Source organism: Phyllostomus discolor, chromosome 1 (genome assembly GCF_004126475.2).
Source record: "Phyllostomus discolor isolate MPI-MPIP mPhyDis1 chromosome 1, mPhyDis1.pri.v3, whole genome shotgun sequence".
Taxonomy (NCBI): domain Eukaryota; kingdom Metazoa; phylum Chordata; class Mammalia; order Chiroptera; family Phyllostomidae; genus Phyllostomus; species Phyllostomus discolor.
Window position 1 is genome coordinate 217000240 of NC_040903.2, and position 135294 is coordinate 217135533.

General features: G+C 65.3%; 5 protein-coding genes across 7 annotated transcripts; 4 read left to right on the forward strand and 1 right to left on the reverse strand.

The window, feature by feature from the left end:
• The first annotated feature begins 8557 nt into the window (after positions 1–8557).
• Positions 8558–28434, forward strand: TRAF3 (TNF receptor associated factor 3). Of its 2 annotated transcripts, XM_028506557.2 has the most exons (10): positions 8558–8815; positions 9702–9753; positions 12146–12250; positions 12616–12783; positions 16493–16573; positions 18933–19007; positions 20535–20627; positions 22990–23130; positions 25969–26143; positions 26950–28434. In XM_028506557.2, exons 1-10 carry the CDS (start codon positions 8577–8579, stop codon positions 27519–27521), a joined length of 1701 nt encoding a protein of 566 aa, XP_028362358.1. In that variant the 5' UTR covers positions 8558–8576; the 3' UTR covers positions 27522–28434. The 2 variants fall into 2 exon arrangements, with proteins under 2 accessions (XP_028362358.1, XP_028362359.1); XM_028506558.2 differs by lacking the exon at positions 18933–19007.
• Positions 28435–28447: 13 nt separating this feature from the next.
• LOC114492116 (collagen alpha-1(I) chain-like) lies at positions 28448–33222 on the forward strand. The gene is made up of 4 exons (XM_028506307.1): positions 28448–28499; positions 28715–29446; positions 29610–29910; positions 32874–33222. Exons 1-4 carry the CDS (start codon positions 28448–28450, stop codon positions 33220–33222), a joined length of 1434 nt encoding a protein of 477 aa, XP_028362108.1.
• A 2735-nt stretch (positions 33223–35957) lies between these two features.
• Positions 35958–46573, forward strand: AMN (amnion associated transmembrane protein). The gene is given in 13 exon segments (XM_028506306.2): positions 35958–36040; positions 36707–36825; positions 36917–36961; positions 44026–44113; positions 44405–44622; positions 44795–44932; positions 45044–45152; positions 45261–45343; positions 45554–45731; positions 45816–46005; positions 46257–46297; positions 46300–46337; positions 46407–46573. Coding segments are annotated over 13 exon segments (1380 nt in total). The 5' UTR covers positions 35958–35988; the 3' UTR covers positions 46488–46573.
• A 2437-nt stretch (positions 46574–49010) lies between these two features.
• Positions 49011–113399, reverse strand: CDC42BPB (CDC42 binding protein kinase beta). Its single transcript, XM_036014125.1, is given in 39 exon segments — positions 49011–49240; positions 50848–50918; positions 51027–51132; positions 51748–51865; positions 51947–52063; positions 52206–52291; positions 52377–52474; positions 54719–55315; positions 56048–56119; positions 56284–56500; positions 57136–57217; positions 58416–58555; positions 58821–58868; positions 58870–58958; positions 59926–60031; positions 60731–60793; positions 61054–61143; positions 64500–64579; positions 65925–66019; positions 66664–66812; positions 68226–68331; positions 68644–68768; positions 69292–69397; positions 69484–69728; positions 70665–70751; positions 70753–70776; positions 71812–72054; positions 73265–73398; positions 74196–74315; positions 74390–74556; positions 76217–76296; positions 77726–77974; positions 79704–79904; positions 81306–81399; positions 82435–82583; positions 83622–83717; positions 87149–87232; positions 88222–88313; positions 112811–113399. Coding segments are annotated over 39 exon segments (5130 nt in total). The 5' UTR covers positions 112986–113399; the 3' UTR covers positions 49011–49111.
• A 12189-nt stretch (positions 113400–125588) lies between these two features.
• On the forward strand, positions 125589–130587 carry LBHD2 (LBH domain containing 2). Of its 2 annotated transcripts, XM_036014133.1 has the most exons (4): positions 125589–125663; positions 127283–127369; positions 128963–129119; positions 130174–130587. In XM_036014133.1, the coding sequence occupies exons 2-4, from the start codon at positions 127301–127303 to the stop codon at positions 130272–130274; spliced, it is 327 nt and encodes a 108-aa protein (XP_035870026.1). In that variant the 5' UTR covers positions 125589–125663; positions 127283–127300; the 3' UTR covers positions 130275–130587. The 2 variants fall into 2 exon arrangements, with proteins under 2 accessions (XP_035870026.1, XP_028362105.2); XM_028506304.2 differs by lacking the exon at positions 125589–125663 and having other exon boundaries at positions 126924–127369.
• The last annotated feature ends 4707 nt before the right edge of the window (positions 130588–135294 follow it).

A 135294-nucleotide genomic window follows, 5' to 3' on the forward strand; every position in this document is an offset into this window, starting at 1 on the left:
AACACATCACCATCATCAGTCCGTGTGAGCTGAGTGTTTCCAACGTTGTTGCTGCTGCTGTTGTTCTGCCAGGGTTGATGGGGACGGTGTTGGGCGACACGGGATGAAGAGAGGTCAGGGTGTCTCAGGTCCTTAGACCTGTAATTTTTTATTAGACGTGGTTCTTACACTTTTTAAGGAAAGTCAACCACTTAACCACTTGGAGCGCCTGAGTCAGTGGTTTGGAGCACACTCACGTGGTGTACAACTGTCACCACCAGCTGTTCCCACAGCGTTTTCGTTGTCCCAAGAAGAGCCTCCGCGCCCACCAAGAGGCCACCGTTCCTTATTCTCCCCCCGCCCAGCCTCTGGCCCCCCGCCCAGCCTCTGGCGACCGCCACCCTCCCGTCCCGCCTCTGAGGCCCTGCCTGCTCTGGGCGTGCCTTGTGCACGGCGTCCCACCGCGTGCGGCCCAGTTCCTGGCCTTCCCCACGCAGCATGATGACCTCGAGGCTTGTTCTCAAGGCGGCGTCAATATTCAGGCCTTTCCGTGGCCGGAGGAGGACGGCGCGCTGTGCGTGCGTGCCGCCTTCTGTCCTGTCGTCTCCTGGGGGACGTCTGGGCTGTCACTGCCTCTAGTTTGCTGGCTGTCGTCCCTCAGTGTTCGTGGATGCTGCTGCCGCAAACCTTCTTGGGGAGCCCCTGTGCGAACACGTGTTTTCGGCTCTCCGGGGCGCACGCAGGGCGGAGCTGCAGGTCCACGCGGTAGCTCGGCGCCCAGCTTTTTGAGGACCTGCCGGGCTGTTTCACTCGGTGGCAGCGGGGCCCGCTTTACGTTTTCGCCAGCAGTGTCTGGGAGAGCCACTGAGACACTGTAGCCATCCGGAGTGGTGTCTGGAGCGCCGCTGAAACAACGTAGCCATCCTGTGGGTGTCTTGGAGTACCACTGAAACACTGTAGCCATCCTGTGGGGCGTCTGGAGCGCCGCTGAAACACTGTAGTCATCCCGCGGGTGTGAAGTGGTCCCTCACCGAGGTTTTGATTGGTATTTCCCTAATGACTAATGATGTTGAAATGCTTTCATATGCTTGTCAGCAGCTTTCTGTCTCCTGAGGAGAAGTGTTCACTCAGATCTTTTGCCCATTTTCTAATCGTGTTTTTGTCCTTTTGTTGTGGAGCGGTGGGTGGCCCCACGCTGCTGAACACCGGGCCCGGCCAGGTGTGTGGTTTGGAGACGTTTTCTCCCGTCTCGTTCTTGTCTTCTCACGTTCGTGCTGATGACCTTTCACGCACAAAAGTTCTCCGATTTGCTGGGGTCCAATCTACCTGTTTCTTTTGTTGATTTTGCCCATGCTGTCATATTTAAGAATCCTTTGCCATGTTCAAGGTCATGAAGAGTCACCCGTACGTTTCTCCTGTGAGTGTTCTGGCATTAGCCCTTACAGTTCAGTTGTTGCTCTGTTCTGAGTTAGAGTGTGTACACGGAGTGAGGTAGGGGCCCAGGTTCATTCTCCTGCCTGTGGTTCCCCTGTTGTCCCAATGGCTATTCTTTCCCACTTCATGGTCTGGGCATCTTTGTCTAAAATAGTTTGGCCATAGCTCTGGCTGGTGCTGCTCAGTTGGTTGAGTGCCGTCCCTCAAGCTGAAAGGTCCCTGGTTCGATTCCCAGTCAGGACACATGCCTGGGTTGTGGGCCAGGTCCCCAGTTGGGGGCGTGTGAGAGGCAACCGATCTGTGTTTCTCACACATCGATGTTTCTCTCCTTCTCTTTCTCCCTCCCTTCTCCTCTCTCTGAGGATAAATAAATAAAATCTTTTTAAAAAGATCGTTTGGTCGTAGATGTATGGGCTTATATTTGGACTCTAAATTCTATCCCTTGGTCTACATGCCTCTCCTTATGCCCGTATTATACAGTTTTGATGATTGTAAGTTTTAAAGGAGTAAGTTTGAGAGGGTGAGTCTTCCAACTTTTTTTTTCAATATTGTTTTGGCTTTTGGGGGTCCCTTCCTGTTCCATGTGAATTTGAAGGTCAGGTTTTTCTTTTCTGCAGAAGAAAGGCCATTGGAGCTTCAGTAGGATTGTGTCAGGTCCAGGATCGCTTTGGGCAGTGCATGGGAGCACTCCGGAGAAGCAGAGCTGTGTGTGCGTGTGTGTGTGTGTGTGCGCGCACGCGTGTGTGGAAAGAGGCCCTTACTATAAGGAGTCGGCTCTCGGGCAGTTGCGGAGGCAGGTGCTTCCCGGGGTGCGTAGGAGGAGCTGGCAGGCTGGAGAGCCGGTGGCTCGGTTCCTGTCCAGGGCCGGCAGGACTGGGACCCAGGAGCAGCTGGCATTTCAGGTCACATCTAAAGGCAGGAAAAGGCTAGTGTCTCAGCCTGAAGGCAGTCAGGAGGAAAGAGCCCTCCTTCCTCGGGGAGGTGCGGCCTTTCTGTTCTGTCCAGACGGCTGGGTGAGGCCCCCCCACACTTGGGGGGGGTGTCTGCCATGCTCAGAACCCACCGATCCAGTTGCTAGTCTCACCCAGAAACACCCCCTAGAAACACCGGGAACAACTGCTGCACACCTCTGGGCACCCGACGTCCCGTCCGAGGGGGCAGACGGAATCACCCGTCACCAGTAGTTTTTGCCTTCGTCACGATGTGAAGTCTTCCTTCCTGCCCACGCACGGAGTTTGGTTTGGAACGAACAGTGTCCTGTTCTTAACTGTGTCTATTTTTTTTTAACTTTTAGCAGTTGTTTTGCAGTCTCCCGTGAACAGATCTTGCACCGCGCTCACCGGTTAAGTTTCTTCCTGGGTGTTTTATTCTTCCAGATGCTTTTGTAGGTGGAGTTTCCTCTTCAAGTTGTTTATTGCTGGGCAGTGGAAACCCAGGTGACGTTTCTGTGCTGATTCCATGTCCTGCAACGTGAATGAACTCATTTATTAGCTCTAGTTGTTTCCTTGTGAATTCTTTGGGGTTTTCTATATATAGGATCATGACAGTTGTGAAGAGAGGTACTTTTACTTCTTCCTTTCTAATCTGGATGCCTTTGATTTCTTTTTCTTGCCCGATTGCTCTGGCCAGGATCTCCAGTGTGATGCCGAACGGCAGAGGCGAAAGCAGGGCCCTTTCCTTCTTCCTGATCCCAGGTCGGGGAAGCCCGCAGTCTCCATCAGGTGCGGGCTTTTTCACCTCCATGCGGCTCATCACAGACACGCTGCATCGTGTCAAGACACCTCCTTTTATTCCCTGTTTTCTGAAGGGTTTTTTTTTTTATCATGAAAGGGTGTCGGATTTTGTCAGATGCCTTTTCAGCATGAATTGGGGTGATCGTGTGGTGTTTTCCCCCTTGTTGTTTTAAAGCGGTGCATCACACCGATTGGTTTTCCTATATTGAGCCACCCTTGCCTTTCTGGGGTAAATCCCACTTCGTCATGGTGTATAATGTGTTTTATCGGTTGTTGGATTCAGTTTCTAGCGTTTTGTTGGTAATCTCCTTCATTTCTGAAGAATAGTTTTGCTTGAGACAGGATTTTGTTGTTTTTTTTTTCAATCCTTGGAATGTCACCCCATTGCTCTGTGTCCTCCACAGTCTCCGATGAGATATAAACCATTAATTTTATTGAGGGAATTTTTGTATGTGAGGAGCTGCTTCTCTTTTGCTGCTTTCAAAATTTCTCTTTCATCAGTTTGATTAGGACGTGGGGATCTCTTGGAGTTTGTCCTGAATGGAGTTTGCTGAGCTTCCTGGATGTGCAGATCAATATTTTAAACCAAACATGGGAAGTTTCTGTTCATGATTTTTTCAAATGTTCTTTTCACCCCTTTCTCTCCTTCATCTCCCTTCTGGGACTTTTATAATACACAGAGTCTGTGCGAGGAAAGTCCGACCATTGTCAGAATAATGGGAACGTGTGTGTGTGTGTGTGTGAGACATCGCTGCGACCCGGCCGCCAAGGAGAGCGGCCTGGAATGTGCGTGTGTGAGCAATGATGACTCCGCTGCACTAGTCAGTGGGGCGGTAGATGCCGCTGAGTGAGCCTGTGTGCTGTGTGGCTGTCTCATTCAAATGACTGAGCCAGTGGAGCAACGAATCTGCATCCGATTTTGCTTCAATATTGAACCTTCCTCTACGGAAACTGTTTGGATGATTCAGAGGCCGCAGCTGTGGGCACCTGGTGACTGGCAGCTTCATCACGACAACACGCCTGCTCATGCATCACGTCTCGTGCAGAGTTTCTTGTCAAAACAGCTGAGCACCCAGGTGACTCAGCCCCCATACAGCCCAGATTCAGCACCCTGCAACTTCTGGCTTTTCCCCAAACTAAAGTCACCTTTGAAAGGGAAGAGATTTCAGACCATCGATGAGATTCAGGAAAATACAACCAGGCAGCCGATGGCTATTGGGAGAACTGTGTGAGGTCCCAGGTGCCTCCTTTAAAGGGACCGAGGCGTCATTGTCCTGTGTGCCATGTCTCTTGTCTCTTGCATCTTCTTCGATAAATGCCCCTGTTTTTCACAGGATGCGGCTGGATACTTCCTGGACAGGCCCCGTGTGTGCTGGTGTGACCGATGGCGCCAGGCCTCGTGTGTGCTGGTGTGTCTGAGGCTCTGCTCATTGTTCTCACTGTTTTTCCCTTCGTTGCTCAGACTGGGGTCAGCTCAGTTTCCCCACTCGGAATCTCCGTGGAACGGTCTTCACGTTCCCTGTTCCTGTCTCCCGCCTGCTCAGGTCTGCTGCCGAGTCCCCGCGGAGAGCTTTCCGTTCCAGTTGCTGTGCTTTTTTTTAAGTCCGGAGTCCGTACTTGATTTCTGTTGAAAACCCGTCTCTATCGATAACCTCTGTTTCGCGACACACTGCGCTGGCGGCCTCTCCCCGCTCCCCGGCCGCGGGCATCCTTGTCGCTGGGGCCTGGGCAGACGGTCCACGCCCGGCGCCGGGCTCTCCGCGGAGGAGGGCGCCCTGGCTCACGCCGTCCTTCCTTCCGGTGCCTCCTCGTGCCTCCCACCTCCGTGTCGGAAACCGGGCGTCCGGGTCGCGAGGACGCGGCAGCTCCGAGCGTGGAGGTGACTCTGGACAGGTTCTGTTCCTCGTCCGTCCGTCTGTCCGTCCGTCCGTGTGCTCGTGGAGCCTCTCTCCCGGGAGGGCCCGGGCAGGCCGCCGGTGACCGGACGGAGGTTTCCGCAAGCGCCGGGAACCGGGATCAGCCTCCTCTCCCCTCCCCCGACCGCGCTGCCCCCGAGTTCCCTCCCCGGGGGCGGAGCCAGAGGCAGCGCGTTCCCTTCCCGGGGGCGGGGCCAGAGGCAGCGCGTTCCCTTCCCGGGGGCGGAGCCAGAGGCAGTGGGTTCCCTTCCCGGGGGCGGAGCCAGAGGCAGTGGGTTCCCTTCCCGGGGGCGGGGCCAGAGGCAGCGCCGTCCCTTCCCGGGGGCGGACCCAGAGGCAGCGCGTTCCCTTCCCGGGGGCGGAGCCAGAGGCAGCGCGTTCCCTTCCCGGGGGCGGAGCCAGAGGCAGCGCGTTCCCATTCCCGGGGGCGGGGCCAGAGGCAGCGTGTTCCCTCCCCGGGGGCGGAGCCAGAGGCAGCGCGGGTCCCTTCCCGGGGCGGAGCCAGAGGCAGCGCGTTCCCGTCCCGGGGGCGGAGCCAGAGGCAGCGCCGTCGGGGTCTCCCGGGCACGCACCCGGCCGGCCTGCGCGGGCCCTGGGCTCGAGCGCGCATCAGTGCTGCAGAGCCTGCCTCGCCGGCGTCTCCCCCCAGCCCTTTTGTTAGTCTTGCCGTTTGCCGTGACTCTGGGCTCTGATCGGTGTGTACCCCCCCGCCCCCCGGGCAGCGGCGAATGATACTCTGGCCCGTGAATGTTTTTGGTCACCCCCCCACCCGGCCCCGCCCCAGCCAGGCCCCCAGCAGCCGCCCCCGCGCTGAGAGGGTGCTGGGCGTGTGCGGCGAGGCCCGGCCCCTGGCGCTGGTCTTCTGTGGAGCCCGCGATCGGCCAAAGCAACTAGCGGAAGCCGCTGCACGCGAGGTCCTTTCGGCTCCCCGAGCGCCCCCGCCAGGCGCCCGTGCAGACCTCGGGCTCCCGGGAGGCTCGGCCCCCACAGGGCACTGCCGTCTCCTCCTGCGACCTGGAGACTTTACTGTCCCCGCGTCACGTGGGGCGCCGGGACCCTACGCAGGGTCACCCCAGGGGCTTCTCCTCCGCGTGACTCGTGTGGCCTCACTTCCACGCTGGCGCCCCGCTTCGGGGGCGCACGCTGCCACTGAGCCTGAGCCAAGTGTGGGAGCCCCGCCCCCAGGGCCCGCGCTCCCGAACCCAGAGCTCCCTCTTGCTCGGGGCGCAGCAGGTGGGCGTGCATCTCACCCCAACACCCCAAGACTGTGAGCCTCCGAAGGAGCCAGCGTTTCCCACTGAAAGCTGCTCACTGAACATGTAGCCTCCTGACCCCACGGGACAGAACGCTGAGCCCAGGTGCTCGGGGGGCCTCTGTCCGTGGGAAGGTTTTCAGGCGTGAAGCGGCCCCGTCAGGTCGGAAAGCCGCGGAGTTTTCTTCTCCTGGGCAGTCGGCGGTCACAGCGCACCGGGCAGCAGAGCGGCTCAGGCCTCACCCTTCCTTGGGGGCGGGGGGGGGGGGGCACCTTCCCCGTCAGGCGTCAGTCTGGGGGCCTGGGTTCATCAGTCAGACCCCAGATCAAAGCTGTGTCACGGGTGGGGGGGGGGCTGTGCTCTACCGGAGGGAGGGAGAGACGGTGGACGCTACGCGTGCGGCCCCAGATGGCGGGGAGTGCACTGGAAGGGGCAGACTCGGGGGGCAGGGGGGCGCAGGGAATGGGGCTGGCTGGGCCGGGCTCCTGCAGGAGAAGGTGGGGCGGGCGTCCCCAGAGGGGAGCACCTTTGGCCCCCGCGGACAGACGCAGGTGCCCGGCGGGGCAGCTGGGAGGCCGGGTGGCTCCTGGCCCGCCCTCCCCTCTGACAGGCCACGTGGGCGCCACGTGCCTCCCTGCTTGGCACCTGAGTGGACGGGTTCTGGTCAGCAGCTTCGTGACCAAAGGTTTGCTGGCCTTTCAAGGCCATTTCAAAAACACTTTTTTTTGTTTGTTTCACCAACAGACTTGCTAGGAGGCTCCATGTTTTGCATGGTTCTGTTCTATCGAAACTAACCCAGGCATGGCTGGGGCACTTGCTCGCGTACCTGTTGCGTACTGGGAGTGGCCTGAGTTCCTGTACCTCCCACAGCGGGAAGCGTTCCTCCCGTCGGCCTCGGAGAGGCGGCGTGAGGGGCACGAGGGAGCAGGCTGTGCCCCGCCCAACCCCCAGCGGCTCTGCTGGGCAGAGCTCAGCTCCTGCAGAGCCCAGCTGCATGGCCACACTCAGCGCTGGCTCCCAGCGAGAAGGGTGGGGATGGGGCGGACCCACGGGCCCTCGTGAGCAGGAGGAATTCAGAAGTAGAAGTGGATGGACAGAGCGAGGCTACCACAGCCCTGACCACGTGGCTCCGTGGCTGGAGCCTCTTTTCACGAACCAAAGGGCCGCTGGTTCAATTCCCAGTCAGGGCACCTGCCCGGGTGACGGTCCACCCGTCGGGGTGTGTGTGGAGGTGTGGCCAGTCCGTGTTTCTCTGGCTCATTGATGTTGCTCTCTCTCTCTCCCCCTTCCTGTCTCTCTAAAATCAATTGATACGTTAGAAAAAACAAGTTTTAGAAGGAACACAGTGTAGTTTCGAGAGCTCGGCGGAGTTTGGAAGCAGCCCCCTCTAGGGGTCCCCAGACGCCCCCACACATCCCAGCGGCCGCGCAGACTGGCACCCCTGACCCCGGTGGTTTGCGTCTGGGAGCTGCTTCTGGGTCGAGGACGGCGGCCTGCAGGGGGCAGCCAGCCATTTGCGCACTCGTCACCGTCTGCGGGAGGGGACGCGTCCAGTGCTGGTGTTCCCCCCCACCCCCACCAGCTCTGTCCCAGACACGGGAGCGCCCGCCAGCCCATGGTGGGCCCACCCTGAAGCCGAGCGGCGCGCAGTGCAGGGACCCGCCGCCCAGGGCTGGCGGGGGGAGGCGGCCGTCGGGCTGGGCACGGAGACGACTTGCGGCGGGGGCGCGCACGCACCGAGAACCCGGTGGGAGTGGGGTCTGCGGACAGCACAGCGGCAGACAGCACCTGCGACGTCAGACCGACAGGCGCCTGCCCTGACCGCGGCCGGGCTGCGGTGCCCCCGCAGCGAGGCCGACCGGGAGGTAGAACCAGCGGGGAGTGGCCGCCGCTGCCCGCCGGCACGTCCGAGCGAGGCAAGACGGGGAGGTGCGGCCCAGCAAACCGCATCGGCGTTAACAGGCTCTTTAGAGAGAGCCTTGGAGGCGGCGTTCGCGCCGATGGCGTTTTGAGCGGTGACGGGCGAGGCAGGAGGGCGGGGCCCGTCCCGCCGTCTGGTTCCTGCCGCGCACTGAGGTCCCGCTGGCCGCGGGGAGACCGCGGGTCTCTCGGGCAGGGCTGCGGCTCCAGAGCCGCGTGTGTGCATGCGCACGCGCGTGTGTGCATGTGTGTGTGTGCACGCGGTCCCCTGGCCCAGGACGGCGGGACAGCGCTCGACGCCGTTGTTGTCCTTCCCTCCGGCAGGACCTCTCTTCCGTACCATGGAGCCGAGCAAGAAGACGGACGCCGCGGGCCCGCTGCAGACCAACCCGCCGCTCCGGCTGCACCCGGACCGCGGCGCGCCCGTGCTGGCGCCCGAGCAGGGCGGCTACAAGGAGCGCTTCGTGAAGCCCGTGGAGGACAAGTACAAGTGCGAGAAGTGCCGGCTGGTGCTGTGCAACCCGAAGCAGACCGAGTGCGGGCACCGCTTCTGCGACAGCTGCATGGCCGCCGTGCTCAGGTAGGCCCCGTGCGAGGCCCCCGGGTGCGGCCGCGGCCCCGAGGGCCCCTCCGTGTACGTCCCCTGAGGGAGCGAGCTCTGCGGCTCTGAGACGACCCAAGTGGACGCGTCGCTGGGGGAAGCCCCTGGTTGCCCTGCACTCGGAGGCCGCAGCCCCTCTGGGCAGGTGGGCAGGTGGGCGGGGCTGCTTCTCCTCTGGCTCTGCCCCTTCTGCCCCTGTGGGTGCAGGTCCCTCCCGAGGCGGCTCAGCCCCAGGGTCTGGAGGTTCCTGTGGGGGAAACGGTTCAGCACAAGCTCCACGTCAGCGGGTGTCGTCTGCCCGAAGGAGCTTGTGCTGCAGAAGGAGCCCATGTCCTCCCCCGCCCCCTGGCTCCCCCGCCTCCATCCTGGTGTGCGGAGCCTGCCACCTGCACTACCTCCTCTCCCGGGAGGCGAGGGCGGACCCGCCTTCCTCTCATTCCCAGGGGGGGTTCTGGCACCGGGTCCAGCACAGCACAGCTCGGGCTCTGGGCCGAGCTTAGGGGCAGGGCCGGCCCAGGACACGGGTGCTGTCAGCCCCTGCGGCTGCAGCCCCACGGCAGGCCCAGCTCCCGTGCCCTGGGTGCCCACCCTGAGGCGCCTTCGTGTGGCTGGTTTTGGTTTCTGAAATAAAATTTCACTTTTAACTGCAAGGGGCTTTCCAGCAGGGCCTGACCGAGTGCTTCTGCACAACTTCCTTATGGAAAGTTACCGCCGAACCCATTTTCCCCCTTTTCCTCCGGCCTCACACGTCAGGCCCGCCCGCCCTGGCACCCCGGAGCCCTGGCTGCAGCCGGCGGGGAGCGGCCGGCGCTGGGTGCGGAGCTGGGACCCCTGTGCTAACTAACGAGCCTGTGTCTCCCCGCAGCTCCGCGGGCCCCAAGTGCACGGCGTGTCAAGAAGGCATCGCTAAAGACAAGGTATTCTCGGGTTTCTCTGGGCGGTTCTGCCGCGTGGTGGGTGCGGGGCGCTTCGCACGCGGCACCCTGGCGCCCGGTGTCACCTCGGTGTGGCCCCTGGTACGGCGGGGTCGAGTCAGTGCCGGGTCATGCCGTCACCTGGACGCACCAGGCGGGTCTGCTCCCTGCAAGGTCTTCACCCCCGGCAGGTGTGCAGGCACCTGTGCTGTCGCCTGGCGCCCCGCCCCCTGGTGGCCTCTCGAAGTCATTGCACGTGGCCGAGGCTGGCCCCCCGCCCCCCATGACTGTGCATGCCAGGGAGAGCTCATAGGTGGCTGGCTGGCTTCCCTCCTGCGACCCAGGTCCCCTCTCGCGGCGTTTCTGTGGTCACTTACGCACTGCCCGGTACACTGGGAGTTTGAAGTGACTCATTGAAGTACTTAAAATATCAATAAAATCCGTGGTTCCTATGCTTTGATTAATGAACCTGACAGTTTTTTTAAAATGCAGGTCATTAAACTGTACAGTAAGGGTCCCTCTCGGGGGCTTTCCCGTCTAAAGCTCGTGGCTGCCGGGCGCTGGGGGGCGGCTGCCACCGGCCCCGGGCTGCAGGGCAGGGCGCACCACAGCACGGACACAGAATTGGCCCTCCCCCTGCTCTCTCTGAGCATTCACCTGCTGCTAAAAACTTCAGCTGGGAACAGGGAAGGGCTTGTTTTTAAGAAAAACAAGCCACTCAACTCCACCCCTTTCCTTAACGAGGCCGCTGACCTGTCACCTTGTGCACGCCACCCTGACCCCTGCGGCTGAGAGGGGCCGACTCCGCGGGCGGAGGTGGCCTCCGGGTGCCTCCCTTCCGTTCCGCAGCGTCGTTCCCCTGCTCCGTGGCCTCGTCGCCGGAGAAAACGGCGTGTGTCCCCCAAGAGTCCCACACGAGGCGGCTAGGGGGACTGGGCCCTGGGGGACTGAGGCTGGTCACTGGGGATGCGGGGCACCCCCCCCCGGCCCTGCAGCCTGGGACCGCGGCGGCGAGTGGGCAGAGCCCCGGGTGCTCACACCTCCCTCACCGCTGTGTCCTCCGTCTGAGAGTTAAACTCACGAAACGTCGACACAAAAAGGAAGCTCATTTCTTACCGGTGAAAAACACCTGTTTTGTCGGCTGAACGTGTCTTACGTTACGACCTTTGTAAAGAGACGAAGCCGCGTCTGTCCCAGCCCGAGTGGCCCAGCTGGCGGACGTCCGGCGCTCCAGAGCCGTGGGGTGTGGGAGGCGGCCAGCCGGTGTCACTCTCCCCCGCCCCTCGCTCTCAACTCGATAAACATTTCTTTAAAGTTTTTAGAAAGTGTAAACAGTCATTTTTCAACACAGGATTAGATTTGACTCCAAGTAAGTCTATTTTTAACCCGACAGCCGTGGGCGCGCTCGCTCTGCCTCTGCAGTGGGGGAGGGCGCGCGCGAGGTCCCGGCCGGGGCTCGGCCTCCGCTGCCGCGCCCGTGGGCGTTGCTTAGAGTCAAGTGCCTGCGGGCTCAGACGGCAAGGCTGTCTTCTCAGGGGGAAATAAAATTAAAGAAAGAAGGTTTTCATTTTGAAAAGGAAACATTTTTATTAGTGGATCAACCTCAGCCTGCAATGTGTGTTTAATAGAGGTTTTTTTTTTTAACTTTTTAAAAGATTTGACTTATTTTGAGAGGGACAGGGAGGGAGGAAGACAGGGAGAGAAGCGGCAGTGTGAGAGAGAAGTATCGATCGCTGCCTCTCACAGCCCCATGGCCAGGCCGGCGCCCACAGCCCAGGCGTGTGTCCTGACTGGGTGTCAGACACATGGCCTTCCGCTTTGCGGGATGACTCCAACCCACGGAGCCACACTGGTCAGGGCTGAGAGAGGGGTTTTTCTGGTATTTTTCTGGCAGGGTATTTTGGTGGAAAAATGAGTTGTGAATGACTTAATCAGGAGAAGGAACCAAAATAAATGTTTCGCAAACCAACCGAGAGATGTCATCTCTTACGGCAGGCCCTGAGCAGGTTCCCTCTGCCCCGGCGGCCCCTCTCGGTGCCGGCTGGCCCCTAGCAGTGTCCCGAGATTGTCACGGTGACTCTGAAGTGCCGGGGGCTCCATCGGGGGCTCCGTAGTGATCCCCGAGGGTGCCGCGTGCCCTGTGTCCTTGTGGCTTTTCTAATACAAGACCACACAGTTGGTTTGTGTCCATTAGAGTGGGGCAGCTTCCTTCTCCTCCTCCTCCTCGCGGCATTAGGAATTAAGAGGGTGCGTCACGCCCTCTGAGGCCACTTAGAGGCGCTTTCAGGGTTCTTTCGGGGTGGCTTCGCGTCGCCCAGAGTAGCGGCGCGCGGAGGTTCAGGAACGCTAATCCTCTGAACCCGCCGCCTGCCCTCCCCCCCCCCCCCGCCCCCAGGTGTTCAAGGATAACTGCTGCAAGAGGGAGATCCTGGCCCTCCAGATCTACTGCAGGAACGAGGGGCGCGGCTGTGCGGAGCAGCTGACGCTGGGCCAACTGCTGGTCAGTCCCGGGGGCACGCGGCGGGCTTCCGCGGCGGGGTGGGGGGGAGCGGGCGCAGCCACCCGGGGGTGGGGCGCCGTCCGCGCCGTGGTCAGCGGCGTCCGCGCCTGGCTGTCGGGCTGCCCGGCCTGGTTAGGGCAGACAGGAGTGTGCGTGGGGCTTTAACTCGGCAGGCCCACCAAAACCCTCTCTTCTTTGTGACCGTCACCTTCCCCGTGACTCCCTGGGTTCCTCGTCCAGAGCGGGAGGTCGGGGTGACCGCCGACCAGGGCAGGAAGTGCGGCGTCCCGTAGCACACGTGTCCCCCTTCTCCGTGAGGCGCCGGTCTGACGGCGGCCGACACGCTCCCGCGCGGTCTGTTGCAGGTGCACCTGAAGAACGACTGCCCGTTTGAGGAGCTGCCGTGCGTCCGCGCCGACTGCAAAGAGCGGGTCCTGCGGAGGGACCTGCGCGACCACGTGGACAAGGCCTGCAAGTACCGCGAGGCCACGTGCAGCCACTGCAAAAGCCAGGTCCCCATGATCACGCTGCAGGTGCGTCCCGCCGGGCCCCGGCTCTGCCCACAGCCCGGCGTCCGCAGGAGCCCACAGCGGCTCCGGCAGGAGCACAGGGAGCGAGCACAGGGAGCGAGCAGCCGTGCCTGCCTGAGCTGACCTCAGAGCCAGGCCTTATTGGGTTTTCCTGTTTTCGTTCGTGTAATCAACGTTCTCGTTGTCTCGGTTGACTGTCGTTTGGGGTGCCAACAGATGAAGACTCGTTGTTCAAAAAAGGTGGCATTTTCACTTGCCCCAGGGAGTAGCCCAAGTTCCTGTCACCTCAGCCCCTGTCTTGACAGCTCCTTGACAGCGGCCACTCAGCAGGGGAGTGATCGAGGTGCAGCTGGCCGTCTCGCAGAGAGATGAGAACTCGGCATTTTTTCCGAGCCCCAGTTATTTTGGCGTGGTTTGGCGTCGTGCCCGTGGTAGAGTCAGACCCCTCGTCTGTGAGTGACAGAGAGAGAGAGCCACTGGGGGTGGGGACGAGCTGCAGACACGTCGGGGGCGTGGGCACTCTCAGAATGAGTCCCTGTGTCGCAGGGACCTGGGTGAAGTGCCGCTCTCGGGGCTGTGGGTTTCACGGTGAAGCTCGCCGTCCGGAGTGGGGGGGACCGTTAGCAGGCGGACGTGCAGAGGGTGACGGCAATCGGCGCTGCGTGAGCCCGTAAACCGCCTCGGGAGTGGGGTGGTCAGGGCTGGCCGGTGGCCCGGTCGGCGACCGGCTCGGAAGCGCCTGGAGCAGAGGCAGCAGTGTGAGTGCTGGCTCCAGGCTGGGACTGGCCTGGCGGGTGGATTCTAGGAACCACAAGAGGCCAGCACACGCCCAGCTCGAACCCAAGTCCAAGTGCCCAGGGGACAGGAGGCAGACCAGAGGGCGGGGGCGGGCGCAGGGCAGCCGGGAGCTGAGGTGACACTGTCCGGGCCCCTGCATGTCTCCCGCACCCCTCGGGCAGGTGGGCAGGTGGGCAGCAGTGGGGGCGGGAGGCGCGGTGTCGGCCCGGACAAGGGAGAGCAGGGAGAGGGGCTCTGGGGCGTTGCCAGGGTAGGACCCGTGGCAGTCGCTGATGGCTCGGGAATGCCCGGTGGGTACTCCGAAGCCCGTAGTGCCCACGGTGTAGGAGAAGCTTCGGCTTTCGCTCTACAGTGGGGTGTACTCTTGATCACTTCCGTGTGCTCTTCCTCCCCGTAACCTTCTCGGGCCTGTGGCTTTCTCCCACGCGACCCCACGTCCTGTGTGGTCCCAGACGTTTCCGGTTGTGAAGGACTGGGGGAGCCCTGCCCTCCCCTTTGGAGAGGAGTAGCAGTATCTGTCACAGGGGAGTGACTCCTTCGGTCATTAAATCCAGGTGATGGACATGCGTGCCTAGTGACCGTGCCTGGGCCTCGCTCAGGCCAGTGAGCTGCTGTCACACGTGCGCTTTGCTGCTTGCAAGAGTCAGTCGCCGTCACTTGCAGAAGAGAACCCAGTAACCGTTTCCACTGGAGAGAGACTTGGGGGCGTGTCCGTGGACGCCAGGCCAGGGTCTGACTCCGTGCTGCGGGCGAGGCCGCATAGAGACCGTCTCTTGAGAAGCGCGGCACGCGGACTCAGGCGGCATCGGGGGTCCTGCTGGACCTCAGAGCTGCGGCGGGTGGCGCAGGATGCACAGGTCGCGAAGGGCGGTCTGTCCCCTCCAGAGGCACGACAGGTGCGGAGGCACAAAGTGAGAATTACCACATCCAGGCCTGAGCGTGCGAATAATGATTTCTTACAAGCTTGCCACGCGCTCAGGAAGAAAACTGGTTTCACACGGTTTTACTGGCGTGGACGTGCGAGCAAGTGCTCAGGCCGACGTTCCTGTCTGTCGGGGTCTGCCGCGGTCCCAGACAGCCCCCCGAGGCTCCTGCTAGTGTGCCGGGATCCTGACCCCAGCAGGGCAGTTGCACGCTCACGCCCACGCCCACGCACGCCACCGCCTCCTGCCCCGTCATGGCGTGATCGGTGCCCAGGTCTTGTTCTTCCAAGTCTGACACGCAGGCCCGGGCCGCCCGGCCGCCCCGCCTGCAGTTCACGTACGGAGAGAGCGCCGCCTAGCGCCGGCCGGCGGAAGCGCCCGCTCTCCCCGGCGTCCTTGCGTTGCCCACGCTTCGCGCTGCGTCCCTGAGAGCCGCTTCCTGCGCGTGTCTAAACCTGGGGTTTACGCTCCATCGGCAGACCGACGGGTCAGCGCGATCTTACCTTTAGTCCGGAAATCATCGAGTACCGGGCTCGTCACGCAGCTCTGTGCCTCTGCGAGAAGCCGGAAATGTAGAGATCGCCGTTTACCGGCGAGTGGACCTGTGGTCCTGGGGGGCGCCCGGAGGCAAAGGCGCTTTGGGGGCGCGCGCAGTCAGCCGGCAGCCCCGCCCCTGCTGGGAGGAAGGGCGGCGGCGCACGTGCCCGGAGTGTGGCCGCGGGGGGGCCCCTAGTGGACTGCATGACGTCCGCGTGACGTGGGGAGGACACCCACCGAAGGCGGGGACGGGCAGCTGTGCGCAGTGCATGCGTTAGCCTGAGAAGCCCGGCCCTGAGCCTGAGCCAGGTCGCGAACTGGGCTAGAATTCTGTATTGATAAAGATCGAAAGCAATCAGAACAAAACAGGGTTTTTTTGGGCACAAATACACATGTAAGGAAGCCTTTTGTTCCTAAGCACAGGGAGTGGAAGCACCGAGTTCGGGGTTGTGGTTGGCGGTCGCTCTCCGGGGAGGGGACGGGGGAGCTGGGGGCCGTCACCACCAAGCCCTGCTTACGGCCGACCTGTGTGTGACGTTGCTCTGCGTACCTGTCAGAGCTGTACTTAATTTTGCAGACAGGCTAATCCCACGAACGTGCGGAGTTTTCACAGACCAGCAGCTGAGCCGTTTCTCTAAGGGCCGCGTCCTTTTCCTGGGGCTGCTCTAACGGTGGGGGGGCTACGGACTCCAGGGCTTAGGGCAGCCACCAGCCGTTTATTCTCTGGCAGTTCCGGAGGCCAGACCCCAAAAGCCAAGGTGCCGTCCGGACCCACAGCCATGCTGAGGGAAGCCAGGTGCCGGGCTCACTCCTTAGAGGAGAGGCGTGTCCTCGCGCACTTGTGTGGGCCGCCCCCGGCCCCCACACTGCCTGGTCAGCCCTCCCCCAGGGTGCCTTGTCCAGCCCGCAGTTCTGCCTCCACTTCTCCCCTGCCTGCTGGTGCTCTGGCCCTCCCCTCGCTTCTGGAAGGTGCGCTGCCTGCCTGGCACTGAGTGGAGCAGTCACCCCGGATGGCTGAAGCAGAATTCACCCTATTTTCCGTGCATTAACGATAATCTCAGTAAGGTGTCAGAGCAGCGATTTAAATCCCCAGGAATCCTCACTGTTTCAGGTGCTTGGGAAGCATCGTTCCCAGACCCCAAACAGGGAGGCCAGCAAAGGCAACCCCAAGTCGGTCCTGGGACGCCCTCGCCTTGGCATGGGCGCAGGGGGTGGCTAGCAGGGTGCTGGTCCCACGGGTGGGCACCGCCCCTATGCCACGCCTGAGTCAAGTGTCCCCGATGCCTCGTGGTTCACACTCAGGCCTTCTCCGTGTGAGGGCGTGTGCAGGAGCCCTGTGGGTGCCCGAGTCAGAGCAGCGGCGGCGGTGGGCAGGCTGCTTCCTCTGGGTCACGTGGGGACGTTGGTGGGGCCTGTGTGTCTCAGCGTTGACGGCACGTTCTTTTCTCCTCCAGAAACACGAAGACACGGACTGTCCCTGCGTGGTGGTGTCTTGCCCTCACAAGTGCAGAGTCCAGACCCTCCTGCGGAGCGAGGTGAGGGCGTGGCCGGGGCCTGGTTGGGAGCGGGCGGCGTCTGCAGGAGCCGCGAGCTCGGACGCCGCTCCTCCGGGAGCAGCCGAGGCCGTAGGTCTCCCGGGTCACGGCAGTGACACGGGTGCAGGAAACTAGCGAAACCTCATCTGTTGGCGGGAGTCAGAGATTGAAGGAGCAAGCAATTAAAAGCTACAAAGTGGTAAATTCAGAACAGAATTGAGAAAAAGGAGGTTACAATGCAAGCAAACATGACATTTTTCTAAAAGCTATTTTTAAGTTTATTAAGTAGGATTATCTCAAGAGAATAATTTAGAGGTGCTGCAGAACCATTCAGCCATGCATGCTGTGTGGGATTGGTGCTGGGAATCGCGGGGTCACCGGAGCGGCTGCCGCATGCCGGGGGGGCTGGGACATTGTCCTGAAGGCGGGCTCTGCGTGAACTTCACGTGATCAGGACATACCCAGGTGGAAAGAGTCCAAGCATCCTCAGTGTTTCTGCATCGACCCTCACCTGGGGCCCCTCGGGTTGCAGTTCAGGGCGCCCTCTGGAGCTCCAGGGCACATGTGGCCCTTTAGTCCTGGGAGCGCTGATCTGAGGGGCTTGCTCACCTCGGCCTTTTCAGCAGCCTGGAGTTTTACCCCTGGATAGGGGTGGGGGGGTCGGTCTCATGTCCCCACTGCACAAGAGACACGGAGTGCAGGGAGGACCCCAAGGGCCACTGTCACTCGAGGTGCGTCCTCCCACGACCTGACAGCCAGGCGAGGGCAGGGTCTTGCCTGGGGACTGGCCCCTGGGCCCTGGTCCCTGGACATGCTGCAGGGAGTGGCAGGAAGTGCATGTCCATCGTCTCCACAGCTGGGAAGCCCCCCATCAAAGTGTTCGTATGTCGAGTCTGTGTCATCAGAATTATTTTCGGGGTTTTACAGGCTTCCCTAAGTTTTTACTTGGGGCTCTCTGAATTAGGGGTGAGCACTGCCTCCGTTTGCCTGTAAACTCTGTAAGGCTCTGAGAAAACGGGGAGAAAGCCAGCCCAGGGAGCGGCGTGGGCCCGCAGCAGTGCACGGAAAGCAGTCCTGAGCCGGCCAAGTCCCTCCCTGAGGCCGAGCGCAGGCAGAGGGTGTGCCCCACCCGGCTGGGTTGGTGTCCCTGCACGCAGCGCTGTCTCAGGCTGCGTCCCTGTGCCCCGACCCACGGGGGTTCAGAGGGACACCGGTGTGCTCAGCTGCCACAGCCGTCACCATCACCGAGACTGAGGCTCGGGCGCAGAGGCCTTCCGCTGGCCTTGGCCAAGGTCGGGAGGGCCCCTCAGGCCACACGCTCAGCACTGGCCTCCTCGGTAACAGCCGCAGCAGGGCCAGTCTGGGCCGCTCTGCTCTTTGCCCAAAGAACTGACCGGAAGGGAAGGGCCGTCTTCGTCCCATAGACCGAGGGGAAGTTGAAGAACCAACTGCACCCACCGGAGTGACGCCCCTGGGCCCGTGGGGGTGCACGGGCAAACGGCCCCCACCCGCTTCCCTGACTCAGGGCCCAGTGGTTCCTACGGAGGTCTGTCCCCAGAGTTTCCTGATGAGAAGTTACTTCTCCAGGAAAAGGAGCAGCTCTCCTTGGACGGCACCAGCCTAGTGCCAGCACCGTGTCTTTAGACGCAGGCGCTCTGTGGCCCTCGCCCCTGGGGTCTGTGCTGGCGCGCTGCTGACCTGTGAGCAGCACCCGATGAGCTGTGCTCTCCCACTGCCTCCTAATCTCTCCCATCGTTGGGGGGGCACAGTGTTGGGACTCATGTTGGGAGGGTGACCTTAGCAGTCCTTGGAAGCTGCAGGAATGTGTGGCCACACAGAGGGCACAGTCCCTTAGAAGAAAGATAACGCTCCTCCAGTTATCTCGAGCACTGAGCCCAACGGTCCATCGTGTGAGCTTGCTTTGGAAATACTTATTTCCATGTACTGTATACTGTATACGAGGTGTGTGGCCAGTTGCATCCTGAATGCTTTCTTTTTTGTGTGTTTCATGCAATTTTTGTTTATAGTCTTTAAGTGTGCATTTCAGTTTACGTTTTTTCCTTTCTTTTTTTAATTCTGGCACTGCAGCTGGCATGTCCCATTTTAAACAATTCTAAAGAAAGTGCAAGTTTAAGCAGTGTTACAGTGAATGTACCTCTGTATATCGGCGTACGTGCGTGTGCACTCGTGGTGACGCTGTGAACTTGCTGCCGAGGGTCTGGAAGCAGAGGGCGCGCGCGCCCGCGGCCGGCAGCACCGTGCGTCCCGGTGCGGCCCGCGCGCGCTCCGTGCCTCTAACGTGTTTGAACATTTTTGTGCGAACGTTCGTGCCACAACTCATGTCTCTTTCCCGTTGCAGTTGAGTGCGCACTTGTCAGAGTGTGTCAATGCCCCCAGCACCTGTAGTTTTAAGCGCTATGGCTGCGTTTTTCAGGTCAGTATCCGACATCTGTCCTTCCCAGTCGCTGACATTCTGCCGTGAGGGAAAGTTGTCACGTGAACGTTAACTGTGCCGCTTCCGGCACGTGTCCCGGATCGCAAGCGCCCTGCTGCCGCGCGGCGGAGAAAGCCGTGCGCAGAGGACAAGGGTGCTGGCTCTCCACGCAGGGACTCGGGAGCCCAGGCAGAACCCGTCTGGGATGACGTCAGTGCGTCCCCGGACGTGGGCTGCGGCTACAGCCAATCAGTGAGCAGTGAGCGGGATGCAGCGGCCTGGCGGGGGGCGGAGCTTCAGGCAGCGTGCCAGGGAAACGCCCCGCCCCCAGAACCGAGTGCCCGCAGGCACGCAGCGGCGAGGCTCCGGCCGCGCTGTGTGTAAGGAACACGCACGCCTGTGCCCGTAAGTGCGTTTGCACACCGGCCACGCCTCCCGGAAGAACAGTGTGGAGAGGACGTCTTCGTCACCGCCACACCTGGGCTGTGACAAACCTGTGCCTGGCTTTTTATTTATTTTTTTAACACGTCTGAGATTGCTAGCGAATTCGAACTGAGTTTTTTTTTAACGTGTGTCTTAGTGTTAAGACCACGGAAAGACACTGTATGTTACTATCAGAGTACTTAGTAGTTAATCTCATGTGTCAGCCGAACACGCGCTGTGGACCCAGCGCGGGGACCCCGGCGCCCTAGGGTTTGTTAGAAAGCGGATCGCGGGAGGAGGAGGAGGACCGGCTCGCCCTCCGCCGCCGCCGCCTCCGCGGGAGACAGAGCCCCACTGTCGTGTCGCACGCAGCCCCATCCATCCTGTGTGTGTGTATGTATATGTTGACATATGGCGGCTCTTATCTCAACATACACATATATGACTACTATGTACAGAGTATATGCTTTGGAGATCACGAAAACGCTTCCTGTGGCTTCCGGATTTCCCATTGTCAAAACAAATTACATTTTCATACCAATTACTTCCTTCAGCACGTGAAGTGTAGTTTCCTGCGCCTGCGACCGACCGCGGTGGTCTCCATCTCATGTACTCTGTAGATCGTTTATGTTCGTGTGTGACCCTCGAAGTGCACTCAGGACAGTGGCAGACGACACCTTTCTCACACACTGCGTTTCACTAACAAACCAGTGTTCGGGCGAGTCGAGTAGCATCCTGGTCTGATTCCATGTCTACCTGGTTTTCCTACCAGTATGACTGTAGGTGTCTAAACATTTCCCCTTTATATTTTTAATGAAAAAATTCGTGAAGGAACAAAAATGATATGTCTGAAATTTAATTTCCCAACCTCACAAGCGTGAGACGTAGCTGGGAAGGCACTTGATGAGAAGGGTGAGGAGAGACACACGTGACCTTGAGGCCGCCGTGCCCCTGCCCAGCCCCACCCCCTCCTCGAGCGCCCTGTGCAGCCCGCGTCAGGCCCCGGGGGGGCCCCTCGGTGTCAGGACTGAGTTAGGCGTCAGGGCGGCTTCGTGTGCGCACAGGCACCAGCCGGCTTCACGCTCTGCACCTTTGCTCTCGCAGGGGACGAACCAGCAGATCAAGGCCCACGAGGCCAGCTCCGCGGTGCAGCACGTGAACCTGCTGAAGGAGTGGAGCAGCTCCCTGGAGAAGAAGGTAGGTGCTGCGCCCGCCCCCCTCCCCCACCAGCTCCTCGGAGGAGGAGGAGCCTGTTTTGTGGCTGCCGGTGGTTGGGGGGTAAAACCACAACCGCTCCTGGTGCGGTCCTGCGCTGACCAACCAGGTGTCTGTGTTCCTTCTGTTCTGTCACCGCCATCGAGCGTGCCCTGCTTCCTCTGAAGAAGAGCACCCACGGCGTCTTAGCGCAGCTCTGGAGTGGGGACAGTGTGGACCTCGGAGCCCACAACCCTCGTTCTCGGTGCCCACGGGGGTGGTGCCAGCCCCGGAACAGGAAGGGCGCCTGTGTTGAACACGTAGAGAAAGACCCCTCCCTGTCCCCGGTGCTCTGCCGGCCTCCCGCCTGGCGCCGTGGGGTGGGCACGGAGCCGGTCCCCTTCCCAGATGGACGCCTTTGCCCGGCTGCCCGTTGGGGGCTGCGTGTGGGCTGGGCCGTCCACAGCCCTTTCGGGGGCGCTGGTTCATGGGGTGCTGCCCGCCCTGGCTTCGGGAAGCAGCTCGGAGATCATCCCCCCAACTCTGTCATCTGAATGGGCCCTGTCCATCCCAGCCCCCGCCCCAGTGGTCAGGCCGGCCGAGCCTCTGCCCCGCACAGGTTTGTTGGGGTCCCGTCCCGTCCCCGCCCCCCAAGCCCAGAGCAAAGGCTGGACCAGAGGGGAGACCCTTCGTTCTCCTGGAGTGGGTTTTCCTTCTCGTCTGGACCGCGCAGCCGGATTCTCAGGTCACTGTGCTCGTCTGCGGCGGGAAACAGAATGCTTGGCTCGGCTCAGAGGGACCGGCCGTCAGGTCCGTGGTCAGACCACAGACGAGGCGTCCTGTCAGGTCTCGACATAGAAACACCCCGAGCCTGCCGTTGTAGGCGTCAGCCAGGGAGCTGCGGCCGGGCCGGGCCGGCCAGCCACTGTGTGGACGCCACCCTGCACATCTCGGGGACACCCGCCGCCAGGCTGCCTCTCCTGCGGGTGACACGCCGGTTCCCTGGAGGAAAACGTGTGCGTGAACAGAAGACGGTGTCCGTCGGGGTCAGGGAAACGGAGCGTTTGCCCTGGCGGGGTGGGCGTCCCTGGGTGGACGCCGCTGGTCGCCGGCACGTCACTCGGGGTGTGGCGGGAACGCGCCGCCGTGGCTCTGGAGCTGGGGCTGCATCCTGTCGGGAGGCTGAGGAGGGCGCGGTGTCTCTGGGAACGGGGTCCCGGACTTGGCCCACCGGTGACGGGCGGGGGCGGGCGAGCTGACCCACAGGAGGCGGTACTGTGTCGCTGCCCTTGCCCGTCAGCTTGGGGGCGCCGCGTCACGTGTGGGCGCCGCGGGCTTTGCGGCGTCCTGGTTCAGGAGGGACGGCCCAGTGTGCCGAGCGAGACCGCAGCAGGACAGGTGCGTGCTCGTCTGCGGGAGCCGGCGCAGGACCGGGCCGCGGAAGGCGTCTGTCCCCGCCGGGGCCGGTTCTTCCTTAAAGGGGCCTGTCACCCCGGGTCTGTCCTGAGAGCCCTGGGCCACCACCTCGGCGACACCACCTCGGGCCTCGGGTGCTGGTGGCCTTGCACTCCCCCCGAGTCCCCAGTGACCTGGGAGAAGCCACACTCGCCTCCGGGGAGATCGGTGGGGCGGGGGGGGGGGGGTGGAGGCCTTTTGGGGGGCCAGGCACCCCCGACTCCTCACCCCTGGACTGTAGACCTGCTCATCAGGTCGGCTCTCAGGAGCCCGCTGTTTCTCCGGAAGAGGTTCAGGGAAGTCACGGGGCTGGACCGACGAGGCGGGGCAGTGGGCTCGGCAGCCCCGGGTCTGTGCAGCCGGGGCGGGCGCCTCGCCCCTGCCCCCTCGGGCAGCTCCCCGAGCTGAGGGCGCCTCCGACGTGCAGGGCGCGGCCCGCGGGCGGATGCGAAGTGACTGGGCCGTGTGACTGGCACGTGTTAAAGCCAAACAGAATAAACTAGGAACCGTCAGGGTTGTGACAGGAGAGGACGAGTGTGGCTCTGTGACTCCTGTCTCCCAGGGACACACCGTGGGACACGAGGTGTCATGTCAGAGTGTGTTTCCCGGTCCCAGCGTGGAAGCCGAAACCTTCGGGAAGGGTCCCTTCACTCTGAAGTCCAGGGCCGAGCTTGGCTCGCCCTCTCCGCTCCGGGGGTGGGTAGGGAGCAGTGCAGTGCGTGGGGCTCCCTATGGGGCTGCCAGGGCTGCCGTCTCCTGTGGGGAGAGGTTCGCGTTTTCCTGGAGCGCCTTCCGGGGCTGAAAGAAGGCCTGTATTGTGAATGTTGAATTGCTTTCCTAATTGTTATTAATTTTTGTCATTAACATTAAAACCAATTTTGCTTGCTTAATTGAAGAATCTCTTTTTCAGGTTTCTTTGCTGCAAAACGAAAGCGTGGAAAAAAACAAGAGCATCCAAAGTCTGCACAATCAGATATGCAGCTTTGAAATTGAAATTGAGAGACAGAAGGAAATGCTCCGAAACAATGAATCCAAAATCCTTCATTTACAGGTGAGGGGCTGAAGGCTGCGGCAGGCAGCGGCGAAGGGCGGAGGGGCCCGCCCTGGGCAGACAGGTGCCTCTGGCCCCCCCCCACCCCCCCTCCCCGGTGCCTCTGAGTCCCTGTTGGTGCAGCCGGACTGAAGAGCCCGTGACTTTGAGAGTCAGCTGCTTTCATTACTGTCTCTCGTTTCATGTTGTCCGTGGGTGAAGTCTCACTTCCTGCAGTGAGGGGAAGCCACACCACTGTTCTGTCCTGAATTCCCAGTGATTCGCAGGCCCCCCCCACTCGACGACCCCCCCCCCCCCGTCCGCTCAGAGGCGTCTGCAAACATGCGACCCCGTGGGGCCCCAGGGGACGGTGGAAACGGGCCTGGGTGGACGGCTGCTCCCCGTCTCCCCGGGGGCCTGGTCAGGGTGCCCTCTGTCGCTGCCGTGGGCACATCCGGCACGAGATGACACCAGCACGCTGCCAGGACGGTTTCCGAGGCTGGTGCCTGTGGCGGCGTGTTTCCCTGGAAAGTCTGGGGGGTAGGGGGCGGCCGGCCTGGGCGTCTGTAGGGACCCCTGTGCCCCCGCCTCCACGCTGGGGGTCAGTCCTCACGCCTTCGGGGGCCTCGCAGGGGGCAGTGAGCTTCTTTCTGTGTGACAGCGTGCGGTCGGCCAGAGAGCAGGGGGCCACAGTGAGGTGCTGGGTTGTGTCAGTAAGGGCACAGGCCGTCAGTGTGACCGGTCCCCTTCCAGTGGGAGGAGTTGGAGCTTAGTTTACTTAGCTTCCTTTCTTGTGGAGCTCGGTGGTTCTGCTGGGTGTGATTCGTATGTTAAGGCTGCTGTGATTGAGTAAACCCACGCCATCTAAAGAAGGGGGGACCACACTGTGGAGTCAGCTTCCGCCCTCGTTGGTGCTCCAGGGCTGGGTATGGGGGGCTGGCTGGGGCCATTCTCCCTGGAGAGGGACGCGTTGGGGGGCGTGCTTGAAGACGAGGGCTCATCATCGGCTGTGGGCGCCGGGTCACCCTGAGGCCAGGCAACCCGTCCCCTGGAGGTTCACGGGGAAGGGCAGCCAGAAGGGCAAGGTTCAGTCTGCCTCTGGCCCCACCCGTAGGCTGCCAGCACGTGGGTGCAAGGGAGAAACCTGGGGCTGTGCGTCTTTCAGGAGACATCCAGAAACCCCCGTGGGCTGCAGGCGTGCAGATGTGGCGGGAGGCACGGCGCTTCCTCTCCCGAGGGTCCTGCAGACCCCGGCGCCCAGCCCGGCCCCTGTCCTTACTGCGCTGCTCACCCCTGAGCCCAGGCCATGCGGCCGAGACCTGGCCCCTGAGCGCCACCTGCCTTGTCCCAGTGGGACACACGTGGGTTTCCTGTCCTCTGACGCAAACGGCACCGGCGGACAGGAAGCACGCGCACGAGACCGACGTGGGTGGTCGGAAAGCCGGCCTGCTGCGCTGGGCGGCGTCCGCCGTGTGCGCCCGCGCATGCGCCTCACTGGGGAACGTGCGTCTCGGACGCACCGGCCCTGGGGTGGTTCCCAGGAGACACCGCGGGGGGCTGAGTGTGGGCGGTGCCTCCGGCGTGGGCGCTTCGCCAGCCTGCAGGGGGGCGGGGGTCAGCGCCCCCCCTTTCACCTTGGCGGCCTGAGGCCCGGACAGAGCGGCCCCTCCCCGCCGCCCCCTCCCACTCTCCAGCGCCCGCCCCGCGGTGACCCTGCTGATCATCTCAGCGGGGAGAGCCCGTGCGCGGGTCCGGGCGTTCGGGGGAGGCGCCTCCCCGGTCTGCGCGCGCACCGCCGGGGACGGCGTGGCCTGGACGGACTTGGTGAGCTCACTCGGTGGCCTCCAGCCACAACGTGCTTGACGGTGATGCGTCCGCGTAGAAGGTGTTCTTCCGCGAAATCGTCTCTCCTTCCCAGATGTTAGCCGGCATCAGGCTTTCTTGGAAAGACGAGGAAGAGTAACACTACTTTGACCCCCAAAGTAGCCCAAAGCTACCATGTGTGTTCCTTCGTGGTTAGTAAGAGCCAGCAAAGGTGCTGAAACCTACGCGTTTAAAAATAGGGTTTCAAAAGGAGAAGTGAGCTTGCCGCCCCCCTCCGCAGCCTCTCGGGCCGCCCCGCCCCGCCCCGCCCCGCCCCCACGAGCGCTCGGCATCGGCTTCGGAGATGCGCTCTCTCCTCCGAGGCAAAACCTCTTCGGGCCCCAGCGGGTCAGCACAGAGTGGGCGGGGGTCCTCGCCCCCGCGGTCCCTGTGGGAGGTGGAAGTGGTGTGTGTGGTTCTGGGAAGAGAGGTTGTCTGAGTTATTTAAAGGAGCCTGCAGTCAGGCCTCCCTGCCCACTGCACGTGCAGGCCCCCGGGTGGTGCTCCCACAGCCCTGCAGGCCTGGGCCCGGGCTCCCCGGGGCCTGAAGACCCGCCACCGGGGACCTTTCCTGCCGCGAGCGCACGTGGGCGTTCAGGCCTCTGGAGCTGCGGAGTCGCAGCCGGGCAGCCGGGAGGAGCCCGCGGTGTTTGGGTCCTGCTGGTGGCCGCAGCCCTTGGGGACCTGGGCCTTTAGACGGTGCCAGTAGGCATCGTTCCAGCATCCTGAACTTGAGACCCAGGACAGAGCAATGTGGGGCCACCTGCCCTGCCGCTGGTGGGGGAGGCCTCCCTCCGCCCCACTCCCCTCCTCTGGGAAGTAAGGGCCCTCGTCGCCTCTGCCCCTGAGACCCGTGAGGTGTCGGACGGGATGCCTGTGCGGCTGGGCCCTGGGCTGACCGCTCTGTCCCCGACCAGCGGGGCCTGGTGGCGGGGGCCCAGCGTTTTCCGTGCGTTCTGACTGTGTTTTGCCTCTTCCATGCCCTTGACCCGGAAGCGAGTAATAGACAGCCAGGCAGAGAAGCTGAAGGAGCTGGACAAGGAGATCCGCCCGTTCCGGCAGAACTGGGAGGAGGCGGACAGCATGAAGAGCAGCGTGGAGTCCCTCCAGAACCGCGTGACCGAGCTGGAGAGCGTGGACAAGAGCTCGGGGCAGGCAGCCCGGAACACAGGTGAGGGCGGCCTGGGCGGGGCAGAGGCGCGTCTGGGAGGGACCCGGGACCCAGGTGAGTGCTGGGGCTCGACACCCGGGGGGACTCGGTCCGCCCAGCACACGGAGCCTCGGCGCAGGGCCTTCCGGTCACGGGGAAGCGTGTGTCCGGCTGATGGCCTCTCTGCCCCAGGGCCTGTGGCAGGGACAGACGGCCCCACTGGGACCTCTCCGAGGCCAGCACGTGGGCGTGGCGGGAAGCCGGGCGTGGGGCGGGGCCTGCTGGTCAGGTGTGTTCGGGGGCCCAGGGATCAGCCGAGACAAGCAGGTGGGGGGTGGAGGGGGCGCTGCCGGCCCCGCCCACACACGTGTCCCGTGTCAGGGAGGGGCCCGGGCCTGCGGCTCCAGGGGCTGAGCAAACGTGCTGCGTGTTCGCACGGAAGGACTCGTGGTGAGCGGAGCACGTGGGGGTGGGGCTGGGCTCAGCAGCCGAGGACCTGGAGTGGGGACAGAGGCAGCTGACACTCGGGGCGCAGGGGACCCCGAGCCTCAGGCTGGAGGGCCCCAGGGCCATCCCTGCCCCTGCCCCCCGCAGGGCTCCCCGTTGACCCTGCAGTGAGGGCGCTGGGAACCCCAGGCTGCTGCCCCTCGGGGGCTGCTGCCGCAGGCATGGGAGCCGCACGGCGCAGGGGTCGAGGCCTGTGTCAGGACGTCCGCGTGGCATTGGTCCTCTGCCAGCCGAGAGCCTCGGCGGCTCCCCGGTGTCCAGCGCCGGCCCCCGCCCCTCTGGTCCCCGCTGACGCCCGCGCCCTCTCTCCCGCCCGCCAGGCCTGCTGGAGTCCCAGCTGAGCCGGCACGACCAGATGCTGAGCGTGCACGACATCCGGCTGGCCGACATGGACCTGCGCTTCCAGGTGCTGGAGACGGCCAGCTACAACGGGGTGCTCATCTGGAAGATCCGCGACTACAAGCGGCGGAAGCAGGAGGCCGTCATGGGGAAGACGCTGTCGCTGTACAGCCAGCCCTTCTACACCGGCTACTTCGGCTACAAGATGTGCGCCCGCGTCTACCTGAACGGGGACGGCATGGGGAAGGGCACGCACCTGTCGCTCTTCTTCGTCATCATGCGCGGCGAGTACGACGCGCTGCTGCCCTGGCCCTTCAAGCAGAAGGTGACGCTCATGCTCATGGACCAGGGCTCGTCGCGGCGCCACCTGGGGGACGCGTTCAAGCCGGACCCCAACAGCAGCAGCTTCAAGAAGCCCACCGGGGAGATGAACATCGCCTCCGGCTGCCCGGTCTTCGTGGCCCAGACCGTGCTGGAGAACGGGACGTACATCAGGGACGACACCATCTTCATCAAAGTCATAGTGGATACGTCGGACCTGCCCGACCCCTGACGCGGCCCCGGGCGGCGGATCGAGCAGAAGGCAACTCCTCTCGGGGGTTTGGGCCGCTGTCCCCACCGAGGTCCTCGCGCTCCGGCGGCGGGGACCCCGCGGGACGGAGGAAGCGGCGGAAGGCGGCCGCGGGCCGGTGGGAGGAGCCGCGCGGGAGGACGTTTTCTCACAGACTCGCGACACTTCGCCGGAGATTTAGTTATCCTTCGACGAGATAAATACTGCTGCCCGAGGAGGTCTCCATTTCCATTTCTACAGACCCAGTTAAGCAAGGCGGAAAACACATGTGCTGAGGGAGAGAACCGCGACCTTTCTTCCTGAAACTTGAACACCAAACAAAAGAGACCACACCCACCCACACACACACACCTGGGGACGGCCGGACGCGTCAGCATGCAAGGAGCATTGGTGACATGGTAATGCAGTTCCTATATATCCGTGCTCAGACCCGAGAGTGCAATCTTGTTTCAAATACAACATATTGTCTATTTTTAAGGCCTCACTTGGTCTCTGTTTTAATAATTAGTTTGTCCGAAGACCCTGAAGTACACCCAGGTCTTTTCTGAAGGTCTCTAAATCCAGAATCATTTTTTAATTTAAAGCTCTATGGTCATTGTTACCGCAGACATTTTGTTTTAAAGTGATGATAGACTTATATTTCTTGGAAGAAAATGTAAACTACCAAACACTGGTTATCACTTGTGATAGGAAAGAGAACACCCACCCGTCGTTATTTCTCGTTAGAAATGTAACCCTTCGACGCCCGTCGTGGTCGGTGGCGCGACCTCGCAATTGTCACGGGAGGAAACCGCTCTTGGATGCTGTGCATCGTTCTCAGATTTATAATTGTTTTCACCCTAAACTAGGGCATCCGTTGAACTTTGGAGTTCCACACAAAACCCTGTAGGTTTTTTAAATTGTGCCCCATGCGCTCCGGCGAGGCCTTGGCCGCGGACACCGCCGGCCTCGGCGTCCGGGGTGGGTAGGCGACGCACGCCGGCGGCGGCCCCAGCAGGCGCCCTCCCTCCTGTCACGTTGCTGCACCCCGTCCGAGACCTCCGAGAGCAGCGTCCTCGCGTAGAGACGGCGGCGTACGGTCCACGTGCCTTAGGCTGCATGCTGCTTCCCGGCCCGGCTTTGCGTCCTCCGCGGTCCCAGGGCGTGGCCGTGGGGCCGGCCTCTCCCGGCCACAGCACCTGTCTGCCCCCGGCCCCCGGGCCGCCCGCCCCTGCTGTGGGGGCGCCAGTCTCCATCCGGGCCCCCGGGCCCCTGCGTGACCGTCACAGGCTCTGAGTCTCGAGGCCTCCCAGGGGGAGCCGCCCAGGCCGGGCGTGGGCAGGGGCCCTCGAGCATTCCGGAGACGCAGCTCTGGGGGCCGCTCCAGCTGACCGGCGGGCCTCCGGGACCACCGCCCCCGGGAGGGTCGGCCTCGGAGGCCCCTGGGCCCGGCCCGCGCCTGCCCCGCCGGCGTCTTCTCCACTCACTGTTTACCTTCTCTCCATGGTCCAACTGTGATGGGCACCGGAGCCCGGCCTGCCGCGCCCTCCGCCCTGCACCGCGCCTCCCGGTGCTCCGACCCGACGGTGCTACACGTGACGGGTGCTTCTCGGGCACGGCCAGCGCGCGCCCGCCGCCGCCTACGCGCGTCGTCCCAGGGCCACGCCCACGCCGGCCGGCCGGCCGGGCCGCGCACTCGGACTGCCTGCCCGCCTCTGGGCTCCCCACGGTGGCGCGGGACGGCCAGGCTGGTGCCTGGCGGCCCACCGTGCCTCTGGTGCTGCCGTCCACCCTGGGCGTGCCTTCGCCCCAGTGCCTGCTGGAAGCGCCCCCCTCGCCCCCCGACGACCGCCCGCCGGCCCGCGGCCATTCCAACGCTCCGTGGTCTCCCCTCCCCCGTCTCCACCGCAGGACGGCGCTGGGGGCGAGTGTGCGTCCCCGTCCCCACTCACGGAGGAAGGACGTCCCGTGGGCACTGTGGGGCCACCGCTCCTGCAGAGGGTCCCCGACCTCCAGGCCTCGCCCGGCCCTGCCCTGTGGACCCCGAGGAGAGACCCCTGAAGCCCCCCCCCCCCCCCCGCTGGGCCTCAGGTGGTGCCCCGGGGTCCCAGGCCACCGACAGGCACGCCCTGTGGCTTCCTCCGCAGCAAAGTCGGGACGAGCAGCGTCTTGCTCTGGTCAAAAAGGAAGACAAAGACATCCCCCCCTTGAAGTCGTGGTGGGGGCCAGCCGCCCGGAAGTGTCTGTCCCCGAGGGCGGGGCTGTCCCCTCTGGTGCCCGGCTTCCCTGCGCCTCCCACGGGGGCCCGGGACCTGGCGTGGGCGGCCGGCACCATCCCCCCAGGGAGAGGCTGTGCCAGCGGCCGGAGTGTCGCCCTGCGGCTAGGTCACAGGTGGGGGCATGTGGGGGCTGTGGGCCTGTGGCCACTGTTCTGTGCACGCCCTCCCCACCTGTGCCCTGGGCCCACGGGGCGGGGGCAGCCTCCTGGCCGCCCGACGCCCTGCCTGCGCAGCGAGGCCTGACCTCACCGCCCGACTGACAACGGGAGTGGGACGCAGCGTGGTCAGGTGCATGACAGGCTTCCCCGCGGGCACGGGTTCTGACGCTGGAGAGGAGCCGGCGGTGTCTGGTGGCAGCCTCGCCCCTCCCCAGAGACCCCCTGGGGCCCGGGGACTGGTGTGTCTCTGGGGTCGTGAGCTGGCCCTCCTCACTGGCAGGGTCTCCCGTGCCCAGGCTCACGGGTGGCGGGAGAGCGCTGCAGTGCACAGAGGCACTCCCAGGTCACCAGAGGACAGGCTGGCGCCGGCCCCCGGATGGGATGGGGCCCCAAGTGCGTGCGCTGTGGCGTAGACAGGAGGGGCCTCTCGGTGGCTGCTGTCACAGCCCCAAGTCCCGGCTGTCCCCTGCTCCGAGCCCCCACCGACCCTGACGCCGGAGGCCCTGACGGGAAGGCCCACCCTGCCTGCCAGCTGCCGCCTCCGGGCCCAACTGCTGCTGGCTGAGCCCGGTGGTCTCGGGCAGAAGTGACGCCCCCGAGGCTCCCCCTGGACCAGTGGGGCCCACCTCGGGGACCCCGGGGGGACAGCCAGCCTGTCTCCTCCCGAGTCGTCAGCGGCCCAGCTGACACCTGCAGCCCTTGTGGGCAGCACCCCATTCTCTCTCGGCGATGTCGCGGGGTGGCCCCCCGTGGCTGGCCTGGCAACCCGCCGGGGCAGGGCAGCGCCTGCAGAGGCGAGGGCATCTGGATGGAGCCTGGAACACAGCCCGGCCCCGAGGGGGGCCGCACCCTGAGCCCCAGCACCCGTCCCCGACACGGTAGGGCACTGTTGTTCGGGGCCCGTCCGCCGGCCTCCCGGGCTGGTCGGGTGCTCACACCTTGGCCGCGAGCGTGGCCCCGGCCTGGGGTCGCTGGTGCGGGGCCGGCCAGCTCTTCCCTGGGCTGCAGAGGATCCCCCCGGGGGTCCCGGCGGCCCCTTCACCTCGTGTTTGTGATGAGGGATGCGTCTGCCACCGGAATCGACTTCTCAGCCGAGACCGCAGCCCTGCCTCTCATGGGCCAGTCTCGATGGTTGCGGTCACTCTGACGTGGAGCGTGTCCACGGGTCTGGGTCGGGGAGGCTCGCGTGGGCGCCTGTGTCGGCCAGCGGCCTGGCCATCACCCTCGCCTGCCGGGCAGTTCCGGCGGTCACTGGGGAGCCAGGGCCGGTGGAGGGGAGGGGTGTCGAGTCGAAGCCCGGAGGCGTGCTGGGGACACTCCCCACTGGCCCGGCGGGGAGACGAGGTGGCATCCAGGACGGCCACTGCCCCCTGCAGCACGAGGTGGTTGGTGTTGGTGACCCGGCCCCCTCAGAAAAGGAAGGTGACCGACCACAGCGAACCCAGCGACCCAGTCAGGCAAACACGGAAGCGGCAGGATCTCCGAGGATCTCTCCGAGACTCAGTGGGGGGATGGCGCCCTCGCCAGAGGGAAGGGCCGACCCAGTGGCGTCTCCAGAGTCGCACCCCCGCCCCTCCGGCTCGCCCTCCGCTTGCCCCGGCCCCCGGACCGGAACAAAGACCAAAGAAGGCGGCCAAAGAGGGAGGAGCTCCCGTCGCCCCGGGCCGCCTGCTGTTCCCCACACCCCGTGGCTGCCGCTGGTGGGCCCCCTGTCCTGACAGCGCAAGTGACTGTGACCAGTGACTCCCGGCGTGTTTTTCTGCTCTTCTAAGAAACAACAAAAAGACACAAGTGTAAGTTATTGCTCAGCAATAATCATGTTAGTGCGAGTCAACAACATGTCTGACTTTCAGATAGCATTATTACGTTTTATATTTCTGTTTACTGTATATCGTGTGTGGTTTTATTTGGTATTTATTTGTGTTTTGAGGTCTTGTAACGTTTTCTTTTGTGTTTCTGATGCTAATAACTGAAGTCTGTACGAGTGTAGAATGCCGACCTTGGAAATGCTAAGCTGTCTCGTTAGAGGGAAATAAACCTGAGCGAGGACCGCCGGGCTCCGCGTCACCCTGTCTCGGCGGCGGCGGCCCCGGCCCATGGTGTGGGCCCCGGGTGTGGGCACGGGCTCCCCGGCGGCTGCAGCTGGGCGGGTGCTCAGGCGGCCCTGTCGTGAGATTCTCGGTGTTGGAGGAAGGGTCCTGCAGGCTCGCTCTGCCCGGGCTGCCGGCCGGCCCTGCAGGCGGCGGCTGTACCTCATGTGCTGGGCAGGCCCTCACGGTCCAGGAGGCCGCAGACCGCGTCCCGCCCTCGCTGCCACCCCCGGCGGCGGGACTTCGGGCCCTTTGGGCCGCGGCTCCCTCATCTGTCCGGTCGCCGGGGCAGCACCTGCCTCCTGTTTGTGACCGGCTGGTCCTTAAAAAGCTGCCCCAGCGCTGACTCTGGGCTGCTGGGGGCTCCTGGAGACGTCTTCCGAGCAGCTGCCCAGGACAGGAGTGGGACGGGCTCAGCCCCGCTGCTCTCCCTGGGGCCTGGTGCCGGCCCTGCCGCAGGCCGCCTGCGTCTGCCTGGGGCTGCCCCCAGCCCGTGCACACACCCCGGGAACTGCTCAGCTCCTTCCCCACCCTCTCTGCACCACCTCAGGCCCCCAGCCACGGCAGGAGTGGGGGCCCCTCCCTCCCAGAATCCAGGACCCGGCGCGGATGCGGCCGCACCGCTCCTGCTGTCCCGCGGCCCACCCTGAGAGTCCTCCCCACCCCATACCTGCACCCTGCAGGGGAGCCCATCACAGGGCCCGGATCCCCCAGCTCTTCCAGACACAGACAGCTGCTCGGAGAAGGGGACGGCCCTGTTGGTCCCTGTCTCTAGGGGGCGTTCCCGAGTCCACCCACCCCTTACACTCCATCCACCTTCTTGGGCAGGTGCTCAGGCCCCGGGCGCCACCTCAGCCTCAGCCGCATCAGGGATGGACACAGCAAGGTGGGGGGGGCAGAGCCCCTTCTGGTGGTGCAGGGCTGCAGCCCTGGGGGCAGGAACTGGACCCTCCCCCCCTTCCTGAGCAGTGGCTTTGCTGAGCCCCACGGGAGAGAAGACCAGAGCAGCAGCCCAGGAGCGGAGCAGCTGGGCCGAGGCTGCAGCCCCGGGGCCTGGGGTCCCACACAGCAGCCCTTCCTGGGCTGGCTCTCGGCCTCCGTCCCCGGGGTCGTACTGGGGCGGCAGCGGCTCCCAGGGAGGCCACGGCCAGGCCCGCAGCGTGTGGACTGCTTCTGAGGACCCTCGCGCCTCCCTCGGCTCAGGGGACGGGGTGGCCGCTCCGTCGGGGCCAGTGCGGGGTGAAGGAGATGGGGGTCCAACGGGGGACAGGACCAGCAGGGGTCTGTTCGCCCGCAGCCCAGGGCAGCAGAGCCGCCGTTCGGGGTGCCCCCCCCCAGGGGGGCTGTGGTGGCCCTCAGAGGGCAGCAGGCTCCCCACAGCACAGCCAGCTGGCCCCTCGCTGAGCCCCGCTGCAGCCGGCCGGGGGGGTTCCAGCTCCCCCGGCCCACCTTCCCTGCCACGTGGGGAAGGCTGAGCGTGGAGGGACCTGCACAGCAGCTCACGGAGCGTGGTCAGAGCAGGACAGACGGACGCAGAGGCCAAGAGACCAGACAGACAGCCGGGCCCCTGGACCCTCCCAGTGCCAGACGCAGCCACTCTGTGGGGCTCCCCGGTCGCCGGAAGAAACTCTTCTGGGGGTGCTGCGTGCCTCCCGCGTCCCACCGAGGAAGCGTGTGCCCCCGTGGGCCTGGGCGTCCGGGGCACTGAGGACGCAGCGGCCAGTGTGGTCCAGCCACGCGTCACCTCCCATCTTTGCTCCTCGGGCGGCCCGGGCCGGGGCTAGTGCCTGCCTCCCGCCTGGCGCGGGCTCCTCTGTGGGTCGTCTCTGACAGCTGCTCGAGGCGAGGAGTGGCTGCCACACCCCGCAGCCGGCCAGCCCAGCCCCACCAGAGGGCCAGCCTGTGCCCTCTGCCTACAGCTGGGACCGCAGCCTTTGCGTTGCTGCCTCTGTGCCGCCTCTTCCGGGAAGCCCTTCTTGGCTGCCCTCTCCAGATAGCACAGTCCCTCAGGGCTCGGCGTGCCCAGGTGGGGCAGGAGTGGCCAGAGCTCCGCTCCCCCAGGCCCGCCCGTCCCAGCCACTGGAGCTTCCCTGGGGCTCTGCCCTCCGCACGACCCTCTTCCTGTGTCAGGAGCAGGGAGCCCCGGCCAACTGGGGCAGCTGCAGCGCTCTGGGCTGGGGGTGCAGTGACAGAGCAGGGGCTCCGGGCAGAGCCGCCCTCCACGGAGCCACCTCCTTCCCAGCAGGAAGCAAGCCGAGGGGCGAAGCCCATGTGCCCCCCAAACAGCCCCTGCGCTCCCAGCTGAGGTCTCGGAGGGTGGGTCTGTCTGCAGGGCCGACAGGCAGGCAAGGCCCAGCTTCAGGGCCGGGCAGACCCTCCTCCTCCCCCGTCCCCCTGAGCGGGGCTGGCACCTCGGGGCCGCTGAGAGCGGGGTCCCCATCCCACGAGGACACGGTGGGGCCGGGGGGCTGGTGTGCTCACACCCTCCTCCCAGGCAGGCCACTGCCCGCCCCCAGGGCGCAGAGGCCAGAGTGGCCCCAGCAGCAGGCTCTGTCCTGTCCTCGGTGAGCGGGCGGGGGGGGGGGGGGGGGGGGGGGCGGGGCTAGGCACCCGTCGGGAGGGGCGTGGGAGTCCCCAAGGCTGACTGGCTCCCTCACCCACAGTCCTCCGCCTTGCTGCCCACCCTTGCACGTGCCCTCAGCTCCATCTGGTCACCCGGAGCCCGTGGCCCACCCACGGCCCCACCCCCCTTCCGTCCACCAGAGGCAGTGAAGGCATCCTCTACCGTCCCCCACCAGCCACGGGTCACCTGCTTCTCTCTCTGTTGGTTCACAGCCCACCCCTGAGTACTCACCTTGCCCCCCACAAACACACGGTCCATCACCCACTTCACCCCATGAAATCTGCGTGCCCACCCGCTCTGCACCCTGTCACCCATGGACCCGCCTCTGCCCGCTCACCACGTCCATCCCTCTGGGCCGCATTCGGAGACAGACCCACCTCCCCTGTTAGGGCTGGTCAGCCCCCCGGACCCACCCTCCAGCACCCTGCTGCCCGTCTGTCCACCTGCCCCCCCCCCACCACGCGCCTGCCCAGTGTCCAGCCGCCACCTCCGCTCTTGTCCGCCCACAGTACGTCCGAGTCCGGCTCACTGTCCGTCCACCCGCCCACTCACCCGCGTGAGTGTGCCCAAACACACCCGCCGTGCCTTTCAGCCGGCCGCCACCCGCTTGGCCGGCCAGCTCCGCTTCATCCGACGGCCGCCTCCCTCCTCTGCCCACCCGCCCACCACCTGTCTGCTCGTCTGCACCCCCCTTCCGCAGCCCGCTGCCGCCCCCAGCCGCGTCCGGGGTCTGGCCACGGTCCCTGCATCCTCCACGCTGCCCCCCCACCCCCCGTCCAGCACCCACACACTCACGAACCCTCCTCTGCACACCGTCGCTCCGTGACTGGCCCGCCACTTGCTGCCGGCCTTCCCCTGCATCCGGCACAGGCAGCTTCCACCGCTCCGCAAACCCCGGGGTCCGCCGCTGCCCCAGCCCCAGCCCCAGCCCCAGCACTGCCCACCTGCCCCCATCACCTCCCCCTCCGAGGCCCACCTGCAGGAGGCCGGAGGCCCCGAGTGGAGAGTGGACTCGGAGCCCCAACAGGTGGGCATCCCGGACGGAGAAGGAACCAGAGGTCGTTTATTCTCCCCCCAACACACGCACTTCGTCGGGGCAGGTGGGCCCTGACGAACCCTCTCCGGACACCCCAGGCCCGTGAGTTTGGGGGGACCGGAGGCGGCGAGGCCCCACAGGCGCGGCGGAGGAGCCTGCAGCCTCTCCCCGGGCGGGTCTGGAGGTGAATGTGTAACTGTCCCCGGGCCCCCACCCTGCCCCGCCTGGTCACGTGGGCTCCGTGGGGCAAAGTCCTGGGAGGCGGCGGCCGCGGCGGAGTGGAGATGGGCGCGCTGGGGGCGCCGGGCCGGCTGCTGCTCTGCCTGCAGCTCTGCGGTAAGCGGGGCGCGCCGGCCGGCCAGCGCGCGGCGGGGCGCAGGCCCGAGGCCGAGGTCCCTCTAGATCCGGAGGTATGGGCCTCCTCACGGGTGGGCGGCTCGGGCCGCACCAGCGCAGCCCCAGCGGGCGGCGGGGGAGGCGAGGGGCCCGGGCCAGGCGCGTCGCGGGGCCGCGCTCATCCCGGCGCAAAGCTGCGGCGCGCCCAGGAGTCTGCGGAGCTGCGGAGCTGTCTCAGGGTCCCTGCCCACGAGGCTCCTCGACCCGCCCCAACCGCACCCAAGCCCCGAGCTGTAAGAGCCGCAGCCGCGTCCCTGCCCTGGCGCGCCCGTGGCAAGCCCTCCGGCCGGGCCCTGCCTCCCCAGCCCCTCCCACCGCCCCTGCGTCCCTGGTGGTCACGGTCCAGGCCCGCCGGGCTCGCTGCGCCGGCCCCGGGTGCGCTGGGGACGGGCGATCCCGGGGGATGCGCGTCTGCGCGGGCTCCGCAGGCCCGGTGGGAGGTCTCCAGGGCGCGCGCGGGGCGGGGCGGGGCTGTGGGACCAGCGCCTGCCGCCCTCCACGCCGGGGGGGGCGGGGGCGGGGGCGGGGTCGTCCTCCAGGAGACTGACGCTGGGCAGGAGCCGGGCGCCCACGGGCACGGGGAGCGCTCAGGGTCCCCCTCCCCAGAGCTGAGCCGGGCCGGCTACAAAATCTGGGTCCCCGACACCGACTTCGACACGGCGGACAACTGGAGCCAGAACCGGACCCCGTGCGCGGGCGCCGCCGTCGAGTTCCCCGCGGACAAGGTGCCGGGGAGGGGGGTGGGCTCGTACCCTGAGCCCCGCGCGGTCCGGGGGCGCCCAGTGGGGTCCGCGCTGACGCCGCGTCTCCCGGCAGATGGTGTCCGTCCTGGTGGGAGCGGCGCACAGCGTCTCGGACATGGTGAGCGGCGCCCGCGGCCGCCAGGCGGGGGCGCTGGCGGTGCGCGCGGCCCCTGCGGGCGCAGACTTGGTCCTCTGGGGGGGTTTCTGAGGGATCCCGGGACCGCGTGGGCGGGGGACACCCAGCCTCCTCAGAAGGGGGGGGCACCTCCTGCCCACACTGCCCCCGGCCCCTGGCTTCGGTCCCCCGCAGTCCTGTGTCCCCTCCTAGCGGTGTCCAACCAGCCTCTGGCATCTCCGGGCCACATGGGAGGAAGAAGAGTTGTCTTGGGCCGCACACTAAATACACAAACACTGAAGGAAACTGATGAGCAAAAAAAAGGGTGCTAAGTAAATTCACCAATTTGGGGCGGGCCGTGTTCATGGCCGCCCTGGCCCCAGGCGGCCCGGGGGCCTGGGGTCGGTGGAGAAAGGCCTCCCTCCCCAGGCCGTTCCCTGTCCTGGTGCCTGAGACCCGCCGGCTCCCAGGGACCCTTGGCTCACGCTGCTGCCCAGAGCCTGGCGTCCGGAGATGCCGGGGAATCAGGGGGGGAGCAGAGGTCACCCGGGCTCAGTGGGACGGGTGGACTGCGCGGTGGTGAAGGCCAAGACGGGGCCCGGCCCGTGGGGCGGGCGGCCTGCTGGAGGCAGGTGAGCCAGGTGCCCCGGATCCCACCCCGACCCCCTCCCCCAGCCCCTCCCCCACCCTCACCCCACACGGCTGCAGCTAGGAACGGTTTTCACGTTTGTAAATGGTTGCCTTGGCGGGTGGGGTCGAAGCGAAGAGGCCGGGAGCTCAGCCTCCAGTGTGTGCAACAAGCCGGTCAGCCCACAGCCCCCGCCGGCTCCCTGCTCCTTCCGAGCCCACGGCCGTGCTGCCCGGCAAAGGCGGGGGCTCCCAGGGGGCCGTGTGGCCGCAGAGCGGGACATACTCGGTCTCCGGCCCAATGCCGAAAGGGTGGCTGACCCCTAATTTGAAGCATCGTTTCGGTGGCAGCCTGGGCAGCATGTGGGGTGGGGGACCCGCATGCAGGGGGTCAGGGGGGTGGGGCTCCGGGGCTTGGGCCCCTCCCAGGCGACCGTGTTACTTTGGTCTTCAGGAGAGCTCGGGGACCCGACTGTCATCCGTCCATCTGTCCATCCGTCCGCTGCCAGGCCCTTCTTTGCGTCCCCAGACGCCCAGGCAGGAGCCCCTTCTCTCTTTGGGGGGCTCTGGGCACGGCCCCCGGGGCGTCCCCCTCACCCGCAGCCTCTCCTCCGCACAGCCATGCCCCCAGAGGACCTGGGTGGGGTCAGTCCGGGGAGCAACGGGGTGGGGGCCCCAGAGTCCCCGTCGGCGGGGGGCAGACAGGCCAGCGCCATGCAAGCCCGTCCCCCAGCCCGGCGGCACAGGCCCCCTCTCCCAGCCCACCGCCCCCCCCCCCCCCCCCCCGCCACACACAGCAGGGTCCCACAGGCTGACGCCGCCCTCGTCACGGGCCGGGGACAGCAGGGTTTTCGCTTGTCCTGAAGTCTGGGGTGTCTGCCCCTGGGGTTTTCTTCCTGCTGAACCTACCCCCCTCCCCGTTTCTACCCTTCGCCCCGTTTTCTTGTTTGGGGGGGCCCTGTTTCTCCAGCCGTCCCCGCTGACACTGGAAGACATCGTCTTGGGCCGCACATTAACACACAAACACAAACGAAAACTGATGAGCAGAAAAAAAGGTTTTAAGTAAACGTACGGTTTTGTGACGGGCGGTGTTCTTCCTCCCGGGGACCTCCCCCGCCCCCCGCCCCCTCACGGAGCGGAAGCCCTGTCGTAATCACAGGCAAACCCATCGTCTTCCAACCGGGTCTGGGTTGCCTCTGAGCCCCTCGCCTGCCCCAGTCACAAACCAAGGGACCACGCGTCCCGTCTCTTCGGCCGAGGTCTGGCCGCCAGGGGCACACGTTCCAGGGAGGCTAGCCAGGGGGCCGGCTCTTCCTTCCCGCCCCTGGAGCACGCCCGGTGTCCACGTCCGGTGTCGCACGTCCTCCTTCCCACCCACCGCCAGCCTCGCCCTCGGCCCGTGACACGGCCTGGCCGCTCACCCAGTGCGCGCAGGTGCCAGGGCTCCCTCTGGGTCCCCCACGAGCCCTCCCGTTGTCCGCACGTGGCGTCTCCGTAGGGGTCTCAGGACCCACCTCTCCGAACATCTCAGCTCCCCTGCCAGGAGGGCTCTGCGAGAGTGTTAGCCACCCCCCCGCCCCCCGAGTTGAGGTCTTTCACCGGGGTGGCTACTTCAGAAACACGTTATGGTTTGGGGTCTGCTGGGAATGGAGCTCACTTTTTTTTTGAGATTTTATTTATTTTTAGAGAGAGGGGAAGGGAGGGAGAAAGAGAGGGAGAGAAACATCAGTGTGTGGTTGCCTCTCACGTGGCCCCCAACGGGGAGCTGGCCTGCAACCCGGCCTGTGCCCTGACTGGGAATCGAACCTGCGACACTGGTTCGCAGCCCACACACTCAATCCACTGAGCTACGGCAGCCAGGGGTGGAGCTCACTTTTTAAACATCATGTTCCCCAGCAGTTACCTCTGAGGACAACGGCGGCCACCCCTCCCCTCCAGCCCTAACCCCTGGAGCTCCCTCTCTCTCCCGACCGCACTGCCCTCGTTAAACAAACGTGACGAGCGAGGGCGTCCTTCTGTCCCAGGCAAAGACAAGCGCGCCGACCTTCTCCGCCGAGTGCCGAGGCGGCCGCAGGGCTCTGCCGCGTGAACCTCATTCGGTTCTACTCTACTCTCAGATTAGAAATCGGAAATAGGGTGTTGGGCTTTTTCGGGGTTCCCCCCGTGGACGGAGAAGTGAGGTTCTCCCTCCTTTGGCCGGGCCCCTGCAGCGTGCTGAGGTGGAGCCATCCTTGCGAGCTGCCCTCCTGGCGCCGGCGTGCGGGTGCCGGTCAGAGCCGGCCGCCCGCCGCGGCTCCCAGCCCGGGACTCCCTCTGTCACAGCACACCGACTTTCCCGGCACGGGACTCCCCGCTGCCATCTGCTGGGACACGCCCAGACACGCATGCCACCGCAAGTCCCAGGCCTGCCCGCCCGCTTTCCTGCCACGTGAACCCTTTGGACATCATGTTTTGTTTTAATCTTTTTGTATCTTTTTTTATCCCTTTTGTATCCTGAGGATATGTTTACTGATTTCAGAGAGAGGGGGAGGGAGAGAGAGAAACGTTATCTGTTGCCTCTGGTACGTGTCCCAACCAGGGGTTGAGCCGGCAGCCTAGGTCTGGGCCCTGACCGGGAATCGAACCCGCAGCCTTTTGGTGTACGGGATGACTCCCCAAGCAACCGAGCCACCCGGCCAGGGCTGAACACCCTGTATTTTTAAAAACACACAGTTGCATCGGGTCAGCTAATAGTTTATTTAGGATTTTTTTTAAGATTTTTATTTATTTATTTTTAGGGAGGGAAGGGAGAGAGAGAGAGAGAGAGAGAGAGAGAGAGAGAGAGAGAGAGAGAGAAACATCAATGTGCGGTTCCTAAGGGTTATGGCCTGCAACCCAGGAATGTACCCTGGCTGGGAATTGAACCTGGGACACTTTGGTTCCCAGCCTGCGCTCAGTCCACTGAGCTATGCCAGCCAGGGCTTATTTAGGATTTTTGCATAATCTCTCCTTAACAAAATGAGCCTGTGATTTTCTTACCTTGGAAGGTCCTTCACCTGGTTCTGAAATCAAGATCACCTTTGCCTCGTAAAACGGACTGGGCAATTTCCACTTCTTTTGTTTTTTTTTCTGTTTTCCAAGACAATTTCTGTCTTTACCCGTAAAAACATTTGGACTAAGGATTTTTAAAACTTTTTTATTTATTTTTAGAGAGGGAAGGGAGGGAGAAAGAGACAGAGACAGAGAGAGAAACATCAATGTGTGGTTGCTGGGGGCCGTAGCCTGCAACCCAGGCATGTGCCCTGACTGGGAATCGAACCTGCGACACTTTGGTTCACAGGCTGGTGCTCAGTCCACTGGGTTACACCAGCCAGGGCTTGGGCTAAGGATTTTGAAATTAGGAGATCTTTGACTAACATTTTAGTTTCTTTAATGTTTGCTAGCCTACTTGAATCTTCTATCGCTTCTTATGTCGATTTTGATGTTTTAAATTTTTCTGGAAATCGATACATTTCACCCAGGCTTTCGAGTGTGGCGGTCCTTTTGAATTCCCAAACGTTTCCCTGTTTGTTTCTCCCTGGGACGAGCCAGTCCTGTAGCGACGCCCGTCCTTTTGGTCCTCCCCTCCCCCGTCCCACGTCAGTCCTGGTTTCTGGGAATTTTTTTTAAGATTTTATTTATTTATTTTTAGAGAGGGAAGGGAGGGAGAAGAGAGAGAGAGAAACATCAATGTGCGGTTGCTGGGGGCCGTGGCCTGCAACCCAGGCATGTGCCCTGACTGGGAATCGAACCTGCGACACTTTGGTTCTCAGCCCGCGCTCAATCCACTGAGCTACACCAGCCGGGGCTGGTTCCTGGGAATTTTAAAAAGACAACGATCCGCCTCAGCAGAGCGCCTCGTCGCTTTACTTCTCACATCGCCTCACAGCGCGGGGCCTCCTTTCCTTTGGCCTCCACCAGGCCCGTCTGCAGGGCGCAGGGCGCAGGGCAGGGTGCAGGGCGGGTCCTTGAGGGGCGGCCAGGTGTCGTCTCCCGGGCTTGAGGGATTTCCTCTTCTCCTCTCCTCTCCCCTCCCCTCCCCTCCCCTCCCCTCCCCTCCCCTCCCCTCCCCTCCCTTCCTTCTCTTTTCTTTCTTTTCCTTTTATTCTTTTCTTTCCTTCCTTCCCTCCTCCCTCCTTTTCTCTTTTCTACTCTTTCAGAGAATGGACACCTTGATTTCGTGAGCCGAGGCAGGGGGAGGCCTGTTTCTTCTCTGTTCCGGCCGAGCACCCTCTGCGGGACCCAGCACCTTGCCCGCCCCGTCTGCCTGCAGGGGCCCGGTCTCGGAGGAGGCCGGGTGGGCAGGAGACTCGCCCTGCAGGGGCTGCAGCCCCTGGGAGACGGCTGAGCCTGGCATTCTCCTTCCTGTCTTCATCTCGTCTCTTCTGAATTTTCCTCGATCCCTTTTGGTTGAAAACCTCTTCCTCCTCAGGGGCCAGCTCGGCCCCTCCCTGCACCCCAGGGCCGTGCCCAGCGGGACTCGCCCCCCGCCCTGACGGTGCTCTCGGCGTGAGCGAGCACGGCGCAGCTCTCTGCCGGCCCCAGTTGGTGGACGTGCCTCGGGCAACACCCGCAGTCCTCGCTTTGCGTGCACCGCGCTCCGAGCCCAGGAAAGTACCCAGGACCAGCCTCGAGGCCCGGGGCCGCTCGGTGCCGACCGCCGGTGGACTGGGGGCCGTCGTGGTGTTGGCCCCAGGGCGACCCAGCTCAGAGTGTCGCTCCTTGTTGGGGGGGCTTCCCTGGGCCCCAGTCTGGTGGCCCGTGTGCCGGTTGTCCGAGAGGCGCCACGGCTCCCGGCTGGCTGGGAGGAGCTTGAGGGCGTTTTTGTCATGCTCTTGCGTGTGAAGGGACGTTTGTCTGGATGTAAGATTCCAGGTGGAGCCCTGGTCGGGTGGCTCAGTTGGTTGGAGCGCCATCCCGTAAGCCAGAAGTCGGTGGGTTTGAGCCCTGGGTGGGGCGAGGACAAGGGGCGACCCACCGTTGTTTTGCCCCCACCTCCACGCTTCTCTCCCTCTCTCCCTTCCGTTCTCTCCAAAATCAACAAACACATCCTCGGGGGAGGATTAAAAAGTATAGATAGAATTCTACATGGAAAGTTCTTTTCCTTTAATATATAAAGCATTCTACTGTCTTTCCGAGTCCATTACTGTTGCTGAGAAACCTGGTTTCGACCCGCTCTCTCTCCTGGGTGGTCTGCTCTTTCTCGCTGAAGCCCTTAGCATGTCCTCTGTGTCTTCAATACTCCGAAGGGGAAGGCCACCTGTCTAGGCGTGGCTGTCCTTACTTCCTGTCAGGCACACACTGAGGCCTTTCAGTCTGAAGTTTCCTGGTTTTCTTCAACATCTGGAAAATTCACCTGCATTGTTTCTTCAAGTATGTTCTCCCCGCACCCCTCGTATCTGAATGTTGACCTGACCCCCCCCACCGCTCCTGGGTTTTCCCTCCCGGTCCTCTCCCACTGTCTTCGGGGGCAGCACCCCCCCCCCCACCCCCCCCCCCCCGGCACCGCCAACAGCAGCCCCCTAACCGGCTGGTCTCCAGCCGGGTCAGTATCCATGCTCATCTCACTGACTGTGTTCTGCCTTGCAAGTATCACATTCTCCGTAGTTTAGTTACAGGGACCCCCCTCCCGTTCTTTACAAAAGGACGGAGTTGCGGCTTCACACTGCCAGCACCGCCCCTGTTCCCGAGGCATTCCACCTCTGCCTGTCCCCAAGGCTCGTCCTGGTGCCTGCGGGGGCGGGGGGTGGGGGCTGGCAGGCTGTCACAGTGCCCTCCGGTGGGGAGGCAGTTGGCCTGTGACCTCACATCCCCCCGGGGGGGTCGGCTTCCTAGTGCTTGCGGACAGCTGAAGGGCAGGCCCTGCCCAGTGAGTTGGGACACGAGGCTGCACCCCTGGTGAGGCTGAGCCCCCTGACCCTTGCACCGGACACTCCCATGGCTCGCCCTCACTTCCAGCCCCAGGAGGGCCAGCGGGGGAGGGGTGGGATCTTGAGGCTTGCAAGTGGGGGAAGGGGAGGGGAGGGGGGCCGGTCAGCATTTCCTCTCTGGTTTTCCCGCTGCCTGCCGTATTTCCTTTGACACCTGCGGCCTGGACTGCACAGCCTGTGACCCTCCCCGGCCACCCCTGGGACCCAGTTCCCTCGCGCACACGGCTCAGGGCTGCCACAGTCTTCCCAGCGGCTTGGTGCAGCCTCACGGCCCACAGGGGAGGCAGTGGCCCTGGCAAGTGTCACCTGCCCCAAACTCTCCAGCCCCCAGGTCTCAGCGCAGCTCCTGCTCCTTGACCCGCGGCCCTGCCCACCCCTTTGGCCGCCGTCCAGGTTCTCCTCCCAGGTCACAGGGGCAAGATGGGCGCAGGCCAGACTCTCCGGGCGCGCTGGACCACCACGTGGCGCTGCCTCAGTCTGCGCTTCTTGCAGCTCCTGCCGCTGGATGGGGAGTTCGTCCTGGCCCCGGGAGCAGGACTCGGCGCCGCAGGCCCCGGCTCGGACTCGGCCTGCGAGGCGGGTGAGGGGGCAGGACAGGGGGCGGGGCCTGGAGGGAAGAGCTTGGTCCGCATTGGAGTGTGACGGGAGGAGGGGCCTGGAGGGGCGTGTCCTGGAGGCAGGGCCTGGGCAAACGGCGTGTTCAGGGGGCGGGGCCTGCACGAAGGGCGTTCTGCCGATGGGTCTTGAGTGGCAGCCTGTCCGGGTTGACGGGCGTGTCTAGGGGCGGGGCCTGCGGGGGGCTGTCGGTGAGGGGCCGGGCTGGGGGACTGTTCCTAGGGGGCTCAGGGACGCGCGCCCACCTGCCCGCCAGGCGCCCCTGCGCTCTTCCTCGACCCCGACCGCTTCTCGTGGCACGACCCACGCTCCTGGCGCTCCAGGGACTCGACGCGCGGCCTCTTCTCGGTGGACGCCGAACGCGTGCCCTGCCACCACGACGACGTCGTCTTCCCGCCCGACCGCTCTTTCCGGGTGGGCCTCGGCCCCGGCGCCCGCACTCTGCGCGTGCGCAGCGTCTGGGCTCTGGGCCAGGTGAGCGGGGCGCTCGGGGGAGGGGCAGAGGCTCGGGGCCCCGGGGCTCCGGCCCCTGGCAGGGCCCCTCCCTGGGTCGCCTCCCTCTCCGGTCTTCTGGACGTGCGGGCTGCGGGCGCTCTGATGTTGTCGCCTCCCCCGGCTGGCGCTGCTGGTGACCCGGCCAACGCAGAAGTTCACACGCGATGAGGACCTGGCCGCTTTCCTGACGTCCCGCGCCGGCCGCCTGCGCTTCCACGGGCCCGGCGCGCTGAGCCTGGAGCCCGAGGCGTGTGCAGACCCGTCGGGCTGCGTCTGCGGCAACACCGAGGTGAGCGCGGCCCGTGGCAGAGCGGCGGGGGCTCCGCGCCGGGACGGCGCTGGGCCGGGCCGCAGGTCTGCCCCTCGCCCTCTCCGCGCCAACCCCGCTTCCTGCCTCCAGGTGCAGCCGTGGATCTGCAGGGCCCTGCTCCAGCCCCTGGGCGGCCACTGTCCCCCGGCCGCCTGCCAGGACGCCCTCCGGCCTGAGGGGCAGTGCTGCGACCTCTGCGGTGAGCGTCCCTGCCCGGCCTCTGGCTGCTGGGACGGCTTGGCCACCCTGGTGCAGTCCACCCATGGGTCCTGGGCTCGCTGCGCTGACCCCTGCCCTCCTGTCGCAGGAGCCATCGTGTCGCTGACCCACGGCCCCGCCTTTGACCTGGAGCAGTACCGAGCGCGGCTGCTGCACGACTTCCTGACCTTGGTAATGGGGTCGCGCCCCTGCCCCGCCGCCCCCCCCCCCCGCTCCGCGCCCGCGTTCTGGCGCTCCCCCTGTCAGGGACGCTGAGGCCCCCTCCGCCTCCTCGTGGACGCGTCCACTCTCCGCCCACCTGTCCACCGCGTGTCCCTACCCGCAAGGTCCCTGCAGGTCCCAGGGGCGGAGTCCCCGGGCGAACCCTGTCCCCATCCCCAGCCCCAGTACCAGGAGCTGCAGGCCGCTGTGTCCAAGGTGCCGCGTCCGCCCCAACCCCACGAGGCCACAGGCGCGGGGGCCGACACGGAGATCCAGGTGGTGCTGGTGGAGACCGGGCCCCCCTCGGGCAGCGCGGGGCAGCTGGCGCGGGCCCTCCTGGCGGACGTCGCCGAACACGGTAACCGCGGGTGTCCCTCCTGGTCCCCGGCCCGGTCCCGCCGCGCCTCGCGCGTGGAAGACTGAGCCCCGCCCTGCGTTGCAGGAGAGTCCCTCGGGGTCTTGGCGGCGACCGTCCGGGAGTCGGGTGCGCCTGTCGGCGGCGGTTCGGCGCCGGGTCTGCAGCAGCCAGGGTCGCGCGCGGGGCTGGCGGGCGGTTTGACAGCCGCGCTGCTCCTGTTGCTGCTGGCGCTGGCGGCGGGGGCGCTGTTGCTGCACCGCACGGGGCGGCTCAGGTAGGCGGTGCCCCGACTCGGGTGGGCGGGGCCAGGGCAGGAGGCGGGGCCTCGTGCGTGCGCCGTGAAAGCGGGCGGCGGGGCCTCGGGTACGCAGGGCAGGTGGCGGGGTTCAGGTAGGCGAGGCGGGGCCTCAGGTGTGCGGGGTCAGGGCAGGAGGCGGGACCCCACGTGCACAGCGTAAAAGGAGGAGGCGGGGCCTCGGGTACGCGGAGCGGGAAGCGGGGGCTCACGGGAGTTCCCACCCCCAGGTGGAGGCGGCGCGACCCGGCGGCCGGGCCGCCCCTGGGCTTCCCAACCCGGTGTTCGGCGCGGCAGGCTCCGTGGAGCAGGTGAGTGGCTGCGGCGCTGGGGTGCGGGCCTCCGCGCGCCCGACGCCCCCTGACTCTGCGTGCCCGCAGCCCCCAGCCCCGCAGGCGGATGCCGGGAGCACCAGCCAGATCTACTTCATTAACCCGCTCTTCTCCGAGGAGGAGGCCTGAGCGTGCGGGTCCCAACCTGCGGGATCCCGTCCCGGCCGGCCAAGCACAGGGCGGCCTTGCCCAATAAAGGCGTTTCCTGCCCCTGCCGTCCTCGGACACAGTGACTGCTGCGCCGCCACCCCCGTGCCCCTGCCCCGTGGGAGTCGGGGCGAGAGGGGTGGTCCTCAGAGCCCGTCCCTGCAGGCTGGCCGGCCCACTGGCCGGCCCCGCCAGGGGCAGCCCGGAGCAGCCCCGTGGGTGGCCAGGGGCTTCCCGTCAACGACGTTGTTTCCGCTCCTGGGCAGGTTGTGCCCTTGGTGCTGGAGGGGCCCATGGCAGAAGCCAGCGCCCGCGAAGCCGCGGCGCAGGAACAGGACCAGGGTGGACGTGGGCACACATCAGCCTAGGCCACCCCAAGGGCGGGCCCCGGGGCGCCTCCTGCAGGGACGGGGGGGGGGGGGGGGGGCGGACCCCTTCCTCTGATGGGGCCAGGCAGCTCAGAGGCCACTCGCCAGCGCCTGGGTCTGGAGACACGCGCTCCCACCCGCTGCTGGCTTCAGACCCTGGATCAGATCCTTCCTGTGGGGCTGGGCTGCCTTCCAGGCCTGGACGCCGCCCTGCCTTGTGCTGCAGCAGCTGACAGCTTTATTTTTTTTAACGGCACTCGGTGCCTGTGCTCCAAGTGGCACAGGCGGCCACCTGGGGGCCGAGATCTAACCCGTCTGACCGGAAGCCGGGCTGCCCACTGCCCCTCCCAGCTGCTCCACAGCACCGGTCCCTGCTTATTCCTCCGTTTCCCCAGCTGCTGTGATTTCGCTGGTTTCTGAAAGGCCCCGCCTGTGCCTGGCGCACGCAGCCCCTGCAGCTCCCACACCGGGGGCGGGGGGGGGGCGCAGTCCACTTCCCGGTGGCCAGGGCAGCCGGGACTTGTCTGGACAGTGGGGGCAGAAAGGACGGGAACCCCTCTGGGTGGAACTCTGCAGCCAGCGTGTCCTGTGCCTTCCCCACGGTGACCGCAGAGACCCCCAGTGAGACGGACCTGGGTCTTCAGTGACCCACTGGTGGGCGGCCAGCAACGGTATGGGATCACGCGGGAGCTCCAGGCTGCGGCCCACCCTCTAGCAGGCCTGTCACTGCCCGTGTCTCACCAAACACACACAGAGGGGCTGCTCCCTGCCTGACGGATGGGGAAAGCGCCCATCAGGGCCAGAGCCCCAGTGTGGCTGTCCACCCAGCCAGCGTCCCTTGAGCACCCCCCAGGGACTCGGGCCAGCCCCTGGAGCGGCTGCAGGCCGGCATGCATGCGGGCGGACAGGGTGCCCTGCTGTTCTGGATGGCAAGCTGCCCCCACACAGCTGCCCCCACACAGCTCCATGCTGCCTCGACAGGAGGGGTCCTGCTCTGAGGCTAGCCAGCCCCATGGGCACAAGTGCCTTTTGTGGGGCCCCTGAGGAGGCGCCCTAAAGGGCACTCATTGCCTTCGGGGGCGCGTCCAGGCACAGGTGACAGGCCGTTCCTTTCAGACAAGCCACTGGGAGCTTTACAACTGCCATCTGATGCTTTATTGACAAGTAAATTGCTCAGAAATGTTCTCACGATTCAATAATTACAAAGACTCAGACTTACATTAAAAAAGTAAAAACCAGACCCCCCAGCAGGTGCCAGCCCCCGCAGAAGGCCCGGGGCGGGGTGGGGGGCGGTGCCCGTTGCTCCGTGCCGACTCCCGGCGAGTGCACGTCTCTGAAGCGTCTAAGGGTGCTGGCCGTGGGGCAGCGGAGGGCGGCCCGCCCTGGGCCGAGGACGGCCGTGTGCTGGCCAGGTGCCCGTGAGCCTCTGGGGGCCGGGCTGCGGGCCCGACCGCTCCCAGGAGACACGGGGGGCGAGTGTGCACCCAGGCGCTGCGAGGGGGGCGGTGTGCGGGTGTCGGTGAGTCCACACGACCCGGGTGGGCCCTGATCGGGGGCTCCATGCAGGGGGCCTGGCGGCGGGGCGTCCCGGCTGCACCGGGACACCCCACTTCCACGGGGAAGGTGGAGCTGGGGAATGAGTGGGAGACAGCACAGCCGACTTCACAGTAGTAGATGCTGGTGACGCTCCGTGGTCGTGGCCGGGGAGGGACGCTCACGGGGGCCAGGGCAGGGCGGGTGCCGCTCGCAAGGGACCCGTGTCCACGCCCAACGGAGTGAGTCCACCAACCTCCACTGGCCTGTCTGCAGAACCCTAGCCACCCTGGACGGGACGTCCCCCGCACCTCCCCCCCACCCCAGGCTGCGCAGAGTCTCAGGAGAGGGGCGAGCAGCCCACCAGGCCAGCAGAGCCGTCTGCGTGCTGGGCAGAGCCGCGCTGCAGCTGCTGGCTGGGGTCTCTGAGCAGGTGGCCGAGGCGGGCACCCTTGCAGCCGGTCCGGGCAGAGGCTGCGGGGGTCCTTCGAGTGCAAAGGGGACGGTGCCGCCTCCCGGCCGTGTGGACGAAGGGTCTGGTCTGCTGCCCAGGACAGTGTGGCGTGAGACCGGCGCGTCACGACAAGGGCTTTCCTTGTCTCCACATCTACACGCCGACTCTGCATCTCCTTGGCCGACACCGGAGGGTCAGCGCGGTCTCGGCGCTGGTGATGCGGCCGCACCGGCTCCCCGCCCGTGCTGGAGTCAGGCGTCGCAGGCCGGCGGCTCCAGGCCCTCGAGGGGCTGGCTCCTGTGGGGGGAGTTGGGGCTCGGGGGGCCGCTGGGGTTGGAGCTGTTGGAAGGGGTCGAGTGCTTGGTGGAGTCCGAGTCGGGCTGTGGGCAGAGAGGGGGTGGCGTGAGCCCCGCGCCCGGTGGGGGCCTGCACAGTGGGGGCGGGTGTTTGGGGGCACGGAGCTGGCCACTGCTTCCTCCTCGGACAGGGGCCTGAACGCACGTTCCTCTGAGCGCCCCCAAGCGCACGGGAATGACGCTCGACACCAGCAGCCACGGGGGGAGACACAGGTGAAGCCGCAGCGAGACAGGGCGCCCCCCCTCCTGCGGGGACGGCCCTGAAACAGGCGGGCCGCGGGCCTCGGGGAAGTCTGGCGGCTCCTCACGACTCAGAGTCGTCCTGTGGCCCAGAGCTTTGGGGTGCACGCCCACAGGGAGTGACGACGGGCTCACACACATGCTCACACGCACACGCACACTCCTAGCAGCACCCTGCAGCAGCCCAGGGTGGAAGCAGCCCAGGTCAGGGTGGCCCCAGACCGCCGGAGACACCCCGGACGCCGAGCCCAGGAGGAGCCCCACAGCACCGACGGGCGACCCGGAGGGACCCTGAGAAATGGCGCTTGGTGACGGAACCCAGACACGCCGGGCCCCGCGCCACACGACTCCAGCCCCGCGGGGGGCCCTGCACGGGCAGCTCCCCGGAGAGGAAAGGCCGGGGACGGGAGGGCTGTGCACTAGTCAGAGCCGGCGGCTGCACAACACAGAACGCGCCCAGCAGCCACCCAGCCTCACCCCAGGACCCCAGGTCCCCGGGGGGCACCCCCGCCTAGGATGCGCTGCCCGAACCTCGAAACCAACCCAAACCCAGCAGCTGCCGGACGGAGGACGAGCCCGGTCCCGGCGAGGGCCCAGCGGGCGGGGCCTGCACTGGGGGAGGGGAGGGGGAGGGGAGGGGGACGCCGTGGGGACGCCTCGGGGTCACGCACACTGCTCCGCTCCGCACTGGACAGCGCGGGGCCGCCCCGACTCGGGGGGTGGGGGGTGGGGGGGCTCAACACCAGCGCCCCACTGCCAGTTCCAGGAAGTGTGTGCGAGTGTGCGTGTGTGCACACACCTGCCCGTCGGTCCCCGGGGAGACCGGTGGCCGGGGGGAGGCGGGGGAAGCGCAGTTCGCCCGACTCCGAGTGAGACGAGCCTGACGGAGGGACGTCTGCGAGGAACGAGCCCCTGCAGAGTGAACTCACGGCCTCGCGCGGACAGCGGCCGGGCCGGCTGATGACCCGGGGGGACAGGAGGGACGCGAGGCCGCGGGCAGCCGAGCCTTGCCTGCACTCTGGGCTGAGCGCTCCGGGGACACCCCCGGGGTGTGGGGGTGGACGGGGCGTCCAGGGGACAGGGGCGGCGTGAGGCACGCCACCTCACTCTCGGGGGCGCATGGGTCAGCAATGCTAACTGGGGTCGCTCGCTCGTTCTTGTGACAGCCCGGTCACGGGCGCCAACCTCCGGACAAGCTGGTGGCGATGGGGCCCGGGGCCCGTCGTCGAGCTGCACTGCCTTCCTCGGGAGGCACCCCACCCCTCCCTGGGCCCCACCCCACCCTGGGGCCCCACGCGGTCGCTCCCGTGTAGGCAAAGAATCTTCCCAAGAAAGTGGCCACTGGGGTGCTCCTCCCCGTGGGCCGCGGGCCCTCACTGGGCAGGCCTTACCTCTTTGTCAAAGTCCTGGTCGGGGTCGGACATGCTTCTCAGGGGCCCCGCCGTGCTGGGCTCAGACCCACCTACGGCACAAGGACGCCCGCGTCTCAGGGGAAGGAGTCCCAGCGGAAGGGCAGGCCCAGAGCCCCCGCCCCCCGGCCCTGGCCCCCCCCCCCCCCGCCCCCCGGTACCTGACGACGGCCACGAGACGTAGGGCTTGTTCCTGGGCACAGGCTGCCGGGCCAGGCCGGGGGCAGCGGGGCTGGGCCTCTCCTCCTGGGCCGGGGGCACCGCGCTCTGGGCGGAGGAGACAGCGTGAGACCTCGGGCCAGCCACCTGCTCTGCAACGCCCACCCTCCCTGCCCCCGAGGCCGGGCCAGGAAGGCTCGCCCAGTGACATCCGCTACGTCTTGAGCCAAGAACTGGCAACCATAATTTTAGACCAAGTTGAATCCTACAGAGAACCCGTTTTTTAGAGTAAAAAAAAAAAGTTACCTGCTCACATTAAGATGTTATTTAGAAAGGTTTTTTTTAAAAGGTTCTATGTATTTATTTTTAGAGAGAGGGCAAAGGAGGAAGAAAGACAGACCACTGTGTGGTTGCCTCTTGTGCAGCCCCAACTGGGCACCTGGCCCGCAACCCAGGCCTGTGCCCTGACTGGGAATCGAACCGGCGACCCTTAAGTTCGAAGACCGGAGCTCAGTCCACTGAGCCACACCAGCCGGGGCTGGAAATTGTTTCTGACACTGGTTTTGTCATGAAACATGAGCAGTCAGTCACCGAACAGCGTCAGGGCCCCCTGGCAGGCGCTCCCACAGAAGCGGCAGGCTGGGGGAAGGCCCCCGCATGCACCAGACAGAGCCCCGCCCTGCTGAGGGGGTGAGGGGGCGGGGCGGCGCCCCAGGAGCTCACCAGCGGCAGGTCCATGAGCACCTGCATGCCGTCGCCCGGGCCCATGTGGGCCACGTGGTTGAAGTTGGTCGGGTTGGAGATCATCCTGGACCTCAGTTCCGGGTCCCTGAGCATCTCCCTGGGAAAAGAAGGCGTGTGGGGGCTACGGGCACGGAGCCACACGGAGCACCCCCCGCAGGGCTGCGGCGCGGGCGCTTACCGCCGCTGCTGCAGCCGCTCCTCCTCGGGCACCTTGAAGACGAACCGCCTCTTGCTCCTGGTGCGCAGCATCTGCTTCCTGCTGTTGTCGGAGGTGTCGGGCACGGTCAGCGCCGCGCCTGAGGAGCGAGCAAGGAGGCCCTGGGTCACGTGGGGGTCACCCAGGGGCCTCGAGGGCTGTGGGGGGGTGGGGGCAGGGGGCGGTCCCCGGGAGGCCTCCCCCCCCCCCCCCCCACTGCCACCTCCGGAGAACGGCGCACCCTGAGAACTTGCTCTTGAAGTAGATCAGGCGGGGGGGCTCGCAGCTCAGGAGGTTGAGGGTCCCCTCCAGGTTCAGCGGTCTGATCTGTGGAGACCAGAGAGGGGCGGTCGCTGCGCGGCCCGCACGCGGCACGCGGCACGGGAGGGGGCGCCCGCGGGCCGGGCCTCACCCTGCGCAGGCCGAGGGTCTGCACCCACTCCATGGTGTGCACGTCGAAGACGTCCACCCCGTAGTCGCTGTACACCGTGACGTGCGAGGGGCTGCAACCTGGCGCGGGCAGGGCAGAGCAGGGTGAGGCGGCGGCACGGCCGGGCCTCCCGAGGGCACAGGAGCCGCACCGGCCCGGGCGCGGGCGGAGGTGGGGCCGCCGCAGACGCACGCCCACGCCCACGCCCACGCCCAGCACAGCCGAGCGTTAGCGCCTTCCCGCCGCTGCCCGAGAGCGGCGCCGCAGACACCGCAGCGGGGACGCCGGCGGTTCTCGGCCTCCGCGCTCGGCTGCGTCCCGGCTGCAGCCCTTGGGCCTCGGGCTCAACGCCTGAGACCAGGGCGGGGCTAGGTGTCCTGTTTTGTGGAGCGAATTCCTTCTGCGAGAGATGCCAGAAAGGCGGGCTGCTGGGTGAGTATTTAAACACAAAAACCACTGCTCAGCACTCGGGCGGCAGCCCTGCTGGCCCACCCACGGAGGGCGGCCGGGACATCACCTGCTCTGACTCGGGACGGGCGGGACTGGGCCTGGAGCAGCTCCCCCCGCTCACTCTCAGTGACAGCGCCTGTCCTCGGGGACCGGAAAGCCGCCCAGCGCACCAACGACGGAGCCCAAGGACCGCGGGCCCATCTGGCCTTTGGAGCCCGAGGGGGCGCCCCCAGGTTTACACAGCAGCCAAGACGGCTGCAGAGGAAGCAGCGTGGGGGGGGGGGGGTCTGTGCCCCTCACGCGGGAGGCACGCTGGCCGTGGTCACACTCAGCCTCGCCCGCCGCCCCCAGCTCCACGCTGCAGGAGCAGAGCCGTGTAGCCCCCGCCCCCCTGCCCCTCCGCTCGCCCTGGTCCCAAGGAGGTCTTCCCCAGGCCCCAGGCTACGGACCGCAGACAAAGCCCCCGCAGGGCTGTTCCGTTCCACAGACCGGTGCGACGGCCCCTTCTCGGGTGGGGGGAAGGACAGGGAACCAGGAGGCAGGCAGGACGCTTGAGCTGCCCCCCGGCCTCTCAGAGGGGGCAGCACAGATGGACACGGGGCTGTCCTCTGGAGACGCCCTCCTGGTGGGGGGGCTCCCAGGCAGTGCCACGCCGCCTCCGCCCCCCACCGCGTGCAAGGAGCCGCAAGGACGCCTTTGGGCCGCGAAGTGCTAGACCGAGACGTGCAGGCCACAGGCAGACGCAGACGGGGAGGCGGGCGTCAGTGGGGAGAGCCTGGGCCGTGGGGTCGGGGGGTCGGGGGGCCTGCAGTCCACCTCACTGCCGGGTGCTCACGCAGTCCCCGCGCCTCTGGGGCCCCGGTGTCCTCCGGGGTCGTGACGGGGAGGCCGAGCACGCACAGGCGCCCCGCTCACGCCGGGGACGGCAGGGTCAGCGCACTGGCCCTGAGACCAACGGAGCGTGGCCTCGTGCACGCAGAGGGGACGTAAGGTCGGTCACGAGGCGGAGGCCGGGCTGGGGCACGGGCGGCCACACTCTCTCTCTAGCAGAGGCAGGCCCGTGGGCGGGGCCAGGGGATCTGAGGCTGCTCCTGCACCACTGTGCTCGGGGACGGTGGGGACGGCAGGGAAGCAGTAGAAGGCACAGCAGCGGTCACTGGCCTGCTGCCCACACGGCCCAAGCCCCGGCCACGGGCTGGCGGATTGCCCTTGAGCCCCAGTAGCCAACGGTGGGCAACGCACCTCACCAGCCTGGGTTCCTGGTCCCAGCACCCCGGGGTCTCGGCCAGCCTGGCAAAGACAGCGACGCAGGCAACAAAAGGGCTGTGCTTGTAGGCGATCAAGGAAAGACGGGACCCCCACCTCCCACCCACCACCCCACTGCTGCTGCCCCTGGTTCTGCCTGGCCGCTGGGCGCTGCCGTGCGGGGTCCTGGAGAAGCCAGAAGGCAGGCGGGGGGCCGCGGGGGCCCGGTTCCGGGACTCCCGCCAGCACCGCCACACACACAGGCAGCCACTGGCACTACTCGGGCGGACACGCTCTTTCCCGGAACGGCTCCTGCCCCTCAGGGCGGCATCTGCCCCGGGGGGACGCCAGCCCAGACACGGGCGTGCACCCTGCTGTCCCCTGCACGCCTGCAGCTTGTTGTGACCACGTGTGTTTGCAGACGGCCGTGGCAGGCAGGCGGGCGGGCGGAGAGGGTGGCCGGAGACCCGCGTCAGGACCACTTCCCGTGGCAGCGCCGCAGGGCCCACCCTCCCGGCGCCTCCCCTGCCCCCCGGCTTGGTGGGCGGAGGCCGGCGGGAGCAGGACCGGCGCGGGCCACGGGCGAGGAGCGCAGCGGCGGGGGGAGGCAACAGAAAACATATACATACTACAGGCAACGGGCACCGCAGGCCACATGAGCTCCTGCGCGCGCGACCTCCGGCCTTGCGGGTCCACGTACAGTCCCATGTGGCTGAAGCAGAGCAGGAACTCCTCGCTCGTGAGCTCCACAGCACAAAGGGCGTCAAAGGGCTGCTGTGAGAGGAACGCAAGCGAGGGGTCGCTGGGATTTACCAGGGTCAGAGCCTGCCCATCTCCCTGGGTGCTCAGCAGGGCGAACCCCGAGGGGTAGCCCACACAGAGCCTGTCCTTGAGCGCGGCCATCCACTGCACGGTGCCGGGGGCCACGAGCTCCGCCACCTTCCGGTGGAAAGGCCTCGTCCTCTGCACCTCGTAGCACAGCACCAGCCGCTTCACCGCCGCGAACAGGCAGGTGGCGGTGCCCTTCCTCAGCGTGGCCGTCACCACGAGCTGGCAGCCCTTGGTTTCCGGGAGCTTGACGTCGACGCTGCTGTCGGCGCCGTCGAAGGCCGCCCACGGGCAGAGGTGGACGTGGTGGTTCCGGCCGCAGAGCAGCACGGCGACTTTCTCCCTGGGGGCGAGCTCGATCTGGTACACCTTCTTGTAGTCCGCCACCCGGACGATCACTGCGGGGGGGCGGGGGGGGGGCGTGAGGCTGAGCACGGGGGCGGGGGGGGCCCCCACAGCGCCCCCACCCTGCGCTCGGACGCCTGCTCACGAGGCCACCCCGCCCCTTCCCTGCGTGGCCAGCCCGGCCTGCCACCTCACCCTGGACCTCGCAGCCCCCCAGGACAGACCTCCTGTCCGCTCGTCCCTGAGGCCGGCAGCCCCTGCGCTGCGGCCGGGGAGCAGAGCCCTTTCTCCGAGCTCACGGGGGCCCCAGACAAACTCGGAGAGCGCCCACCCCGCCCTGGGCCCCCACAGCCCCCCAGTGCTCCCGGCACCCGCACTGGGGTGGGGGTCTGGACTGGGCACTGCACCCTCTTCCACTGGTGTGCCGAGTGCAGGGACGCGGGCGGTCAGGAAGGGGTGCCAGCCCTGTCCGAGCAGAGCCGGGCAGGGCCCCGTCCTCGTCCGAGGCCCTTAGCCCTTCGAGAATCCCAACCCCCTCCTGTCCCCAGGCCCAGGGGCTCCCAGGGGAGACGTGGGTGCTCCTGCCCTCTCTGAGGAGAGTGGAGGCCACACGGCAGCCCACCCGGCACCGTGCCCGGGGGCAGGCCAAGGACACTGCGGTTGCCCAACACCGGCCTGGCCTGCGGCCCCTCCCCCACTGCCGTGAAGCTCTGGTGGGGCGACAGCCCCCCCGCCAGTGACGTCGTCATCCCCCCTCCCCCGGGCGAGTTCCCCGGTGGCGGGGCCCACTCACCAGTCCCGGGTCACCTCGATGACGTACAGCCCCTCCTCCAGGCCGACCGCGATCCTGTCACTGTCTGCGGGGAGCACACAGCCCGTCAGGTGGTCTGCACGGACGGTCCACCCTGCGGAGCCCGGGAGGGCCCTCTGCTCCAGCAGTGGTGTGGCAGGGCCCCCGCACCCACTTCTGGGTCCCCCGCGGCCCTCCGCAGGGCAGCCCGGAGGCGCGGCACACACGTACCCAGGATGGCGGCCGTGAGCACGGCCTTGATGAGGGGCAGCGAGCTGTCGTAGGCCTCCTGCGGCACGTGCACCACCTGGTTCCGCAGGCGGTTCTTGTGCAGGATGGACCGCAGGCCCTCCAGGATGCCCACCCACTTCCTCTTCTCGTTCTCGTTCTCCGTCAGGACGAGCAGCGAGCTGGTCTTCGAAGGGGCTCCCAGGAGGGAGGCCGTCACCTTCATGGTGGAAACCAGATGGGGAGAGGAGCCGTGAGACGGCCGGCCGGACTCCCGCAGCCCTGGCTGAGTCTTGGTCACCTCCGCTCGCGCCCCCGCTGTGGGCAGCACCCGTGTCGCAGCTGCCGCCCCGAAGGACCTCACTTTGACTCGGGGAGTCGCAGAGCACGGCCCAGACTCGGGAGGCTCCCCGACGGGGGCCCGCTCCCGGGAGCGCCCCCAGCACGGGCCCTGACGCAGTCTCCTCGCACCACAACCTCTAAGGCAACTGTGGGTGGGGAGCTGCTCTGCCCCGGCCAGCCCGGCAGGCCTGCGGGGGGGGTGTGTGTGTGTGGGGGGGGAGCAGCTAGGCATCCCTGCTGTGCTCCAGGCCCCGCCCAGCTGGTCACGGAGGGCCAGCCTCAGGCCCACTGTGGCTGGAGAGACAGGGGTGCAAAGCGGGAGGCACGGCTGGGGCTGGGGGGTGGGGGGTCAGGGCCCCAGGAAGCGAAGCACCGCATGCAGGGTAGAGTGGTCGCCCCCGTGCACCGGGCTCTCTCGTGGTAGCACCGCGGCACCCTCGGGAGAACTGCTGCACCTCAGCCACGGTTTTTTATGGCCAACGAGCGTCCCCAACGAGCAGGAAGGAACCGTACCCTGAATATACACGGAACGTCTCGGCGCGAGGCGTGTATGACGTCAGAAGCCAGGACCGAGCTCACCGAGAGCGCCTCGTCCCTGCGGAGAGACCGGGCGCTCAGGACGCTGGGGACACGCACGGGCCCGCCCCCCCTCCCAGGAAGGGTGCGTTCATGGCCGTGTCCCTGTCCCCACAACTCTGCCCGGGGCCAGACCTGCCGCCACGGGCAGAGCCCAGCGACCGCTCGCAGCCCCCTGGGCACGTCGGGGCCCGGGGACGCTGGGGCCCCCCCGGGTCAGAGTCACACAGCCCCCACCCCTGCAGTCACCCCCCGTGGCTGCGCCCAGGCTGTCCCTGTGACTGAAGGGCCCACACCCGCTGACACCCATGGGAGCCCCATGTCCCCCCCGCTGCGAGCCTGGGGCTTGAGCCCAGCCAACTGCCCCCGAGTCTGCAGTGGCCTCGGCTCGGCCAGGCCAGGGCACCCCGACACACCGCGAGGGCAAGCAGGACCCCCCGAGGGCTCAGTGAGAACACAGGCCCCGCCGTCTGCCCGCCCCGTGCACTGGGGACACGGAGCAGGAGGGGCCGCTGCGCAGGGACTCGGACACGTGGCCGTCCTGCCAGGGCCAGCCACGGGGCCCGCGTTCCCCAGAGCAGAGCTGGGGGCGGAAGGTCACGGCCGGGCCCTGCCCCGGGCAGGCACCAGCATGTCCACGACGTCCGCACGTGCCCTCCTGTGTGGCACCGGGGCCGGGGGCCGGGGGCCGGGGGCCGGGGAGGGCGCCGACCCGGCAGCGTCTCTGTCCACCAGGCCCGAGCCCGGCACACCGTCTGCTAACATGCGCCGGCTTCACCACCGCCCCCCGCCCGCGTCACGTCTGTCTCACAGACGGGGAGCCGAGGCCAGAGCCGCGCAGGACGGGGGTGCCCGGGGCCGCCTGCCAGTGTGCGCGGCCGGGGGTCATGACAGGCCAGAGGTGCTGTCCCGTAGCCCAGGGCCCGAGGCCGTGGACACAGCCCGGGGCGCCTGTCAGGCACCGGAACACGCAACACGTCTCCGGGTGCTTCCACTTGTTCCCGGGGCACGTGGTTCCTCGTCTCACCCGCCCGTCTGGCCGACTGTGCAGTGCAAACCCTCGAGAGCAGGAGGTTTCTGGCCCGCACCCAAGTCCCCACCGTGGGCCAGCGCGGGGACAGACGGGGTGTGGGGTGGGACTGAGGTTGAAGGTCGCCAAGCCAGACTCTCCTCTCACTGCGATGCCGGCGAGCGGGCGCTCAGAGACAGGCACGCACCTGAGGTCCAGGACCTGGCTGGCGACCACGCCCGGCTGGGTGGACTTGCCCTCGGGCAGGTCGTACAGGAAGAGCTTGCAGTCGCAGACCACGGCGTACGCCCGCTGCCAGCCCTTCTTCACCCCGGTGGGCTTCGGGACCTGCGGTCAGCGAGGGGCCGCGTCACCGGGCCGGCGAGGGCAGCCCACCGCCGCCACACAGCGGGGCCTCCCCACTGACCAGCCCCGCGCCTGGCCCCCGCTGGCCGCCAGAGCCCAGTCTAGGCCGGGAAGGCCGGGCACCGCTGGGGAGGACACTCCAGGCCCGGCAGGGGGCGCGGGGACAAGGCGGGCCCCTCGGCAGACAGGCGGCCTGGGCGCGCTGCAGCCGGTGGGAGCCGGGGCCTCGGGGCGGGCGGGGCCCTACCTTCACGTAGCCCTTGTAGGCGGTCCCGATGCCGCGCTGCACGTCCACAGCCGAGGGGCCGCTTGGACTGCTCCGGAGGGACGGGGCACACCTGGGGGGCGCCGTCCCGGCAGGACACGTGGCAGGCGAACGAGCACACTGCAACGCACGCTGCAGTCAGCCCCTGTGCCCGGGGCAGCCCCAGGCCCCACGCCGCAGCTCCGAGACACCCCCCCACAGTTCGGGGCCTGTGCGGGCGGCCTCTCAGCGTGCCCACAGGGCGCGGCACAGCCGCGGGGGGACGCGCTGGGGAGGACTGTCACACAGCTGGTCTCCCCTTCCCTCCCAGCGTGAACTTTCCAACCCGTCTGACAGGGCGATGGTTTCCGTGATCCGGGGCGGGGTGGGAGTGGGGGGGTCGCCTTCAGCACCAACCAACAGGCTGGCTGAGTTCGACTGAGTGATGGAGAAGCCCCACCCACCGACCGGCTGAGGGGGCTGAGGGTTGGCTCTGGCCCCGTGGTCCTGGGCACCGTGGCCTGGCTGCCTGCACTGCACGGGCCACGCCACCACTCGTGAGGGCGGCCACGGGGGCTGGGGCAAGGGCACCGTGTGGGTGTGTAGGCGGACGGTGGCTGCAGTGGTGCCACCGCACGGGGTGCGCTCCCCCGGAGGGGGGAGCAGTGGCATTTGGTTCTCTGCTCAGGCTGATCTCCTAGGGCGGCTGCACCGTGGCGTCCAGCCCGCGGGCCACCCGTGGGCCCAGGATGGCTATGAATGTGGCCCAACATGAAACCGTGAATTTACTTAAAACCTTTTCTGTGCTCATCAGTTTCTGCTAGTGTTTGTGTATTTAACGTGCAGCCCGGAGACGCCAGGAGGTTGGACACCCCGGCACAGAGCACGCCGTGACCCACCGTCGCCCAGGACCAGAGCGTCTTCCCGCACGGCTCGGGCGCTCGGCTCCCAGCCCCCCCCCCCCCCCCCGCCCCGAGCACCGTCGGGGCTGACGGAGGAGGTGCCGCCCTGCACCAGCTCACCACCGGGCCTCACTGCAGCCTGTCTGCCTGCCTCAGGGCCGCCCCCCCCCCCCAGCAGGCGCCCGGCACCGCCCGCGGACACTCACCCTCGCAGGCATATCCCTGGCGCACGAGGCCCACCATCAGCGACGTGCAGTGGCTGCACTGCGTGGGGCTGGAGAAGGACCTGATGCTGAACTGGTGCGCTTTGGGCTGCGGGGGGGGGGGGGGACACCGGACGGTGAGCGCGCCTTCGGCGAAGGGAGGCCTGTTCACAAGCACCTCGGGCACCACCGAGCCAGGCGGGGGGACGTGCAGTTTCACCCTGAGGTGCGCGTGGTCCCAGGCCGTGTGGACCAGCCTACGTGCTCACCACCCACCCGAGGAGCCGGAGCTGAAACCATGTCACCACGCGCCTGCTCCAGAGAGGGGTCTGGCACGAACGTGAATGGGGTCGGCGGGTGGGTCGGCGGGCGAGCGCGGGGCTGCCACAGTGCTCCGGAGCACGCCCCTTGCCCCCGAGGGCCACGTCTGGGGCTGCGCCCCCCTCAGGGCAGCCCTCCCACTCGAGACCAACAGGCCCACAGGAAACCAGCAGGCTCTAGGAGCTGAGGGCAAAGGGCAACAGACCGGGAGACGAGACCCGCTGGGCACGGGGCAGAGCGCAGACCCTGCGAGGGGAGGAGGGTCTGGGGGTGAAGACAGGGGCCCGGGGGTCGGATGTGGACACTTCTTGGGGGAGCCGTCCCGCAGCCCCGGTGTGAGGGCACGGAGCGCGGCCCCGACACCCCCCGACTGCGCCCGAGTGGGAGGGCTGAGCTGCTGCGTCTACGGGGAGGACGCCGGCCCCGCCCCCCACCCTGCGGAGCCCTTCCCAAGCCCAGGAGGGGCCGCGGGCGGGAGGGGGCCTACCTTGGGTCCAGCCAGAGCGAGGGCCTGAGGAGCAGGCGGCCTCTGTGAAGCCCGGGCCGTGTCCTGGGAGACAAGCAGGGGGCAGCGGTGAGCGCCGCCGGCTCTGGGCCGCCCCCCATGGCAGAGCTGCCGGGACCCCGGCTCCTCTCTCGGGGGGCCCACAAGGAGCCGCTCCGCACTGTTAACGCCCGCGGGGGGGGGGGGGGGGGGGAGGAGAACACCGCCCCACCCCCACCCTGCGCCTCTCGCCGGCACCGCTGCTGGAGGGGCCCGTGGGGCGCAGACCCGGGGGCTGGCGGCGCGTCCCCGGGCAGCAGGCCTACCTCGGGCTGCTCGGCGCCTGCGGCCACGGGCGTCGCCTGGGACACCTCCGGCTTTGGAGCCTGTGTCTCTTGCTCACTCGCGGAGCCGGTCTGTGGGGAAAAGGCAAAGGAAGGGGGGGAGTGAAACAGTTTATTCTGCAGAATTCAGGCTCCAATGACGTGTTCTTTTTTGAGGAAGTGCATCCCCAGCCCTGGCTGGTGGGGCTCCGTGGACTGAGCACCAGCCTGCGAACCAAAGGGTCGCCGGTTCGACCCCCAGTCAGGGCACGTGGCTGGGTGGCGGGCCAGGTCCCCAATCAGGGTCACGTGAGAGCAGTCGATGAAGCACCCCCCACACCGACGTTCCTCCCCCTCTCTCCCCCTCCCTCCTCCTCCTTGCTCTAAAAGGTGAATAAAGGAAAATTAAAATGTAGACACAGAAAGTGCACCCCCTCGAGGCCCCGCGGCACCAGCAGGTTGGCCCACCCCCACCCGCGGTGTGCCGCGGCCCTCGGCGTTCTGCGGTGGGCGTGAGACCGCCGGCCAGGCGGACTCCGGGGAGGCACAGCCGGGCAGCGGCGAAGGCGGAGGTCACCCGGCCTGGCCTCACCTGCAGGGGAGCCCGTGCCCCCTCCCCATTCAAAGGGCAGGAAGGGGAAAAGGCCAGCCCTGTGAGGCCATTCGCAGGTGCCTCCGTCTTACACCTCGTGGCCTTAAGACAGCAGCCAGAGCTTCCTGGCCCCGTTTCGGGGACCTAGAGGAAACCCCACGTCCGCAGGGGTCTGAGGGCCCCCAGCCGGAGGAGCTCCCCAGGACGTTTCAGGACGTGGAGGGGACGCCCTGTCCTAACGACGAGAGTGAACGGTCCACCCTGAAACCGAAGCTGACGCTTGGAGGCCAACTCAAAGCTGAGCTGCGCTCTGAACCCCCCAAGATGACCGCACTTCAACGAGGGCTCCCGGAACTAACGTTTCCCCATCACAGGCTCCTCCTGTGTCCACCGACGCTCACGCCCCGCTCCGCGGGTGGGGGTGTCGTCAGCAGGGGACGCAGACCAGCGAGCGGGAGGCACCCGTTCTCAGCTGTGTCTGGCGCCCCCCCGGACAGCCCACCCAGGCGCGGTCAGGGAAACACCTGGCAACAGGTGCAGTTGATCAGGTGGCTCACGTGAGCCCGCACACAACCTGCGCTGCCGGCTGCGGGCGGATCGGCAACCCACGCCACCAGGGAGAGGCTGGCTCCAGTCGGCTGCCTGCCAGAGCTGCCAAAGGAAGCACATTCCTCCCGTACGCAGATATGTAAATACGTTAGAGCTCTATTTTTAGAAAAAGTTGCAATTAATTTAATTTTCACCACGTAATGGCCCCACTGGGTCCATCTAGCTGCCAGCTGACCAGAAGGTTGCAGACCGAGGGGGGCGGCCCCCTCACCGAGCCACGGAGCACGGCCACGCGGGCCCCAGGAGCGGCAGGGGACTCTCAGGGCAGGGCCGAGCGGGCAGGGGCCGACGTCCCCAACCAGCGGCCGGCGGTCAGGGTGGGGAGACACAGCAACCCCTCCCCCAGTCACAGCCGCGTGAGAGCCTGTGCTGGTCACTCGGCGGACGGCGTCCAGTGCTGAAGGTGACTAATGAGGGCGGGGGCCGAGCTGCTGAGGCCGGCCCTCCGTCCGCTCACCCCTCACCGGCCCCACTCGGACCAAGGGCACGCCTTCCACCGGTGCCCGGCCTTGCTCCCCAGGTCAGGGGAGTCCAGGGACGACTGGATGCGGCCCCAGGAAGGCAGGTGTGCCGGCTGCAGAGGGGGAGGGACAGGCTGCGGCCCCCACCTGCAGGCTGCAGTGCCGTCCGGTGATGGAGGGTCCCGGCCAGAAGCCACCCACAGAGGGACGGCCGCTCTGTCCCCTGACGTTGCAGAGGGGCCTGGCCTGCGGGGGCAGGGTGGCAGGCAAGGGCAGCAACAAGCTGTGGCAGGACTCGAGGTCAGGGGGCTCCCGACATGCCACTGGCGGCCCCCACGCATCTGCTCTTACAAACGGCGGGCCCAGGGGCAGACGGACGCGGCCAGTCTCACCAAAACCGTCTGTTCCGGCAGGTGAGCAGGACAGGTGTGCGCCCAGAGGGACGGGCGCAAGCCCGCATGGGTTTTGTGAAAACCGATCCGGGCAAGAGTCACCAGCCCACTGGCGAGGGCCGCTGGCGACAGCCACCGGGCTTCTGCTGACCGCTCCCGGGGGCCTGTCCTGGGGCGAGGCCTGCACCCCCTCCCCGCAACCTGACGGGCAGAGTCAGCACAGCTGTCCCCATGGCAGGTGGCTAGCCACAGGGCGTGGGGTCCGCACCCTCTCCTGGCAGGGCTCCCACCAGACGTCCTAGCCCACACCTGACCCAGGGAACGCCAGACAGACCCCAAGTGCCGGACCTGCACAGGACAGCTGGTCTGGACACAATGAAAACACCTGTGTCCCGGGGTGAGGGGGGGTAGGGGGGCAGGGGCACCCGTTCCGGAGTAAAGCAGGACACAGAGACGGGACAAGCTGGTGCAGCCCTGAGCTCTGGCTGGGCCCAAGGCTGGTCAGTGCCACCTGCACACATGACAAGGACACCGTGGTCCAGCAGGGGTGGCTGGGACCTCAGGACACACACTCCCAAGCAGCCTGCATCTCGGGGCCGCCGCTCAATGCCCGCCAGTCCCGGGAAGGTCTGTGTGAGCAGGGACCGCGGGGATGCACACGCGGCACGGAGCCGGACGGGAGGCCGGTGCGCCCTGTGCTCTGTGCTGATCCTTCAACTTTGCCGTGAGTTCCAGGTTTTCTGAGTAAAAAGTGGGGAAACCCATGAAAACAAAGGGTCCCCAGAGGCCCCAGGAACAAGCTCTGCTCCCGAGACTTTAACCTTCTGTCCCACTTTGCGGGGCTGCCAGCGAGGGACCCCCCCCTCCCGAACTGTGCTGTTCTGGAACAAGAGGGAAGACTGCCCCCCCACCCCGCCCCCGCGGCCAGCCCTTCCTTCGCAGCAGCTGCCCCAGGACAGAGCGCACCCACCGCACGGCCGCCCCGAGCGGGGGTGCCGCTCTGCCCAACAGCGTGCCTCGGGCTCACGAGCCACCTTCCTCCGGCTCCTGCTGAGCCGCCTCTGCTGCCGCAGGGAGGACCTGCACGTCCAGCGCCGCCGCCCGAACGCTCACCGCACCGGCAGGGCCGTGCGGACCTCGTCCCTGAAGACGCCCCGCACTCGCTGAACCGACCCCCAGCGGCTCACGGGAGCCTCCCCGCACGAACCCCCGGGCCCCGGGAGTCTATGACCCACACGCCTGGCGCCGGCCGAGCAGCGGGGTCGACCACCGGTCGGCGTGGCCGAGGCCGACAGCCCGACGCTCGCTCACTGCCGAGTCTGTGGCCCGGGCAGCCTGGACGACACCGCGCTGTCTCCCGCATCCCCCCCACTCCCTGCGAGAACGGTCACTCACGCGGAAGGCCAGGTCGTGGGCCAGGGGTGCGGCGTTGAAGTACTCGAACACGGAGTCCTGGAGGTCAGGCAGTTTGAGTCCTGCGGGGAGAGGCTTCATGTCGGGGCGAGAACGCCGGGGGCTGTCCCCGCGCTCCGGGAGGTGGGGGGGGCTCTCCGTCCCTGCGGGCCCATGAGGCAGCCCGGTGCCAGACAAGCGAGGGGCGGCGTGCTGCGGGGAGCAGACGAGGGGGACCCTCTTGGAAATCCTCGAGGAGGCGGGGTGGTGGGAGGCGCTCTGCCGGGCCGCGATGCGGACCCATGAACAGCGACGGAAGGACAGGGGGGGGGGGGGACGACCCAGGCTCAGACCCGGGCCGCAGCCGCCTCGTGTGTGGGAGGCGTGCCAGGAGGCCGGGAGTCGGCAGGGACGGGAGCTCTTTAACAGCTGGCACTGGCCCACGAACTCGCCGCAGGACCCACCCCCAGACTGCACGTCAGCACTGCGGAGCGGTGAGCTGCACTTAAAAACCGAACCACACGTGTGCCACAAAAGACACAGGTGAGTTGTCTGAACAACTGGGGATGCGGGAGAATTTCCCCGTGGCTCAAAAAGGGGGAAAATCTCACACACAAAATTTTTTGAAAACCCTTATGCACTCCTGTCCAAAGCCATTCAAGACAACTGGGAAGAGCATCCTGCAACTTCTGTCACAAACACGAGGCTGTGACCCTCCATAAAGCGTCTGAGAATTAGGGAAAGGACACAACGACTCAGTTTTTTAAATGGGCAGAATTCACACGCACGTCAGCCGCAGGCCAAGGACCACAAACGGCTCCCCCACGAGTGGACAGAGGCTCCATCTCGCCCGGGACACGAACATGCAAACCAGCTCTACTGGTGCAGTGCCTCGCCACCCGGGTGTCTGGCCACGCCCGGCAGGTGGGCGGGGCTGCGGGCAGGACCCCCTCGCTGTGGCAGGGACACAGACGTGCCGGCATCGCAGCAGAGGCCAGCAACACCTAGATGCAGGCTGACCCTTGGACGGGCAGTCCACGCCTGGGCGTCTGTCCCCGAAACCCAGAGGGAAACGGGAGAGGCCGCGCAGGGCGAGCTCTGGGACAGTGAAAGGGGCAGAGCGGCTGCCGACTCCCAGCCCCCAGGGCTGGCACCCAGTGCGCTGGGGGCCGTGACATCTCACTACACTCCCGAGCATTTGCTGTGCTCTCAGGACAAGGACAAAGGAAGGGAAGGATTGACCAAGAACTGGGGGTAACTTTGGGGAGAGGGTCGTGCAGAATTTCGGCTCTGGAATGACTCAGTGCTTTCTTTACGTAACTAGAAACTATTAAACGTAGAAGAAATTAAATGCAAAACAAAACCATGTCATTAAAACAGGTTCATACTTAAAAAATGCAAAAACTTGAACTTGCAACTTGAACTTACCAGTATCTGCTCTAAACTTTTCTTCCATCTTCTTCTTCAAAACTTCCATTTCCTCTAACAGTTCTCTGTTTTTGGCTTCCGAATCCTTCAGTTTACTGAAACGAGAAAACGGGGGTCTTAGGAGCACAGAGAGCAGGTGGTCCACGCACGGGTCCCGAGTGCGGGTGGTGGGGGCGGGGGCGGGTCTCCGGGGAGAGCGCTGGAACATGGCCGGCCCCCACCAATACCGCTGGACAGACAGACCCGCGGGCCACCCCACCCGGGGCGGCCTGTCCACTCGGCACACAGTGCACAGGACACACCACCACTGCCAACTGACAAGGACTTTAAAGGTCACGGGGTGGAAGGCGTGTCTCAGGGAGTCCTGATGGAGTTCTGGGCAGTCCTGATCGCTCTGGGGACGAGCCCTCTGTCCTCTGAGGACACACGGCCCAGGTGACTCAGCCATCGGGCCCGAGGGATCCCTCCCATGGCGGGCAAGGTGGCGGACTGACACGGGCCAAGTGCTACCATCAGCCTTGACGTGGAGGGGACAAAGCCAGGCTGCTGAGGCCACCGTCTGCCAGGACGCGAGCAGCGGGCCAGCCCAGCGGCGAGGGGATCTGCAGTCACGTCCTGGCCCTGCACCCAGTGAGGGGGGTCGCACCGGCCTGCACCTCCGCCAGGCACAGGGCAGCTCGGGCGCCGGAGGTCACGCGGCGCCAGGCCCCTGCACAGAACTGGGCGGCAGGACGAGCACCTTTCAAAGGAGAGGTTCGCGTCCTTGACCTTCCGCAGCTCCTCCTGCACCAGCTGCTTGGCCCGGATCTCGGCCTCGAGCGCAGACTGCAGCTCCAGCCGCGCGGACATGTCCAGCTTCTGGCTGCGGCGCACCTTCCAGAGCGGGTCCTGCAACGGGGTGCAGGTGGTCGGCGAGAGCACGTGGTGAGCCACGGACGCCACGGCTGGCCTTTCCCTGCCTCTCCCCTCTCTTCACCACCTTCAGACACTGCCGCTCCAACACTAACAGACTCCATCGTGTCTCGTTCTCTTTACGGCCTTTCGTCTCCCTCGGGGGTCCCTAAAGAACTCGCCCCTCACAGTTCTAGAAGAACAAGACGGGCCCTGCAGGGTGGCTTCCACACGGTCCCCCAGACTCACAAACCTCAGCCCCGTTACAGGGCCCTCTCGGTCTCATTTCCCTCGTCCTGGAACACTTGCTACTTCTTCACCCCAGAGTCCCGTAGCTCTTTGCTGGCTACTCTCGCTCAGAGGAAAGACCGGGACACGGAAGATGGAGGCAGGGTGGAGTGCGGGCACGGAGGCTGCCACCACCGCGTGGGCACCCGCCGGAGCACAGCCCCCCCCCGCCCCGCACTGACTGGGGAGGCCCACACGGCCCCCCAACTCCCGAGGGGAGCAGAGGCGTGCGGAGGCCCCGCTTCTAGGGTCATCCCCGAGCACAGCTGGGCATTCCCACCCCCTCACTGTGGCGTGGAGAAGGAAGCTGACGGGCACGCGCCCCCGCTGTCGGTCAGAAGGGGGCGCAGGACAGAGGGCGGCTCCGGAGACACCGTGACCGCGACAGAGGGGGAGAAGCCTCAGGGGCCTGCTGAGGACCACGCCCTGGGCGGCCGCGCTCAAGGGTCAGGGAGCGCGCAGCACGCCGCTGGGGTGAGGGGGAACCACGGCCCCGTCCAGTCCGCCCTCCGAAAGGGACCGTTCGCCCAGGGCTCTGCAAGGGGAACCTCAGATGCGCCGCATCACTAACAGGCCCTGCGGCGGCCCCAGCGCCCTCCTCTCCAGGGCTCGTGCACACACTCCACGCGCTGCAGCCCCCAAGGGCCCCGTGCACGTAAACGGGACCAGGAGAAAACAGCTGAAGTTCACTGATGGTTCTAACGGGTGTTCACAAACCTCAAGTCTAAAATCAACACCGTTTCCCATCAGGGGGCCAAAGCGTGTTTTTAAGACCCAGGGAAATGGAGACAGGAGGGCACTGGGCTGAGATGGGGTCCCCCTGCAGCCCCAGGCTCGCCACACCCCTGGGTGCTCAAACGCAGGCCCCCGGCCGGCGGCTCAGGTGAGCCTCGCCTCCACGAGGGCAGACCCTGTGTGGCTCGCTAGCACCCGCTGTGGGGCCAGGGCTCGGCGAGACGGTGGCAAGACGAGGGAGCCGCCGCAGGAAGGCCGCTCTCCCGGGAGCGACGCGGGGGCTCCACAGACCGGCCTTTCCCACCGGAGGGGCCAGCGCGGCACACAACAGCTGGAGCCACCGCGGAGGCCCCGGTGACAAGAACGCAGCTGCAGGACAAGACCCACCAGCGTCCGGGAGCCCAGGCTGGAGCTCCTCAAGGCCTCCAGCTCCTCCGTCATCTTCGAAGCGAGAGCCTGAAGGTAGCCTCTCGCGTCTTTCTCGTCGCTGACCCTGCGGGAGGGGGCGTGGTCTCAGTGGCCCGTCCCCAGAGAGCAGCCACCCACTCGAGCACCCTCTCCCGCGGTCTCCCGTCCTCGCGCAGGGTTCTGTAGAAGCTGTGCCCCTGCCTCACTCACAGCGTGCACCCCTGCGCAGCCAGCCCCCAGCTCCAGCGACCTCCGAGGAGCAGCACGAGGAGCAGGGGACGGGCTCGAGGAGGAGGAGGAGGAGGAGGAGGAGGAGGAGGAGGAGGAGGAGGAGGGAGCCAGGGAGAGTGCAGGCCTGCCCCCCCCATTCCCCCCCCCGGGGCCCGGCCGCACACACCACTGGATGATCTCCGAGATCTGGGCCTCCCAGTGGGCCACCGACTCCTTCTTGGCCGCCAGGTCCTGCAGCTCGTCCTCCAGCTGCCTGTTCTGGGCTGTGAGCTTGTCCACGAAGGAGCAGAGCTGAAATGACACAGCCACGCCCCACGGCGTGTCACGTGCGCCCCGTGCAGAGGCCGGCCACCGCTAGAGCTGCAAGTACTTCTGAGACTTCCAAAGTTTCCTCTAACCTAGTTCAGGACCTGGACTTCCGACAGTATTTAACTCAAGTCACGTTTCAAGGATGATCTGAACTTCAAAAAGAGCCAGCGATTTCAGGTAACAAGCAGCTTTTAACCGAATGTGAACGTCCCATTTGAAAGATTGGACATGTTACCACTTCACTTAAGTCTCCTTTAAAAATTAACTCTGAGGAGGAGGGGACGCGACGTGCTGTCCACTCATTCGTTCACGGGCTGGTTCCCGTGTGCACCCCGATCGGACCTCGAGCTCTCCACCCTGGCGTGTCGGGACGACACCCCAGCCGGCCGAGCTACCGGCCAGGGCCCCGCTACTTCACTTGAAAAGGAGAACACGCAAGACCCCGGGCGCCCAGCACACGAGAGCACACATCCCAGCTCCCCCGGAGCCCCGACGTCCGCCTTACCCTGTCCTTCTCCGCGGCCAGCTTCCGGTTCTCCTCGCACAGCGCGGCCCTCTCGCGCTCGCACTTGTCCCGGACGGCGCCCACGGCCTCCTCCACCTCGCTGCGCCTGCGGGGGCGGGCGGGAGGACACGCTCAGCCCCGCCGCCCCGGCCCCGCCCCGCCGTGCCCGGCCCACCCGCCCGGGGAACCTACCGCTCCCGCCTGGACTTCTCCAGCTTGTCCTTCAGCACCAGCACCTCCTTCTGCAGGGCCAGCTGGTGGCTCTCCGAGTCGTGCACCTCCTTCTTCACCGTCTTCACCTCCAGCACGTGCGAGGCCTCCCGCCGCACCAGCTCCTCCTCGTAGAACAGCACCTTCTTCTCCAGCTCCGACTTGATCTTGGAGATCTCCTGCTGCTGCTCCAAGGAGGTGGCCGGTCCGCGGCCTCCCTGCTTCGTCTGAGGGCGAAGGTCAAAGTCGGTCACGCCTGCCGGTCAGCCCTCCCGTGTGGGGGGCACCGGAGCACTGCTTCCTGTGCCCTCCCGACGGCGGACCCGGCCCCTCTCACACCCGCAGGGCACACTCCGGGGTGACAGAGGTGTCTGCCCCTCGGGAGGCACACGCCTGGCCCGTCAGGGACCCGAGGGGCGGAGCCACACTGTGACAAGAACGGCCTGCCGGGCCCCTCCCTCTGCCCGCTCGCTCGCTCCCACACGGTGTCCTCCTGCGGGCTGACTCGGCGCCAGGCCCCCTGGGGGACGGGGCAGTGGGGGAAAGACCGCCAGGCCAGGAGACAGACGTGAAGACGATGCAAGGGGCCGTGACACAGAAGAGGGCGCGGCGAGACGTGCTTGGCCGGGCCGGGCGGCAGCAAGGCCGGCGGAGAAGAGTCGCCCGGGGCCTGGGGGCGGGAGGTAGCGGGCAGTCCCGTCCTCGCTGCTCAGACGCAAGGACCAGGCTCAGCGGGGCAGGACCCGGGGCCCGGAGGCTCACTGGGGGCCCGGCTCACAGCGCCCTCTGGCCACAGCCAGCCACCGCCCCCCGACCCTGCCTCTGGCCACAGACACCCAGCTTGTCTCCTCCACTCGAGTGGCCAGATGGGGGCTCTGAGGCAGAGGGCCCGTGACTGGAGCGGCACGGGGTCAGAGAAGGTGCGAGGTGGGCTCACGAGGGCGTGCTGCAGGCAGCCCCCAGCTGGGGCCCGGGAGAGGAGGGAGCGCCTGGCTCCTGCGGGTTCAGGCCTCCCCCCCCCCCCTTGTCCCACGCCCCCTCCGTCCCCGGAGCACCCGGAGATGCCCGGTGACGCCCCGCACTGGGGACGGGCGCACCACAGGGGGGCATCAGAGGAGGGACAGCCCGTGGTCTCGGGAGGAGTCAGGGCCCGCCGGCTGTACCTTGAGGGCCTCAAGCTCACTCTCCACCTGCCGGGAGAAGTTCTCGCTGTGCTCACGGAGCTTGCGCTCCTTGGAGGCCTCGGCCGCTGGCGTCCTCCAGCTGTGCCTCCAGCTGCAACACAGGGCACCACGCAACTCAGGGGCGCGGCTCAGGGGCGCCCACGACCCCACATCCCCCCGCCCCCAAGAACGCCAAGCGAGCGAGCAGAACCCTGGGAAGTCTCTCGCTCCCCACGCCTTCCCGCACTTCATCACAAGGTAAAGACTGAGAAACACGCCTCAGGCCTTGACTGCAATGGCTGGTTAGTAAAAAAACAAAACGAAACAAAACACAAAAACAAGTTTAAAGCCTGATTCCAACCGATAACTTGGCGAGAAACTTCGACACAAGACACCGGCTCACGGAGGCGAGTGCTCTGCCACCTGCAGGACTGGACTCACTCCAGTGGGGGACGTCAGACCTGGCGCACGGTGCAGGCAGCAGCAGGGCAAGGGCCTGCGCCCCGGCACTCTGCACGGGCAGCGCGGTCTGCACGGTGCGCCGTTTCAGCCCGGCCTGAGCGGCGGTGCTCACGGGTATCCCTTTGGCCTGCGCCCAAGCTGGCCACACCTAGAGGGGTCTCTGGGCTGCAGAACCACCAACGGGCCCTTCGAGGCCACGCGAGGAAGGGCCGGAGTGTGCGAGGAAGACGTGGGCGTTCCCAGGGCTGGACCCGGGGCTCGAGGGGCTCCACCGGAGCTCTACACCAGGAGCCGCTCGGGACGCGCCCCCCGGCGGCCTGTCCCCCAGTGGGTCCTGGGGCCCTGCCCAGGGGCTGGCCAGGCCCTTCCCTCTCGGGTTTGTCACACGGAAGCAAGTCTTGCTTTCCACCTCTAATGTGCTGAAAGCTGCAACCCATGCGCACGAAAGCTCCGTGGGGCCTCGCGCACCCGCACGCGTGAGGACCGCCAGCCAGCGAGGTGGCAAACGGCTACAGACGGCTAAGCGCTACGAAATGAACAAACGCTCGCCAGGTGAACCTGCCGGGCTCCACGCAAACTTGAGAGTCCGCTGTCGAGGCCCCGATGCCATCGGTGCAGCCGCCTCTGGAAAGTGCTGAGACCCCACGGAAGCCAGTCCCTGCGGCCCGGATGCGCCCCCAGCTACCTCTTTCCTGAGCTTCTCGGCCTTGCGGGCCTCCTGCCGCAAGGAGTCGACCTTCTGCATGGCGGCCTCCACCTCCTCCTCCTTGTCGCGCAGCTGCCGGGACGCCTTCTGCTTCTGGGTGCGGAGCTCGGCCGCCCGCTCGTTGAGCTCCGCCAGCTCCTGCAGGGCCAGCTTCCGCTGCTGCTGGGCCTCACGGAGCTCCCTGGCCTGGGCCTTCAGGCGCTCCGAGGTCTCCGCCAGTTGCTGAGCGAGAAGAGCGGCGGAGGTTGGACACCCGTGCCGTGAGGGGTGGGAGTGCCGGCTGCTGGCGACGGCACAGCCCGAGAGCCCGCCCGCCGGACGCGGCCCCGCCTGCCCAGCACAGCCCCACGCAGCCTGGCCGGCCCCCTGAGCCCAGGTGCCGGGCTGACCCCTGTTCCAGAGAGGCCCTCCCAGCAGGTGGGGTGGCCACGCCAACTGCCCGCTCCTGGTGGCCAGTGCGGCTGGGCCACATCCACACCTGTGCCACCCACGGAGCGGCAGGGGCCCGCAAGGCAGGGGGCGTGGTCCCTCGCCCCGAGGCTCAGACACAGCGGAACCGGGGAAACCGCATCAAGAAGCGCTCGGGGACCCGGCCAGACTCAAGAGCTGCACGAACACGCGTGCCAGGCGGCTGGCTCCTCACTGGAGTCTGCAGCGTGGACACCACTGTCCCCTCCGCTGCAGTGACCACACTCCCCTGCAGCTGGCCCCTCCACAGTCAGACTGCTTGCCCCTGCCTGGAGCACCTGCTGGGCGAGGCTGGAGGCAGCGGGACCGGACCAGGGGTGGGCAGCCCCTGCTGCGGGGAGGGGAGTGGTGCCTGCCCCGGGCCCCAGCACCGCAGCGGGGCCTCCTGTGGCACACGGGAGCGGCACGGTCCCCACCCGGTGCTCGTCTACACCGAGAGGCCCCGCGGGGTTCAGGAGACACCAGGCGCTGGGACACCAGGGTGGGCCCCCCACGGAGAGACCAGACCCCAGCCCGGGCCCCACGACTGGTGTGTGCACCTGAGTGAGCTGGCAGAAGCCCCGCCCAGTGCACACACACTGCGGGCTGAGCCCACAGTCGGCCATGTGTGACAAAACCCAACGGCCCCCCCGGCGGTGGCTCTGGGAGGAGGGCGCAGAGGCGGCTGCGGGGTGGCCTGGACCAGTGGGACGAGCGCAGGGCCAGGCGGGCCCGTGACTGGGCCCCGAGACACAGGGAAACCCTCCCGTCCGAGTCACCGTGCCCCGACCGTCCGTGGGGCATGGGTGGGCATGGTGGCAGAGCCTGAGGGTGACGACGTGGCAGCATGCACCAGCCACCTGGGGCTGACGGTCACCGCGGGGCAGGGTCCCGGGGCCAGGGCTGCCACGGGAGCTGCAGGCAGCACAGCTGGCGCGCAGACCCACCCCCGTGCACCGCCTGCTCAGCAGAGTGGGGCCGCTACCTTGTGCAGGTCCTCCTTCTCCTGCCGCACCACGCGGTACTGCTTCTCCAGGCCTTTCAGCCGGAGCGCGGTGCTCTCGTGCTCTGGGTGAGCGGTCCCTGGGTCCTCCAGCTGCCGCTCGGCCTGCCTGCAGTCTAAGCGAGGGAGAAGACACCCCCTCGCATGAGGCCCCCTCATGCGAAGAGCCTCGTGCCCCGACTCACCGACAGGGAGAGCGAGCGGCCCCCACCTCCCTGTGCCGCTCAGAGGCTGTCCGACTGTCCCCACACGGCACTGTGCCGCCGGCACGCTCACGGGACTGCACTCCAACCCCATGGGACTGGGCCGGCTCCTCGCTGGTGGGCGGAGCTGGCTCAGTGCTGCCCTCGGCGGCAACAGCTTTTACCGAAAGCCAGGCCCCACCGAGCCTTCGCTGGGCCAGGACGGCAGCTGATGCCACTGCTCAGACTCCCTGAGGGGTCGCCTGCAGCATCAACCCCTGAGTCAGGTCAGAGGTCAAGGCTTGAAAGTGATTTGGGTCTTTAGGAAACCGGTGACCTGGGAACCACAGAGACAGCCGGGACAAGGGACCTAGCACCTAGCACAGCGAGACGCAGGGCCCAGCGGTGAGAGGTTCAGAAAGTGGTTCGGCAACCCTGTCTCGGAGCCGGGGGGCGGGGGTGTGCAGACAGAGGGGTCCCACGTGCTCCGAGTTCCCAGAGGACTCACTGGGAACGGACTGCAGCTGCAGCTGCAACACTGTGTCAGAGCTAGGCCTCTGGAGAAACGACTTTCAACAAACTGAACACACACCAGAATTCTAAGCAGAATTCTGCTAAACCTTACGACTTTTCTCTGCTTTTGCATCTTGTGTGAGAGAAGGACTCTGAAACTCTCTCCCCGAGACGAACTCCCCTGAGCACGGAGGAGGCAGCCGAACTCGAGGACGTACCTGCCACCTTACTCTTCAAGCGCTCGATCTCCTCATTCAGCTTCTTGATTTCTTTATCTCGGGCCGAGCCGCCCAGGGCCCGGGCTGAGCCGTGGAGGGACTGGACGGTCTGGGTGGACTCTGCGGGGGGAGAGAGATGCGTGAGCGCGTGCTGGCAGCGCGGGCGCCCCAGGGTGCGGAAGCCGCCCTCTCACCCTGCAGCTTGCGGCCGAGCTCCAGCTTCTCCTGCTCCAGCCGGCGGATCCGCCGCTCGTAGGCCTCGGCCCGCAGGCTGCTCTCCAGGTCGCGCTGCACGCCCTCGTCCCCAGCCGGCGCGCTGGGCGGCAGCGTGCTCTTCAGAGAGCCCCGGTCGGAGAGGCAGCTGCAAGCACAGCACAGCACAGGGCCGCTCAGCTCCGGCGCACGGCCACCGGCACGTGGCGCTGCAGGCTTCCCAGGAAAGGGCAAGTCTCTTCAGACGGGCAGACAGGAGTAGCCGTGACAGACTCCAGTCGTTTACAGAGAGCCCGAATCGGACAGGCACCCCGCTTAAGGCGGCGGCTGGGAGACAGCGAGAAGGACACGCCTTCTCACCGGGTGTCCTCAGAGCTGGTCGCAGAGACTGCAGCCTCCGCGAGGCTGGGGAAGCCCCAGGCCCGCACCAGCGCTCACAGGGACAGCCGGGCGGCCAGCAGGGGCCTCGTGCGAGGAGTGGGGCCTGCAGGGCCTCGCCGGACGGCCTCCTGGTCCTGCCACCAACGGGGGGAGCTCCCTCAGCCCTCTGGGGCCCAAGAACCCTGCACACCAAGGGTCCACCCACCTAGGGTCCCGCCCATGCCAACACCGGCATGGTGAAGCCAGGCACTGTCGACCGGCCAGGACAGGCCTGCTGCGAGCAGGACCACTGCAGGGGTGAGGGCGCTCTCCCGCTCGGAGCCCCACTCCTGGGCTGTCCCACCCGTGACTCGGCCCCCCGTTCGGCAGGACAGCGAGGGCAGAGGCCGCCTGAGCCCCACACTGAGCGCCAGTGGGCACCAGCACACGCCAGCGGGACCAGAGGGCCTGGCGGGGTTTCTTACAGGTGGCCTGGGTGGTGAGCGTGCCCGCTCCACGGGGTCTGCTCCAGGAGGAGGTCCCTGGGCCTGACCCGCCAAACCGGAGCTCCTGGGCACTCCCATCGGAGCAGGCCCCGCTGCCGCGGGTGCCGGGAGCCAGGTGCCAACTCCGCCCTGCAGGCGCGAGGCAGCTACATCCATTTCCCGTCACCTGCCCCTCATCCCGCCCCTCCCCTCCTGCCCCAGCCTCCCTTGTGAGAGAGCCAGGCGCGACCCCGAGAGGCCCGTCTGAGGCACAAACGCAGGCGGCCCGGCTCACAGGGCCGGGGTCCACCTGGGCCCTGCTCTTGACTCTGTGGGCACTGGGCTCCAGCCCCCCCAACAGAGGCCAGAGCCATAAGCCCTGGACCCGACAGAGCGCCCGAAGGAAGGGCGGTACGGTGCCAGGTCAGGGCCGGCAATGCACAGCCTGCGGCCACCTGCCCCCACAGAAGCCGGGAACGGTTTTCCCGTTTTCAAAGGGCTGCTAAAAGGACAGAGAAGATACAGCAGAGACCGCAAAGCCTAACTTCCTATCAGGCTCCTCGTGAACAGTCTGACCTCACGGTGCCATCGTGTGCACTTGCCACACGTGTGTGCATGTTTCTCCTCACCTGAGGACGTGCTCCCTGATTTCAGAGATGGGGGAGGGAGGGAAACATCCACTGTGAAAGAGACACACTGACTGGCTGCCTCTCGTATGAGCCCCGACCAGGGGCGGAACCAGCAACCTAAGCATGTGCCCTGACCGGGAATCGAACCTGTGACCTTTTGGTTTAGGCGATGAAGCTCCAACTGACCCCCCGAGCCGCCCACCAGGGCACCGGGTGTGTTCTTTGAGAGGACGGCCCCACCCCCGCCTCCCAGGGCCCCAGCCGCGCGCTGTGCAGAGGCAGAGCCTCGCACGCCCCCCCGCCCCGCCCCGGGGAGCGGGCGAACGGGACGTACCTCTCCGTGGTGAACGTGAAACCGATGAACGGCAAGTGCAGCCCGGAGAAGCCCGTGTGGGAACCAGGAGGCAGCATGTCCTGCGCGAGAACACACGGGAGAAAGTGAGACCCACAGTGAGGGGGGAGGGGGCGGGGCCCTGAGGACGAGGCTGAGCCTGCCGCCCCGTGGGCCCACGGGGTCACTTGCACAGAGCGAGGTGCCCGTGGGTGGCCTTCTTCCTCCCTCCCGGCTCCAGCGCCCATGCGGCACCGTCAGGAGAGCACACACCCGGCTTCCGATGGCGGTGACGGCACCGGTCAGACTGGGCGCAGGCCGGGCCACCCCACACCTGCACAGGCCCCCCCACACCTGCACCCCCATGGTGCCTGTGCTCTGTGGGGTCCCGAGCAGGGGCAGGGGCGCAGGGCGCCGCTCCCAGGGCCGGGCCAGAGGCGGAGTGAGCTCCGGGCCCCAGAGGCACGCTGGTTTAGGTGAACGTCAGTTACAGTGACGTCTCTCAGCTGGATGGTCCTTCTTCGTTGGAAATAAGACCAAAATCGTAGTTTACATAGAAAACCTGTGTCGAAATGGGTCTCTCTGGAGCCCAGGAAAAACCCTCCTGGCAGAAAGCCCCGGCCTGTGTCCACACGGCCTCACGTTTGCCCCCTCCAGTGAGTCTCGGAGCAACCGGGCGGCCCCTCTCCCGCGTCCTCGGCTCCCGGGTCCCCCGGACCAGGTCAGACCGTCGAAGGGTTGGCTCTGCCGAGGCCGAGACAACTCCACCGTGTAGGGGCGGGGCTCAGGCCTGTCCCACCAGCTCGTGCCCCGGACGGGCACTGGGGCTGGGGCCGGGCCTGGACAACGGGCTCTGCGTCACGGCGGCCGACTGCTGGCCCCCGGGAAGCGCACAGGCGGTGCTGAGCCCCGCCCGGGCGGGGGGGCGGGACGGCTCGCTGGTTGCAGGGACACGGCAGACGGGCGGCGAGCGAGAGGCTCCTCCCGGGGGCTTTAAATCGACCAGTGGAGACAGGCCTGCGGTCTGCGGGGCCACTCGAATATGACAGTGCAGGTGACACCACTTTGAAAACTTACAAAGCGCCATGAAAACCGAAGTACTTCTGATGAGTTCTAGGACCAAATAGCTATTTCACTCATTTCCCTCGAATCGTAACCCATTATTTAAAAAAGGGACATTGTCCTGACCGGTGTGGGACAGTCGGCTGGGCACCATCCCGCAGACCGAAAGGTCGCCGGTTCGGTTCCCGGTCAGGGAACCATCCTTGGGGTGCAGGTTCAGTCCCCAGCAGGGGAGAGTGAGAGGCAACCGATGGATGTGTCTCCCCCCTCTTCCCCTCTCTAAAGATGAGCCAATAAAACCTTCTGAAAAGGGGACACTGAAGTCCAAGCTGAAAGGTGCATTTTCTCGAGGCCGCCGCCCAACTCCCCGAACGCCAGTGCAGTGCAGGACACACCCCCACCCGGGGGCCCCCGAACCCCGAGGCCCACCGACCCCCGAGGCCCACTCACGACGTTCCGCAGCACATCGTCGTCCACGTCGAAGTTGGACGTGTCCGAGGGGCTGCTCACGTCGGGGATGTAGGGGGCCTCCAGGTTCCGGATGTCGTCCCAGTCCAGCCCTTGGAAGAAGGCGTGCTTCTTGAAGTCCTCGATGCCGTTCTGCCCGAGCCGGCGCTCCCGGCTGCAGATCAGCCGCTGCATGAGGTCCTTCGCCTCCTCGGACACGTCGGTCACGTGGGCCGGGAACTGGAACCGCTCCTGGCGGGGGGGGTGGGGGGGGGGCGGTCAGCGGGCCGAGCGGGAACAGCCCCAGAGCCTGAGCTCTCGCAGCCGGCCCCGAGGGAGAGGCCCTCGCACTCGCCATCGGCCGGCTGCTGTCATCGTGGCGGGCTGCTCGGCCCCCGCCACCCCCCTCCCCCCCGAACGGAGACACGGCTGACGTCCGCCTCTCCAGGACACGAAGGACGCTGACGACACGTGTGGGCGTGGGGGGGACGGAGGCCGCCGGGCCCGTCAGGAGGCCCACGCCCACGGCACTCCTACTTGTGGCCGTGTGCTCACTAGGGAAACAGCCACCGGGGAAAACCCGTGTCCTCGCCCCTGGACCCGGCCGGTGGAGACAGACGCGGACGGAGAGGCCGCGCCGGTGCGCGGGGGAGCCCAGCGCCCACAGAAACGCAGCAGCAAGGACCCCGGTCCCGTCCTGTGTGACGCGATGTGGTGCCCCTGACCTGAGCGCACCCCCACCCAGCCCAGCCCAGGGCCACACGGCACAAAGGCCGGGTCACCTCCTGGGTGACAGCGAAGACTGAACGCCCACGGGCACCAAGGGCACAGAGCAGGCCCCGCGGGCTCCGCACCTACTGTGCGCACCCTGCCTGCAGGGCCCACGGGTTCACAGCGAGCGCACGTTGATTTGCAAGTGGAGGGTTTGTTTCCACTCGGGAACAAGAGTCTGTCAGCAGTCCGACCCGCTGTGATGTGCAGCAGGGGGGAGACCACCCCCCACACGAGTGTCCATCCGCTCCCCAGGCAGCGGGGTGCGGCCCGGACCAGCGCATGTGCAGCACGGGCCTGACAAACGCCACCGCCCTGCCCCAGAAAGTGGGACCCTCCCCACAGCCCCCCCGGCACGCCCCCACCGGGTCGGCGACCTGGGCCAGGCCGGCCTCCCAGCCGCTCCCGAGCCTCTGGGTGTGTGTGTGTGTGTGTGTGTGTGTGAGTGTGAATACCTGCGAGTCTGACTGTACACGTGTAAGTACACAAGTGTACATGCCCTCCTGTGTGTGTGTATACTTGAACATGTGTGTACTCGTGTGACTGCGTGTGAGTACATGTGAGTGTGTGTGCGAGTATGGGGGGGAGAGCGAGAGAGCTGCGTGCACATGGGGGCAGAGGGTCAAACGGGCACTAGAAGCATCTGAGCGAAGACCCTGAAGACAATGGGCCCTGAAGCCGGGGGACAGGAGCACTGGGTGGAAGAGGAGACGGTATACAACAAGCTGGTAAGGGAGAGTGGCGGGGTGATGGCCAGGACAAGCGGGGAGAGGGAGGGAGAGGAGTGGGACCACGAAGGGACACTGGCCGAGCGGGAGGCCGCTGACCGCTGCTCTCTGGAACAACAGACTGAGACCAGACTGACGGGGCTGCGTGACCAACCCAGGCCCACAGGCCCACGGCCCACGGCCCCCGGGATCCCCCCGCCAGCCCGGGAGAGGCCGCCCACATGTGCCACCTCCGCCAAGGCCACGTCTCCTGCAGGGACTCGGGCCTGACAAACGCCACCGCCCTGCCCCAGAAAGTGGGACCCTCCCCACAGCCCCCTGGCACGCCCCCACCGGGTCGGCGACCTGGGCCAGGCCGGCCTCCCAGCCGCTCCCGAGCCTCTCCCCTGCCCTCCATGGCCACCAGGCAGCTTCCCGGGGACGCTGCCAGCTTCCGAGCTGAACCCCCCCCAGGACGAACGGCCACCGCAGCGCCGCCACACCTCGTGGTTCATGATCTTGCCGTAGGTCTCCACGAGCGACTCGGCGTAGAACGGCGTCTCCCCGTAGAGCATCTCGTACATGCACACGCCCAGCGACCACCAGTCGCACTCGGGGCCGTACTTGCCCATGCCGTCCTCCATGGCCTGCAGGATCTCCGGCGAGATGTAGTCAGGCGTGCCCACGGCCACAGACGACTGCACCTGGGGGAGAGGGCGCGCTGAGGGGGGCCGGGGGCCTCACTGACACCGAGTTTCTCACAGCGACAGGAGACCGGGAGCCGAGCGATCCAAAGCGCAGTGTGCGCCCATGTCCCCGCCTGTCCCCGCCACACTGAGCGCCGGGCGGTCCCCCACGCCCAAAGCCACCGCAGCCCCCCGAGGGGGCACCGCTGCCCACCTGCTCCACCGCCACCCTGGGTGGCTGGGGACCAGGCACGGCCGGGCCGTCCCCGCGCAGACCCCCACGCGCAGAGACCCTGGGCGCTGGGGAGGAGGCTCTGTAGCCGCAGCCCGCCTCCCAGCCGGCCCTCCGGCCTCCCCACCGGAACGCCGCCAGCAGGCCCGGCCACCGGCTGGGTGCCGAGGCTTCCCCAGACGGAGACTCAGCGGCTGAGCCCTCGGGAGGCACAGGGCAGTCGCGCACCCGTGAGCGAGATGGGCCTGGATATGGCGGCGCCTCTGTGGGCAGCCAGGGCAGCACCTCCAGCCGGGAGGCCCGGCCGGGGAAGGACCGCGGCCTCCCTTGGGGCATGTCCAGAAGAGAGCCCAGGAGACAGGGCAGCACCCGGGGTGGCTGGAGCGAGTCGGCCTGGAGCGCCGCCTCCGACACGTGCCGGGCGCGCTTCCCACCCCCGGGGGCCGCGGGAGCCCCGCACGGGCAGCAGAGCACTGGGCGCCAGGGGTAACCGCTCGGGGTACGCGTGCAGGACCGTCGTCAGGAACGAGCAGGTCTGGCTTTGCAGAGAGGAAGTGAGTGACTCTCCCTGCTTCTCCTAAAACACCATCACCTCGGGTCGTGCCCCTGGACCTGAGCAGGCGGCAGGACGGAAGGACCGGAAGGACGGCCTGGCCCGGAGAGCAGGCCCCTCAGACTGCGCTCGGTGCAGGCGCCGCGCCCCGGAGGTCGGCGCTGGACAGTGGCCACAAGAAGGTGCGCAGACAGAGCCCCGAGGCTGGGAGCCCCTTCCTGGGCGTGTCGGGGCAGTGCCACCGAGGACCCCATCTCCAGGGCCACACTGCCCGCAGGGAGAGCCCCTGGCTGACAGGAAGTCCTCGTGCCCAGACAGGGCGGCAGGTGACTCCTGCCGTCCGCCCCACTCGACGGCCCAAACGGGGCGCTTTGCGGAAGCTCCGGGAGCCGCCCCTCGGCCCAGGGTTGGCCGGCCTGCCGCTGCCGGGGGCCCGCGCACAGCCGACGACCCCGACTTCCGGAGGCACCTGGCAACCTCGGTGAACACCCACTCCTCGACGGGTCTGCCTTAACTCGCACTGGTAGAGGGGGTTCCTGAACTTCACCCCAACTGGAACGTGCAGCCCGTTCCCACCACAAGCAGCCCCGGAACCAGACAGAAGACACCCCCCCCCCCCCCGGAAGACACCTACGGTCCCGTCGTCGCTCATCTTCAGGCAGGACCCGAAGTCGGCCAGGCGGATGTGGCCGTTCACGTCCAGCAGGACGTTGTCCGGCTTGATGTCCCTGTCGGCAGAACAGGCACACACGTTACCGTCCGCACGCGCCGCGCCGGCCGGCGGGCCCCGACTCACAGCGAGGCCGCCAGCCAGCACCAACAGGCCCCTGTGCGCCTGTGTCCCCGCACAGCACGCGCTCACGCCACGAAGGAGCAGGAAGCACAGAGACCAGGTGAGGGGGTGGGGGCGGGCATGGAGGGTCGGGGGAGAGGTGAGCAGGCCACGGCCATCACCAACCCTCCAGGGCCCCAGCCTGCACGTCACAGACAGACACAGGGATGGCCGGGCGGCCTGCCAGGGACAGGGCAGCTGGTGGAGGGCAGCAGCGGTCACACACCCTGCCTCCCCACCCTGCGGCCCCCCTGCCGGGCTGTGCACCTGCAAGCACGGGCGGGCGCGGGGAGGGCTCCGGGTGAGCTCCTCTGACCCGACAGCGTGAGAAGGGGGCGTCCCCACGTGGAGCACAAGCGTGGCCGCAGAAGCACAACTCCCACGAGCCAAGCGTGGGCTCCAGGGCCGGCCCCATGCGAGAAGAGGAGCAGGGCCCGCTCCTCACCAACACACGGGATCCGAGGGCCACGTCCCACCCAGAAGAGGACCCAAAGGCCAAAGCAGCCTACACGGCCCCCCAGCCCCTCCCAAGCCCAACACCCTTTGGTAAGCATCTGTGGGAGCTGGACACCACAGGCCCCCCGGGGCTGGCCAGAGGAGGAGCTGAGCGGAGACGGGGGCAGGGGGGCGGGGGGCCGAGTGAGGCTCCGAGGTGTGCAGGAGAGAGGGCGGCAGCGTCTGCTCCATCAGGACTGGGGGGGGGGGGGCTGGCGCTGACGAGCACGGCTCACGGCAGCGCAGTCGAGCCGCCGCCTGCAGGCGCGGGGCGCTCAAGAGGCCGCCTGGGCCAGCAGCGTGCACACGGCGGCGGCGGCAGGAGCAGCAGGAGCAGCAGCGCAGCGCCGGCACGGGGTGCGCGGCCTCTCAGAGCAGGCTGGCCCCGGGGCGCCCCGGCCCCGGCCCCGCGGGTCGGGGGGGCGGCGGCGGTCACCTGTGCACGTAATGCAGCTGGTGGACGGAGTCGATGGCCAGCACCATCTCCCCGACGTAGAACCGCGCCATGTCTTCCGGCAGCCTGTCCTCGAACTTGCTGAGCAGGGTGAGCAGGTCGCCGCCCACGTAGTAATCCATCACCAGGTACTACAGCGCGGGGGGGGGGGGGGGACAGCGTTCAGTCACCCCCACACCTGACCCCCGAGTCTGCCTGGGCCGCCGGCGTCCCGGCTGCTCCCGCCCCCCAGCGTCCCCCTCGGCACACACACCCGGCGTGTCCCATCACCGCCGCGGTCCCTGGCCATGCGTCCAGCACAGAGACCAGGCGGTCCCCCGGGACAGGTGTGACCGCGGCAGACAGACCGCAGGGCGCTCGGAGGCGGCCCAGAGCAGGAGCACGCAAACGGCCCGCCAGGTCGGCAGGGCTCAGGGAGGACCCCCCAGGCCCCCGAGTCACGGGAAGGGGACACCGACCAGGGCAGGGGAACTGGCCCCGGTCACACAGAACTGGCAGCTCTGACCAGAAGGGTGGACTCGTCAACCAATGGGAGGGCACCTGCTCAGGGGTCCCCGCCCCCGGGAGAACCAGAAAGTCTCCTGATCACGCAGAAATCGGCCGAGAGGAGAAGCTCCCCGGCTGCCGGGCACCTGCCTGTCTGGCCGAGAGCACAGAGCCAGTCCCTCGGCTTACCTGCCCTCACCTGGAAGGCCAAGGGGAAGGGGGCCTGGGGCTGTGGAGCCCCCAGCAGGGGCATTTCCCAGAGGGCCCAGGACGGTGAGACAGCCACCGCCAGACCTGGGTGCTGCTGAGCCTCAGGGCCTGCTGGAGGGGCTGGCGGTCCCAGCCCTGCGGGCACCGCCCTCCCGTGTGCCGGCTTCTCCTCAGGAGGCGGGGGCTCTGCCCTGAGCAGTAGCTCTTCAGTGGGGAGGGGCCGCTGCTGCCGCCCTGACGAGCACTCAGGGACCCTGTTTACTGGGCCTGCACCAGCCACCGGCCCCGGCACCTGGCACCTGCCCTTCGGGCCCCACGACTCCGCCCGGGACCTGGTCCCCGTCGACCGCCCCCGCCCCCCACCCTGCTTCACAGGGCGGCCCCGCTAGAGGGACACAGCAGCGAGGAGCCAGGCGCACACGGTGTCCACCACGGCACTGCCCCGCCCCCTGAGGAAGAGGCACCCCGCCTACCAGGTAGTTCTCGTCCTGGAAGGCGTAGTGCAGGGTGGTGATCCACTGGCAGTCCCCGTTCACCAGCACGTCGCGCTCCTCCCGGAAGCAGGCCGTCTGCAGGGCAGCGGGGGCGTCACTCGGCCCTGGCACCCGCCCCGCCCAGACCCAGACCCGCGTCTCCCCCCCACCCCGCCCCTGCGGTCAGCAACTGCTTCCTGGCGGGGCCCTCCCGCCCGGCATCACACGACCCCCTACACCAGGCCAGCCGCCCGGGGTGTCTGCCTGCCACAGCCTGGCACCCCAGCAGCCACACGGCTGGCAGGACAGGCACACACCTGCTTACTCACGGGGTGGGGGGGGGGTGGTTCTAAGGGACGAGGTTGCTCTGAGGACACCGGTGCACGCGCCCTGACAGGGCCCCACAGGAAGGCCCGGGGCCTGGAGCACGCGGGCACAGACCGACTGACAGGCTGTGGTGTGTGCTCCCTGAGCGCTCCAGTGCACGGGTGGCGCCTGCGTTCAACAGTGCCCACGGGCGGGCCAGGGTGGGGCGACAGGGAGCCCTCCCACGCTGCGGGCGCCACCATGAATCAGCAGCCGCTGTGGGAACCACACAGACACTCCTCGGAGAATTAAAAATAGAGTTCCCACACGACTCAGCAATGGCACTTCTCAATATTTACCCAAAACACCGAAAAACACGACTTCAAAAGAGTGTGCGCACCCATGCCTGTGCAGCACTGTCCACAGCAGCCGAGACCTGGGGACCACCCAGCGGAGGCGGGGCCCATGTGCCCGACGGGGTCGCTCGGCCACGGAGAGGAGCGAGGGCCTGCCGCTCGCAGCAGCTCCAGAGGGCGTCTGCCCAGGGAGGCCGGTCAGACAGCGGAGGACACACACCGTGTGGCCTCACTCGCAAGTGACTCGACAAAGCAGAAGTGCGCCCACGGGTGCCAGGAACACGCGGACAGTGGCCAGAGGGGGGCACAGGAAGCAGGCCATGGGCAGGGCACAGGGGTGGTTACCCAGAGGGAGGGGAGTGACTGAGGGGAGCCAAGGGGCACTTTTAAAGAATTAAAGTGCCCTGGCTGGCGTAGCTCAGTGGATTGAGCGCCGACCTGTGAACCAAAGCATCGCAGGTTCGATTCCCAGTCAGGGCACATGCCCAGGTTGCAAGCCAGGTCCCCAGCAACTGCACATTGCTGTTTCTCTCTCTCTTTCTCCTTCTCCCTCTCCATCTCTCTCTCCCTCCCTTCCTTCCCTCTCTAAAGATAAAATGAGTAAAACCTTTAAAAAAAAATAAAAAAAAGTAACCAGGTCTTTGGCATCCAATGAAAACAACACGTCCCCTCATCGAGCGTCTCACAGGACACGTGCACCCTCAGATGTGAAACATGTGGGTGCGGAAGCACCCCCGGGGGCCCCGCGTGCAGGGCGCCGGGCAGCGCGTGGCCTGTCCTCCCGTCCGGGCCCCACCACGGCCTCCAGGACTCGCCTCTTCTACGGGACTCTCCGCTCTGAGCTCCCTTCAGACAGGTGGGACTGAGGAGGGCGTGTCCTGGCGCAGGAACCAGGGGCAGAGACCGTGCCCGCAGGGGCCTCCAGCCTCGGGCCGGGGGGGGGGGGGGCTGCCCCTGGGGGGTCCCCAGCACCCGCCTGTCCACATGCAGAGCGAAGCCTGTGTCTGCACTGGGGTGCGGCATGGCGGCTCCCACAGGGAGCACACGCATTCTTCAGCAGGGTTGTTTTGTTCTAACGGCTTTTACTATTTTTTTTTATGACCAGGAAAGCCGAACTGGAAGCCAGCCGGGTCTGCTACACGTTCCAGCCGTGCGCGGCTCCGCACCCCCGCCGTCGCCCCTGCCGCCTTCTCTCTCCGCGTCACCGTCCCTGCACTGAAGCAGCAGACGACTCTGACGCACTCGCGTGGTGAGGAGAAAACCGCCGCTCCCTGGTCTTGGGGCTGTCACAACTTTACTTTTTTTGAGAGAGAGGGGAAGGGGGGAGGATAGAGAGGGAGAGAAACACCAGTGTGCAGTTGCTTCTCGCACACCCCCTACTGGGGACCCGGCCTGCAACCCAGGCCTGTGCCCTGCCTGGGAATCGAACCAGCGACCCTTGGCTTCGCAGGCCAGCACTCAGTCCACTGAGCCACACCAGCCAGGGCTGTCAGGACTGTTAAAGCTGAAGCACACACAGAGGCTTCAGCGGTTACCTAACACGGCCCGTTAAACGTGGCTCGGCTGTCTTCTCCCACAGTCAGCCACTCCCGTGAAAACATAACCTGGAGCGGCATGTGCTCCCCCACTTTCTCCCCTGCAAACAGCCACACCGCAGCAGCCCGGCCTTCGCCCCAGGGCCCGTGGCCACGTGAGTGAGGACAGACACTGGGCTGACGCGGCAGGGGGTGAGGACTGGAGGAGGGCGGAGGCGGCTGGGGGGTGCTCGGAGGCCGCAGAAGGAGCTGGGCCGGGGCAGAGCCTAGGGCGACCCGCAGCCCGCCGACCTGCCTGGCTGGGCATCGCATGGGCGTGAGACCCGAAGCAGGTGCTGCAGCAGGGGCGGGAGGGGTGAGGGGTGGAGCAGCCCTCGTGGTTCAGACACGGTGGGCCTGAGACCTGCTGCAGGGCACTCGTGGGTGGGCTGCAGGGGTGGCAACCTGAAGCTCAGGACAGCGACCCCACTGACGGGGCTGCACAGTCACCTGCCGGAGGCAGGAGCGACCACGGGCAGGTGAGGATTCCAGACCAGAATAAGAACGGGCGGGCCCCGTAAGATTACAGAGAGGGTCCAGAGGGAGAGGACGAGGACCAGAAACCAGAGGAGGGGCTCCCAAAAGCAGGGGGGGGCCCAATCCAGAGGGACCACCAGGCAACAGCGGGGGGGTGCTAAGGGTGTGCTGGTGGGGGGGCTGCATGAGAGGGCAAGGGCAGGTCAGGAAGGGCAAGCCCAGGGGTTACCTGGCAGCACGGCCCGGCCTGGGAAGGCAGGCCTCTTGGCCCTGGGGTGGTGGAGGAGCGTGGGGGGAGGGGTACACTCTGAGGGGAGGGGTGCAGATGGAGGCCGAAGCAGAGGAGGAGGTGCTGGGGGTGAGTCTGCAGATGCCCCGAGAGAGGGCCCGGGTGGCCTCCCCAGCCTCAGCAGCGGCCCAGCTCGGGCTGGGCAGAGGGCGCTGGGCGTGAGCAGCCGCCACAGGGGCGCACAGGGAGCAAGAGAGAGGACCAGACCGCCCAGCAGGAGTTGCCCACTGTTACTGATGGCCTCCGCCCGCCTCTGAGAGGGAGCACAGAGTCGTTCCTGCACCCAAGCGGGCTCCGGGTTTCAACCCCTCCTTCTGCACACGCAGCAGCACGGAGAGACACGCCTAAAACTCCCGTGGAGCTTCGCTCTGTCCTCAGGGCGAACACCACTCTGGCCCACAGAAGGGGGGGGACGGGGACTCTCAGGTGGGACCCGGGGGACATGTGTGATCACCGAGGCAGAGCAGCAGCCGCCCAGGGGCCCAGGCTCCCCCGGACGGCGGGTCTCGCTCACGCCGCGCTCACCTCCGCTCTCTTAAGCATCTCCCACTTGTTGAGGATCTTCATGGCGTAAATCCGTTCCGTGTTCTTCATTTTGACCACAGCGACCTGGAATACACATGGGGTTTCAGCAAAGCGCACCGTCACAAAACTGCAGTGAAATCTTGCCTGGACCCCCTGAAGAACGAGCTGCAAGGGAACTCAGGTTTTCGTGTAAATGAGGATTTGCCCTGTGAAGCCCCAAAACGTGATTTTAGCCACACAACAGCTTGAACGCTCACACCTGCTCCGGTGAAAAGAAACCCTCAGTGCTGAGCACAGGGTGTGTGGGGGGTTCACTGAACACACTCCGAATGGAGTCAGACACAGGGCACTCAGCATGCTGGCTGTCAGTCACACGCTTCACAGTACAATCACACACCACCTCTTCCAGGAAGTCCTCTCGGACTGCCTGGCCCCCGCTAATCTCGAATGAGCTCTTTAGTCACCACCCACACCAGGTGTGATGTTTGCACCATCACAGGCGCTTTCTACCTTCCATAAACCTGTTGTCGCGAGGCCTAAGTCTCCACCCGAAACTCTGAGCTGCATACGGGCAGTGACAGTAGCTCCTGCGAGAAGACAGAGCTTCCGGCTGCCAGGGGCAGGCAGCCACACAGCATGCACGAAGCAGAGTTCAGCAGCAACCCGCCGCCTAGCTTTCTGAACACGGGGCGAGGGCGCGTGCCCTCATCGAGTGGAGGCGGCACACGCCGGGCAGGCTGCCTGCTTCCCACGCCAGGCGGCCGGACTCGAAGCTGGAGCCGGCACGGCCCCCGGCAGCAGCCGCAGACGAGGAGAACCGCCGTGATTACACCGCTGTGCGTTGTACACGAAATTTCCAACTGACACACGGGCTTTCAGACAACGTGTCCGCAAGAACCCCTTGGGGCCTGAAGGGTGTCTGGGGTAACCCGCCAGGCACAGGCCCCGAGTCCAGGTTCCTCTCCCCAATACCCCCCACCCCCCCAGACTGCGTGCAGGCACCCTCCGGCCGCCGCCCCAGCCCCCGCCCCGCCCCAGGCCGCGCTGGCAGAAGGGAGGGGAGCGGGTCTCACCTCGCCGAAGGCGCCGCGCCCGATGACCTTGATGATCTCGAAGTCCTCCCGGCGCAGCTGCATGTCCCTCACCAGCTGCGTGAACGGTCTGGCTGGGGTGCGAGGAGGCAAAACCGACAGTTCAGTGAACTGGCACTACACGGAAATTTGACTGAGATATTCCAGCTAAGTTACACTTTTTATAGGAAAACGCTTCTTAGACAAATCCTTTAAAACACGCGTGCTGCCTGGGAGTTCTGGAGCGTGAGCCCGCACACGGGGTGAAGGGGTGTGCGTGCACCACCAGCGCACGCACGCCCCACCCCCCTCACAACCAACACCGTTGCCGCAGAGGGTCCCGGCTGAAGACCCCGGACGGCGAGACCCACCTGCCAACCACCACCCGAGCGGCTACGGCGCGTTCCTGTCCGCCCCGCAGCAGCTGCGACGGACACGCTCGCCAGGTGAGCGACCGCCGAGCTCACCTGGCCCCAAGGCTCAGCTCGGGGTGTCCTTGGGAAACGCAAGGGGCCGTGTGCCCCCAGCAGCCCCACCACATGCTGCCCCTCTCCCAGGTCAAGTGTGTTTATCACCCTTATTCTAAGGAGAAGGAAAAACGGAGCCAGAGTTCTTGGGGAGCAAACCCCCAAGCAAATCACGTCCCCCCAGAAGCTGTGAATGTGGCCTACTCGGAAACGGGGTCTTGGCTGATGTCCCCACACCGACCCGGGGCAGGGCAGGGCAGAGCCCTGGATCTGGCGGGAACGCAGGCCCCACACAGAGAGGGAACGGGGCCCCAGCGGGGGAAGGGCCGGGGGAGACGGAGGCTCGGAGCGGAGCGGCCCAGGGACCCAAGTTCCGCCTTCTGAGACGTGATTTGAAGCTATTAAGGAAGAAGAGGCGCGGGAAGACCCCTTGGCCCTCCCATGACCTGCACCTCAGGGACTGCCCGTCAGCCCCTGACGAAGCTGTCAGAGCAGAGAAGAGACCACCGGTGCCACCGGGGGGACACACTGCCCTCTCTGAAGGAGGGTGTGGAGGAGCGGGGCCGGGGCGGAGACCAGCGGGAGCCCCCCAGCCCGCAGCCCTGCCCTGCCCTGCGCGGAAGCACGTGCACGTGTGACGGGCCCAGCAGGACGGGGAGGGAGCGGCAGCGCGGGAGGGAGACCTGAGGTCCGGCCTCCTGGGCGCCGCGTGAGGGGCGCCCGGGGGCGTGGGGAAGGTCAGGCCAACACAAACCCACCACAGCCCAAGACCTCCTGGCCCGTGGCTCTGAAGGGACGACACCAGTGCAGACCCCCGTCCTGCACCCAAAGGCCGCTGTGGGGGAGGGCAGGAGGGGGGAGTGGGGAGCGGATGGGGGGACAAGTGGTGACAGAAAAACGCCGCAGTCTCTCCTACAACAGTGCCTACCTAACCTATGAGTGCCCTAACCTATGAGTACCCTATGAGGCTTAGTTACAGGTTCTAAAAGGTATCGGAACCCATGGAACATTTGTCAAGCACCTACTTTTTGCCGAGAACTACCGTCGGCGGTACGGACAGATCTGCCGACAAACAGAAATCGCTGCCTGGATGGAGCTCACGTGTCAGTGGAGCTCACACAGAAAAGGAGCAAGTCGATGACACAGAAAGTAACAAATCGTTTGGACAAAAACAGCCCGGGGACACTGGGGATGTGGTGGGGCGGGAGGCTGGACAGTCCCCGGGTGCTGGGGGCCGGGACAGCAGCCCTGGGGCGGTGGGAATGGGGAGGCCCCAACTGGGCTGTGACAGCGGGGCCCGCAGGTCCAGTGTGCGGGTGGAGACCACCCACGGGCCGCGCTGGCCCCCACCTGCCCACTCCAGGAGGTGGGGGGCAGGGCCGGGGCGGGGTGACACCGAGGGGGCAGCCAGGCGAGTGGGCACGGACTCCAGAGAAGGGCTGGGCTCCAGCTGTGGGTCCAGGGCACAGGGCACATGGCTGCCCTCAGGGCCACGGCTGGGACACGACCCCGGGGGTCAGCGTGGCCCGAGGCGCCCAGGAGCACCCGGCTCCGCCGCAGGCAGCCAGGGCTCCCGCTGGACAACCGACTCCTGGGTGCTGCCCTGGGGCACCCCCACGGCTGGACACCAGCAGCTCGAGGGAGAGCAGCAGAGACCAAGTGAGGACTGGAGGAGAGAGGGGGGGAGGGCAGACGGTGGGAACGGACACGCTCCCCTCGAGCACAGAGAGTGCCCACCCGGGTGAGACCCTCGACACCCTTTCCACAGAGGGGTTGTCTTGTCTGTTTTGTTAGAGCCACCGTCTCAGAGTGGACGGAATGCCAGTCCCCTCCAAACCAGCCCCCGCACGGGAAGGAGGAGCCGGCCGGCCAAGGACGGGGACAGCAGGAGCGTTGCTGAGCTCACAGGCCGCGACGGAAAGGTCCCCTTCCCGGACCGGGAGCTGACCATCAGCTGCAGCCGGGAGGTTCCACGGTCAGTGCCCCCCGCTTCACTGAACCGCCCACGGGACACGGCCCCTTCCCTGAACGCACGTGAGCGCACCCGCTGGGCGCATGGCTGCGCCCCAGGACTCGGCTGCCCCGCCCACCCCCAGGACAGCCGCTCCCCACGCGCGGCAGGCCCCTCCCACCGCCCCCGCCCCTCGGGGGCATTTGGGGGGGAGCCGGGGAGAAACCGGTGATCTTACTGGTTTCTCTGTGGTTTTCGCTAGTCTTTCTCTCTCTACTGAGGGCGGAGCAGAGGCTTCCATCTCGGCAGGGAACCCCCCCCCCCCCCCCCCCGGGCGCCGAGCCAGCCCCGGGACGACGCACGCGCGGACCTCAGGCGCCGTGAAGACCGGCCGCGACGACCGAGCGGCTTCCGCGTTCAGCAGCGCAGCGCGGCGGCCGCCCCAGAGACGGCGTCCACGCCGCAGCCGGCGCCTCACAACCCCGGGGCCGACCAACTCCGCCCGCAGCGCTCCGCTCCGCTCACGGAGCCAAGGGTGACGCGCGCGTGGCCGGCACCGAGCACGGGGAGGGGGCCGCCCCCGGCCCACCACCGGCGAGCGGACACGGGAAGGGAGCTCAGCGGCGGGGCTGCGGCGGGATAGGCAGTCTCGGAGGAGGCCCCGGCCCGCCCCTGCACGGAGCCAGGGCCGCGCTCACTGCGGTGCGGGGGCCGGCGGGGCAGGAAGGGCGTGGGCGACAAGGACGGGGCAGCGGACGTCCCTTCCTCCCAGGACGCCCCCTGCTTCGCCTGTGTGGGACGGACTCACTCTTCCCGCCTCCCCGACCCCGCGTCGGAGCCTGGCCGGCACACCTCCGGGAGACTCGGACCCCAGGACCCCAGGCTGCGCCGAGGACCCCGACGAAACGGGGTCCACGCGGGAAACCACGGCTCGGCGGGGGCGGGGGTGGAGCGAGGAGTGAAAGGCACAGCGTCAGCAAGTTCACACATCCAAGGGAAGCAGCTCAACTCCAGGAACTGGTCATCTGGGGAGATTTTCATGTCTCTTGAAATTTTACTTATTTATTTTTAGAGGAAGGAGAAGGGAAGGAGGAAGAGAGGGAGAGAAACACTGATGAGAGAGAGACACTGATCAGCTGCCTCTTCTACGTGCTGGGCCGAGGACAGGACTCCAAACCCAGGCAGCGCCCTGACCGGGAATCGAACCGGTAACCTTCGGTTTATGGGAGGACACCCAACCCTCGGAGCCACAGTGGTCAGGGCACTGATTCGGGGGAATTTTTAGCAACGAAATAACACCCACCAACTTCCTGTTACGACCAGTTCCCACATGTGACGAGGTCCCACTCAGGAGACACGAGAAGGGAGACCGGGACTTAGGACGGCAGGTCCGTGAGTGGTGGTCTCACCAAGGCGTCGATGGAGTGCTGGGGGCCTTAGCTCTCATCCTGTCGATCAGCTTGTGGTCAGCTGGCCATTGACACCTGTCGTTCTGCTCCAAGTCACAGACCCATCAGCGGCATGAAGTCAGGACTTGCTGTGCTTGAAGTTTCTGTCACTCTCACCCTGGCTGGCGTAGCTCAGTGGATTGAGCATCGCAGGTTCGATTCCCAGTCAGGGCACATGCCTGGGTTGCAGGCCACGGCCCCCAGCAACCACACATTGATGTTTCTCTCTGTCTTTCTCCCTCCCTTCCCTCTCTAAAAATAAATAAGATTTAAAAAAATTTCTGTCACTCTCCTCCACCCCCAGTATTTGTAAGATACCAGGTCCACCCCCACCGCTACTTCCTGAACACCCCCCCCCCCCCCCCGCCGTGTGCCGGGGACGTCACGGAACAACCTCCAAAACCTGCCGGAGAAACGCTGTTGTCTGCTCCTGATAAATAACCGAGGAAACACAGCCCCAGTCCACAGAAACCCTTGGTGTTGTCATCCCCTGGTCATTCATTCTCACTTCCCCCACGTGTGACTCTTCGTGGTGCTCCCGGCTCTAAACGTTTCCAGCTTTACACTTGGAACTTACATAACTGTATTAACCGGCGTCACCCCACGGATCTAACGAATGAAGTTACTGAACTTAAGTAACTCGCTTTCAGCTTCAGTTTTCAACACCAGAGGAGGAACTGGCCCCGCTTGCCCTTGCCGCCATGACCCAGGCGACAGGCGGGCAGCACGTCACCGACTCCGTGGCGCTCCCTTCCCGCGCGGCAGACGGCAGCCGCTGTGACTCCCTCCCGCGGAGCGCGGCCGCGGCACGGACCCTCCGCGGCGGCCAGCAGAGCCGGCACCGTTGTGGCCACAGGCGAGCTGCATCACTCAAGTTCTCCGAACACCGGTTATCCAAGTAAACAGTCTCCCACTCGCTTCTGAACAGAGTGTTCACCACGCACCCGCCCCATTCGTGCTCACGGCTACTAAGCTAACAAGGACCCTGTCATGCCCATCAGGAGGATCCCAGAATGGGCACCGCAGCTTTATTCACAACTGTCAAAAACCGATTACACCCCCGGCTGGTGGGGCTCTGTGGATGGAGCGCCGGCCTGCGCATCAAAAGGTCGTCGACGGTTCGATTCCCAGTCAGGGCGCATGCCTGGGTTGAGGGCTGCATTCCCAGTAGGGGGCGCTCGAGAGGCAATCACACGTTAATGTTTCCTTCTCTCCCTTCCACTCTCCCTCTTTAAAAATAAATAAAATCTTTAAAACAAAAAACAATTCCAGTCCTGGCTGGTGTGGCTCAGTGGGCTGGGCATCGTCCTGCAAACCCCAAGATTGCCAGTTCGATCCCCAGTCAGGGCACCCACCTGAGTAGCAGGTCAGGTCCCCAGGTGGACACATGGGAGAGGCAGCCTAGAGAAACACACACCGACGTTTCTCTCCCTGTCTTTCTCCCTGGCGCCCCCTCTGACAGTAAATACAATCTTAAAGACAAACAAACAAACGGTTCACTCACAGGAGGACGAACCACCGGCAGGATTCGTGTGGCGGGGGCCGCCCAGCAGCCCCAGCAGCGAGCACAGACCCCTGTCGCCTGCATCCCCGAGGGCCCTCAGGAACAGCCCGAAGCACAAGAAGCCAGACGCAGAACACAGTGCAACCCCCCCCCAAGCCCCGTGTGACCTGCACCCCCCCCCGCCCCCCCGAGACAGCTCAGTGGGAAAAGAAGTCTCTTCCACCAACGGGGCCGGCGCCTGCACCTCCGCCTGCAACAGAACCAGCACGGCCCCGGCTCACACACCCATCGAAAACTTACTCAGAATGAATCAAAGGTGCAAAAGAGCTAGACCGGTAAAAGTCTTAGAAGAAAGTGCAGGTGTAATGAATATTTGTGACCTTGGGTTAGGGAAGGGACTCTTAAATGTGAAACCAAAAACACAGCATTTTTTTAAACTGGACTTCATCAAAACTAAAAATGTTTGTGCTTCACAAGACACCACTAAGGAAATGAAAGGACGAGCCAGAAAATGAAGAAAAATGTGCTAATTCACGTGTCTGATAGGGGACTTGTATCCCAAACACACTAAAAACTCCTGCAGTCCACGAACAAAACGACAGCCCAGAGGAAGAACGGGCGGATGACCCGAACAGGCACTTCTCCAGAGACGACGTATGGAAGGAAGGCTGACGAACACGTGAAATGCTGGCCAACACCACAGGCCACCACGGACACGCAAACCAAGCCCCGTGGGGCGCCACTGCCCACCCGCCAGCATGGCTGTGACAGACGGACAGACAGGCAGGCGGCACGAGCTGGCGGGGAGCTGGCAAACAGGAGCCCCCCCTCCCGCCCTGCTCCGAGGAGGGTCAGGGAAGGACGGAGGCAGTGTCCCAGGACACCGAGCAACCCCACCCCCAGGCGCGTGCCCCGCAGAGGTGGAGACGCACAGCCACGCCAGCACTCACGGCGGCACTGCGCAGAGCAGCCACGGGCCAGAGGCGGCTCTGACGTCTGCGCACCGGGAAGCGGGTCGGCCAGACGCGGCCCCGACGCTCGGTGGGGGGGGGGGGGGGGGGTGTCTTCGGGCCACAGAAAGGGAACGCTGCACGCTACGAGCACGGACCTCACACGCACTGCGCCGAGTACAGGAGCCCGTCGCAGAGGACCACGCACCGTGTGGTCCCATCACACGGAACGCCCAGAGCAGGCGAGTCCACGGGGACGGAAAGCAGGGGCCGGGGGCGGCAGGGGTGGGTGTGGGGTTTCTCTCAGAGGCGGTAGAAGGCGCCGGCATTAGACGGTAGTGGTGGCTGCCCAACTCTGAATGTGTTAGGAGTAAGCCCTGGCCGGTGTGGCTCAGTGCACTGGGTGCCGGCCTGTGAGCCAAAGGCTCTCGGGGTCAATCCCCGGTCGGGCACAGGCCTGGGTTGGGGGCCAGGTCCCCAGCTGGGGTACGTGAGAGACAACCGACTGATCTATCTCTCGCACAACGATGTTTCCCTGCCCCTCTTTCTCCCTCCCGTCCCTTCTCTCTAAAAATAAATAAATAAAACCTTTAAAAACAAATAAAACCACCGAACTGTGCCCTTGAAAAGAACACCGAGTTTACGACAGGCACAGCTGGCCTGTGGTGCGTGTCCCAGCCACGCCTGCCACTCCGGGGAGGGCCGCCCCCAGGGAGGGCAGAGGGGCCACCCCAGAGCCCGCCCAGCCCAGGACTCTCCCCCGAGTTTGTCTCGCCAGCGCCTTCACGGGGCCCCTGGACCAAGTACGCCAGGACGGGAAGCCTTGTTCAACAGGGCCCTTACTTATTTCTCAACACACTGACCTTGAAAACCCTCAAAACAAATGCACACCAGGATTTAGGAAAAAACCCAGCAGACATGCTGAGGCCAGTAGAACCCTAGTTGAAACCATTCTCATCGAAGTTCGTAACAAAACCTCCCGGAGCCAAAGAGCGAATGACCTTGACCCCATGGTTCGAGGCCCTTTCCGTGGCGACCCTCCCTCACCCACAACTCCTTCGAGCTCTGTGTTTCCGCACAGGGAATTCCTACCAAAATTACACGCACCTCCTGGAACCTGACCCTGTGCTAGACACCCGAGGCTGAAAGGAATGCCAGCGGGCAGCCCCCGCGGCCAGACAGGAGGGAGAGACGAGCACTCCCCGCGGCAACCGCGACCCGTCGGCCCGCGGTCCCGGGCCTCCACGCCGGGCAAGGCTGCGGCTCCTGGACCAGAGATGGGGCCACGCAAGCTGTCCCCACAGACGCACTCACGCCCTCCCAGGCCCCGGACGGGGGGCGGCCCCACCTGGGACCAGCAGGGGCCCCTGCCTCGCGCCTCTGGCTGCCCAAGGCCCACGTGCAAGGCCCTCAGGCCGCCACTGTGGCGAAGGCAGAAACAGTGGTTTACGAAGTGCTCGTGAGTGTGAAGAACCTAGTTTTGTTTTGGTTTCTGTAAGGGGGCTTATAAGGCTGTTTGAGGAGCAGAAACAGTTTCGACGCGGTGAGGGGCTTCACCCCTTGAAATGCCACTCGTCTGACCATCAGCAATCAGCGTCCGGACTGGACGCCGCGCTGTCCGCACGAAGCGGTGTGTCGCACTGTCCACCTGAGCCAGCCTGTGCGTTTCCTGGGACTTTCATTTATTTATTTTTTATTGTTTTAATCATTGTTCAAGTAGTTTTCTCCCTTTTACTCCCATCCCAGCCCACTCACCCAGCCCTCCCCACTTCCCTCCCATTACCACCCCCCCCTAGTTTTTGTCCATGTGTCCTTTACACTAGTTCCTGCAAACCCTTCCCCTTGTCCCCTGAAATTCCCTCCCCTCTCCCCTCTGGTCCCTGTCAGCCTGTCCTCTGTTTCAGTGTCTTTGGTTATATTTCGCTTGTTTCTTTGCTTTGTTGTTTAGGTTCCTGTTAAAGGTGAGATCACGTGGTATTTGTCCCTCACCGCCTGGCTCGTTTCACTTAGCATGATGCTCTCCAGCTCCATCCACGCTGTCTTGAAGGGAAGGAGCTCCTTCTTTCCGTCTCTCTGGGGACTGGTTTCTAAACAGTAAAGAGACGAACCTTCTGTGCCCGGCAATGTTTCGGTGACACAACGATGCCAGCATCGAGGAAACAGGACACAATGATGTGGACATGGAGCGGGGGGGGGGGGGGGGGGGGGGGGGCCTCCCGGCCGGAGTCCCAGTGCGCGCGGTGACTCAGTAGTGGAGAGGGAGGGGTTGGCTCCCAGCGGACTCGCTCGCTCAGCTTCCCCGTGCGCAGGCAGTGTCCTCTTCTCACCGGACGGCCAGAGCAGAGACCCACTGACCCCGGCGACGGATGGGGCTCTCCGCAGTCAACCCAACCGCGTCGACGATGGCCAGCCAAGGTTCGACACTGCGGAACAGGGCGCCCGGCACCTGCACGCCCACACTCGGCCACCACCCCCTCCTGGTCCTTCAGTGAAAGTGAGACGCTCGTCTCAGGCGTTACCCAGGGCAAAGGCCGCCCTTTCCGGGACGGTCTCTGCAGCACCCGCACCCAGTTCCTCACCTGGGTGTGCTCGGCAGGGAGCTGCCTCGCCCTCTGGCCCCTGCCCAGGTAGCCCCTGTGGGGCTGGGCTGGAGGCAAGGTGCGAGCCGGCCGCAGGGAGGACCGGGACCGCCCCGACGCAACAAGCATGCCCTCCTTTTCCCCACGTGCAGCTGGACACCAAAAAGTGCTGGAGCCGTTTCAGCGCCCTCATGAACACTGGTCCTGGAGCGGCTCCGGCGGGCGACCGGCGGGTCCCAGACAGACCCACCGCACGGTGCGTGTGTCCTCTCCGAGCCACCGGCTGGCTGTGCAGGCAGGGCAACGCCCTGGGCGCGACTCTGGCCAAGCGAGGACTGGTGAGGGACAGCCCTTGCCCTCCACCAGGTTCCCCGAGGGTCCCACCTCCCCCAGGCAGACAATCTCACAGCCTCACCCGCCCAACACATGGCACCCCAGCCTGGGGAGAGAGCAGGGAGGCAGCCACGGCTTCCCTGTCAGAACACGTCTCTCGGGCCCACGTGCACCGCAGCAAAAGCCACGGCCGGTGAGGCTGAACCCTCTGCCGACCCAGAGAGCATGCTGGGGGTGCTGGGGTCACACAGACGATCTGACCTGAACCCCCGACCCGCACCCCAAAGCCTTGTCTGCTGCCACCTCCCCAGCATGCGCCTGCCGTCACCCGCCCCCCACACCTCCCGGTCCTCCGCCCACACGGGCAGCACCCCCGGAACTGCAGGGGCTGCTCTCAGCAGGAGACCGAGGGCCTGGCCCCAGCGTGCCCCCGGAAACGGGTGATGGAAGGCCCAGGCTGGGGGCTGGGCGGGAGGCTTCCCAAAGGCCCGCGGTGACCGGGAGGGCCGCCTGGGCACAGAGAGCAGCTGCCAGGCTGCCGGGACTTGACTGAGACCGGCCGGATCGCTCACAGCAGATGCCGCTGGGGAGCCGGGTCCGGAGTGCACCGAGGGGGTGGTCCCCACAGAAGTATCCTGGGCCAACAGGACAGGAACGACCTGTCAAAAGACAAGTCTGTCCACGCAGGGGAACACGAGAAACACGGCGAGACGGCAGGGGCAGAGCAGGAAGCGGCCTCTTCCTCCCACAGACAGACTGCGGGGGGGGGGGGGGGGGGGCGGCGGGGGGAGCGAGTGAGGCGGCGTCCAGCCCCGCGCCACGTGCAGACTCCGCTCTGGCTCCCAAAAGGCAACCGGCGGCGGCGGCAAACAACGACAGGGAGAGGAAACCTACTCGGGCGACTCTCTGTGCGAGAGGCTCCTGCGGCTGCTTCCGACGTCCTGACGTCACGACGCCGTCACCGCCGCGGGTCTGGAGACAGCCCTGATTTCCCCGCGCGGCGCGGGGCACCACCTACCAAGGAGACGACAGGCGTCCAGGAGACCCCAACCACCCTCCTCCGGGGAAGGGAGGCCGAGGCAGCGGCTCGCTCCCCGCCTCCCCTGCCCGCGGTGGGGCGGGCGCGGGCGCGCCCTGAGGGGGTGCGGTAGGAAGGAGCCGACCCAGTACACCGGCACCCAGTACACCGACACCGACTGCGGCCGGCGGCACCAACGCCGATTGCGAGAGTCCAGGGTGTCAACGTAGGAAAAACCTCGGCCGCTCCAGACGAGGGCAGTGACACCGGTCACCCACTGCTTCCTGGCACCGGGCGGAGACGCGTCCCAAAGCGGAGTGTCCTTCCACAAACACCTGAACCGGGGAGGCCACCTCCCAGTCGCTGCAGGTGCGCGCCCCGCGCCCCACGCCCCGCGGCGGTTCTCCGCCCTGGAGGCGCACCCGGGCGTGAAAACCGGCCCCGCGGCCCAGGCCACGGGCTGTGAGTCCGCTGGGCGCCCGGCCGGCACTCCTTCCGGGTCACACGGCAGTTCTAGGAGCCGGTGCGGGGCGTGCACACGCTCCGCGGGGCGGGCGGGGCGCGTGAGCTCAGCCCTCTGCGGAACAGGCGTCCACCCGCATCCGACCGGGAACCCCCGTCCGGCGGCACTTCCGACCCCGCCCGACCCCCGGGAAGGTCTGCCGCCCCGCGCTCCCTGCTCACCGTTTCCCTGCGGACCCCCTTTCGACCCCTTCCAACGCGGGGCTGGAGAACACTTCCAGAAAAGTGGAAGACAAGATGCACTTCTCCGCAGCAGGCTTTATTTTTAAAAACACTTGAAGTCCATTTTATGGGGAACGTCTTTCTCAGATAATAAATGTAGTATTTTAAGCATCATTAAACTTGCAATACAATCAACAAGAATTGTGTGGGAGGGAAAGAAAAACCTTAAGAAAAGGGATGTGGGTGGAGCTGCAAAGTGGACGATAATTGAGAACGGTGTGGGTTTTTAAAGATTTTTTTCTTAATATTAAGTGTTTTATTTACATTACAAACCAACTGTTATGAAAATGTTACTGAAAAGAAAAACTATAAAATCTGATCAACTAATAATCCAGCAGCACTCAAAATACTACCACTCGAAAGGGACAATGAGTCATTCTACATTCTTTTCAGGCAAGGTTTCTAAATAATCCATGGCAAAATGGACAATCAAGGATTTTCAATCTTTCGAGGAAAATCATTAGTAGGAAAAGTTACAAGGTAAACAAAAAAAATGGACCCCAGAGGAAACAGATAAATCAGGAAAATGAAAACTAAAAAACTCTAATCAGCACCCTCAGAGAAGAAATGCCAGGCACCCCCCCACCTACCTCATCTTTTTATTAGTAGTATTTATTTTCAGAGAGAAGAGAAGGGAAAGAGAGGGAGAGAAACATCAGTGTGTGGTTGCCTCTCACATGCCCCCTACTGGGGACCTGGCCCGCAACCCAGGCCTGTGCCCTGACTGGGGATCGAACCAGCTCCCAGGCCGGTGCTCAATCCACTGAGCCGCACCACCAAGAGGAAGGTGTTTCAGCCCTCGAATTCCACAAAGTGCCATACAGTGAGGGCACAGTGAGACACTCGGTCAATACCGTGGAAAGATTACGACTCTTGACCCCTACATGCGGGGAAAATGTTATATATATAAACATACATGTGTGCACATAACGTAGGTATAACATAGATGTATACAGATTCCCACCCTCCCCCCAGAAAAACTAGAAAGTCATCAAAAAAAGAATCCACGGAAGAGTGATATGAACGTAACGTGGCGGCCGAACGTGGCGGAAGCCGCGAAGGAAGCTGGAAGGAAGTCCGGCGGGTCGGTACTGATACCAGACGCTCCTGCCCAAGGCCCAGAACAGGCCCCTCCCGCCTGGTCCAGCCACTTGTCTGCCTGCTGGTTCTTACTTCTCAGTTCCAGTTCACATTCAGTATGACTTTGTAGTATTTCCAGGTGGCCAGTCACCTGGTTTTATAGTGAGTAAGTCACAGAGCCGTAATTATGAAAATGCTATTTACCAGTTTCCAATTCTCCCGACCAACTTAGATAAAAAAGGGAAGACTGCGTTACAGCCCAAGAACGCAGAGGAAGGGTCGTTGAGGAGCAGGTAGAAAGGATCCGTGGACAAAGATGGGGGGAAGGGGAATGAATGAGGGAGGTGCGGGTGGTTAGGGCGGGGAGAGAAATGGGGGAAAATAGCAACATCCGCAACTGAACAACAACTTTTGAAAACACAGACATGCTATAAGCTTTGACAACATACATGGGTAACTCCCCTTAATAACCCTTAAATGAAGATGAATTGAAAATGACACAGGCCCGAGGTGGGTGGCTCAGGGGGTCAGAGAGCCGACCCAATGCACCAAGGCTGCGAGGTCGATCCCCAGTCAAGGCACACACACGGAGCATCCACCGAACACGCAGTCAGCGGAGCAACAAATCGATGTTTCTCTCTCCCCCCCACCTCTCTAAAAAAACCAGTAAGAAATGTTTTTAATGATGGACAGGTGTAAAGAAAACCAAGTGACTTTATACACAACTTAACGTTAACAAACCAGAAACTCCTGGAAAGATGGGTGGTGTTTCCAAGAGACACTGACGCTAAAACGCGCCGGAAAGAGCAGGAAGCCCAGCAGAAGACTGGCCCTGGAAAGAAGGCCGGCACGTGTCTAGGACCACCCCCAGCAAAAGGCACTGTGTTTAGGTAGTTTTATAAACCAACACTGTGAGGTTTCACTCGGTAACATAATCTTGAACATGTAACTGGAAGCCTCAGAATTTTTCATAAAACCCTATCATAACTCAGACACCAAAATATCCCAAAGATAACATACAAAAGTTAAAATCACAGACTCCTCCTCAGCTGAGAACATAAGTTAAAAATTAACAAATAAAGCATGGACACGAGAGGTCCCACCGATCCACCGGAGAATGACGTGCCGGGGCCAGCGGGCTTTACTCTGGGCGCACGGGCGCGAGCCCACAGCACTGCGTGGATCAACACAGAAGTGGAAACCAACAGTCCAGCAAAGGCAGAACCACGATACTTGACATACGAAATAATCCTGTTTCAATGTGAGCTTCCCGTAACATTTTGAAATAATTAATAAAATATACTTTTTGACATTAAACGTTGTTTAACTCAATACTCCACTTTCAACTTTAATGTCCAGACCGGGCTCTAAAACAAGAAGAAAGTCAAGAGTCTGTAGTACCACCGGGAGGAGGGGACTTCCACTCTCTCCACGGCAGACCCGCGTGTGCTGCTAGAATTCACTCAGTCACAAGCACACTGTTTTCACAACTGTTAAAACTACTTAAATAAAACCGTGCCGGCCCCACGTCAGGTCCGAGACTCACTGGCCCACACCTGGTGTGAGCGGCGACCCTGACTCACAAAGCGCCAGGGACGGACTGGGCCCCTCTGTGGCCGTCCCCCACACACCACCCCAGAGGTCAAAGTTAAGGGACCCTACTCAGGACGTGTCTGGAGAGGAATTTTTAAAGAAGAACTAATGATGCAGTGGAAGCAAAAAAACCACTACTCCTCCACGGAGAATCTTAAGAAACCAGGTATGTTCTGGCAGCAGCCCCGTCCATCGCCAGCCGGCCGCCTGCCCGGCAAGCAGAGCGTGCCACGGCCGTCCCACTCGGGAACACGCAGGGGTCTCACTGCCGCTCCTTGCAGCCACTTTTTTATCGTGATAAAGCATGTATTAGACAAAGCTTGTAATTCCCACACTTCCGATGTGGGCCACGGAGACTTAAGTTGCTAGAGCTGAGATGAAAGAGGAGACGCCGCCGCGGATCGTGAAGGAGTCGGCGTGGGCCCGGAGAAGCGCTGCGAGCGACTGCGCGCCAGCAGACGTGCAGGTGACCACGTGAGGCGGACAGGCTCCTGGAAAGGCAGACGCTCCCCAGACCGGCCCGTGGACACACAGAGAACGAGGCAGATCTGTAAGCCCAGAGACTGAATCATTCAGCAGCAAGCCAAACACCAGCCACAGAACGCAGAGCCCGGTGGCTGCCCAGGGGAGGGCCACCAAGCCCGTAAGGAGTGGATACTGGCTTTGAGAGTCACTGCAGACTCTCCCCGAAACAGAAGACAGAACACCTCCTCACTCGTTCTGCGAGGCCAGCACCACCCTGATACCAGAACCAGACAAAGACGCCCAAGGAAACAACCGCAGACTGTTATTTCTTACAAACATAGATGCAAAAACCCTCAACGAAGTACCAGCAAACCAGACCCAGCAACACAGAGAAGGAGCTGTGCACCGCGTCCCGACTCTGGCGGGACCTGTCCCCGAGGGCAAGGTCGGTCCGACACACAGGAACCCGTCAATGTCAGCATCGCAGCGGGAGGGGAAGAAACAGAAGCCACGGGGCTGCCTCCGTGGACGCCGAAAAAGCCGCTAACAGAAACGCTCAGCAGGTGAAGTCGGAACAGAGGGGACCCCCTGAGCCTGGGCAGCAGGACCCGAGAGACCGCAGCTCGCGGCGCGCTCCGTGGTGGAGGAAGGGCCCTCTCCCCAGGCCGGGACGACACCCGAAGGCCCACCCCACTGCACGCGGCGGCACGGGAGGGTCGGGCGACAGGAAGAAGTGCACGGCATCCAAACTGGAGAGAGAGGAGCGAGCCCGTCTCTACCGAGGAGATGTAACCTTCCACATAAACGTCCTAAGGAACCCACTAAAAACACGATCAGAATAAATGAGTTCAGCAACTTTTCATACAAGATCAACATAAAAAGGTAACTGTATTTGTGCACATTTGCAATGAACAGTCCAAAGGTGAGATTAAGAAAACAATTCCATTAAAAACACACCGCCCACCTCAGGAGGGATTCAACAAAATGAGTGCAGCACTTTCACTTTGCATTGCAAATGCAATTAATGCAACCTGATCGGACAGTCAGTTAAAACAGCCAACTTTGTCACAGAAACTTTACCACAGTAAAACAGTAAAAACACTTCAGTTAAACTCTGAAAACATTTTTAAAAATATCTTATTTATTTTTAGAGCAACGGGAAGGGAGGGAGAAAGAGAGGGAGAGAAACATCAGTGTTGTGGTTGTCCCTGGCGCTCCCCCTACTGGGGACCTGGCCCACAACCCAGGCCTGTGCCCTGGCTGGGAATCGAACCTGCAACCCTCTGGTTCGCAGGCCAGCACTCCGTCCACTGAGCCACACTGGCCAGGGCTAAGAACCACAAACACGTGTGAACAAGTATGTGAGGTACAGAAAGCAATGGAGACACCGGAAGGGCGATCTCGTGAAGAGGGCCACACTCCCCGCAGCCACTGCAGGGCGGAGTAAGGGGGGGGGCAACCCCCCCAGCCCCAGCAGCTTCTTGACGGACACTAACAAGCTGATCCCGAAACTCACATGGAACTCAAGGAACCCAGAACAGCCAAAACCACCCTGAAAAGGAGCAGAGCTGGAGGACTCAAAACCTGCGACGCGGCAGAAGTCAGGACCGTGGCAGTGGCGTGACGAGACGCTGACACCGACGGGACAGCCGCCTGCGCACAAATGGCCCACGGATGCGGCAAGGACCCGAGACCGACCCACGGTCGAAGGGGCCGCCGTCTCTCCAACAGGTGGTGCTGGAGGCAGAACACCCACGAGCAGAGGCGGGACCCGGCTCCCTCTCTCACAGGCACAGACTCTGCCACCTTGGGTTTGGCGATGCGGTCTCACACGTGACAACAGAAGCCCCGAAAGAAGTCTAGCTGGACTTCACCAAAATTAAAAAAATGTTTGCTTCAAAGGAAACCATCAAGAAAGCAAAACAACAATGGCCAGAACAGGAGAAAACATTTGCAAATCACACATCTGACGAAGGACTTGTATCCGGAATGTGTGAGGAATCTCACAACTCCACAACAAAAAGACAACACAAAAGAACAAGCAAAGGAACCAAACAGGCATTTCTACAACGATATTCAAATAACCGATAAACACAAGAAAAGATGCTCAATATCCTCAGCCTTTAAGGAGAAGCAAATCAAAACCACAACGGTACCTCCAGCACCGACCCGAGTACAGAGACAAACAGTGACAAACGGTAACGAGTGCCAGTGGGGCGGTGGAGGAACCGGAGCCCTTAGACCTGGGTGGGCGTGTCCAGCAGTGCGGGGGCTCCGGACCGCGCCCCCCCACCCCCCGCCCCAGGCAGGGCCCCGAGAAGCATGAAAACGTCCGCACAGACACCCGCACGTCAGCGTCCACAGCAGCATGGGTCACAGCAGCACCCGTCATGACGGCCATGAAGCGGACACCGCCCAGAGGCCCGCCGGCGGACAGAGACGCGCCGAGTGCGCGCCGGCCGCCCAGCAGAACGCCACTGGGCAGGAGAGGTCGTGAGAGGCAGACAGACGCGCCCCGAAAACACGTGACGTGAAGAGAGTCCAGGCAGGAAAGAGCACAGACCACACGATTCCACGACGGGAAGTGTCCAGGACGCGCAAGTGCGTGATACAAGTAGACGAGGGGCTGCTCAGAGCTGGGGGGCGGGCGGGGGGGGGGGGGAGTGAAAGGGGGCGGGGCTTCTCTGCGATTGAACTGAGTGGGGGAGACGGGCGCACGGCTCTGTGCACCAGAGCCCCGAGGTACGCGGGGTGAACAGGCAAACCACGTACAAAGCCGCGACCAAGGGGGAAAAAAGAGAAAAGAAATCATCTGGTAATTGATTGAAAATGGCAAAGAAACCTTTCCTTTCCACTAAAATAAACAACCCTAGTCGTGTAATTCGATTTACCTTACGCTCATATTGCTGAGAGACAACTGGCTTTTGCTCAAATAGCCCTCTTAAGGTATTATTGCACAAGGATTCTCAAACTTCATAAACACAAATCTTGCTTTTTGAAAAAACAATCAGATATTTGTAAAAGAAAACATATCCAGGCTTATCGCTCTGGTTACGTGAAACCACAGCGACGCCTGATGTTTTGACAAGCACTTTTCGTGCTAACGCTGCGGTGCAAATGCCTCCCGCACGGTCACCAACCGGAGAGACCGGACACGCGGCGCTCCCGGTGACCGCCTCACCTGGGGCAGCGGCCCTCCCGCCCGAGGCCCCACTCACCGGGAAGGTGCACGGGAAAGGTACGTGGCTTGTTAGTCCACATAAAGACGTCCAACCCGGTTTCAAACACCGAGTGTCAGAGAAGAAACGAACCCGTCTGTGACAGAGCTGCAACACTGCTTTTTAGGAATTGCCGCACACCCATTGAGTGTGACATCAGCATCTTTCTCAGTAGTGAAGAATCAACACACATGCTACTTCAAGTCAAAAATAATGTGTAGGTTGAAAAAACAAACTCAGGCCCTGGCTGGCGTAGCTCAGTGGATTGAGCTCGGACTGTGAACCAAAGTGTCGCAGGTTCGATTCCCAGCCAGGGCACATGCCTGGGTTGCAGGCCACGGCCCCCAGCAACCACACATTGATGCTTCTCTCTCTCTCTCTCCCTCCCTTCCCTCTCTAAAAATAAATGAAATCTTAAAAAAAAAAAAACCCAAAAACCCTCAGGCCCCGATTTAAACTTTTTAAACCAATGACAGAAACTCAATGGTTCCAACTCAGTCCTTCCCCCAGAACCAGGGCAAAGCGCAGCCTCAGGGCGCAGCCCGGGGTCTGGGGAGCCCACGGACCCCCACGTCTCACTTCTGCCATCTGTGTTTTTAGGAAACTCGGGGGGTCAGGGAAGTCCTCGCTCTGCCCTGCCCTTGCAACCAGCGAGTTCCTCCTGCACACCCGACGCTGCGGCGTGGACACAACCAGCTGCCGCCACTTCCAGGAAGGTGAGGTTCCTGCACGCAGTCCTGAGTCATGAACACCCGTGACAACAGGCGTCTGTCTCCACACCGTGCGCGCCCACAGCACACCGTGTTGCCCGCCGCCCCGGAGGGACCCCCCCCCCCCCAGGAAGTACTGCGCAGACACCGTTCGTCTGCTTCCAGAGCGGCCGGCAGGGCATGGCCCCCCCCCCCTCACTTCAGCATCTCGCGGTCACTACGGGAAAGCTCGTGCTTCCTTCCTCCCTCTTCCTCCTCCTCCGCACGGGGCGACGTCTCTAACCAGTAACCGCGAGGACAGAAACAGCAGCGCGTCCAAACCGAAGGCAACACAGGGAAACCTGGTCACCCTCTCCTCTGCTGAGCTCACCTTTCCGCAGCGCCCGGCATGTCCTTGAAAAACACCTGAGCGAATGGATGACAGAGGAGAGCGGACCAGAAACGTCAAGGTCACTCCGCACAGTGGGACGAGCAACGCCAGGAAACCAGGGGCTGACTGCGGGGCGGCAGGGGCGAGGAGGCAGGGGCCTGTCTGCCGCGCCCGGACCTCCGGGGGCCTGAACGTGGGGGACGGACCCAGGGCTGCCTCCCAGCGAGCCTGCAGGAGAAGCGGCTAAGGCCCCAGACGCCCTCCAGCCGCTCACCCCCACCCCGCAGCCCCCTCCCCTCCTTTACCCGTCTTCCCAGAGAGCCGGCGCCCGGCATGCCCTGCCCTGCTCCCCACCACCCGGGCAGGAGAGAAGCCCCTCTGGGGAAGCCGACGAGCCCCAGGCAAAGACCCACTTTGGCAACGTCTGGTAGCAGCCCCTCGGGTGGGCCAGGTCCCCACCCTGTTTCCAAAGGTGGGACGCGGCACTTCAAGTCTGCCCGGGCGGAGGGTTTCCCTCCAGCCCACGCGTGAGTGTGGAGGGCAGCCGGTCATCACCAGATGCCCGGCCAGCAGAGTCTGAAACCAGAGACAGAGACCACAGCAGAAAGCGGGAGCAAAAGGACTCGGAAGCAACAGAGACAACACGGGAAACAAAGAAAACGCCCACGGAACACGCGTGTGCGTGTCACAAACCGCAGAGAGACCACAGACAGGAAGACATGAGGTGGAAGCGCGGCGTCTTCCCGGGAGAAACACCGCGAACAGGCGCGCTCAGAGAGGACGCCCACGGTGGCGGCGGCAGGAATGACACCTCCACGTGAGGACCAGGTGAAGGTGAAGGTGAGGGCCTCTCCCGGAAAAATCAGGACGAAAGACAGACGGGTGGGAAACGTGGGAGAAAAGGGAGCTCCCAGAACACGCCGGAAGCTCCGCCACCGGACCAGCAGGAGGCGGTGGAGGCCGGACTGGGGAAATCAGAGAAGGGCTCCGGTGGGGCAGCACAGGGACGTGCCCGGGGTCCGAGGGCCCACGCAGGGCACTGGGGGTGCAGGGAAGGGCCCAACGCTCCCTGGAAGCAGACACGCCAGCGCTCCCCGGGTGCACAGCCGGCGCAGGCTCCTGCCACCGGACTACCGGACGCGCAGGGCAGGGCGGACGGCACCGGCGCAATGCTTTCCAACTTCGGAGGGAAACCAGGTTCTAACCCGGAATCCAACACCCAGGCAACCTGTCCCTCCAGGGGGAGGGGGAGAGGCGTTTCAGCCCCCGGCAGACCCCCTGCACCCACAGGAGGGAGGCGGGCGCCAGGAAGGGGGCGGGGCGGAGGGGACGGACAAGCGGGAGCAAGGCAAGGCCGACAGAGAAAGCGGCAGGCTCGGGCGCCGAAGGCTCCGCAAGGGGTGGGAGGCGGCGATCACTCGAGGGGTCCGAGGGGTCCGACTGTGCGGGGGGAGTTCCACCTAAAACCGGGCCAAGTTCCCGGCTGCACGCTGGCATCCGGGCTGGAGGACGGAAACGAACTCATGCCACGGAAAACAAGTTCCCCATCTGTCCGAGGACACGGAATTAACTGTGTCCTCCATGGCCCGGCCGGCAGATGCCCGCCCAGGGACAACGTCAGCGATGAACGTCGCTTTAGGCAAAAATCATTACATAAATTACATAATTTTAATATGTGCGTTTCACATCGTCAAAACATCTGTGATTTTACACCTAAGGAAAGTATTTTTTCCTCTCAATCCATTTTCATTTAAGTGAGCTTCTCACACACACTTAAGATAACTTTTTTAAGGTTTTTATTTATTTTTTAGAGAGGGGAAGGGGCGAAGGAAGAAAGGGAGAAACATCAGTGTGTGGCTGCCTCTCACGCGCCCCCTGCTGGGGACCTGGCCTGCAACCCAGGCCTGTGCCCTGACTGGGAATGGAACCGGTGACCTTTTTTGGTCCACTGGCCGCCACTCAGTCCACTGAGCCCCACCAGCCAGGGCACATCTAAGACAACTTTAGATTGTGGGGGGAGGGGAATGGGCGGAGCTAGAAGAGGGTACAGGGTGATAAATAGTAATGGAAAAATACAATAAAAAATAATGTATTAAAAGATAATTTTAACATACTGTGACACACTTTGGAACATTCTAAGAATCTACGAATCAAACTTAAACTCGGGAGAGGGACTAAATGGTGTTATGTCATGGGGATTAGGGTGATATGAATACAGGCTTGTTTTTTTGGTTTTTTAATTCTTTCCAAATTTCCTTTTGTTTTATCCCCTTTTGATTCAAAAAAAGCTCAAAAATCCATTTTTGGATTCTTCTAGCAAGACCCTATTTATTAGTCTGAAAAGACACTCTTTGCCTCTTTACCAAGAACAGCATTCGACAGCCCAGCCGTACTTAATATAGTTTGAGATTAACAGTCTCGTCAGTCCGCCTGCTCACCAGCCGGGCACCGGTCAGCAGGCGGAACGCACTTCCGAGGACGCCAGGGGCTGCAGCAGGAGGCGGGGCAAAGGCAGAGGCAAAGGCAGCCCCACCCCCAGGAGGTGAGGCCCCACCTGCGAGCACCTGTGCACTCTCGACCTGAAGAGCAGCTCACCGCACACACCCAGCTTTTCAGGTCCTGCACACGGCGCTGCCGGAGCCAGCTCGGTCTCCCTCCAGGAAGGTCTGCGTTTCAGACACCGCCGCCGGCTTCCCCGTCCGACCGCCAACGAGAGGGTTCCGGAGAGTGAGGGGAAGCCCGGGTGGCACCGCCCGGCGGTCTCCAAGGTCGCGTCTCAGGCCACACTCTCCCCATCTGGGTGCACTTCAAGTAGTGCGCCCTCATTTTCATGATGCAATCCCAGTGCTTCCCTACAATTTAAATCTTACTATTCCAAAGAACTGCTTCCGAAATCTGTTACTTAAAAAAAGCATCCCCAAGCCCTCACCAGTGTGGCTCAGCTGGCTGGGCGTCGCCCCAGGTACAGAAAGGTCACTGGTTCGACTCCTGGCCGGGACATGGGCCTGGGCTGTGGGCTCCACCCCTCCGGGGCGCGGGTCCACGGGTCAAGGTTTCCCTCCCTGTCTTTCTCCTTCCCTTCCCCTCTCTCTAAAAATAAGTAAGTAGAATCTTCTTTTTTAAGTGTCCCATGTTATGCAAACATCCTAGCTGGAAAAACCACCAAGATTGAGGCGTATCTTGAGACGCGAGCACCATCTGTGAAGCCTGAACTCACTAACGCGGCCGTCACCCACTCACACCCAGTGCTGAGTCGCCCACACCGACGGAGCCAGGAATTCTCGTCCGTCCGGGGAGAACTCTGAGAAGGTGCTGTCGCAACCGTAACAGGAAGATCACGAAGGAGGAAATGGAACAGCCGGCTGGGAAGGTTAACTCTCCTCCTTACAGAGGAAGTGCGTCTGGGTGAGAGGGGAGGCCCGGGACCGGGAATCCGGCGTCCTGCGCCCAGGCCGGCCTGGGGTGGGGGGGTGCCCCCTCCCCCGGGGCCCCCGGCCACGCTGCAGGCCACTGGACGGTGCAGAGGGCCAAACAGCAGTCGTGTCCAAATGCCACACTAGCCTTGCCATTCGAGTCGTGTTACGTATCTCACACTCGCAAAAGCATTTTATGTAACGGAGATGAGAGAACAAGTTCGCCTCGTTGTTGGTGTCCACTCGTTGAAATCCCAGTGTTCCGTGTGCTCTGCTTCGAACAGTATCAAACTTGCATTAAAAAGTAGCTTGAAATACACATATAAGCAGAATGTTTCTCACTTTTAAGTAAGGCCTGTGGTCTAATACAGGAAACTAATCAAACTATTATAAACACAACGGAGGGAAAATCAAAGACGAAAGCCTACGGAGAAGCCAGGCTGACTCTGGCCCCAAGCACCCACTGTGGAAGTAGGAAAACGAGGGCCAGAAGCATCTTCTCGTAAAACGTAAAACCTTTATTACCCACTTATTCCAGACTTCCCCAGAGATTCCCCAGAAAGTCTCAAAATCTGAGCTAAATGGGCTATTTTTCAATTAAGCTTCGAGAATGCCACATAATTGTCACTAGACAACCAGCAAGCCCGGAGGGTGGGGAGGGGTGCACCACAGGACTCCAGGTGTCCGAGGATCCGAGCGCCACCCAGAGGGTGACCCCCAACCACCCAGCCGCCCACAGAGGTCCATGTTCGAGTGTCCTCAGCAGGAGTCGTGGGGGCCTCAGGACGCCCCACAAACAGTTCTGTTGGAAAGACGGGGGCGCACCTTCCCATCCGGCGCTATGCTCTCCGGGCGGCAGGCGGCGAGGGCCACACCCAGTGCTCCGTGACTGACGCACTGACGCACCGCCGCCACTGCTCCCACAGTGCGTGTGTCTCACTGAGATGCTGCCCGAGGTTTATGGCCAGTCTTCATCTCTGTGGCTTAAAAGTTCACACCGCTATGCAAATTGAGTTCTTAAAATACTGTGTTTCTTTCTGTAATTCCCAGAGAGCCAACACACAATTTTGAGAAAACTTCTGTCTGAACAGCACACAGCTCCAGTTTAGATTTGGAGAGGTCAAACCTCCTAAAAATAAGACCCCACACATGCTGGAGCCCACCGGTCCACAGAGTGGCCGAGGGGCTGCCCCAGCCTCCGGGCCAAGCCCTGTCCAGCAGGGCGGGGCTCGCAGGCCAAAGGCCAGCGGTCCCTCCGCTCCTTTCGGTCACGCTTCCACGCACAGCCCCAGGGCAGAGGCGAGCCCGACTGTGGACCTCTGCGACCGTCTGTCCGTCCATCCGTCCGTGCGAGGGCACATGCTCAGAGAGGAACGGCAAGCACAGCCCCCACAGGCTCAGAGTAACGGGCACCGAAGACCTGGCTTTCACACCGCCTGCAAGGCCAGTGAGCGATTCAGCCGCAGATGAGCTCACTGACCGAGGACCCCAGGAAGCGAATGCCCGCTTTCACGTGCACTGCATGCACCCCAGAACCACGGTCCCCGCTGCGGGGAAGCCGCAGGCCGCCCTCCAGGCACCCTGGCAACACCTTGGAGCAAAACCCAGAAGCCCTCTCCAGAATACGGCCACTTAAATCTTAATCTGGAAACAAAACGCCAGTCCCAGTGGCCACTTCCGCCGAGCAGGAGGCCTCGCCGCAGAAAACACACAGGTTTGTTTCCTCAGGTAATAAAGGTCAGTCCTGCTGGCCGAAGGGCAGAAACGACTGGTTCCAGCCGCAGCCCCAGCCCCAGCCCAATGGCACGAAAGGCCCAGGGCCAGGAGGTTCGCAGGTGTGGCCTCAGCGCCAGCAGCACCAGTCTCGCCGGCTTCAGGTGAGTGAGGGACCTGACAGGGCGCCCACGTCGGGGGCAGGGGGGCCGAAGACTTTCCCTCTACCCTGCCTTCCAGGCTCTAGTGGTCGTTACAAGGCTCAACCCAACCTGTGCCCTAGCCAAGCTTCACAGGGCACGTGGTCAACGACTAGGGCACTTGAGACCCTCGAACGAAGTGGAGACGGCACGCAAAGGTCGGATGGATCAAGTTGGTAAACGGCTTCCACGTACAGACAGTTCCAACCCCCCCCCCCCAATATCACAAGGATCTGGCGCAACCACAAAGAAAAAAATCAATTGGCTCTTGTAGAGTGTACTCAAAATAGGGCTTTTAACCTTAAAACTCCCTGGGCGGTGCTACGGTGCCGGGGACGCAGACTGGCTGTCACCTAGGAGACGCGCCCAGGCTGGGGGGCCCACGGGCGGCGCGGGAGGCGGCTGGGAAAGCGCAGCGGCTGCCCCCGCAAGCCAGCGGAGCGTGTGCGGGGCGGCCCTGGGCGCCGATTCCGGACCCCGAGCGGGGAGCGGGGGGCGGGGGCGGATATCCCAGGCAAGGCTGCAGGAAATGATATCCAGACTCGAAGGGTGGGTCTAGGAAGCAGCAGGGGCGATGGCCTGGTGGGGGGGGGGGGGTGGTGACGAAGGATGTGGCTCCTGGGGGCAGGATGAGGGGGCGGGACGGCCGAACGCGGATGTGCGAAGGCCGAAAAGCGCAGGGAGGGACCGAGAGCCGCGAAGGGACCGCAGCGGCCAGAGAAAAACCCGGGCGGCGGGTGGAAGGAAGCGTGAGGGAGGGCGGCACGGAGGAGGAGGCAGGCTGGGGAGGAAGCCGGGCCGGCCGGGGCCGGAGGGTCAGGCGCGCGTGCACTTACCCCACTCGAGGAACTCGGCCACGTACTTGTCGCGGCGCAGGGCCGAGTGGCTGCACTCGGTGTACAGGCAGATGAGCACGTCGAGCAGCGTCTCCACGCTCAGGGCGCTCTCGTTGCGCCAGGGCCCGTCCAGGAGCAGCTGCTCCAGCTTCTTGAGCCGCACCTTGGCCGACATGGTGCCGCGCGGCCCGCTCCCCACGCGCCCCGCCTCTCACCGCCCGCTCGGCCAGTCCGTCAGGGCGAGCCCTCGGGGACCCGGCGGCCGCGAGCCTCGGCAGCACCGCGTCGCCGCCCCGTCCGCGTCGTCGCGCCCCGGCCTAGGCCGACATCTTGAGCTCGGTCCCGGCGGCGCAGCGTCTGGGGCGCCGGGCCCCGCGGGTCCATGGACCGGTCTCCTCCCCTCGGCGCCGCCGCCCTCCAAGCCGGACGCGGCCCGCCCCGCCTGCTCGCCTCAGCCCCGCCCGCGGCCGCGCCCTCCTCGCCGCCGCCGCCGCCCTGGACAGGAGCGGACCCGAGCGCTGCGCGAGCCCGACCGGCGCCCCAGCTCCGACCCCAGTCCCGACCCGGCGGCCCAGCCCCGCGGCCCGCAGCCAACCAGGGCGCGGCCAGCGCGGGTGCAGCCAACCACCGCGGGGCCGGCCGTCGCCGCGCTGACCTCAGCGCGCCGCCCCGCCCCTGCGTCCCGGCTCCTGGCTCCCGGCGGATCGGACCTCGCCGCTCGCCGTAGGGAGGCCGGGATGCTGGGAAGGCGGGGGCGGGGCCGGGGGGCGGGGCGCGCGAGGAGCCAGTGCGCCGCCGAGATTGCGGCGCCCGCGCCTGCGCGGAGGGGGTCCGGGCAGCGTGCACGGCCCTTCGCGGACCTGCTCCCTGGGTGCGGGAGCCGGGCCGGCACCGGCTCTGGGTTCCCGGGCAGCACGAGGCTCGGAGCAGCCCCGGCCGTCCTGGGGCTTCGGGGCCGCCCCGCGGTCGCAGCTCTGGGGCGGGATTTAACCGGCGTTCTTGCGAGCCCGGAGCGGCCTTTGGGAACGTGGACTGAGGTCGGGACAGGGCGGGGCTGCGGGAGAGGCGGCAGCCCAGCGTCCGGTGAATTCGCGGTGCCCGCCTCAACGGCCTCCTCCAGTTCCAGGGTCCAACTTAGGTCTCCCGCGAACACAAATGTCGCAGAGTGGCAGTTTGGAAAGAAGCGGCCGGCTGTTTGTCCGCACCCTGGGTTTGCCCAGCGAGTCGCTGGTGGTACTGAGGTCGCTGGCTCATTTGGGCGGCGGGGCAGAAGGATGATGGAGACTACCCACACCCAAACCAACCCGTAGAATCCTTAGAGGAGGGGCGCTTCGGATTCGTGGGGAGGTCACCGAGGCCATGGATGCGTGAGGGCGGGAGCGAGGGTGCAAGGCTGCGGGAACCCTGACCGGGAGGGGAAGGAGCTTCAGCAGAAGGGGCAGGGCGGCAGCATGGAGCAGCTGGGGGCGCAGGTAAAGGGTTGGCGGAGAGCTAAAGGAAGCCTGTAGCAAAACTAACTCACGGAGTCGAGAACCAGAAGAATGGCTTCCTCCGTGGAGGTATGGATGGAAAAGGGCAGGAGGGAGCTCGGAGCTACTGGAAATTGATTTGGGTGGCGGTTACGCAGGGGCGCAGACACGTAAGTCTTCCAAGTGTGCACTGAAGAGCGGTGCATATCACTGTTACGTATCACACCTTAATTTCTTGAAAACCAGCAAAAACAATCCCTGGTGGTAGAGGTCAGGGTAACGGTTTCTTGGGGGAGGGACTATGAACTGGAAGGGGCGCGAGGGAGACTTCTGGGGAGGTAGGAACCTTCCGCGTCCTGATCAGACGAACACAGCTTGTTGCGTGGGTCTGTAGATAAATAAAACAATCAAACCGTGCTCTGAATATGTGTGCACTTTACTGTGTGTGTAAGACCTCAAAAGGGGGAGACGAAAAGGAAAAGGCTGATGTCTGAGCTTGTCTGGAATAGCCTGTTTTTGTCTTTGACCCCAAGTGAGTGTAATGACGTCCTTTGTCCCCACAACATCCCCACCAGGGCCGTGCATCCTCTCACCTGCCGACCTAACAGGCTCTGCCCCACACTGCCCTCTGCCTGGTCCTCACCCTCTTCCGTCTCTGACTCCAGTCTCAGCAGCCTCCTTGCTACGCCTCAACTGTTCCTATGCCCTCCTGCCCCAGGGCCTTTGCACTTGCCAAGCCCTCCCCCTTAGATGTCCCTCCCCAGCTGCCCTCTCTTGGCCCAATCCAAATCCGTCCAGGGCAGCCTTGCATAACTCCCTGGACCAGATCAGGCCCAGTCCCCCCTGCAGCTGTCCTTAGTTCTCTGCAGAGCAGGTACCTGTGGGTATGGAAGCGAAATCTTTGTGTGCCTCTGTTTCCGCGCTAGGCTTCAGGTGAAGGACGGCACGCCCCGCACGCTGGGCACCAGCACGACCACGTCACCAGGCCCACTCTCTTCCTCTCACCCCTTATTCCAGGTCTGGGGTGGGCTCCCGAGCATCGCCCTTGACAGTCTACATGCAGCGACCTGACAGCTCACTTGAGAATCCGCATGTTGTCTCTTGAATTCCAACGTGGTGTCCTGGTGCATTTTACAACATGAACGCTGGACAGAGGTCGCCGTTCCTTCGCCGGGCAGTCCTCGTGTCTGTCCGCCTGGCACCCCTCCCGCTCCCTCACACCCTGTGAGTCTCTGATCGTGGAGTCCAGGAGGAGCCGCCATGCAGGGTGGACATGTCCCCAGGGGCCAGCTGCTCAGCTGTCCAAACCCTCATCAGGTGTCATCGTGTGACTGAAGCCAGGCCAATCAGGGAACTCCTTCAGGGTGTTTTTAACCAAAATGAGGAGAGAGAATGTTTCCTCTTTTCCTTTGGACCAGAGGCAGGTAAACTTCCCCAAAGGGCTCGAGTCCTAGCACGGACTGCTTCCATCAGGGGACAGCGGTGCGTCTGACGCATAGAAGTGGTGGGGGCCCCTGCCCACGGGCCAGTTCTGGGGTCCCTGTGCTGCCTGGGACACTGGTCCCAGTTGTCAGAGGGAACTTGAGTCAGCTCTACACCTGGGGGCCTCCTGGGGGGCCGGGTGAGGAGTCCCGGACTCCCTGTGGCACTCAGTGGTTTTTCTGTTGGGAAAAGGGGAGGAGCCCACTGATGACCACAGGCCCGGAAAGAACTCAGGTCCTCTGGTCCCTCCAGGTCTTCGCACCAAGGCTACACACAAAAAGAGTGCAGCTGAGGAGCCAGCGGAGGAGGGCCGTGGCTGACGACCTGCAGGGGACTTTCCCCCTTGCCCACCCCCACTCCCACCTCATCTGAAGAGCGCACCTGTGCCCAGGTCTCAGGCTGCAGGTCGGTGCCCTGCCCAGTTGTGGTCGTCCATGGCCATGAGGAGCCGGTGGGACAACCGTGTGCCCTGGCTGTGCACACATTCCCTAGAGGACCAGGGTGATGGGGACGTGCGCCTCTGCCCACCCAGGTCCCCGCTCCACCCCTGCCCCGCTCCACTGCTTTGTGCCCCAAATGGGCTGTGCCCATGGGAGGGGGGCACTGGACCCCTCTTCTGGGGGAGCAGCTGTCCCCAGGTTCTGCCCCCGCCCTTCTGCTGCCCCCAGAGGACCCAGAGACTTGGCCACAGCCCCCGGGCCCTGCCAGCCTCGGGAGCCCCCGTGCCTTCCCTGCCCCAGCCCCTGCCGCCCTCCACAAACAGACCACACTGATGCTGTCCCCGCTGCCCTGCGTCCCTGTGGCCCTGCTGGGGCTCTGACTCATATGCTCCCGTGGGCAGTGTCGTCATCACGGGGTTACGTGTGACTAAAATGATGAAAACCTAAGTGTCCGTCAGTAGACAAACAGATAAATAACTGCGTGCCTAGTATGGAACTTCACGTAGCCATTAAGAAACGATGGACGTTTATTCATTCAACCAACCAAAGCTTCTGGGCTCCTGCTACGTGTCAGCGCCACTCTAGGTGCCCAGGCACAGCGGCGGCCAAGACGGGCGCCGAGCGTCCACTCTAGCCTGCGGACAGCCCACAGACCCGTGTCCAAGAAAAAGAGAATTTCGGAGCGAGGTGAGGGCTGCCAAGAAAGTGGACACATGAGTGATGGCGAGGGGGTGGGCCTGCCTTGCAGACGGGGAGCGCAGGGAGGCCCCCGAGCAGCGGCGACAACTGCACCTGAGACATGAAGGAGAAGAAGGCAAGGTGTGCCGCTTTCCAGGCAGGGGAGCCCGAGGCGCAGCCAGGAAGGGAAGGGCAAGGGGTGTGCAGGCCTGTGTGTGCCTCGGGGGAGGGGGAGGCTGGGCCAGTGGGAGGCAGTGCAGCGGCTCAGCTTTACCTGCTGGTCACCTCCACCTGGTCCTGTGGCCCCCGTGACCCTGGCAGTGGTTCCTGAGGTTTCCTGCCACCTGACCCTGTGGGCCACGGCTCCTCCTGAGGGTGCTTCTCTTTGTCCCCAACCTCTTAGCTGACAACGTGGAGAAGTCAGGGGCAGGAGCCGATACGCTGCCAGGCTCAGGCACGAAGAAGGCACCGACCGGGTGTGTGTGTGAGAAGGGAGGAGGCAGGAGGGTGGCCGGAGGAGGGAGAACAGGTCAGACGGGCCACTCTCCAGTGTGCCGTTTCTTTGGCACCCTGGTGCAGAGCTGGGGCGAGCCCTTCCCCCCTACTGTCCCTGCCTGTCCTTGCAGGGACGTCCCCTGCATCCACAAGCACCACCCTGGCAGTGCCCAGGAGCTGCCCACGAGGGGCACCGTGCAGGCTGGGTGAGAGGACTGGGCTGCCGGCCGGACTCTGGGCCCCCAGCTCCTTGGCTGGAAGCAGAGCAGGCGGAGACCCTCCCCTGCAGGTCTCCGTGAGACTTCCTCCTGCGAGGTCGGGGGGCAGGGGGCCAGCCTGCAGTGACCCAGGGCACCTTACCTGCAGACAGTCATCCGTTCATACTAGCAGACACGGACGGATGACGGTGGTGACGGTGGAGGGAGGGAGACAAAGTGCCCCTCAACACGGCACCACTGGTGCGCCCCTGTCCCTGCTGCGGCTCTCCCCTGCCCCGAGAGCAGTCTCCCCCACCCTCACATCTCCCTCTGGCTCAGCAGCCTTCCACAGCTCCCTGCTGCCTCGGGGACAAAGGGGCACAGAATTCACCTCCGGGAGGAGCCTGCAGACCACTGAGGGGAATCGCCTGAGGCCTGGAGGGGGCGCTGCGGAGGCTGGGCCGGGGGAGGGGGCTGGAGGCGGGGCCCAGAGTGGGGGGGCCCTTTGGGGAGGAGTACAAACAGTCCTGAGGCTGGAGTGCAGACAGCCGAGTGCCCTGGGCAGGCCCAGCACCGTGCAGACCGACCGGCCAGGGTCCCCAAAGTGGGGACAGGGCTGGCCCCCTTTTTCCAGAAGAGCAGACGGAGGATGCTCAAGGCACTGGAGTAACAGCTGGTAAATGGCAGGGCGGCGCCTGAGTCCAGGACCCGGGGCTCAGCAGCCCCAGCCCCACCCCCACCCGCTGCGCAGAGCCTTTCCTCAGAGCGGCAGGCGCCTCCTTCTAGCCCAGGCTGGTGTCCCCTTCCCGAGAACACCCCCATGCGGGCACTAACCCCAGAGGCCTCTCTGTGTCCCCCACGGTCCACACAGCCTCGTCCCCGCCCACTGCCCAGATAAGGAAACTGAGGCTCCGGTTGGATGAGAGACCTGCTCAGGGGCATCGGGGGTCAGTATGGGAGCTAGGGCAGCAGAGGCCTGGGCACGGCCGGGCACAGGAACGGCCCCAGGCTGCAAGGCCGACTTGTTCTGCTGGGGCTGTGCACAGAGGAGTCCGGGGTGGGGGGGGGGGCGAGGGGCAGACTGCAGACAATCCTGCCCCTCTGGCCGCCCCATCCACCCTGTGCATCTCACTGTGGTCCCCGACCCAACCAGCACCGTCAGCTGCTGGGCACTTGTCAGAAATGCACTCCCGACCCACTGGCCCAGAGCCGCTGGAACGGTGCTGAGGGCCTCTGCTCCCGGCCGAGGTGCGCGCTCACGGGCAGCCTGCTGGAGCCCCACCCCCAGGGCTGGGTGAGCCGGGAGGGAGGGAGCCCAGGGTGCGAGGATCTTCATGGCCCATCTCCAGCTGGGATACTGCGGCGCAGAGCACGGCCTCACCTGACAGCCCGCGGGAAGATGAACCCTCCCCGCTTCCTCCACCCCCCTGCCCCCCGCCAGAGGTGGATGGAGGTAATGAGCCCCACCTGCGGACTGAGATAATGCGCAGGCGGGCGTAGGGGTCTCTCCACGGCTCACTTCGTCATCAGCCTGGCGGTTATCCTTACGGGTCTCACAGCCCCTCGCAGAACCCAGCAGATAATCTCCCGAAACTGGCCTTTAAGACCCCATGCGCAGGGACCCCTAGGGACTCGTGTCTGGGAGTCCGGACGCCGGGCCTCTCCGGCCAGGACCTGGGCTAGGACCAGGGCCACCCCTCCCCCACCAGTTCCTCCGGCCTTTCCCCACCCTCCCCCGCAGCGCTGCGCGGGCCCAGAGCGCACACGCCGGGTTTCAGGTTTGGGGGCCTCTGTTCCCACTCCAGAGGAGCGCCTGGTGCGGCGGGCATCGCCCCGCGGGTTTCGTGAATGAACACTCGAGGAAAGGGTGGCCCGCGAGGCTGAATGACCCGCTGGAGGTCGGAGCTGCTGGGACCTGGGCGAGGGCGGGGAGGTAGAGCAAGCAGGTGCCCGGGCCTGGGCGGGGCGCACCTCATGCTTGCGCTTCCTCCCTCCCCCACCCCCCACCGCGCCGCCACAGGACACCGCTCCCGGCTCAGAGACCCCGCGGGATCTCCCGTGCCAGGCCCCACCTCTCAGCCGAAAGCTGAAGCCCAAGCCTTGAACGCAAGGCCTTCAGGCCTTGAGCCCCGCCCAGCCCCCAGCGGGCTGGTGCCGGAACTGCTCTCCTTCCCCGCTGCCCTCCCCTGGGCCCCCGATTTTGCTGAGGCCTCTCCCCCAGCCCGCTGTCAAGGCTTTGTCCCGAGGCGTGCAGGGGGGTCGAGAGGGGGTCTTTGCTCCCGCCGGCTCAAAGCGCAGGTTGCACTGCAGGCTACCCGGGCGCCGGCAGTTTCTGCCTAACGCCCATCTCGCGGTCGCCAGGACTCGGCGCCCCGGGGCGGGGGTGGGGGAAGGGATGACTCCAGGACTCCCCTGTGGGCAGCGGATTTTGGGAAGCAGGAGAGGCTGGGGAGACCCCCCAGTTCTGCGCTGTGAGCCCTGAGTCAAGCCCCTTCCCTCTCTGGGTCTGCGTCTGAGCCTGCACCGGGAACGGGGTTAACGGCCTCTAACCCCGCACCAACCAAGAGGCAACGCAGCGGGGAGCAGGAGAGCCGCGGCCCTCCCCCAGCAGGCGCGGCCCAGGGCCGGCCCAGTCCGGCGGAAGCAGCCCGCGGCAGGTGCGGACTCCCACTCGCAGCCCCGCCCCCGTTCAGCCCTGCGACCCTGCGCAGCTTCCTCCGCGTCTCTGCGCCGGGCCTCCTCAGTCCTCGGGGTCCGCACGACCGAAGGTGTGAGGCAAAGCCCCTGGGCAATGCCTGGCATCCTTCCAGAACATTTCCATGCTACACAACCTACATTCGCATAAGGGGGCGCGTGTCAACTTCGTGTGTGTTCCACGAAAGTGGCTCCGCCCTGGCGGGGCAGCTCCTCCGGACGCGCCAAGGCTGCGGGTTCGATTTGGGGTCGGGGCACAAGCGACAGTCAGCCCGTGAATGCATCAGTGCGTGGGACAACAGATCTCTCCCCCCCACACACACTCGAAAGTAATGAAGAAAGGTCCTCTGGTTAAGGGTTTAAAAAACAAAACAAGTGACTCATGACTGTCACTGCCCACTACACACGCCTCCTACAGGAGGACCTGTCGCCACCTCCGCGGTCAGGAGTGCAGCGCGGTGGGGTGGGGACGGGGTGGTCACCTGTGGCAAGGCCTGGGGTGCCTCCAAGGCTGGCCCGGTGGGTCCTGCCTTCTGCCCCTGGCAGTCAGTGGGCGAGTCCTCCGGAGGCTCGAGATGAAAACCCTGCCCCACCCCTTCGGGACCGTGAACCCTGCGCAGCCTCAGCCTCTCCGTGCACAGGCGGAAGGGCAGGTGGCAACGCTGTCCCCTACGGTGGGGGGGGGGGGCGCAGGTGGAGTGGAATGGCCCCAGCCGTGGGTGACTTCGGTGGCGTGGCCTCGACGGCTCTCTGCCCCCCACGCGGGTCCCAGCAGCAGTTCCAGCTCACCCCCTCGCGTGGCCCCACACCTGGGCTGCCTTGTCGCTGCCATCCGCATCTGTCCCGGGTCACCCGTCCGTCCTTCACGCGGGAAATCAGGTGCCGCACCTCCTCCCAGACCACAGTTCTCGGACGGGCCCAGCCCGCCTGAACCGATGCCCATCCGCCCCTCTCCTCCGGGTGGCGCTCCAAGCCCCGGGTTCCCCGGTGAGCGGCTGTCAGCGCAGCGCACGCCTCAGTCCCGCATGCGACCCGGCCCCCTAGTCAGGCTCGCACCTGCAGCAGCGCAGGCCCGGGGCACAGGCCCGGGTCCTCCCCTGTCCCCAGTCCGGCTTGGGGGAGGAGGTGCCCTGCCCCCATGACCTGCCCCCCGCTGGTCCTGGGGCTCGGCGTGCGCGGGCGCGCTGGGGCCCCAGACCCCCGGGAAGGGCGCCCTGTGCTGCGCCTCGCTCCTGGGTGGGGTCTGCCGCGTACTCTGGCCTTTTAGAAACACCTCTGCTAGGACCGTCCACTCCTCCCCTGGGACGTTCACGCGCGACCTCCTGCCCACCAGCCCACCAGAGGCAGAGGGGTCAGTCTGGACCTGCGTCCCCGGAGGGCCAGTGCGGCAGGGCAGAGTGCAGGACCGCGGTGCGCACACCGCCCCTCAGCGGAACGCCCAAACGCCGCCCCGCCGCTCTGCTCCGCGGCGACCTTCCAGGAGTCCGGGTGTTGTACCCGGGGGTGGCCACAAGAGGGCGCCAGGGCCTCCTTCCTGGCCGGAGCCCGGGTCCCTCGGCCGCAGCACCCGCGGCCCGCCCGGGGACGCTGCCCTGCCCTCCCCTCCACGCACGCCGCGGAGAGGGGATGTGTGGCCGAGGGCGCTGCGAAGGGAACAACCCCAGTGTCAGAGGCGGTCGGTCTTCGGTCTTCGTTCCGCCCCCTCCATCCTCCTACCGCATTGGCAGGGACTCGAAGGCCAGGCCGGGTGGCGGGGCCTCCCGGGGACACAGCACCGGGCGGGCGAGGCCAGGACACGGCGGCTGCCTCCAGATCTCTCGGCCCCTGCGGAAAGGCTCCCGAGGGCAGGGGCGACGGGAGGGAGGAGGCGGCGCGGAATGGGAGGCTGGAGGCCAAGATGGGCCTCCAGGCTGACTCCGCGGGCCCATCCGATAAGAGGCTTCCTGTCCCCCGCTCTGCTCCACCGCGGAGCGCTACCGCGCAAGAACAACCCCCAGGAGCTGTGGCGCCCGTTGCCAACACCTTGGATGACACCCAGCGCCTTAGGTGACAGCTAGCACCCTTCTTAACAAGCACAGAGCGAGATTCCTGCCCAAGTGGAAAGGAGTGAGGTGGCCCTGGGGCGGGAGCAGGCCAGCACTGGCGGTGCTGAAAGGAGGGGTCTGGGCGTTGGGCAGTGACCATCGGCATCGCCTTCCGGTTCTGGTTCCGGGGCTTTCCAGCGAGTGATCAGTGTGTGTGTATTTCGGGGTGGGGTGGGGTGGGCTTGCCTGCCTAAAACCTCCCGGGCCCCGTGTTGACATCAGGCCCCCCATCCCCAGGGACCGGTCCCTCAGCCCCGGAGCCCCAGCCCTGCACCGCCTGTGCCAACCTGTTTTTCCAGTCTCGCCTCACCTTAGACCCACTGCAGGAGTTCTCCCGAGTGACGGGCAGCCCGCCCAGATCCGGACTCTGCGAACCCTGCCGTGACACCCCCACCCCAGGGCTCCTCCAGAAGGACCTGTGCAAAGAGCTGCAGCGCCCGGGGCCCGGAAGGCAGGGCACGGGGAGTCTGACACAACACACAGCTCTCCACACCCACGCCTCTCTGTCTGGTCTCTCTCCCTGTGCGGACCGTCGGGCCCTGGATTCACCAGCCCGGGAAGGTGGATGGGATCTTACTCGTCTTGATGAGCCCAGGACCCAGCACTAGAACTAGTAACAACGGTTTAACATTACACCCTGGCCGGTGCGGCTCAGTGGACTGAGTGTCGGCCTGAGAACCAAAAGGTCGGCTGCTAGATTCCCAGTCAGGGCACATGACTGGGTTGTGGGCCAGATCCCCCATACGGGCCCTGTGAGAGGCAACCACACACTGATGTTTCCTGCTTTCTCCTTCCCTTCCCCTCTCTCTAAAATTAAATAAATAAAATCTTTAAAATATATAGCATTATAAAAAATAAATGTTTACTATTACTATTTGTCAATATATAAAATGTATAGTTTGTGAAGGAATGGGCAAGAGAATGGCGAGAAGACGGCCGGCCGGCTGGCCGAGGGGTGGAGCTGGGCGGCGGGGATGGATTTCACAGCAGCTGGCTGAGGCCTGTGTGTGTGGACAGCATGAGGACAGAACACAAGGACCACGGAGGAAAGGTGGCAGGGGGGTGGACAGGCGGCGGGGCAGAGTGTTTGGACCGGGAGGTGACTTCTTGGGTGAATGGTGCGATGGTACCTGTGGGGGGGGAACGGTTAGGGGACGCACCGCAGACGGGACAGACTAGTGTCAGCACGAGAGCGGGAGGAAGCCGGTGGGCGGTGCGCACATCTGTGCCATGGCAGCTGGGCAAGCGACGGTGGACGGACAGGCAGGCTGTCGGTGGGCAGAAGACGGGTGGATGGACGAACTGACGGACACCGAGGGAACCCGTCGTGGGCCGGCTGCAGATAGCCGGGGGTGCGTGGTGAACAGACAGTAGGTGGGTGGTGGCGATGGCCCGCCCCTGGCGAACGGAGGGACAGATGCAGACACGGGGGGACGCACGTGGGTGACGAGTGGATCGTGAGCGGCGGACAAGCGGGCAGCGGCTGGGCGGTGTGTGAATGGGGGAACAGACCGCCAGTGGACGGGCGGCTGCCCACGGGCGGGCGGTGGGCCGTGTGCCGTGGGAGTGCAGCGGGGAGGCGAGTGGTGAGCGCGTAGCAGGTGGGCTTGGGGTGAACAGGTGGTGGTCTCGTGATTGGTGGGTGCAGGTTAAAGGATCCGTGGCCGCCCCTTGCTTGGAGAAGGGCCGCGTGAATGCGCGTGGTGGGCATGAAGGAGGCGGGCGACGGCAGGGCAGCGACCATGTGACGATGGACTAGTGGGCAGGGGGATGGCTCGGGTGCGCACGGAGAGCGAGGGACGCACGGCTGGGGGCGGGACGGGGCATGCACGAAGATGCGTATCGAGTGCACATCGGATGGGGAGGGTGCAAGCGTGGGGGACCGACGGGCGGCGAGTGGGCTGTTACGGCGGCTGTGGCGTGGGGGGCGGGTGCTCGCTGCTTCCCCGCGCTCTGGCCCCAGCTCTGGGCACAATGCTAGGCACCGGGGGTGGGGGGGGCAGGGGGGCGCTCGGTAAATCTTCCAGTTGGGTAAGTAGGGACGGGTGGCAGGTGATGCCTGGGTGGGTTTGGGATGAACAGTGCGTCCCACCTGGATGAGGAAAGGGTGCGGAGAGGTGGACAGCGACTGGAGGGGGAGACGTGGGTGGGTGGGTGGGTGGGTGGTGGCTGACGGGAAGGCGGCCGGCAGGTGGTGCAGCTCACAGAACTGGGAGCGGGGGAAGGGCTGTGAGTGACTACTGGTGGCCGAGTGTGCCGGTCAGCGGGTGAACGGTGGCTGACCGGGTGGGAGGGGGCTAGTGGACGGGGGGGGTGAATCTGGATGAATAAACAGCAGGTGGCCGGGAGGTCGGCAGTTGACGAGCGACCTGCAGTAGACAGGTGAGTGAACGGTGGGTGGACGGAGAGTTGTTAGATGCTGAGGGGAAGCTGCCAGGCAGTGGCCAGTGCCCGGGGGTGGACGGACGGGCGGTGCATGGGGGGTGACGAGCGAATGTGGGGCTGGCAGGCATCTTCACAGCGTGTCAGTGCCGGCTTGGCGGGCGGCGGGTGAGGGCAGTCATGGATGGGGCCTGCGGTTCACACGGTGGACGGCGACTGGATTTGGGGAAGGGGGTGATGGCTGGTGGCTGGTGGCTGGGGAGGATGCTGGGTGCTGCATGGTAGGTGACGCCGGTTGGAGAAGTGGGTGCCGGATGGTGGCCCGGGGTGCTGGGTGGGAGGTGGGTGTTGGAGGCGGACCAGCGGAACCTCGGGAAACCACGCACACCGGAGGGTCCGTACCTTGGCCTCCAGGGTGCGGCCTGAGTGCCCAACTGAAGGAGACTGTCCCAGGCTGTTCTGCTCCTTTTTGGGGATGGGGTTGGGGCTGAAGGGGTCGGGAGGGCTTAGGTGGCCCTCCCCCACACGGGCGCTCCTTGGCCTTCCCTCCTCCTTGTCCACCTTTCCTTGTCCTCCTCACACCTTCCGTTTTTAGGGTGCCCTCTTTCTATGAATCCGGCCCCGCCCAGTTCTGTCTCCTGAATTCCAGAACCTTGAACTTGAGGCTCTGGGTCTCAAGGGACCGTGGTCAGGTTCTGGGGGGCAGGGCGGGGAAGGGTCTTGTCAAAGAGGCTGAGGCTGTTGTCCTACCTGCCAGCGGAGCCGAGCCGGGAGGACGGCAGCACGGAGGGGCGTGAGTGTGGATGCGGGGCCGGGCTAGCGAGAGCGTGTGGGCGGGGAGCACGGGGAGCGAGCGCCGGCAGGGAGGGCGCGACAGGCCAGCAGCGCCCAGCCCAGCGCGGCGGGCCCGGCGTGAGCATCCGGCGCGTGCGGTGAGTGTGAGTGAGCTGCAGGGCACAAGGCGCCCCCTCCCCAACCCACGGCCCCGGTGCGCCCGAGCGGCCCAGGAGCAGCGGGAGCGGGAGGGAAGGAAGGAGGGCAACTGGGGGGGTTTGAGTCGGAGCTCCCGGGGAAAGGGCAGGCGCGGGGATCCCGGTGAGCCCTCGGCTGCTGGGCGCCAGGCATCGGGCGCGAGCGGCGCCCACAACTGGCCTTACACACCTGGGAGCCCCCCGAGGTGTGGGCGGTGGGAGCCTTGGGTGGGCCGGTGACCCGGCCGGCGCTGGAGCCTGGCGCGGGGCGGGGAGGCAGCCCTTAGGCGCTGCGCTCGCTCTCCGCCGGGCGCCCCCTGGCCCCGCCCAGGGTGAGGGCTCTGCCACCTGCGTCGGTCACCACTCTCCGCTCCTTGTCTTTCCCTCGCTGGGTTTGCTGCTTCTCTCCGCGTCTCTCTCCGGAGGGGACTCTCGGCTTTGTCTGTGGCCGGCGGTGCGCCGCCTCTTCTCTCTCTCTCTCTCTCTCTCTCTCTCTCATCTGTCCCGGCTCTGTCCCTGCCGCCCTGGGCTCCTGGGACGAGATCTTGGCAGGGGCTCACTGGAGGGACAGAGCTGGGAGCAGTGGGCCCCGGGGGGTTCTGGGGGGGGTGGAGTCGAGGTGGGCGTGGCCTGGCTGCCCTCTGCCCCAGATGCCCAGCGCAGCCTGTGCTCCCTCCCCTCCCCTCCCCTGGGTCTCGGTGGGGACTGAGCTGTCCCGGTCCGGTGTTTGGTGAAAGAAACCTCACTTCCCAGAATAGCACCCCCCCCCCCGCCTTTGCTGGGCACCCACAGGACACCCCCCACAACCAGCAGGAAGTCCCAGGCATTTCCCCCGCCCATCTCGGAGAGCCCATGACCGCTTACCCTCTGCCCAGCTCACCCCCCTATCCCCCCTTGCCTGGGGCCCGGCTCCCCCCACAGCAGGGCCAAAGGGAGGCGTCTGCTTGCCGGGGCCCACCCCACTGCTGCCTCCGGTGGGGCGTCCGAGGCCGGGGCGCCTGGCCCCGAGGCCGGGCCAAGGCAAGCAGGGCCTCCCTTCAGCTGTGGGTTGAGGGCCCAACTCCAGGTGTGGGGGGGGCGTCTGCTCTGGGGGGGAGCAGGGAGCTGGGCGCCTTTGCCTCTGGCTGCCTTGCACCTGGCCCCTGCAGCTCCCAGCCGCGGAAACCCACGTGGGTGCTTCCCGTCTCCACACCACCCCCCCACCCCACCGCTGTCTCCCGGTCAGAACACCTCTCCTCCCCACTGGCCTGGCCGCCTCTCGCGCGTCCCCCAGGCCTCAGACCAGCTGACCTTCCTCCGGGAAGCCTCAGTGGGTCCTGAGGCTGGGTCAGCCTCACCCCTCCCGCCCCTGCCCGCTGCCCCGCGTGCAGCAGGCCGGTGCCCATCCGTGCCCCCCTGGTGGTGGGCTGGGGCCAGGACTGATGCTGACAGAGGTCCAGCTGGGCCGTGGGCGCGGGGCCCAGGCTCGTGCGGGGAGGCGGCTGGAGCAGTGGGAGGCTTCCGGGAGGGGGGTGGGGCCCAGCTTCCGGCCCACCACAGACCTCTGTCTGCTCGTCCATCTGCGTGCTGTCCCCCTGCAGCCCCACGGCGGCGGCAGCATGAACGGTCCCCAGCCTGCCGTGCCGGAGCCAAGCCCAGCTGAGGAGGCCGAAGGCCGGGCAGGAAAGGTAAGTGGTTGGGACTCCGGGGTGCTGGTCCTCAGCCTTGAGGGACAGGAGGCAGTCAGCCTCCGGTCCCGGCCCACGTCTTGGGGCGTGCCTCAGTTTACCCATCTGCACGGGGAGACACTTGCTCTTATGTAGGGGTCTGATGGGGAGAGCGACTGACGGCTGAGCTGCCCTGGACCCCGGGGACCCCAGAGCTTGACCCTCGGGCCGTTTTCTCTCTGCTGGGTGAAGCGATGCCACAGCCCCCTGCCCTCGGCTCTAGGGCTTTGGTTTTTTTGGACAAGGGTGTTGATGCAGCTGACAGTGAGCTCGCCACCCGAGGAGCACAGTCTTAGCGTTCCAAGTCCGCCTTGTGGGTGGCATCGTGGGGGGTGCAGGGCAGAGTGGCACCCGGGCTGGTCTGCAGCACGGGGTCATGGGCACAGCCTCCCCGGCAGGGCAGGAGCAGACGGGGGGCCCCAGGCCTTGGAGCTCCGAGCTCTGCTGGACAGGGTCGCCCTCCGGGCAGAGTGACACCTCGGGTCGGGGGTTGGCCAGGCTTCCCCAGGAGGCAGGACGGAACATGGTGGGTGGGGAGGGTTTGGGGAGCAGGGGGACGTAGCCCCTGGACCCGCAGGCCAGCAGGAAAACCCGGGATGCTCCGGCTGCTGCGGTCGTTGGGGTGTGGCTGAGGCCCCTGCTCTGCTCGTCCTCGGATTCCACAGACAGCCCAGCACAGCGACACCCGTTCTCACACCTCAAGGCCCCCTGGGGCCCTGGGTTAAAATGCTGATCCCTGGGCCCCGCCCAGAGTCGGGGGGGGGGTGCCCGGGAATGTGCATTTGAGCACGTGTTCAGGTGGCTCTGCTGGGGCTCAAGGACAGCTCGGCACGGCCCCGCCTGGCGTGTGCCTGCATGTCCCCAAGGCCCTCGTGCCGCTGGGGGAGTGCGGACACCACCTACCAGCCGCCCTGCTGGGTGAAGGAGGTGGTGGTGGGAGCTCCTGGAAGGGACCCGCCTGAGCAGGGGCGTGGGGCTGGGGCCTGCAGGCCAGCCTGGGCAGCGGGAGGGGGAGGGCCGGCCGGGGAGCAGCGCTGGCTGCCGGAGCCTCCACCGTGGAAGGCCTTGAATGGGAGGCGGAGACGCTGTGGGCGCAGGGGGCCGGGGAAGCGCCCCCGCACTCCTGTGGGCACTGAACAAGGAGCCCAGTAGCCATGGCAACAGCCTCCCAGCTCCTCTGAGCAGGGAGGAGGCCCAGGGCCATGCGGGGAAGACCCCGAGCTGGGGCTGTGCGGGAAATGGGAGGCAGCTGGGGGCTGCGCCCAGTCCCTGGGCTCACTCACCGTGTGTCCTTGACCCCTTGTGTCCTTGACCTCTGCAGCCTCAGGCTCCTGTCTGGGAGACCAGCCTGAGGGGTGAGCCCAAGGGGGTGCATGGTGCCTCGGGGAGAGCTGTGACCCCAAGTGCCAAGTGCCCCGGCCCCAGGGGTGGGGTGGGGTGGAGGAGGGGCACAGCCCACGGGGGGGGGGGGGGTGAGGGCCCCAGGGCAGGCGTGGGAGGGAGCGGGGAGCCCTGGGCGTCCACTGCCCTGACCCCTGCCCGCCCCTCCTGCAGGCTGCGGCCGGCGCCCGGGAGCAGGGCCCGCGGCTGGGCCCGCGGCTGCCGTCCATCGTGGTGGAGCCCAGCGAGGCGGGCGCCGTGGAGAGCGGGGAGCTGCGGTGGCCCCCCGAGGGCGCCCAGCGGGGCTCCCCCCAGATCCAGGGCGCTGCTGGTGAGTGAGGGCTGCCTGGGGGCCCACGGGGAGGGGTCAGGGGCGGGGCCTCCTTCCTGCCCTCCCCTGCACCCGGGACCTCCACCCCCCCCCCCCTACCCCCGCCTGCTTGCCCCACCCCAGTCCACCTCCTGCCAGACCTCTGCTTAGGAGCCCAGACACCGCCGGGCCTGCCGCCACCCCTCTCCCACCCGCACCCGAGGTCCCTCCGCCTAACGCTGGGCGCAGGGCGCAGAGGAGGGCGGAGTGAGTATCTGCCAGATGAGCGGCTGACATCCTACCCTCAGCACCCCGTCTGCCTCCTCCCTCCCCCGGCCCGACGCTGCCCCCTAGGGCCTGGAAGGGGTGAGGGCAGGGGGTCTGGGCAGGACCCAGCCCAGGTGCCCGTGTGGGGCAGACGTGCGAGCCCACGGCAGGCTCCCGTCCTGTCCCCGGGCGCCCCAGTGGGAGGCCCCGGGCAGCTGAGGCCGGAATGCTTCCTGGAGGAGGCGGTGTGCAGCCAGGAGCTGGGCCGGACGCAGGTCACACAGTGGGCGGGGCCGAGGGGACCTCTGCAGGTCACATGAGGGGGCGTCTGTCCCCTGGTGAGGAAATGAATTTGTCCTCCACCGGGGTTGCTTAGCGCCCTGCCTGCCCTCTCCCCCTCCTCAGATGTCATCCTGCCCCGGCCCCCACCCTCAGCAGCCCTGGCTGGCCAGCCACCCCCTGAGGTTTGGGCCCAGAAGTGGCCTGTCCACGCCGCAGCCCCCCTCACCGCCCCGAAGCCCCGCACCTGCTGTCAGTTCCTCTCCCAGCAGCGGGGCAGCCCCTTGGGGGCATGGGACTTGGGTCCTGGGGTGTCCCCGGCCTGCCCTGGCCTCCTCCCGTCCATCACCTCTTGTTCTGGCGTCAGGCCAGAGGCCGCCCTCGCGCCCAGAGCCTGGCCTGGTCCTCCCCGCCCCCTGGACCCAGAGGTGCACACCCAGGGCCCCTCCTTTGCCGTGGGGAACAGGGGCCTCCCCACCCACACGCGGCCCTGCAGCCCCGCCGACACAGGGCCTTGGTGTCCCTGCAGCCCCCGCCCCGAGTCTGCCAGGAGCACCAGGGGACGCCGCTCCGGACGCCGCCGGCAGCCGGCGAGCCGGCTCTGGGAGCCAGGCCCTTGCGGCCCAGTGACAGGACAAGGACGTGGCCAGGCTCCGCTGTCCCTGCCAACCCCGCCATCGCCCCCCGATGGCGGGGAGGACCCGCGTCCCAGGTGGCCGGGCTGGTGCGCAGAGGACAGAGCCGGGCCACTGCCTCCGGCCCCACCGAGTCAGGCCGGGCCCACAGCCCCGTCCTCTCCCGTCCTCGGCCAGGGCCCCCGCCGGGGTCCCACCCCCCTTGTTCTGTGATTTGAAGTGGAAATAAAGGCTTTTCCTGGTGGCGGGCGTGCTTGGTGGGCACTCGAGGGGCTGAGGACAACCGTGGTCCTGCCAGTGGCCTTCCAGGCAAGGGCTTCAGCGCGGAGCCCGGGCCGACCAGGCCAGGGGCGGAGTGGCAGGCCACGTGGGAGCTCTGGGTGCAGGCGGAGCTCCGGGCGGCCCGGGGGCTCTCCAGGGGCCTGCCTGGGGCCCCAAGCTCACCTCCCCCTCAGCCGCCCCAGGCTGAGGGGAACAGAGTCCTCCAGGTCCCCTCCCCACCCCTCCACCCCCTCCCCCATCTTCCCAGCCTGGCTCCCTGGCCACCGGGCCTGCGGGAGCCCAGGGCCTGGCAGGGGGCGGAGAGACATAAAGGTCAGCAGGCCCAGGCCGGGAGGAGCCTGCCCAGTGAGCACGCACCGGGAGGAGAGACTCAGGCCCCTCCGCTCCTCCCTGCGGGCCTCGCCAGCCTCGGGGGTGAACCCGGCACCTTCTCCAACCTGCCTTCCTCCCGAAAACAGCCCCTCGCCCACATGCAGCAGAGGGTGGGGTGGGGGGGCTGAAGTGCCAACGTCTGCCTGGCCGCTGGGGGTCCTGCTGGAGTGTTAGCCTCTCCCGCCCGCGGGCCCCTGCCCGGGCCCCGGCCGCCTGGGCGGGCCTTCCCCAGGTCTGCGAGGTGAGAGAGGTGCTGGCTGTCCTTCAAGGCCCTCCGGGTCTGGTCCCCAAGGGGCGGGGTCGGGGCAGACACTGCGTAGGACGTGTCGCCGGGGCTCGCTGACACTGGGAACGCAGAACAAGGCGCCTGCGCGAGGGGGGGCTCTCCCGTTCCTGGTGAGGACCATCGGGTGGGCGATGGTGGTGTGTACGGAGAATGCATCCTTACCCTCCCCCGCAGCGTGACGCCCGTTTAAACCCGACCTTCCCGAGGGCCGGCAGCTGACAAAGAGCTGGGCTCCGAGTCCCCGGTGCACCGGAGACCCGAGTGCGGCAGTGCCCACAGTGCCGCTCTGGAGCGCGCCCGGCATGTAATAACCGCGCGGGTCTTCGGGGAAGGCGACCTATAATCGGGGGTGCGGGGTGAGCTGGGGGGCGGGGGTCAGACCAGGGAGGCAGCCCAGGGGGCGGGCAGAGCACCCAGCCCTGCCATCGGCTCCCCAGTCAGCTCGGGAACCCGCAGCCACGGGACCCCAGCATTTACACCCGGCAGGGCCCCAGCGCAACCGGAGCCAGGCCGACTGTCCTGGTTGGGGGTCGGGGGGCGGTGCCAGAGACTGGCGCCCCGCCCAAGGTTAAGCCCCGCCTCTCCCCCCGTCGCTACTCGATGGGATTCCCAGACGGGTCACCTCATCTCTGGAGAGACTGAGGCTCAGACAGAGGCCCAGGACCCCAGCCAGTTAGGCACAGAGGACGCGGCCCAGGCCTCCTGCTCCCAGATGCGACTCCGGCCCCAGCCGGGCCTGCGGGAGCCCAGGGCCCCAGCCCGCGCACCGCGGTGGACTCTGCCGCCTGTGGCTTCTGCATTCGCGGAGGCAGCCCGGCTTCCCAGGAGCCTGAGGACGGGCAGGCATCGGGGGAGGGGCCCTGTCCTGCCCTGGGAGCCAGGTCCTCCTGCGAGGCGAGCCCGCTCACCCCAACCGCAGCGCCGGGGCACACAGGGCGGACTGGGGCGCTCCCGAGGCCGAGCCGTGCCCCACCGGGTGCGGGAGCCTCCTGTCCACCCTCCCCTGACCTGCCTGCCCAGCCAGGGCCCGAGGCGCCTCTCAGGCGGCCAGGGGCTTTTCCAGGGGGGCTTTACTCAGGATTCGGGGAAAACGCCATGGAAGTAGAATACAAGAAGCACTACAGCCTCCTGCTGGGAAGTGGGGGCAGGCCTGGGCAGACGTGGGGCCTGGCTGGGACCTAGGGAGACGTCCAGGCCAACCCCAGGCCCTGGGCACCACCAGCTTTCCCGGGACCTCTCAAGTGGAGGCGACCCTCCCTGGGAGGTCCGGGGACGTGCCCCGTGAGCTGGGGGACAGGAGGGTGAGACTGAGGGGTCCCCAGGGTCCCCAGAGCCGGTCCCCCCTGGGGATAGCCCTGGCCTCAGAGGCAGAAAACTGGCCGGGAGGCCTGGTCTCTGTACAGCCAGCCGGGTGGCCGTGAGCAGGCCCCTGTGTCTCTCTGGGTCCGTGTGCCAGTGCCAGACGGTGGGGACCAGCCGTGCCGCAGGGCCCCCAGCAGGACAGAGTTGCCCCAGCACCCCACTGGACACCCCATCGGACAGCCCTGGGATGCCGCCCCATGGGGATGCGCCCTCTGTCCCTTGAACCATGGGTGCCCCTCCCATCTGTCAGTCCCTGATGCAGTCAGGTGCACGGGACAGGAGGCCAGCAGGCAGGCCAGCTGAGTGGGGCGAAGCCCACCCAACCGGCTTGAGCTGCAACTCCTACGGCCCTAGCTCGGAGTGGGGAGCCCGGGGCTCACGGAGCTAATGGCTCAGGTGGCACGCCAGAGGGCTTCCTGGAGGAGGAGAAGCTGGGGTCCCTGGGCCCACCTGGGCCCATCTGCGGAGAGCAGCAAGGGGCTGCAGCGTCGCAGGGGACGCTGCGGTCCTGACCCCCCGTGACTCCGAACGTGACTGCGTTTGGAGACGGGCCTCTCAGCCCAAGCCGAAGCGTGGCCGGGGGGGTGGGTCTTGGTCTGGTCCGGTCCGGGCTGCCTGGCGGAAGAGGAGACGAGGGAGGACACGGACGCACACAGCAGGAAGTCCGTGTGAGGGCCGGGGAGAAGACGGCCGTCTCCAAGCCCGAGCCGAGGAGAGAGGCCCCAGGAGACACGGGCCCTGCGTGCCCTTGGCCTCTGACCTCTGGCCTGCGGGGCGGGGAGGGACAAGGGTCTGTGGTCTGAGCGGCCCAGCCTGCAGGTCTGCGTTCGGGAGCCTTCGGACGAGCTGGTCCCTGTCCTCCCACCATCTCTGCCAGGGCAGGGCGCCTCCCCCTGTCCCCCCCCCCCCCCCCCCGGCCCCGTGGCTCCAGCCCAGGTGAGACAGGCCTGGGTCTGTCCTCCTTGGACTTCCCCTAAGATTTTTCCTGGAACGCTGGCAATGGAATCCCCCCAGCCTCACGGGGTCTGCGTCTTCTGGGAAATCTCAGTTACCCCCCAAAATTCTCCAACTGGATCCCGGGGGGGAGGGGAGGGTCTGCGCTCCCAGCTCGGGCCTCCCGGCCCCCAGTGCCAGGCAGGGACTCTCGGCAGGAGCTTGGCAGACAGGCCTGGAGCCGGCACCTCTGTCCTGGAGGGAGGAGTCCTTCCAGGCTGGGCCGTTGTAGGGCTGGGTGGCCTCGGGCTGGCTGGATCTGACCGCCGGGGTTGCTGGCAGTCGCCACCGCCCCCGGCAGCGGCCACCGCCTGCCTGCACGCCCCTGTTCACGCTCCCTGAACCGGGCCCCAGGCGGCCAGGACTCAAAGGTTGGACAGATTGCCGCTGGAATGGGAAGGGGGTAGGAACGTTTCTGAAAGTGAAAGTAAGGGGTCAGTTGGGGGGGTGGGGCTGGGGGTGGGGCCGGTGGGCCAAGGCAGGCCCTGGCCACAGCTGGGAAGTCCCAGCTGCTGGTCCCCGGCTCTGGCTGCCCCAGAGGCCTCCCTGCCTCGGCCGGCTCCGCAGGCCCCGCGCGGCGGCCTGTCCTGGTGGCCGGGTCCTGCCAAGGGACAGCGTCTACCTACTCAGCAGGTACGTTTGGTGCGGGCAGAGCAGGAGGGCCACGGGTGTGCTGTGGCCAGTGGGCGGGGACTCAAGGGACTGCGGACAATTCCAGTTCTACTGGTGGCCTTCCGGGCCGAGGGCCTCAGCTCAGAGTCCAGGCCAGGAGTGCCAGCTAATCACGGTGGCCGCACACAACGCAGGAAGCGGACAGACGGACGGACCGAAGGGCCGTGGAGACACGAGTGCAGGCACAGACAGCCGCACAGGCTCCTGGAGGGAACGCTCGCAGACCTTCTGAGGCACGGGTGCCCTAGATCAGGGGCACACGCAGGGAGACAGGCTTGGACCCACACACATGTGCAGAGCCCATACACACACAGGTAAGGACACACCCACAGGCTCACACTCAGACCACAGTGGATGGCTTATCTGTTCTCCTTGGGCACTCCCTGCCCTGGGGGGTGGGGGCAGCGGTGACCTGGTCAAAGGGCAGCTGGAACTGGAACTCAGAGCCTGGAACTATTCCTCAGTCCCGGGAGAGGGTCTGCCCAGGGCCAGAGCAGGCTCAGCTCGGGAGAGGCTGACCGTACTCTGGGGCTCGGCAGATCAAGGAAGGCTTCCTGGGGGAGGAGCCACTTGTTCTGAGCCTTGAAGGAGCCAGCAGCTGGAGAAGGTGGGGGTAAGGTCACTGTTGGCAGAGGGAGTGGCCTGTGCAAAGGTGTGGAGGGGAGGTGCGGCGTGAGTGGGAAGAGCAGCCCAAGGGGCCGTGGACACCCGGCGAGCCGAGGAGGGGCCTGCGCCGCTCCAAAGGCAGGGGCAGCCCTGATCATTTTATGCGTTATTGCTGCGGAGGCGGAGTCTTTTTTTAATCATCCCCTGAGGATACATTTATTGATTTTTTTGTAAAAGATTTTGTTTATTGGCTGGTGTGGCTTGGTGGATTGAGTGCCGGCCTGCCAACTGAAGGGTCGCAGGTTTGATTCCCAGTCAGGACACATGCCTGGGCTGCAGGCAGGGTTCCCAGGGGGGCGTGGACAGGAGGTGCCCAGGAGAGAGGGAGAGAAACATCAACGTGCGGTTGCCTCTCACACGCCCCCTACTGGGCACCTGGCCC

Coding starts and splice junctions, on each gene's coding strand:
- TRAF3 (XM_028506557.2), top strand. CDS start 8,577: ATGGAGCCGAGCAAGAAGACGGACGCCGCGGGCCCGCTGCAGACCAAC. Junction 9,754..12,145: donor AAGGCATCGCTAAAGACAAG/GTATTCTCGGGT, acceptor CCCCGCCCCCAG/GTGTTCAAGGATAACTGCTG. Junction 26,144..26,949: donor GCAGGCAGCCCGGAACACAG/GTGAGGGCGGCC, acceptor CCCGCCCGCCAG/GCCTGCTGGAGTCCCAGCTG.
- LOC114492116 (XM_028506307.1), top strand. CDS start 28,448: ATGCGCTCCGGCGAGGCCTTGGCCGCGGACACCGCCGGCCTCGGCGTC. Junction 28,500..28,714: donor CGCCGGCCTCGGCGTCCGGG/GTGGGTAGGCGA, acceptor TCCCGGCCACAG/CACCTGTCTGCCCCCGGCCC. Junction 29,447..29,609: donor CAGGACGGCGCTGGGGGCGA/GTGTGCGTCCCC, acceptor GCTGGGCCTCAG/GTGGTGCCCCGGGGTCCCAG.
- LBHD2 (XM_028506304.2), top strand. CDS start 127,124: ATGCTGACAGAGGTCCAGCTGGGCCGTGGGCGCGGGGCCCAGGCTCGT. Junction 127,370..128,962: donor CCGAAGGCCGGGCAGGAAAG/GTAAGTGGTTGG, acceptor CCCCTCCTGCAG/GCTGCGGCCGGCGCCCGGGA. Junction 129,120..130,173: donor CCAGATCCAGGGCGCTGCTG/GTGAGTGAGGGC, acceptor GTGTCCCTGCAG/CCCCCGCCCCGAGTCTGCCA.